This window comes from Oreochromis aureus, linkage group 20 (genome assembly GCF_013358895.1).
Source record: "Oreochromis aureus strain Israel breed Guangdong linkage group 20, ZZ_aureus, whole genome shotgun sequence".
Classification (NCBI taxonomy): Eukaryota; Metazoa; Chordata; class Actinopteri; order Cichliformes; family Cichlidae; genus Oreochromis; species Oreochromis aureus.
In genome coordinates, this window is record NC_052961.1 from 28,838,834 (window position 1) to 28,967,903 (window position 129,070).

Consider the following 129,070-nt stretch of genomic DNA (forward strand, 5'->3'; position numbering starts at 1 on the left):
AATTAGTTTTTATTATTATGTATTTTTTTCAGTTTTTGTTTTAATTCAATTTAGTTCCACTTAGTTACCAGGGTTAGTTTTTAATGTTTCAGAATGTTTAGTTTTACTTTTGTTTCTTATGAATTTTTAGTGGGTAGTTTTAGTCTCATTATATTTAGGGGATATGCCAGAGGCAAAATTTTGAAATATTAGTTGACTCGCAGTCTTGTAGAGATCCAAAGTCTCAATAAACACGTCCTATATATGCTTCATAAGGCAAGTTGGGATCATTTTGCTAAATTAACAAATACTAAAACACTGCAGGGTCTTCACTGACAGAGAAGGGCCATCTCTAACAGCATAGAGGCAGTGGAAAAAAAGGCATCATGTGGCTCTGGATAAAGAGAGCAGCTCTATGAGAGTGTCCGGTGGGGAACAAGCAAAGGCTTGATCAGCTGGGTCACCTGAGTGAAGGTGTATGATGTTCAAGAGACCCAAAACACCCAATGACCTCAGGACACACCACAGAGGATGTGCCATAGGTTGGCATCTGAAGGTGTGTCATTACAACAAACAAAGGCTACTTCCTCTATATGTATTATTTTATTTTAGTTCATTTTCCAAGCTTGTTTATAAGCTTTCGTTTTTTTTAAACTTTTGTTTTAGTTAACTAAGTTTTAGTTGTTAGTTACATTTTAGTTATGCTCCAGAAATACCTGTTAGTGCACTTTCATCTGATGACCCTCAGTCAAGGAATAATATGTGTGTTTATCGAGCAGTGAAGCTGTTCTACATTTTTAAAGTGTTGCTTAAATTTTGACCCCTCAGATTTGATCCACCTCTCCATCTACCGCGAAATCTGGTGAAGTTGCGCCAAAAACTTCTACTCCAGCGTTATTCTGTAATTGAGAGATGCACTCACCAGGGGAGAGAAGCAGCAAATGAACACATCCAGTCTCTCAGTGTGCCATGATGACAAGCAAGGAGCATCTGCCTTCTGTTGTTTTAATCCCCAAGGATGTTTTAAAAAATGCCTCACTTTTTAAACCTGATGTGAATTATATGGATCACCTGACGAAATGAGATGCTAGAAGATCCTTCACAACACGTGCAATCTAATTACTCCATCTGAATCAAGATGAAACTTCTGGGGCCAAAGCAAAGTGCCCAAAGTTCACATCCTTTAATAGCTACTTAAATGAGTCAGTCCCCATAGACTCCAATGTTAAAACTTAAAATCATAAAGCGTGTTTACAGAAATGGTTTTAGCCTCTATAGATAGTGTTGGGATTTAGAGATTCTTTTATTGCTGCCATATACTCTGCCTTATGATAAATGCATTAATAACATGTTCTACAGTATTATTTTATCAGTAATATTGTTTACAGGGTTCATATTGCATTGAATATGTTTGTCATCACATTCATTCTATTCACAGGTTGAGTTCATTCTATACACAATGCATAACTGTGCATGTTTAGAGTTGATGTTCTATCCAAGAGGGTTTTAAGCTTCACTGGTGAGAGTGTCCAGGTGATACATGTTGACGGAAGATGAGAACATAGCAGGTTAATTGCATGCATGCTTACAATACACATAAATCTAGTAGCAGGCCTGAGCGAAGGCCCAAGTGTCTTCTGCTTCTTATTTGAGACCTGCGCCAATTTAGTCTACTTAGTGATTGAGGACGAGGGTCCATTATTAGCCCTTAGAGACCCTGAAGCTTGAAGTTATTACCTTAAAAGGAAGGTGTTATCAAAAAGAGAAGTTATATGTCTGTTTATAGTTATTAGAGATGTACAAGATGTACCCTTGTCTGTAAACAATGACTGGACATAATGTATTTTTGACCTGTATTGACGTGTATGTGGGGGTGTGATCCTCTATGCTATAAAACCAGAACTCAGTGTATTTTTGTCAGAGCAAAACAGGCCATATGCTGATGGTTGTTCTCCGTTGTCAATAAACTCATCGTTTGATTGCACTTTTCTGGGCCTCCGTCGTTTGTTGTCTGGTCTACAGTTGATCGATCTCGCTTCAATAGCTTCCTCCTTCATTACAAGTGTGCAGTTGATTCCATGGGATCCTCATAGATTATTCCATGAGGCTAAAGTAAGAATAATCCACGATGTCCCATAATGCCACAGTCAAGTTTTTCTGTGGGTGTTGCTGGTATTGATTTCAACCTGCTGATGAATTTGTTTGATCTACTCATAAAATAATTCATTCTCATTCTTATTAAATGATGAGTTTTGCTCTATCACCAAGACATTAAACTTCATAACAGTATGAGTTTTATTACATTTGAACTAATTTATGTTTTAACCATTTTTACAGTTTCCACACTTTAAATTTAGCCAAGTGATTGTAAACTCGCTAAAAAATGTTTTTATCATTGGTTGCTCTTCATTTTTGTTTATTTGCTGAGTAAATATTATTTTGTTTGATCTGGATTTTTCCAAGCAGTTACAAGGCTCATGAATTGTGTATTATGGCTGCACTTAAATTCTGTTCTGGCATTTCACGCAGGTCCATGCTTGTATTTTTAATATCAAGTGAAACTACTTGTCATTCTTCCAAGTGTAGATAAAAATGCATGACAAAATTACGCTCCTCATTTTCTAACCGTGCCTCTCTCTATATCTTCCAAGTTTTATGTAATATTTCCTTTATCGGAGTTATTGTCCTTATTGTCCTTTATTGTCCTTTCTACTGGAATGACTAATGTAGATAATGGAGCTATTCAAAGCTGATTTTCATCATTATTCACTATCAAAGGTTAAAATGGATTTGGCAGGTGTAGGAATTTTAATATCAAGGGGCAAAAGGATTACACAGTAAATATAATTTTGGTTTGTTTTTTAAAACTATATTTAGTAGTGGTGCTGCTACGCCAATATTAAATGTTTTAATATTGGTGGGCTGGATTTAGGGTTCCAACTGAATTCAACAAGGTATAAGCAGATGTTTCATGCTTTTCATGGCTGATTTCAACTCCTAATGCTAGTATAAAATGTAGAATTAGATGAGTGAATCTAATAAAAAAGATGAAATAATCATTAAATATTATAACTGATAATATATAAATTCATAACAACTCTTAATGTACCCTAACACTGACCATGAAGAGGCTGCTTTGTAGCAGTCCAGCATACTGAATCCAGCCTGCTCCAAACAGCCGGATCCTCAGTTTCTTTTGAAAGACGTTTCATAGAGACATAATTCAGCAACACATTGTGTATACATTAGGGCTGGGTAGGGTATCGTCAATGATTTCTAGAATCTATTCAATTCCGATTCACAAGGTCCCGAATCGATTCGATCCACGATTCGATTTAATTCGATTTGATTCAATTCGATTTGAATCTGGGAAATTTTGACAGTCAGAAATATTATAATTCAGATCAGTACATTTACATATTTTTGTATCAATAAAAAGGAAGCTGACACACGCAAGACTTTATCAAAGGTGTGAGCGTCACAGCAGATGCCTTTGTGGCAAAGTAGCTGAAGATAAAACACAGAAGAACATGAAGGTGATTTTCCTGGCCTGGGATTTTATAAAAATATTCTGCAGTGCATCAAAAACGAAAGAAAACCATTAATCAACATATGAACGTTACCTCTGACGTTACAGCAGTTTTATTAGAGACAAGGCTAAGCGTTTTGCATTTTGCATAATTTTAAAAAGTTTAAATTGGTTCAGTATTGAACAGCAGAAATTAGGTTTTCTTTTCGGAAGAATGTAAAAGAAAGAAAAACAGCGGCCGACAGCGCTGTAAACAACGGTAGACTTGTGCGTAACAAGCAAGCGAATAATGAAGAAAACAGATTTTTAGACGGGAAACTGTTCTTGAAGTACAGAGAGAGAGAGAGAGAGAGAGAGAGCTGTGCATCGTGGTGGAAACAAAACAGTAAAAGTCAGAGTGAATTCATGACGATGTTTATGTGAAGCGTAGTTTGGATCTTCTTTTGCTGCTGGTTCGGTCAATATTGTTTGGAGAGAGATCAAACTAACAGCTTTAGAATCAGCACAAAAAGGGCGTGAACACAAAGCGCGGACCCGCCGACAGATCAGAATCAGCGAGCTGTCAGCTTTCAGCCCCGACCGTGAGAAAGGCGACATCTCACTGATTCTGATCCGCGGTCTGCGCTGTGTGTTTACGTCTTTGTGCAGAATCGGTGTTCCTGCTCTCATTTACTGTCTTAGCTGTTTGGTGGTTGTTGAAATTTTGTGAGATTTCACCAGAGATTCTGGCATTTCGGGCAAAATAAATTTATATTAAAAAATCGATTCGGGATTTTAATGAATCGATTTTACATTATCCAAGCCAGAATCGATTTTAATCGATAAATCGATTATAAAAACCCACCCCTAGTATACATCCAATATCTGGTTTAAAAGCTCTCAAAAGAAATGTGGACATTATATGCTTGACACTTCCTGTTTATCAAAATTCACATGCTGAGCTATGTTTGAAAATGTTTGTCTTTCAGTGGACAACACAGCAGCTGTATCTTTAGCTTACACAAATATTTTGTTACAAGCTGCGCAGAAACAGTTTGTGTGTTCGGAGATTTTTTTTGAGTTGATTGAAAAGTTGAGTTTGAAATTAGCTGACACGTAAAAAAGCTTCATTCATTTGTGCTCGATCCTCTTCTGTGCTAGATGCTAAAGTACCCCAGCTTTATTTACATCTACACCATGAACGCATCACAGGCACGAGAAGGAAAAAAGGGCACGAGCGTGCCGTGGGATGTCATTATTTTAATTGTTTTCTTATTACTGATCAAGTGTCATCACTGGGAGCAACACCAGCCTACAGCAGACCAAAAATTTGGCTCATTGGACAGTAATATGCATTAATCAGATTTAAATGCTCATTAATTTAAGGTGCCTGGACGCCGTTCTGGGCCACTTTAACCCCTGTTCATTTACTGGTCTATACATAACATTTCCTAATAATTCTGCTTCTCTCTTGCAGAGTAAAATCATTATGGGAAAATCGTTAATCCCCAGAACAACCAAAGGCTCCTGTTTGGAGCGTGGCCACAAGTACTTTTGAGCGCTTAGAGACCTTACACTCCACGACTCCCTTCATGTCAGATACATATACTGTGTAGCTGAAGAGAAGTTTTGGTTTCAGAAGATTCATAGCTCATTAACTGTATTTATTGCTTTCCCTGCAGGAAACAGAGATAGAGCGAATGCACTGCATTGTATTCAGCATCAACAACCCTCTTTATTACTGGCAAAAGACAGGATTTATGCGCTTTGTGTCATAGCCTGATTCTGTCAAAAACCTGTCACAGTAGTGGCTAGTCCACCCAGCATTACTTCCCCTAATCTTCATGTTTACAATAGTGCTGGGATTTTTAAATTATTTTATCTATATTATTCATGCAATGCATGCATAATTTTGGGCAATATTGTGTTATGTGATGGCTTCTGGCTAACTATTTTCATACATGCACTGCAGCTTTACTAGGCGTTAGGTAATGTGTGTGAGAAATCGGACACAGGTGGTCAGATTGGACATCCAACAATCTTTAACTAACAGCTCTGTGATACAAAGTCTATATGTGGTCCAATTCTTCGGATGTGAGAATAAAAAAGCACTTGTCTATAAATTCTCCGCTAGCGGGTGGTCATCCTGTGACTTGCCTCCTGCATGCTCTACTCAGTCAGCACGCTCGTCTAAACAACAGTGAGTATTTTGAAAAGTCAGAACTCCTGCTGTGTGCTGCATGTGATAAAAAGGCATTTTTGGAAAACTTCCAGCCCTGACTGATTCTGCTGTTGTCTGATATTCTGGGATATACTTCTCTTTTGAGCTTTATCCACTTTTAACTTTTGATCACAAATGGTTAGGTGGTGAAGGCCACAGCAAAACCTTTAAGCTTCTGCCTCAATGAAGTAGTCTGTTGTGGATTTTGACATGTGTTTACAGTCATCCTTTAGTAGAGGTCATCCTTTTTTCGTCTTCAGCTTTAGCGCGGAATGATGTCTGCCTCAAGAATCTGCCAATATTTAATTGAATCCATTCTTTCTCTGCAAGTGAAATGTAGCCACAAGCTACAACACAAGCCCAAGGCATGAGCCATCTAACACTTGCTTAACACTTAGAGAGCTCTTCTTTCTATATAAAGAACAGCTCTCCATTTATCTACTGTGGCTAAAAATGTATATTTTAAAGTCTAGAAAACTTCCAAAGTGCATCAAGCTAGTTTGCAGGTGCTCTGAACTGCATTTCTAGCGAACCAAAGAGCAATTCTCATAGATTTATTTGATATTTATATATCACCAAATCACAGTAATAATTATAGGAAAGCACTTTGCATTATAGGACAAATAATTCATAAAAACCCAGCAATCCATCAATCGTGTATAGGATTAAGAACCAGAACGGGCATAAAACTTTCTTTAACAGAGATAAACCTTCAGCAGCATGAAGCTCAGGGAGGGTGGTGCTGGTTGAGGGTGAAAGGAAAGTGGACCTCCATTTACAGCCATTTCTCACTTACATTACTGAATAAACATCTATGTGAAAAAAGACATCTTGTAGGCTTCTCTTGCTTTATGGTCATCAAGTATTTTAATTGTGTGCTAAGCAGCTTAGAAGAGCCCATGGCAGCTGATTGGTCTGTCAAGGTTTGAGAAGTATTGAAAAAGCCCCGAGCTTTCTATCACTTGGCTTTTATAATGACGACTATAAACAAGCCATGGTAACAGCAAGGTTGATAAATTCCGAAATGTTGGTAAAAGTGATCATTTATACCTTTGACCTCATATCTCTTGATATTTGTATAATTTTGCTTAAAAAGTCAGAAGAAAATGTTATTTTCACTTTTCATTTGTTGTGAATGACCAGAGGTGCCCAAACTTTTGCATGTCACTCAGTATGACTCAGTATGACTGGAGGGGGGCATTACTATAAGTGATGAGGTGCCCCTATTAAAGGGGATACTGAGTGCATTGCAAAATGTCAAGGGCAAGTATGCCTTAATGTGAAAATGAAATAGCCGTGTGCACACATGCTGAAGTTGACATTTCAGTGGAACGCGGTGACCGGTCAACCCCAAATACAACCTTTTACCACTGCCAGGGTCCGAACACATTAGGGTTATTTTTGGATCTTGCTCCTTTTACCAGAATTCATCAGATTTTTGTCATTTATACATTTTCCCTTCCTTAAACAAGAACCAAGAAACCTTTATCTTTTTTGAGGGAAGGGGACGGCAATCGTACACGCATCCTCCAGGTACAGTTTTCTTCTTGTTCTCCATCACCTTGGATGTAGATTTAGAAAATGAAAACTCGGATTGCTCTATCCGTTGCTGTCTTTCACGGTTTTCTTTCTTTCGGTTGTTGACAAGGATGATAACAGAGTGACAGCGGTGCCTGCAGAATAAACAATAAAATACATATATATTGTATACGGGCTTATGTAGGACAGCGTGAACTAGAATTATGTTACCCTGACTGTGACAGATGATCGTTATTCTGCAGTCTACCTGCTCAACAAAGAGAAATGTTTATGACTGCCAGTGTGTATGTGTGCGCACCCAATCAGGCATGTATTTTTGCCTCTGCATATGAGTGGGAGTCATTTTGAACCACAGTCTGCATTTTAAAAGAGAAATAATAAAGGCAAGGAGGACAGAAAGGAATGAACAGGAGGGGGGGGATGCAGTAATGGGAAATCTGTCTGATGTGGAGTGTGTGTGTAAGCAGATTGCTATATTTTATGTAAATCTTAACCTTTTTCCCAGTGCTGGCTATCAGGCTTGTTGACAGCATGGTGCGTATCTGTCCTGTTGACAAGACGAGCAGAGAGACACAGAGGGAGAAAGAAAGAGAGAAAAGACCTGTCACCGCTGACTAATTACACTGCACGCAAACAGTTGAGTCCTCTGTTTACATTTGGACAGCCAAAAGAGGCCGAGATGAGCATCATTAATCAGATTTTCTATTGCGGCCTACCGACACACACACACGCATGCGCGCACACACACACAAACAAACACATGCACTCATAAGATTACAAATAACCATCACTCATGTTTTTGATTTGACATGAAGGACGGTCTTTCTAATTACCAAAGAGTTTGCAGTGATGAATCCTGATAAAGAGCGTGACCAGATGTGGTTAATCAAAACTCTCCGGGCTTTCTGGAAGCCAGCACAGGGCTGAAAAGCTGCAGCCCAAGTCAATTGGGACGCGGGCCATTTCTCTCAAAATCATTTGCAAACTGTTCAATTAGAGAGATATCATAGGATTTGATATGAAGATAAAATAAACAGATTTCCCATGGACTCGCATGATGTGTGAAGCTATTGACTGCTTCTTCAAAACTTCACATCCGTGCTGAAAGATCGGTCATCAAGGCCTGAGGAAAGCTTTGTGATTTTCCAATCAGCATCTGTAAAAGGATAATAAGTGCCAAATATGAGCAGGAAAAGTTCATTTAGCTTGTTTAGGATATGAATGTAATACTTACTCCTAATGCATTTGTGCAAAAAAGGAAAGCAACCTCCATTTGAATTTAAATTCTGCTGTTTTTGTTCGACTCAGTGCTGAGCTAAACAAATCTGGATCTGCACATTTTATTGACTATGCTGATTTTCCTAAAAATTAAATTGCATCATATTTATCTGTTTGTGACTCATTAACGCTGGTGATAACTAATGACATTTTTGCTTTGCAATATCTAATAGGGAACAGCAACAGCAAGATAAGGCAGGTGATGGGGAAGGATGAGAAGGAAAGGGAAAGAAGAGAAAATGAAAAAAAAACCAAGGGGGTACAGCAAGCAAAGGAGTCCCCTGCCTTATCGTTTTAGGCATGGACCACTGGTCTTGGGTGGCTTCAGGTCATCTGGCACTAACACACAGAGCCTCAAGGAGAGATACACAAAATACACACTTAGACAAGGGCCAGTAGATAAAGGAGAGGAGGAGGACGAGGTAAAAATGAGACAAGTTGTGAGAGAGATGCATTGAGTGTAGTTAGTGCTGCAGGATGGAAGGCAGAGGTTTTGACCAGGGTCATCCAAAAGGACGGAGGAAAGATGGAGAAGAAAGAGCAGGATAAGATGTGACCTCAGTGACTCATATCTGGAGAAGTTGCTGCAGATAGATGCAATGAAGCCACAAACCCATGCAAAAAAAAAAAAAAAAGGTGGGGGCTCTGCATTACATGAAAATATGAAAATACCAATTACAATATGAAGATTTTAAGAAGGCTGCTTGGCACTATACTGTAAGTAGACAAAGTTCATAGAGAAATAGAACAGGAATGCTGCTTGTTAGTGATCATAACCATTAAATTGTGTGATTAGAGATTATTAGAGTGTAAACCCTAAAATTGCTTGCATTGTATTTTCATCGTCATTACACACATCTGCACTTTATATCATATTTCACTTCATGCCCGACAAAGGGCGGCGCTTTCATTAAATTAAAACAAGAGATTCACATGACATTAACTTCGTAATGCCTTCGTGAGCCACAGTATTAGAAAACAACAAGTGTGCTGGGAGCAAACATAAAACAGGAAGAATATTATCTATTTAAATATTTCACGTTTGCCCATCATGAACTTTTGGAACCAACATGGAGAACAACCAGGTGGAAACTAAATGAAGCGGGTTAAAAATGTAGGGTCTACCTTACGATATAAAGCGCCTTGAGGCGACTGTTGTTGTGATTTGGCGCTGTATAAATAAGATTGAAGTAAACTGAATTAAATTGAAAAATGAGCCAACTTCGATATCCAGGTTGTGTACCCTTTAAAACTATTGGCAAAAGCTTCATTGACACACAATTTTGCAAGCTCACAGCACTTAAATGTGTGTATATATGCTATCAATATTAGTGTGTGTTTGTGCGTGTGTGTTTGTTGACAGGTTACAGGTCTTCTGGGCCACTGAGTCGGACAGACAAGACGCATCACTGTCACCTCACGGCTGGTCTGACAGGCAGTCAGGACAGCCATGACAGGCGTAAGTAACACGTTTTAGCTTGGACGCTAACTCACTGTGACATATGCTCTCTAACACACAGGCTACCCACTCACCACTTACAGCTTCTGCACTAATTATAGGCATCGCACAATGTTTTCGCTGAAATGACAGTGATTTAGAAGAAACTTGTTGGAATGATGCCTCCTGCACATTTGTCAGAGATGTACAGCCAGTTTTGTGCTGCGGCATATTTCTGGGTTTCTTCTGTAGAAGTCTTGGGCACAATGCCTCGCATGTATTTGTAGGGGGAACTTGCAGAGATGACAAATGAAGTATTTGGAGAACAAAGATGTTATAAGTCATCGGTTTCTCTTAATCATGTTGCAATTTAGGAGAGGGGGAAAAAAACCTCTATATGCTTTGTTGTTGGTAAACTCAATCAACAAAGATAATGGGATCTAATGGGCTCTATCATCATGCAAATGCAGAGAAATCTATGGAAAATTCTTTTCCTCTTATACAGTTACATGTATCATTAATCCATGATGTTTAAAATGTGATGGGAGTAATTTGGTGTGATAAAGTTCTCGTTGGTTCAGATAAACCTTCCTGCATTTTCTGCTCATTTCCAAATTTTTAAGAAAAGCTGTTGATCATGTCCACCAAGTGCTACATTTTAACCGGCCTACCCGATGGAGGAATCAGTGAATGTTTGATTGATGTATTACGTTTTAACCCTGATGTTAAAACGGAAACATTGCTAGTAGCTATAAGTCTGGACCTCCTTGTCTCTTCCGGGCCAATGTGTAGAGCTGTCCAACGACATAGTTCAGACAGACACTGCTGCTCTGCCTTGAAATATCCATCAGTTACACACAAACATTTTTTAAAACAGGATCTGCCGTAGCTATTGCTTTTATAACCCAGCTTATGATTTTTTGTAACTATTCTGTAAACAACCATTCAAATCACTGATGTTTAAAGATGTAAGGCATGTGGATGCTTGACTCAAATGACTGTTTTACAAAAAAGTCATTCATAATATTCTATAGATGGCGTTTACTGGAATAAATAAGCTTTTAAGACTGACTGCATGTTGGAAATACTTGAGGTGACTGATACTTCAATTTCAATAAAAAGGACAATGTACCATTCTCTAGTGTTATGATGTTTTCCCTGTGAGAGACTTCAATCGCTTTCCACAAATGATATTTTGTTTTTTTTTTCCAATAGAATTTGTTCTTGTTGCTTGATTTACCAAATAATTGAGACGTCAATGTGTATTATTAAAAAGGTCTGGTAACTCGTGAAGGGAAATCACGCACTAACATACAAAGCATCAGCATACGCAATGTGCAATGCACCATGTACAATACATAAGCATATAGGAGCACATTAGGACACTGCAGGAGCTCATGGGGAGCAATTCATTGTTCAGCTTGAAAATTTAGATTTTACAAACGCACACGCGCGCTATTGCTGCTGTGTTTGTGTGTGTGTGAGTGTGTGTACAGCTGCGTGTAAAATCTCCTCATGTACTTAAGTTGAATGCAGACTTTTCAAAGTAATGAGCCATTTGTTTGTGGGGAGATTAAGTGAGCTTGCAGCTGTTACCATCTCACAACTACAATTTTGGTGTTCTTAATTGAAATTTTGCACAGTCTGTTATGTGCCAAGACACATGAAACAAATGAAAACCCATATTTGGGTTTTGACAGTCTGAAGCCCGTGAGCTTTTTTTTTTTTTTTTTTTTTTTTTTTTGACTTTTTGTATGTTGTAACTGCAAAAACAACAGTTGCTCTGCTGTGACTTTATAAATATTGATTGTTTAAAATGTGGAGTTCTCTGTGGCTGCAGCTTTTTCTATGAATGTATTGGCTTTGAGCATAAAAATCAAGTTTACGCTGATGTATCTCTATAAATCCAAGAGATACTAACTCTTTACAGTCATGTGAGAAAGGACTAGGTGAGGTCCTGTGAAAAACTAAGTATGCCCCATGATTAAATAGCTTGTAGAACCACTTTTAGTAGCATTAACTTTAGATACTCATTTTTTGTGTGGCTTTATCAGTCTGTTTTAGGGCCACTCTTCTTAACAATGTTGCTTTCAGTTCTTTGATGTTTGCAAGCATTAGTTTATGCACAGCTCTTCTAAGGTCCTGCCACAGCATTCACAGTCAGAATGAGGTCTGGACTTTGACTGGGCCATTGCAGGACTTGACTCTTTTCTATTTCTGTTACATTTGCTGCTGTGCTTGACATCATTGCCCTGTTGCATGGCCCAGTTTGGGTCAAGCTTTAGCTGTCAGACAGATGGCTTTACATTTGACTCTAGAATACTTGAATGCTCGATGGTTAGCATGAGGTGTTTGTGCTGGTATTGTGTATTAGAGCCATATAACTCCACTCTGGTCTCATCTGTCCAAAGGATAATGGTTCAGAAGTCTTGAAGGTTGTTCAGATGCAAATTTACAAACCTAAGCTTTGCTCTCATGCTCTTTCAAGAAAGAAAAGGCTTTCTCCTGGTAACTATTCCAAATATGCTAACTGATGCCTTTAGAGCTCAGATGTAGCTCTTTGGGTTTTGCAGTTTCTCTGAGCGTTGAACAGTCTGACATTTAGGTGAATTTGATACGATGTCCACTCCTGAATAGATTGTGGCTTCCTGATGATCAATTAATCAAGTTTGTTTTGATTACTAGCACCTGCTCCTACTTACTTGTGTAGTTGTTTAACTACATACAGTCCTGTGCTGTGCTACAGTAACATCCGTCAGTGAGCACACTATTACTAGTAGACTGTATTAAGACCACTAATGACTAATGGGCCATCAGTTTAACATAATTACTGTCTAATTGGTAATACAGCACAGTGCAAAAGTCTTGAGCCCCACATTTCTTTATATTTTGATTTCAGGGAGCCAGAATTTCCTGTCATTTTTGAACGTGGTCTCTGACAGTCTTTGAAAGGTTTTCATTCATGTGACATCACCATTGTTGTTATTGTCCTGTCTATCAGTGCTCTTCTCTTTCCCCTCACCCCCAACCAGTCACTCCCTGAGCCTGATTTGCCGTGGGTTTCTTACTTTTAAAAGGGAGTATTTCCTTCCCAGTGTCTCAGAGTGCTCATAGGCGACTGTTGTTGTGAATTGGTCCCATATAAATAAAGCTGAGTTGAACTGAATTGTTATAACTGGTGCAAATCTGAGAAAACAAGATCAAATTTAAAATGAAGCAATTAGATTATTGTTTTTCTAGTTTTACCAGCCACTCAAAGGCCTTTACATATTCAACACACACACACAGTGCTTTCATGCTTACTCTGGCTGAAACAGCAGCAGCAGTTCTGGGGTTCAGTATCTTCCCCAAAGACACATCAACGTGTGGGCTGTCGGAACAGGAGGAACGACAAATCTTCTAATTCATGGACCAGATCTCACTCGCCTTCATCATTTCACTCTGGAAACTTTTCAAACCAAACAGAACACACATCCAGATGACAGTTTATCCAAACTTCTGCAGCCTTTTTCTTGTGCTGAGAGAACAAGAAAACCCAACACTCCATTTTTACTTCACTTTAATGGCTACCAGGGCACTTTAGGAATAATTGTAAAATTTTATTGATCAGCACTAGCTGCACTTTTCTCCTTAGAGGCACCTAATAACATCACATGGTTCCACTATTGCAATAAAACAGTCATTTAAGCTGTGTTGAATATAGACATAGAGACATTTTGCAGACATGAACAACTGTCTTATTATATCTCCTCACTCACATGGCTTTGTAACCTCTGTCACTATTTGGATCATCATTCTTACAAATGAATACACCAGCCTGGCTAATGCTCATTATTATCTCCTTTTTCCCCCAGTTTCACACTCATAAATGAAAAGTCAATGTCCTGAATACTTTATAAGGCCTGTATCGGGTCATTATGCTAAGGGTTGCCAATGTAACAGCCTCCTATAGTCTGTTATTGCCAGAAATGTTGCAATTACATGTCATGTATACTATTAGAATTGGCTGACTTTCCTACAGAGGGACTGAGCAGACAAACAGTGGCAAAGCTGGAGTCTGTCATGTGCTGGCCAGCGACCATCATTAATGAGTGGGTGAGATGATGGCACAATGACTTGCATGCCTCTAAGGCTCTGTAAAGTGGCACCACAGGGACTTCCTGTACTGCACAAGGAGCTGTCATTGTCTGGGCAATGCACCAGGCTCAGCTGGTTAGATATTGATGGCACTGTTTATGTGAATGCACATGTTTTACCCATCTGTTACCAAATGTTAATATTTTGAAGAAGCATATCCAACATCTTAAAGGTTTGGAGAGTTATTTTAACTGTGTTGATCAAATCCTACGCCACACCAAAGGAGGAACAACTGAAACATCTGGGACTCTAAACATCATAGACAATGTGACTGATGATCCACACCGAAAGCTCTCTACAGGGCCAAACCAAAATGTAATTGCACCATTTTATCATGCTACAGTACCTAATGTCCATTTATAGTAAATAACCTACCTACCTACCCACCTACCCAGAGAAACAGACAGCCATTCACTCTCAATTTACAACCAGCAATTAACCTCACATTCATGGCTTTCGACTGTAGCCGGAAGCCAGAAGAAAACCCACGCAGGCATAGAGACAGCATGCAAACTCCACAAAATAAAGACCCCAGAACATCACTTTTTATATTAACAATGAATTAGATGACAATGACAATCCCCAGAGAATCAAGACATGACCTTGGAGTCTCTCTGACTTCTACTGACCTTCTGAGACTACTTTAGCTCATTGTTTTGCTCTCTATTTCTATCACAGGTGCTAAAGGCTGTTACAAACAAAACTTGCAAATGCACTCTGAGCTAGCTGCAAACAGATGAGATTTCTTAGTAGATAAACATTTAGCAGCTAAATGAATGAGCTAAATAGTCAAGACATTTCCCTCAAGTCTTTGCAGAAACTTAAAGCCGAGCTAAAGGTAGACTTATTGTTGGATGCAAATTTGCCAAATGGCCTGAAACTCCCAAAGAATGCTAATAATCGTAAATACACTGAACATAGTGGCTTTGTAAAGGGATAACAGAATCTGAGATGATGTGTGTTCACATTTTTTGCTGCCAAAAATAAATTATTGCAGCTTTAAGGATGACAAAGTGCCATCAGCCAAATTTGAGCTTGGACATGTATTTAAAAGCTTTAATACCAGCTGATTCAAGAGGAATATTAACTACATAAGAGCAGCAATCTGTTCTGAGTTTATATATTAGGTTGAGTTAATGTAGGCTTTTAGGTTGTATCTATTACATACATCTGATAGTGAGCCATGAACTGTATTTCTAATGTTATTAAAACATAATCTTTGTATCACAGTACAGTCCAAAAGGCATAAAGGGCTATAATATAAAAGCATAAAACATCCAGCAATCTTCTCCAAACACCTCCTTCAGTATAATAAACATAATAGGGTTTGTAGCTGCGAAAGTGCTGCAGCTGTAAAAGCTAGATACTTTCACCATTATACACATTTTTTTGTGCCTCGACACGATACATGTTCACACTTTCAAAAGACATGATAGGAAAACAAAGCTAATTCTTGTATGTAAAGCATAAAACCATATATGCATTACATTCTGCTGTGTATATAGTAACCACAGTAACCACATTTAGCCATCTTGGTTCTTTTGTTTACAAGTAAAATCCTTGTTTACTCGCACTTCTGCCTTCATATTTTCTAGTGTGAATAAAGCTGACACGGTTGTCCTTTTCTAGTAAGAATGGTACCAATATGAACATTTTAATGTCATGCTCAGGCCCTTGGGACAAAATATGGAAATTTCTTAAAAGTCTCTGGGCTCTCATTAATATCATTATCATCACCACTTCTGCTACTGTCCCACTTCCAACCCAGTGAATGGTGTGCTAAGGCTTTGTAAAAAAAAAAAAAAAAAAGTTTTTTTTAACTCATTTTTTTACAATGCAATGAATTAACCCTCAGTCATGTGTCAGAATTATCCAAAAGCAAGCGCATCACAACATGAGTGACATTAAGTTCTGCATCCGCACGCTCGTCCAGCGCTCAAAGTGAGGTTGCGTGAGAGTGTGTGCGTGTGTGTGTTCTGTTGCATTTGGATGCTGAGTGTATGGGTGTTCCAACCAGCCATCCCCCCTGGAGGTCACTTTGAAATGGAATAGATTTTTCTAGATCTCAGCCAAGGCTGTAGGGAAGGTCACTTCATTAATCACAGCTAAATGCCACTGTCTGCCCGTCTCCCTTCTTAACCAAGTAACACCCCCAGATAACATCATTGATTGATACTAATAATTAATTCTCCTCTGTTACAGAACGACACAGAGTATCATTCAGTGGGGAACCGTTAATTACTTTGTAAAGACTCATTAGGTTAATGCTATAGTGCGCTCCGGTGGCACGGGGGGCAAATGGATGTCTTCCTCCAGCAGTGGCCTTTTGTGAAACAAGACACCCCCCCTTCCCCACACACACGTTTCCCCTCCTCTCACTTCCTATGTTGTTCTACATATCAACGTGTTAGCCTACTTTGACTGCTGATTCAGTGTTGCAAAATGTCAAGTCAGATTTTGCTTGAGAAGATCTTGTCAGATGGGTTGAGGCACATGATGGTGGGGGGAAAGCGCAGACAAGCAGGCTCAGCATGTGTGCTTTTTTATTCCTAGGGCATACGTGTATATGTTTGTGGCGTATAAGTACATGTTTATGTTTGTGTCAGATTCTGTCTTGTTCACATGGAAAAGCCACCAGTCACGCAGCGCATCTGCATCGCAAGCAAGAATAAGAGGACACGCCAGGTTATTTTATTATCTACCAATCTATGCTGTATGAAAGGAGCTGATGCAATAGAGGCTTTTACTTTGAAAATAATACCCTGTGACATGTTTGCATAAATAAGTGTGTCATTTATTACCGTCTTGTTCAGTCTCACTGTTCATGTTATAATATTATTAAAGTGGAGACGTTTGGTTTTCAGTCACTGAAAGCTTTTACGTTTGCTGTTCTGAAAAGTAAATGTCTACAATATCTTTCCTGGGAATAATCTCCTTTGCATGGGAAGTGATACATTCCTGATTTGATTATGAACAGACGCAACAACTTAGCAGTGAAAAACACAACTGCTGAAAGGCAAGAACAGCATCCTCGGGACCTCCAACAGCATATGAAATGAAAGGGGAAAAAAATGGACCTCTGGGCTCGTACTGTATAAATCTATCTTTATAAAACGAATTGGCCACTTATCACTTTGATTTCATTCTTTTCTCTAAACCTGTGGCCAGTTTATGACTATGGACATATTCGGATCTAAACAAAGCTGCACTGGTCAATGATATGAATAAATGAATAAATAAAAGCAGCATTCATGTGCAGCACTCAGCTCATCCCGCTAGACATTAGCTCCATCTTGTGGGCTGTATTTAAAAACTTGACTTCTGAGCTGGAGGCTGGATGTGACATCTTCTCATGTCTCCACATTTATTGCTGTAGCTCCTAATCGGTAGCTGTCAGTATTGTTATGAAACTGCTTTAAAATTTTTATTGCCGTGTTTAAGATCCCCATAAATTAAGATTATTGCAGCTTTTATTTGCAGCTATAAATATTTCATATTTGAGTCTTTGGGTATAGATGATAGTAAATTATACTTTATACTACTATACCACATCACGGAGTAACATTTAGGTTCCGTACAGTGATGTCAGAAGCTGATGTAATTCACTCACTGGAACTTAATCAAAGTTCTATGTGTGGCATCTCAGAGACCCTGAAAACATCTCTGAAATTTGACATTTCACTGACATTTGCACAGACAGAATGATAGTGGCTTTCACTAAGCAGCTGATGGGAACTATTTTTGGAGATGACCCAGAAAGATTGACAAAATGCAAATAAACAGAGAAGAGCAAATGGATTTATGATCAATATTGGCAGCAGTAGGCAGACAACAGATGTCTGTCAAATTGGGTTTCTCGGCTAAAGTAATTACAAAGAATAAAGTATGCCAAGTTACTTATAATGTGCCTCTCTGGTAGGGGGAATTTAACTAATCAAATGCATATCTCCAAACTCCAGAGAAGGGCAGAGGGACAGTGTGTCTGCCAGAATGTATTTAAAGTTACAGTTAGATCATTAAACTAAGTCTGTGCCACATGCTAAATTGTCCTTTGAAGATCACTGGCTCAACCATTAGTAGATTACTCTTTGAAATTGTGTCCACAGGAGAAAGCCTGTTGTAAAGTACATACATGAATCTTATATTATGGCAGTAGGATCGGGTGTGTTTTATGAAATAGAATGAATGTGAAGTTTATTGATTTCAGGATTACTGTTGCTTTAGTAAAATTCACAGATTAAAAGATAAAAAGATCTTAGGTTTGAACCTCCTGCTTTCTTCTGCTCTCCACATTAAAAATATATTGCACGTTGCTCTGTGTGTACTACACCTTTGATAGATAGGTCACCAATTTTCTGGGAGTGTGTGTTGTGATTGGCTTCTGGTCCGTGATGCCTTTTTATGCCAGTTTTATTTAAATTCTGGTTCTAATAACAATAAAAATAATAGTATACAAATATATATTTTGGAGCGAGGGCATGAAAAGCTGTAAAGGGGACCAGTAAGTTTAAAATTTCTTCTAAAATTATGGGCAGCCATTACAGAGTCCTTAAGACTGGTATAATATGTTAATTTTCCTTAGTTCTTGTATTTTGCACAATTTGAAGTCTATTTCATGCTTTCTAATTGATACCTGTTAATCTACCAACAAGGAAATAAATGCGTTAATAATAGTCTGTGTGTCAGTGTTGATTGCATTCTAACAATATTCCCTAGGTGGTAGAAACAGATCTTCTAGATCTTGCATATATGTCTCCTGAAGGTCAGACTATAACCAAATAATACACCCAAGTTTCTGACAGCTGATTTCACGTAAATGCATAAAAGACCAAGCGAAGCCTTGGTGCTTGGAAGCAGCTCGTCTGAACCAATGAAAATTATTTCTGTCTTATCCCAGTTTAATTTCAAAAAATGTGCACAAACCCTATTCTTAATATCAGTTAAGGCAGTTTGCAGGGCTTGAGAGGATAGTTGAAATGGTGGAGATCGACCTGTGTCATTGGCATAGCAGTGGAATGAAATGTTGTTTCTCAGTAGAGAGCATAGATAAGGGGAAAAGGATAGGTCCTAGTATAGACCCCTGAGGAACTCCACTATTTAGGGCAGAGTAAAGAAAGCTGTGGCCATTAACGGAAACAAAACATTTTTGATTGGTCAGATATTGTCATGGTTGGCTGTGTGGCAGGCAGGCAGGAGAGGTGGATCCAAAATGCAGGACTCAGACACGGGGGTTCAACTTAAAGCACAGCTTTATTGCTGGGAAAAAACCTTGAATTAACTAAACTCACCAAAAAGACAACAAAAGACGGAATAGAGGAACTAAGGTCTGAAACACTGGAAAACAAAACTAAACCTGAACAGATGACTAAACACAAGGAACACTGGAAACAGAACACACAGCTAGTTGAGGGTACGATGCGACACTGAGCAAGGGCAAACACAGGGCTAATATACACAGGGTAGTAATGAGGGAATGGGCAACAGAAGGGAGACACAGCTGGGAGAGATCAGGGCTGACGAGACAGGGGAACCAAGCTGCACACACTAACATAAGACAAAGACTTTCACAATAAAACAGGAAACATGAACCCAACACAAAGACGCAGACTCGACACTGAGAGACAGACAGAAAATGACACCTGGCACTAAACCCACACAAATCCTAATCACAAATAAACAGAAACAAGAACCAAGTAATCATCATCACCACCACCACCATAATCAGCAATACAAGAGAATAAGACATCCATCATTCAAAAATAAACCAAAACATAATAAACTCAAAATACTGGGTCCGATGGACCCAGAACCGTGACAGATATGACCAATGAACCACTGCAGAGCATCCCAGATATACCAACCCAGAGGCCTCTAAATTAAAATTGTATGGTTTACTGTATCAAATGCTGTATAAGTCAAGTAGCAGAATATATATGCTGTACTTAACACATTTGAATGAGCTTAGGTAAGTGTTACTGCTTATTACACCGGTTTTACAATCGCTGCACTGGCTCCCCGTGTGTTTCAGGATCGATTTTAAAGTTCTTTTATTGGTTTTTAAATGTCTTAATGGTCTTGGGCCTTCTTATCTTTCAGATCTGCTTTTACCATATGAACCCTCGCGGACCTTGAGGTCCTCTGGTACTGGCCTTTTGATTGGCCCTAAAGTCAGGACACATACTCACGGAGAGGCAGCTTTTCAATGGTATGGTCCTCGACAGTGGAACAGCCTGCCGGAGGAGCTCGGGGCCGCAGAGAACGTACATGTTTTTAAGAACAGGCTCAAGACCCATCCATCCATCCATCCATCCTCATCCGCTTTATCCGAGATCGGGTCGCGGGGGCAGCAGCCTAAGCAGAGAAGCCCAGACCTCCCTCTCCCCAGCCACCTCCTCCAGCTCATCCGGGGAACACCAAATGCGTTCCCAGGCCAGCCGAGAGATATAATCTCCAGCGTCCTGGGTCTGCCCTGGGCCTCCCCCGGTGGGACATGCCCGAACACCTCACCCAGGAGGCGCCCAGGGGCATCCTTATCAGATGCCCGAACCACCTCAACTGGCTCCTTTCGATGTGGAGGAGCAGCGGCTCTACTCTGAGCCCCTCCCGGATGGCCGAACTTCTCACCCTATCTCTAAGGGAGAGGCCAGCCACCCTTCGGAGGAAGCTCATTTCTGCCGCTTGTATCCGCGATCTCGTTCTTTCGGTCACTACCCACAGCTCGTGGCTATAAGTGAGGGTCGGGACGTAGATCGACCAGTAAATTGAGAGCTTCGCTTTTACACTCAGCTCCTCTTCACCACGACGGACGGTGCAGCGTCCGCATCACTGCAGCCGCAGCACCAATCCGCCTGTCGATCTCCGGCTCCCTTCTCCCATCACTCGCGAACAAGACCCCGAGATACTTAAACTCCTCCACTTGGGGCAGGAACTCATCCCGACCGGAGTGGGCACTCCACCCTTTCCGGCTGAGAACCATGGCCTCAGATTTGGAGGTGCTGATCCTCATTCCCGCTGCTTCACACTCGGCTGCGAACCGTTCCAGTGCGAGCTGGAGGCCCTCACCGATGAAGCCAACAGAACCACATCATCATCCAAAAAAGCAGAGATGAGATTCTGAGGCCACCAAGTGAAAGCCCTCCGCCACTTGGCTGCGCCTAGAAATCCTGTCCATAAAAATTATGAACAGAATCGGTGATAAAGGGCAGCCTGGCGGAGCCCATCACCCACTGGAAACAAGTCCGACTTATTGCCGGCAATGCGAACCAAACTCTTACAACGGTTGTATAGGGATCGAATGGCCCGTAGCAATGGGCCAGACACCCCATACTCCCGCAACACCTCCCACAGGACACCCCGAGGGACACGGTCGAATGCCTTCTCCAAGTCCACAAAACACATGTAGACTGGTTGGGCAAACTCCCATGCACCCTCAAGTATCCTTGAGAGGATAAAGAGCTGGTCCAGTGTTCCGCGACCAGGACGAAAACCGCATTGTTCCTCCTGTATCCGAGGTTCGACTAACGGACGAACTCTCCTTTCCAGCACCCTGGCATAGACTTTCCCAGGGAGGCTGAGGAGTGTGATCCCCTGTAGTTGGAACACACCTCCGGTCTCCCTTCTAAAGATGGGGACCACCACCCCGGTCTGCCAGTCCAGGGTACTGCCCCTGATCTCCACGCAACATTGTAGAGGCGTGTCAACCAGGACAGCCCTACAACGTCCAGAGCCTTCAGGAACTCGGGCGGACCTCATCAACACCAGGGCTCTGCCATCGAGGAGTTGTTTAACTGCCTCAGTGACCTCGACCCCAGAAATTGGCGGGTCATTCCCTCATCCCCAGACTCTGCTTCCTCCTCGGAAGACGTGTCAGTGGGATTAAGGAGGTCCTCAGTATTCCTTCCACCGTCTGACAATTTTCTCAGTCGACGCCAGCAGCGCACCGCCAGCACTATACACAGTGCAGGTAGAGCACCGCTTTCCCCTCCCGAGACGCCTGACGGTTTGCCAGAATCTCTTCGAGGCAGTCCGAAAGTCTTTTTCCATGGCCTCCGAACTCCTCCCACACCCGAGTTTTTGCTTCAGCCACTGCCCGAGCCGCATTCCGCTTGGCCTGTCGATACCTGTCAGCTGCCTCTGGAGTCCCACAGGCTAACCAAGCCCGATAGGACTCCTTCTTCAGCCTGGTGGCTCCCTTCACCTCTGGTGTCCACCATTTGGTTGGGGATTACCACCACGGCAGGCACCAACCACCTTGCGGCCGCAGCTCAATGCAGCAGCCGGCAATGGAGACGCTGAACATGGTCCATTCGGACTCAATGTCCCCGGTCTCCCTCAGAATGTTGTTGAAGCTCTGCCGGAGGTGTGCGTTGAAGATCTCGCGGACTGGGGCCTCTGCTAGACATTCCCAGCACACCCTCACCACGCGCTTAGGTGCACCGGGTCTGTCCAGCGCCTTCCCCGCCACCTGATCCAACTCACCACCAGGTGGTGATCAGTTGACAGCTCAGCCCCTCTCTTTACCCGAAAGTGTCCAGAACATATGGTCGCAGGTCTGGTGACACGATTACAAAATCGATCATCGACCTGCGGCCTAGAGCATCCTGGTGCCACGTGCACTTATGGACACTCTTATGTTCGAACAAGGTGTTCGTTATGGCCAAACTGTGATTTGCACAGAAGTCCAATAACAAAACACCACTCGGGTTCAGATCAGGAGGCCGTTCCTCCCAATCACGCCCCTCCAGGTCTCGCTGTCGTTACCCACGTGAGCATTGAAGTCTCCCAGCAGGACAACAGAGTCTCCAGGTGGGGCACCTTCCAGCACCCCCAGGGACTCTAAGAAGGCTGGGTACTCTGAACTGCCACTCGGCGCATAAGCGCAGATGACAGTCAGGACCCGTTCCCCGACCCTGAGGCGCAGGGAACAAACCCTCTCATCCACCGGGAAAAACCCCAACGCATCGGCAGCAAGCCGGGGATATTAGAATACCCACCCCAGCCCACCGCCCTCACCAGGGGCAACTCCAGACTGAGACAGAGTCCAGCCCCTCTCCAGGAGACTAGTTCCAGAGCCCAAGCCATGCGTGAGGCGAGCCCGACTATATCTAGCCGGTACTTTTCAACCTCACGCACTAACTCAGGCTCCTTCCCCACCAGAGAGGTGACATTCCATGTCCGTATTGCCAGTCTTGGCAGCCGGGATCGGTCCGCCAGGGCCTCCGCTCCTGGCCGCCGCCCGACACACAATGCACCCGACCCCTATGGCGCTCCCTGCGGGTGGTGGGCCTGCGGGAGGATGGGCCCATGTCTCCTCTTCGGCTGTGCCCGCCGGGCCCCATGGACTAAGGCCTGGCCACCAGACGCCCTCGGGCACCCTCCTGGGCCTGGCTCCAGGGCAGGGCCCCTGTAACCCTATCCCGGCAGGGTAAACTGTTCCTCGATGTTCTTTTCATACGGGTCTTCTGAATCGCTCTTTGTCTGGTCCCTCACCCAGGACCAATTTGCCATGGGAGACCCTACCAGGGGGCAAAAGCCCCCAGACAACATAGCCCCTGGGATCCCTGTGACACACAATCCCCTCCACCACGATAAGGTAGCGATTCAACAAGACCCACCTTTTTAATTTAGCTTTTACTTAACATTTATTTATTTTATGCTTATTTATTCTATCCTGTTATTCTATTTATATTATTAATTTAGGTTTTACCTAATATTTATTGATTTTACTCTTATTCATTTTTTATCTTCTTACTCTATTTATATTTATATTTATATTTATATTGTATCCCGTTCTTATTTATTTTACCTCTTTATCCTGTATACAGTGGCTTGCAAAAGTATTCGGCCCCCTTGAACTTTTTCACATTTTGTCACATTACAGCCACAAACATGAATCAATTTTATTGGAATTCCACGTGAAAGACCAATACAAAGTGGTGTACACGTGAGAAGTGGAACGAAAATCATACATGATTCCAAACATTTTTACAAATAAATAACTGAAAAGTGGGGTGTGCGTAATTATTCAGCCCCTGAGTCAATACTTTGTAGAACCACCTTTTGCTGCAATTACAGCTGCCAGTCTTTTAGGGTATGTCTCTACCAGCTTTGCACATCTAGAGACTGAAATTCTTGCCCATTCTTCTTTGCAAAACAGCTCCAGCTCAGTCAGATTAGATGGACAGCGTTTGTGAACAGCAGTTTTCAGATCTTGCCACAGATTCTCGATTGGATTTAGATCTGGACTTTGACTGGGCCATTCTAACACATGGATATGTTTTGTTTTAAACCATTCCATTGTTGCCCTGGCTTTATGTTTAGGGTTGTTGCTGGAAGGTGAACCTCCGCCCCAGTCTCAAGTCTTTGCAGACTCCAAGAGGTTTTCTTCCAAGATTGCCCTGTATTTGGCTCCATCCATCTTCCCATCAACTCTGACCAGCTTCCTGTCCCTGCTGAAGAGAAGCACCCCAGAGCATGATGCTGCCACCACCATATTTGACAGTGGGGATGGTGTGTTCAGAGTGATGTGCAGTGTTAGTTTTCCGCCACACATAGCGTTTTGCATTTTGGCCAAAAGTTCCATTTTGGGCTCATCTGACCAGAGCACCTTCTTCCACATGTTTGCTGTGTCCCCCACATGGCTTGTGGCAAACTGCAAACGGGACTTCTTATGGTTTTCTGTTAACAATGGCTTTCTTCTTGCCACTCTTCCATAAAGTTGTGCAGTGCACAACTAATAGTTGTCCTACGGACAGATTCCCCCATCTGAGCTGTAGATCTCTGCAGCTCGTCCAGAGTCACCATGGGCCTCTTGGCTGCATTTCTGATCAGCGCTCTCCTTGTTCGGCCTGTGAGTTTAGGTGGACGGCCTTGTCTTGGTAGGTTTACAGTTGTGCCATACTCCTTCCATTTCTGAATGATCACTTGAACAGTGCTCCGTGGGATGTTCAAGGCTTGGGAAATCTTTTTGTAGCCTAAGCCTGCTTTAAATTTCTCAATAACTTTATCCCTGACCTGTCTGGTGTCTAAATCCAATCGAGAATCTGTGGCAAGATCTGAAAACTGCTGTTCACAAACGCTGTCCATCTAATCTGACTGAGTTGGAGCTGTTTTGCAAAGAAGAATGGGCAAGGAGTTCAGTCTCTAGATCTGCAAAGCTGGTAGAGACATACCCTAAAAGACTGGCAGCTGTAATTGCAGCAAAAGGTGCAAAAGGTGGTTCTACAAAGTATTGACTCAGGGGGCTGAATAATTACGCACACCCCACTTTTCAGTTATTTATTTGTAAAAAATGTTTGGAATCATGTATGATTTTCGTTCCACTTCTCACGTGTGCACCACTTTGTATTGGTCTTTCACGTGGAATTCCAATAAAATTGATTCATGTTTGTGGCTGTAATGTGACAAAATGTGGAAAAGTTCAAGGGGGCCAAATACTTTTGCAAGCCACTGTATATTCTTATTAGGTCATATCTCCAGTGTTTCCTCGGAGGGGGCTCTCTGCACCGGGGCTGTGATCGACCGGCTGCTGGGGCTCTGTGGGTCCTCTCAGCCTGGCTGGGGGGCTTCTTTGCCTCCCTCCTGCTGTGTGCCCAGCCTGGAGGCTGCGGTCTGTGACCGGCTCCCGGTGCAGACGGCTCCCTGTGATAGTGTTTCCTCACTTGGATAATGCGTACCCAGCCCAATTTTAAGTGTGTGCGTGTGTGTGTGTGTGGGGGGGGGGATGTGTGTATTCATGATCGTTTATGTTAATGAGAGTGTGGGGAGTGAGTGGGACGGTGGGGTGGGGTGGGCTGCTTTTAACCATGTAAAGCACTTTGTGCTACATTTTTTTTGTATGAAAAGTGCTTTATAAATAAAGATTGATTGATTGATTGATTGATTGATTGATTGATTGATTGATTGATTGATTGATTGATTGATTGATTGATTGATTGATTGATTGATTGGTGCATCAGTGATTTATTATCTCAGAGAGAGTTAGCTTCAGTATAAAGTGCTTTGTTTGAGGGTGTTTGGCCATAATTAATTTGTTGTAATGCTTTTGTTATGATTTTTCTGGCCTCTGTTAGCATTGGAGCATGTAAGAATATGTATTATTTACTATACTTTTAGTCATACAAATGCTATAGCTGTAACACCTACTCTGTTGGTAGGTTCAGTTACCTGTATTTTGGTCCAGACAAATATATTTAAGTCAAGGACACACTATCATTAACATGCATCCCATTTCATTGTTCCCCTAACTTTAGCCAAAGATTTAAACACAGGCTCTGATCGAGGGTCTTATTTTTCGTTTTTCTTTGAGAAAGAAACATTTCACCCTGCTTGTTGAGAGCTCAGGGGTTTCTCTTGAAAATTGAATCAACTACTTTGATTATATTTTAGTGGGTCCTGGGTCCCTCCTGGTGCATGGCAATCCCCAGCAGTTCCTGGAGGATGAAGGAATTGACACCACTGACTGAACCCCGTGCTCACCGGACCTGAATCCAATAGAGCACCTCTGCAACATTATATTTCATCCAATGCCAAGAGGTTATACCTCAGACTTTCCAGGGGCTTTAATTACGATTACTGTTACAATTTTGATGACTGTTGACTGTCATGCCTACACATTAAGTTTGTATGACCCTTAACTGACCTAACACTTCCTTAAACCTGATGGCGCCAACTCTTACTGACTCTTATTCAATTTCCTGTCCGCACTTAAGACAGAGAAATAACAGTGTCCTAAGGCAACAAATCAAAAAATGTTATTTTAAATAGCTGAAATCAAAATCTGACTTCAAACTACCAAATATAGTTCTTCAGATGTTCAAGTACATCCACATATTTTTAATGTAGTTATTTCTATTTATCTATAAAAATGATGTTATTCCTAGCAGCAGCTGATACACTGCATGAATTTTTTTCCTGAAAGGACTACCAGGTCAAAGGTCAAACCCTCTTCAACTTCTCATTTTAATAGACAGTGTTGTGTCTTGTGTCATTAAACAGAAAAAAATAATAAATACAAATTTTAGGGGACAGTGTAAACCAAAAAATGTGGTTTGTTGCCTTAAGGCAGCACCATGCCATAAAAGGCTAATGTGTTGTGATGTGCCGCCAGACTACAAAGTGTTACAGGATATGGTGGTCTGTTTTTATCTTTTTGGGGTCTTTTTTTCCAAAATGAAAAAAAAGAAATGTTTTGCTTTCTTTGCAAGCCCCTGGAAATTTGACTGGAAGCGAAGGACAAGGAGAATATATATATATATTTTAAATCACAACAACCACAAATTAAAATACAGAAATGTTCTTATAATGTCAGAGTGTCTTGTTGGATTTCATCACATAGGTTGCTTGACTAGACTCACTTAAAGAAAAGAGAAGGTAATGTTATTTCTTTAAGGACAAAATAGAAAGAACTCCTAGGGAGAGTATAAATGAAGATTGCATTCTGCACAAAATACCAAGGACACCAGTCACACAAAAGGAAGAAAGAAGCATAGAGATTGAGCCACCTGGAGAGCATGAAGCCTGGCAGCCAGTTAAGAGCGAGGTCCCAGGACAACTATTGATCAGATAAAGGAAAGCCTTAGGGAATGGAGAGGACAAGGGGAACAACAAGCTGAGAAGCTGCACAATGCTTTCTGATTGACAGAGAGACAAACTGATGCTCATGTACTCATGGCTAGGATAAAGGGGGGTTGTTTTAGGGCACAGTATACTCAGCAGAGTGGTAAACACTAATTTGAAGCACTGCCCTTAGAGGATTAATAAGAATTAAAGCTGCAAGCAGCGATATGAGGGCCCTCGCACCCCCGGCGCGTCGAGCCAAGCCCAACACCTAAAACCAGCGCTTCCGATCTGATGTCACATTGATGGAATTCATGCATTTAACCACCAGCTAAAATTTCATCTCATTCAACCATTATATAGTCGTCCCACTAGGTGGCGCTCTAACCATTACTGACAAATGGCATAACAAACATTTCCGAGCTCGAGTCTCATCACGCCTGCGACCTTTGGGAGAGATTGGATATTGTGTTTTTGAGCGACAGCAGGTTACTGCTTTTTGGCGAGTGATTGAAACTCCACGTGCCGCCATGACCACCCCGTTTCCCTGAACGTAAAAGCTTCGCAATTTAACATCACAAAGGTCTTTAGATTCCACACACAGGAGATCGCGTAAATCTAATGAAATCCCTTGGAGGAGTTCGTCAAAGTATGAGGCCTGAAAAGAGGGGAAAATGTCGCCAAATTTACACATTAATTTTAAAATGGCTGACTTCCTGTTGGATTTGGGATATTGCTCCAAGAGACTTTTTGTACATCTTGATATCTCCAATAAGCTTGCCAGGTTTCAAACTCATACATAAAACACAGAGCAGGGGCTGTTGTTTTGAAATTTTGTAGGGGCGCTGTGGAGCCATTTTGCGCTGTTCAAGGAAAATGAACATATAAAAAAAACCCTCATCACATTAGAGGTGTGCGCCAAATTTCAAGACTTTTAAACTTTTCAAGCCCCTCAAAAGCCACTTCATCTTTCATGGTGAACTGCGTTGCCACCAGGGTGCGCCGTTCAGTTTATAGTCACAATTTTCTCACTGAAGCATCAAGAGGGACTGATGGTGATATTCACCGCTTTTGAGGTGGCCACGATGAACCTGTGAAAATCAGTACAACAAAATGAAAGACATGACATTTCCTGTTGCCACTAGGTGGCGCTCTACGTATTCCTGACAATGGGCATATCAATCTGTTCAGGGCGGGTCTGACATCATCCCTGTAAAATCTGGTACTGATCACATTGGATTTCATTGAGTTACACTAATTTGTTTCTTCATGGCGAGACCTCAATGTTCGCCATGCTGCTGGGGTCACACCCTTCAGCAAAACTCACAGTTTTCTCTGTAACCCAAGACCAACTCCTTAAGGCTTTCCTGGAGAAATTTGAGGCTGCAGATGTCACCCATTACAATACTGTACCCCAAAGTGTAAAACATGACATTTCCTGTTCCCACTAGGTGGCGCTGTCCCTGATGTCAAATATGGCAGTTGAAATATGTTCAGGGTGGAGCCTTATCATATGTGTCCACTTTGGTCAAGGTCGGACAATGTATGACAGAACGAGAGGCAATAAGATTTTCATGGCGAGTCATCGAAATTCGCCGTGGCGCCACGGCCTCACCGTATCCCGAAAACTCAAAAGCTCCACAATTTAACATGGCCCAGGTGTGTAGTTGACACTGACCAAATATGAAGCTTGTACAATGAAATTCCAATGAGGAGTTCGAAAAAGTTCGAGGCATGGAAATGGCAAAATTAGAGCCAAAATGTCACCTTCACTTCCAAATGGCGGACTTCCTGTTGGGTTTAGGACATGGCCATAATAGACTTTTTGTGCGTCTCCGAACGTTAGATATGTGTTCGAGTTTTATACATGTAGGTCATACCCATCTCGGGGCTCGCGTTTCTCATTTTTCTAGGTGGCGCTACTGAGCCAATTTTCCCTGGACATGTCTCACGGACATTAAAATACGTAAATTTTCACCAGACCTGATGCGTGTGCAAAATTTCATGAGTTTTTGAGCATGTTTAGGCCCTCAAAAGGCCGATTCATTTGCCGAAATAATAATAATAATAATAATAATAATAATAATAATAATGATAATAAGAATAAGAATAATAATAATAATTAAAGCTGCAAGCAGCGATATGAGGGCCCTCGCACCCCGGGCGCGTCGAGCCAAGCCCAACACCTAAAACCAGCGCTCCGATCTGATGTCACATTGATGGAATTCATGCATTTAACCACCAGCTAAAATTTCATCTCATTCAACCATTATTATAGTCGTCCCACTAGGTGGCGCTCTAACCATTACTGACAAATGGCATAACAAACATTTCCGAGCTCGAGTCTCATCACGCCTGCGACCTTTGGGAGAGATTGGACATTGTGTTTTTGAGCGACAGCAGGTTACTGCTTTTGGCGAGTGATTGAAACTCCACGTGCCGCCATGACCACCCCGTTTCCCAGAACGTAAAAGCTTCGCAATTTAACATCACAAAGGTCTTTAGATTCCACACACAGGAGATCGCGTAAATCTAATGAAATCCCTTGGAGGAGTTCGTCAAAGTATGAGGCCTGAAAAGAGGGGAAAATGTCGCCAAATTTACACATTAATTTTAAAATGGCTGACTTCCTGTTGGATTTGGGATATTGCTCCAAGAGACTTTTTGTACATCTTGATATCTCCAATAAGCTTGCCAGGTTTCAAACTCATACATAAAACACAGAGCAGGGGCTGTTGTTTTGAAATTTTGTAGGGGGCGCTGTGGAGCCATTTTGCGCTCTTCAAGGAAAATGAACATATAAAAGAAATCCTCATCACATTAGAGGTGTGCGCCAAATTTCAAGACTTTTTAAACTTTTCAAGCCCCTCAAAAGCCACTTCATCTTTCATGGTGAACTGCGCTGCCACCAGGGTGCGCCGTTCAGTTTATAGTCACAATTTTCTCACTGAAGCATCAAGAGGGACTGATGGTGATATTCACCGCTTTTGAGGTGGCCATGATGAACCTGTGAAAATCAGTACAACAAAATGAAAGACATGACATTTCCTGGTGCCACTAGGTGGCGCTCTACGTATTCCTGACAATGGGCATATCAATCTGTTCAGGGCGGGTCTGACATCATCCCTGTAAAATCTGGTACTGATCAGATTGGATTTCATTGAGTTACACTAATTTGTTTCTTCATGGCGAGACCTCAATGTTCGCCATGCTGCTGGGGTCACACCCTTCAGCGAAAACTCACAGTTTTCTCTGTAACCCAAGACCAACTCCTTAAGGCTTTCCTGGAGAAATTTGAGGCTGCAGATGTCACCCATTACAATACTGTACCCCAAAGTGTAAAACATGACATTTCCTGTTCCCACTAGGTGGCGCTGTCCCTGGTGTCAAATATGGCAGTTGAAATATGTTCAGGGTGGAGCCTTATCATATGTGTCCACTTTGGTCAAGGTCGGACAATGTATGACAGAACGAGAGGCAATAAGATTTTCATGGCGAGTCATCGAAATTCGCCGTGGCGCCACGGCCTCACAGTAACCCGAAAACTCAAAAGCTCCGCAATTTAACATGGCCCAGGTGTGTAGTTGACACTGACCAAATATGAAGCTTGTACGATGAAATTCCAATGAGGAGTTCGCAAAAGTTCGAGGCATGGAAATGGCAAAATTAGAGCCAAAATGTCACCTTCACTTCCAAATGGCGGACTTCCTGTTGGGTTTAGGACATGGCCATAATAGACTTTTATGTGCGTCTCCGAACGTTAGATAAGTGTTCGAGTTTTATACATGTAGGTCATACCCATCTCGGGGCTCGCGTTTCTCATTTTTCTAGGTGGCGCTACTGAGCCAATTTTCCCTGGACATGTCTAGGGACATTAAAATACGTAAATTTTCACCAGACCTGACGCGTCTGCAAAATTTCATGAGTTTTCGAGCATGTTTAGGCCCTCAAAAGGCCGATTCATTTGTCAAATAATAATAATAATAATAATAATAATAATAATAATAATAATAATAATAATAAGAATAAGAATAAGAAACAGAGCAGATATAATAGGGCCTTCGCACTTTGTGCTCGGCCCCCTAATAATAATAATAATAATAATAATAATAAGAAACAGAGCAGATACAATAGGGCCTTCGCACTCTCGGTGCTCGGGCCCTAATAATCTATTATTAATGCAGTATAGTATAGTATAGTGTATAGTATAGTATAGTATAGTATAGTATAGTGTATAGTATAGTATAGTATAGTATAGTAGCCTCAAATGAGACATAGACAAAGTAACCATATTCTAATTGATGAATTAATGACTAAAACTACTAGTCACCATTCAAATGTGTTCGGAGGTTTCGAAGGTACCCGGTTTATTGACTTTCAGCTGCATCCATGAATACCAGTGAAACAGGACACACGGCTCCATGGACATGTGCGCCTCACTAAAAGCACAAAAGTACAACAGAGCGGCAAACACGAGCAAAACGTAGAAATCTTCAGCCTTAACTAGAAGGTGAGTGATCGTAGGATTGCACACAGGTGAGTGACAACTCGATTGTGTCCAGGAGAGCGCTTTATTAAAACATATAAGCAGAATTAGTCTCTCTCTCTCACACACACACACACACACACACACACACACACACACACACACACACACACACACACACACACACACACACACACAATGATATGGGAGAGAAAGATATAAGGTGTGTTGGCACACACCTTTGTCTTCATGCTCCTGCATTGTCATCATATTAGTGTTATGCTGGGTAATAATTGTGGGTTCAAATGTATTCACTCACCCATCCAAACAACTGAATTCAAGTGTTTCAATCACTTCCATGGTTACAGGTGTATAAAATTAATCACTTAGGCATGCAGACTGCTTCTATAAACATTTGTGAAAGAATGGGTTGTCCTCATTATTAAATATTCCAAAACTGGCACAAAGTGGTAGACTACATTACATCACAGAGCGGGGTCAACGGATGCTGTGGCACATAGTGCACAGAGGCTGCCAACTTTCTGCAGATTCAGTCAGTACAGACTTCCAAACTTAATGTGGCCTTTAGATTAGCTAAAGAACAGTGTGTAGAAACTTCGTGGAATGGGTTTCCATGGCTGAGCACAATATAGAGAAGTGGAGACATGTTCTCTGGAGTGATGAGTCACGCTTCTTCCTCTCACAATGTGATGGACAAGTCTGGGTTTGACGGTTACCATGAAAACAGTACTTGTCTTGCTGCATTTTGCCAAGTGTAAACTTTGATGGGGTTGTTTTTCAGAATTTGGGCTCGGCCCTTTACTTTCAGTGAAAGAAACTCAAAATATTTTGTGCAATTTCATGCTCCCAACTTTGTAGGAACAATTTGGGGATGGCTCCTTCCTGTTCCAACATGGCTGTGCACGAGTGCACACAAGGCAAGGTCCTTAAAGACATGGAGTTTGGTGTGGAAGAATTTGACTGGCCTGCACAGAGTCCTGAACTCAACCCGATAGAAACCCTTTGGGATGAATTAGAGCATAGACTTCAAGCCAGGCCTTCTCATCCAACATCACTGCCTGACCTCACAAATGTGCTTCTGGAGGAATTGTCAAAAATTCCCATAAGCACACTCCTAAACCTTATGGAAAGCCTTCCAATGAGAGTTGAAGCTGTTGTGGCTACAAAGGGTCGGCCGACACCATATTAAACCCTATGGAATAAGAATGGGATGTCAGTTATATGTGTGTGAAGGCAAAAGAGGAAATACTTCTGGTAATATAGTGTATAATAATTTTTCCCTTATACTGCCTGGGCAGCTGAAAATGGTCAAAACTAAAATGTGCTCCTTCTACTCAGAGATGAAAGAATCAGTAATGTAGTGCCTCCATGAGACTCACATATATGGTTTGTTTATATGCCTTATCAGCTAGTGCAGGGGTGTCAATATGCCAGATCTGATCCATCGTGGCAGTTTAGTGCACCCTGCTGCATGACTTTGCAATATGTATAACCTGCAGACGAGGTGAGCGCTGTTTGTTGTGTCAGGAGGATCATTAGAGGAGGCTTAGAATTAGAATTTGTGTCATGAAAATGGTTGTCTGAACTTTTAGTTTCATCTGAGACAGAGATCTGACTCATCATTAGTTTCACAGACTTCTTACTTGCTTGATTTACCACAGTACAGTTTAATGACTGAATGTGGAGAAGCACACACATTGTGGAAATTGTAGATATAATCTTCTTGAGAAAAAATCCTCTCAGGATGATTTGTCATCATCTCAATGGTCCTTATACTTTTCATATAGTACAACTATGAGGTCCAGTTTTTAACCTTGTTAATGTCAGTCTGCTTTGCAGGTCAGCTGACTAAACAGCGGCAGATAAGATTAGGTCTTAAAGCTCTAGGTGTTTGTATTTACTCAAAAAAAAAGGCTGCAGAGTAGCTTTTGAAAGCAAGAAAGTTTAACAGCTGGCCAAATGGCTGAGTCATCGACACTGATTCATGACCCTTTCAGCGCTCACAGGTACATTATGATCAATTTGTGCTCTGCAGCAGAAACACTTAAAAACAGTCACATCATCCCTTTTCGACTGCCTAAAACAGAAGGGCTTCACTGACTCATCCTGAACAGGTATCACAGGTCAATACCTCTGAATAAATCATGTATATATATATATATCTATATATTAACTGTGTAATCACTTCATCCAGCTGTATAAATCATGCATTTGGTTATTTCTGCGATTGTAAAACTGTACTTTTAATAACTCTTTATTAATACTACTTTATTATTAATACTTTATCTCTCAGTATATCTTGCCCTCCTAATCAATCCTTTTTTTAAAATAAAAGATTTATTTATTGAGATTTTCTTTAGTGATTTAGAGGTAATATGCTATCAAAATATTTAAGGAAACTCTAATTTTGTTGGATAAGTTCTGAAAACTAACACATGCCAGTGTCACTGTAACACATGATTCCCACTCAGACAGAAAGGGAAAACACACACAATAAATTAGTGGAATCGCTAGAGGGCAGATCCAGGTGATGTGGAGGTATGATTTGATGACACCCTACAGTTGCAGACTTTGAAAGCTCTAATACATAGGTGCTGAAAATCGTGCTGAAATTAAAATGTATGTAAACTGTATGAAAAATGTACATAATATAGCAGTAACAGGTTATGAATTTTTAAAGCTACAAAACCAATATATTGTATAGAAAGTCAAAATCTCCAGGCTTCGTGTTTTCGTCGATTCCTGTATGTGTGAATGGGGCCTGCTGTAGGCTGTCATGATTCACAAACTTCTGGCAACGTACAGTAATTATTCATGACAAATGACACCTACTGTGTGTGGGTGGGAGTACATCGAGTCATGTCGACATGTTTCAGCAAGCAAGCCCTCCGCTCGTCTGATTCTTTACACTGCTAATTTCGTGGTTTTAGCAGGTTTTTCAGTTATGTTTCCACACGTTGGATGGAGGTGTCATTTTTTCTGATCAAACAGTCTTCTACAAAGCAACGCCTACATCAGGTTATGCTTGTACAGTCTAACTAGTTGCTTGCAAACAGATGCCTCATACTGGTACTGAGGACGCTGTGTAAAGCGCACCAGAGGATTACACCGGAAGTTCGTTTTTGCTTTCAAAGTAAAGTTTCATTATAATAAACTATGATCAGATATGATATATATAGTAGATGGCTTGTATCTCAATTAGCGGCCCTGCTAGGTTTCTTTCTGGGGGGTTTTAATGAGCTCTATATAATATATTCAGTCTATATTTATCAATGATTGTTTACTATAGCCCTCTCGCATTATCCTCTAGCTTCCTGATTTTTTCTTGCATCACTCCCACGCAGCGACGGTTAGAAATTATTTTGAAAACTGTTAACGGAAGTGGGATGTAAGGCTTAATAGCTGGTACTTGAACAGTGAGTGTTTTGCTTTACCTTCTGAGCAAGTGACAGGCACACAGGAGGAGGGAGAAGTTTTTTGTAGCTTCGCCTGCTCCTCTTCATCATGGAGACTCGGGCACATTTCACCCGTGAGGAAATTAACAGCACGGTGTGGGAAGTCCCGGAGAAATACACGCACCTGAAACAGATAGGGACCGGGGCGTACGGCTCGGTGTGGTGAGTGATTTATCATTTACTGTGGACTGCAAGAAGTGTGTGTCGCATTTGGGGCTCATTAGCTAGACTGGCTGCACACAGTGTGTAGTGGGCCTGCGTTATATCCTGTACAGTCTAACATAGAGTGGTGCCAGAGCCAGTCAACTTATGTAGCAAGTAAGCACCTAGTGTCATATTATAGCACGACGACCACACAGCCCGTTATGTGGACCTTACAGTCTTATATATGTTTACCTACAGTAGGAGTAGGAGTTATGATTGAAAGTCACCATTAAAGATGGCCACTTTCCATTTCATGGCATCATACAGTTACATACAGGATACAGTAAAACACCAGAATGACTGTTTACGTAAAAACGTGCAGCAATTTGAATGTTTTGTTTTCTTTTTTTGTTGTTTTGGGTTCTTTTTTTGTTTGTTTGTTTGTTTAGCAATACAATTATTTTTTCAGGCTTACATAAAAATGGGGGATCGGGTGTCAAACCATTAAGGAAACTAGATACAGCCAACATCACTTATCATTGCTTTTTTACAACCTCCCTGGTTTTTATTTGGCTGGCTGGATACATATAATCACTGATTAGGGTTTCTAAAATCATTTCTGTTTGCACATTTATAATGCTTTAAGATTAGGCATATAGCTGCCTTCATAAAATGTTAATAACTGTAAAGACCCATTTGAGAAGAGCTATTCAGAAAGCTCTAAAGCCTATTATTATATTAATATGTCATGAGGGATAAAATGTGCAAATGCTGGAACAGTGGCAGCTGTCAAACACACAAGGCCGTTGCTACGTTTCATTTTGCTGTCACGTAAGTGCTCTTAAGAATAACCATAGGTCAATATTATTTGAGGAAAAAAAATGGCAGCCTTTTGCCTTTTATCCATTATTGTGTACATTAACCCTGATTTTCTTCACTGTCAAATGTGCCTTCCTAATGAACTTTATCACACAATTGTTCTAACTTATTTTGACTAAAAATATAAACTCATAAATTATGACAGCACTTAGTTTAAAGTAGACTAAATTTCATAACATAAACTCTGTTTCATATCAACAGAGATATTAGCAGAGCACAGATGCTGAATGACATCCGTTTTATTCATTTATGTCTAGTTTTGAGGCTCAGCCCCCACCCCCTCTCTTTTCAGACTATTGAGGCGGTTTAGGGAGGCTTTGTGTTTTTGCCCACTAATGTAATACTGTAGGGTTTTTACCTTACAATATAAAGGGCCTTGAAGCGATAGTTGTTGTGATTTGGCGCTATATACATGAAATTGAAATGAACTGAATTAACGGATAAATCTTAGTAGGTAAAATTTTGAGAACCTAGATGAACGGGGAAAAAATCCTTTACTGACCTCAAAGCTCCTGTTGTCACAGCTGCAGTGTTCAGGCATTCTGACTAGGCTTTAAGCATAATAGTGTGGGAGTTACGATCTGTTAAAAAGCTCAGACTGGTCGACCTTTAAAAGAAGGAGCATCTCATGAACACCGTGAACATTATCTGAACCTACCTGTAAATGGAGGAGGCAAAGGAAATAACAAACAGAAGCACAGCCTGCAGTTTCGTGTATTTTTATTGTAGCTATTTGCTTGGCATGGATTAGCTGCTTCATGTAAAGCCGGCTGTAATATCTGACATTACTGCATCAGTGTTGCTCACAGCACACAGTGAAGTGTGCAGTGTGTGTTGGTGGATGCGGCTCCAAATAGCCTAACAGGCCTGTCCTCCTACGATTTGGTGCCCTGCAAACATGCACGTCAAGAGCTGCCAAACATTTACATATTGATAACTCAGTAAACCACAGACCACCACACATTTAGCGAATGAGTCCCGCGTACAGTATCTCTATCTCACATCATCTATGATTTTGCCTTGTGTTTCATGCACAGCTTCTAAGTGTGAGTGAAACCCCCAAAAATAGACTATTCAGTCGTTTTCAAATGGTGAACATTATAGTGAGACTAAAAGGCCCAAGCAACAGCAGCCAGCTAATGACTTATTACATTATCGTTCCCCACAGCTCAGCACTAAATGAGAAGAATAAAGAAAAGGTGGCCATTAAAAAGCTCCACAGGCCCTTCCAGTCAGAGATCTTTGCTAAGAGGGCCTACCGAGAGCTCCGACTGCTCAAACACATGAAGCATGAAAATGTGAGTATACTATACACTATGCTCAGTCGCTTTTAGGAAGTTGTGTTTTTGGCATTGTAACAGCACTGTGATGCAGTAATATTCTGTAAATGAGCCATTGCTTGTATGTTTTAGTATTTGTGACCTGCTTGTTTCATTCCAACTAGGTGATAGGACTTATCGATGTGTTTACACCTGCCCTAAGCCTGGATGACTTCCAGGACTTGTGAGTATTTTTCACCTTATTACCAAACCGCTCGGGGAAAGGCAGACAACACTTTAAATGATCTGAAGGTTTAAATGGGCTGGTGCTTATACAGCACTTTTCTAGTCTAACTAAGAATTCAAAGCACTTTTTACTACTAAAGCCTCAGTCACCCAGCCTCACACACACACTCACACACACATACACACATTTATAAAAGCACTTTTTTCTATCCCTAAGCGCTTTTCTAACATTTACGCACACACTCAAATTGCAATGGCTCCATCGGGGGTAATTGGGGGTTCAGTATCTTGCCCAAGGATACATCAACATGCAGACTGGAGAAGGCGGGAATTAAAACACCAACCTTCTAATTGGTGCACGACCTCCTCTGCCTCCTGCCACAGTCGCCACATTAGCATGGTGCACATGCTGTCAGAGATCTGTTTTTTCTCTTTAAGCACTCGCCTCTAAAACTCTTGGAGGAATGCAGCACTTGCAGAAAAAATAGTTTAGAGCGATTAGCGAAAAATTTTATAGTCAGGATCATATAAGATTACTCTGTGAGACATGTTGCGACATCTACTTGTAACGTTAAAGAAAAATATGAAAACTTAATTTTTCTTTCACTTTCCAGGAAACATGTGAGCATGCCTGTGAAAGAGCCTTTCCCACACTGAAAGCACATTTTCTGTCTACCTTAAAGAGGACATATTGTCCTTTAATTGTCATGTATTATTCAGTGGGGGGAAATAATTATTTGATTCCCTGCTGAATTTGTAAGTTTGCTCATTTACCAAGAAGTGAACAATCTGTAATTGTTATGGTAGTTTAATTTTAATGGAGAGAGACAGACATTTGCTTTCTCACATGCACAGCTAAGATTTAAGCTGCTGCTGCATCACATAAGGAGAATCTAAAAAAGGTGGAAGAATAGTTTACTTAGAAGTTATGTAAATATACACAAGTCCACCAAGCTCCTTGGTCAAAGGGAGACAGGATAGATTGCAGCACAGACAGGGTGTGGAAGTTAAGAGTAGGACGACTTGCTGAGGCAGTGTCGTGTATCATGTTTGGATTGTTAGGCTGAGGTAATTACTTTACTCTCTGGCTTAGGGTTGTCTCACTGCACCTCTCTTCCTCTGTTTTGTCCCCCCCCAGCTACCTGGTAATGCCTTACATGTTTACTGACCTGTCAAAGGTGCGGGGTCAACTCTCAGAAGACAAAGTCCAGTTTCTTGTCTACCAGATGCTTTGTGGACTCAGGGTGAGCCAAAGATCTCTACCAAACTTCAGAAATGAAGTATATCCATGTCAGAATAATACTGTTGTATATATTGTTCCAAAATCTATTGGACAAAGACACATTTTTTTGTAGTTTGCCTCTGTACACCACCACTATGGCACCACCACCTTCATTGCAGCCATCTTCAGTTGCTGATTGGTTTTTGGGGTCTTCCTATTTATATTTAATAACTAAAAAAAGCCTGCTCTGTTGGGTTGATATTAGGTGACTGACTTGGATGTCTATATTCCTTGCCTTGAGAAACTCCCATTTGTCTGATCAGTTCAGCAGCGTTTGGCTGAATCAGAGCAAAGCCCTGTAAACTTCAGAATTCATCCTGCTGCTTCTATCAGCAGACACATCATCAATAAACACTAATGGTCCAGTTTCAGTGGCAGACAGACAGAAGGACAGACAGATTGATGCATACTCTGTCAATTTCACAAGGGAAATTACTATGATACAGCTGCAGGATGAAGACTAAAAGTAGTATATTCTACAATAAAAAAACAACATTGTTAAAAATGCCACAGGCCCAGAGTGAATACCCTATAATTTGAGGTAGTGCCAAAAAATGATATGTATAACAGTAATAAAAAAAGGGAAATAAAAAGTTAAGATAAAGCGAAGTTAAAGGAAAAAAGACTGTGATTGTGCAAAAGTGGAAATGGCATTAATAATTAATAGTGTATACAATAAAGAAATGCATGAGTGGAATCTGTCGGGACAGGTGTGTCATTCTGACCCAAAAAATGTTTGTCCTGAATTTTTACTGGCTCTTCTAGATGTTTTCTGGCAAAGTCTAACCTGACACACGTGTTCTTAAGTCTAGTGGCGCACAATTTGTTGTAAAATCTCTGTATTTCCATCCATGAAGGACTTTCTTGATTATCAACTTTTAAAACATGATACAGCTGCTTTCTCACAAGTTTTTTTGACTTGGCTCAATGTTGTGAAGCTGTTTTCAGCCTCATGATGGCCTCTGTCACGTGGGCTATCGTGTTTAAAATGAGAGTGAACAGCTGTGAAATACAAATTCAACCGAATCAATGTCAAATGTTATTTCAAGCCTCATCTGCGATGAAGTTGCTTATGATTCAACCGTCAATTTGTTTTGAGCCTCAGAATATGGAGGACTGTGTATAAACAATGTTTTAATTCCTAAACAGTTAATGCAACACTTCTGTCAAACCCTTTGGATTAAAGCTGAAAGACTGCAATCACATGTTTTATTATTTATTAATAATAAAAGATATATGATTTACATTACTGTATGTATCATGTAGCACATATACGTACAGAGAAATTACAAGAGAGTTAGCCTTTTTTGCTTTAAATGAGTCAATGAAACACACAATGCAATGGATATAATTATTAACAAGCCTAGTTATTAATTAAAAGGTATTTGCTGTGTGGCCAAACAGTTACTCCTCAAACTCCTCTTATAAAACTTTACTTTGAATTTAGCCTAACTAGGCCTGGTAAAAAATGACAACGTAAACTAAAGTGTTCCTCCTCTGTGTATTCCTTTGCAGTACATTCATAAGGCTGGGATTATCCACAGGGTAAGTACAACTCATTGTCCCATTACAGGAAGCTGAGATATTTTGGGAGCACTTTTTTTCCCCGTTTCATGATAAATTGACCTTTACAGTTATTGTTAATAATAATAATGAAAACTTTATCTATATAGCACTTTTTAAAATCTGTGTCACAATGTGCTTCACCAGTGTAACACAATAAACAAGGCACTGCACAAAATAAAAAATTGAAACATTTCCGATCAATAAACTGTAGCGAGAAATAGGCGACTTCCTCAGGTCGGAGGAAGTGACTCACTTCTCCGACCTGATTTCCTCAGACTGATTGTTAAAAGTAGGATTTTGTACCGCACAATGTTGTGACTCAGGTTGCAGATTTGGTATTCCTCATGTTCTTTGGAAATATATTTTGTAATTCATTTGTTAAGCAGTCAGATGAAACCGTGCCCAAACAGGTAGGATGACTTCACTCCTCTAATGTGTGTGCATGTCTGGAGCTGTTAGGCCACACCCTTTAACTCCAGTTCCAAGACGTCAAAGACCTGTGGGTAAAGTAAGAGCCACTTTTGGCTTCCTTATTCAGACTGGGTTGCTACAGCAGGTAGCTCCGCATGGAGGGCAGATTTTTATGCCCTTCATGACACAGCCTCAGAGGGATACGTGTCCACTCCTGAGTTCAAACCAGGGATCTTTGGCTTGTTAGACAAATGTGCAAATCACTACACTGTGAAGTGTTACCCTGCTGTTACTCCTATAACACTTAAAGCAGATAAATTTTTATCAACACCTACTGACAGTGATACACTTCTCACACCTTATGTTGCAGTACTGACTGCAGAGTTGAGGCAGTGTGTCTTATAGTCATCTTGTAGTTGAGTCACGATATTGAAGTCCTTGTTTGAAGTCCCCACAACATTCATGTGTTTGAGTTCAGCTGAACCATGTGACACCACAGGAAGCACGTGCACTAAAGCTCTTACTGGCTCTAGTAAGCGCCTGTGGTCCAATCACTGTAATTTCTTGTTAATTACTATTTGGACTAAGTAACCATCATTCGACTCATTTTCCCTAACAGGATCTTAAGCCTGGAAACCTGGCTGTTAATCAAGACTGTGAACTAAAGGTATGTACTTTCTGCATTACTGCATATGAGAAGCAGTGAGATGATAGGGCAGCACACGTAGCAGACACAATAGGACTCAGCAGTCGATGTATTTAACAATATACAGGAGGTAGAAGAAGAAGTTAATTTACATACAGTTGTGCAAACCTACTCGAAATAATCCTGTAACTGTAGAATCATTTGTTATTGTTTATATCAGATTGCCATATATATGTATGTTTCATTAAAAGTAAACAGCCTGTGAGACACTAAGTACATGTTTGAGATTGTGATCCGTTTCATTGCTGCTGATACAGATCCTGGACTTTGGGCTGGCTCGCAGTACTGATGCTGAAATGACAGGCTACGTGGTGACCCGTTGGTACCGGGCGCCTGAGGTCATTCTGAACTGGATGCACTACACTCAGACTGGCAAGACAATTGTAGCTGTTACATATTCTTTCTCACCGTTCTCTCTGTCGTCTAGAGTTGGCCTCTTGGTGCTGTGACCGTTTGTTGTTTGTTACGTGAAAACGTCTCGACACTCCAGCTTTCATTGTTGCATGTATGGTACTTCAAGGGTCAGCAATTTTTGTAATCCTGTTGCTAGTTCCTGACAAGTATTTGAAGTTACATGGATGTCATCTTGAGAAAAGAAATGTTTGGGGGGGTTTTCTCCTCTTAATCTTTTGACACAGATGGGTCTGACAGTGCTGAGACTCAATGACAGAACTGTCACTGCAAACCCAGGATTCATGTTCCTTTAGGAGATAGTGGTTTTTCATTTTGTACATAGCATCCACAGAGTGGAGTGTAGCTGCGAAAGCAGCTCTGACAGGTTTAGGATAGTATTACTCACTGAATATTCCCCCTTTCAAAGCGCACAACAAATTCAGCTCTCTGCTGTGAATAGGAACTGTGTTCTGGCATATAAATGCCACCTTCCTCATTCCTGCTGCACTCAGCTAAACGTATAACCCTCTTGGTGTTGTGTATTCTTCATGATTTCTCACTAATGTTACTTTCCTTTGTTATTTCTTGTAGTGGACATCTGGTCTGTGGGCTGCATAATGGCAGAAATGATCAATGGAAAGACCCTCTTCAAAGGGAAAGATTGTATCCTTTCTTCAGCTTGGTCCATTTACTAAACTTTACCAGCCTGTGTGATAAATAATAAGTTGAATAATGAATGTCAGTATGCAAAGAGAATGGTATCAAGCACACTGTGTGAAATCCCTTTAAAGCTTTAATATCACTTTATTAAACCACTGTAATAATAAAGGAGATGGAAAGGTGCTTGATGACAAGCTCTATAAATCAGACACAAAATTGAGCACAAGAGGCAGTTACAGTATATTAACACAGAGCAAAAGCGGCACATTTCCTGAGTCACTTTTTTTCCCCCTACCTTGTTATATATGGTCCTGTTATATTTCTCTTTTATGTTCTTATTTTGCTTCTGACCAAACTAATTTATAGCTCTGCTAGGAAATAAAGACATCACAGGTGGCTTTCATTTTCCTTTATTATTCTGTTTTGCATGCCTGCTTCATATCTCTATGTTCTGCTCACTGAACCACGAATGTAAGTGTAAAAATCCTTGATTCTAATCTGTTCGCTATAAGACATGGACCAGCTGACTCAGATCATGAAAGTCACTGGTGTGCCTGGGCCAGAGTTCATCCAAAAGCTGGACACTCCAGAGGTAGGAAGAACAGTATGTGTCTGTCATAAATATGCAGTTATGCCGTGGGAGTACTGTCTGCACAGAAGATTTTACAAATGTCCATTGCCTTTAATGTTAAACATTTTTTTATAAGTGATTTCTCTCAGAGTGATCATAAAAAACCATCATATCTCAGAAAGCATTTGAACTGTGGTGCACTAAATCCTTCACTGAAACCCATGAAATTAGCATACAAAGTGAAAGTTCCACCGACAGCCCTCTTAGGTAGAAATGTACAACATACTGCAACCTAAAGTGACATACTGGAAATTTTGCCGGACTCTCATGTCCTTTTTTTCTTTACTAGATGTGAGTATTTAAAATCTAGAAATTGTCCTGAGGGTGGCACTAGAGGAACAGTCAGGGCATTAATAAAAGCCTGTAGCAGGATGCATTGATAGGAAGGAAGTTAAGGCTTTTGGAAAGTCCTGTTTTGCAACTGTATAGGATTTTATAAATGGCCTTAGACAAGATGGCTCACATGCACAAGTGATGAGTTAAATATACAGTACTATCTTTGGAAGTCATATTTGCACAAGGACTGTGTATAACTGTATATGAGTATGAAATCAAATATGAATCTATCTTTGGATTTATTTCATTTTTGCAAGGTGAATGACAAACAGTTCACTTTTACAAAATAAGCCAACATGAAACAATCAGCCTGTCTTTGATAAATGAAGACCTTTTTATTATTTAATTTTGTAATCACAGGTAAACTTAATCATTGTTGCCAGTCATTGTTAATCATTGTTAAAGATTGAATAACAAGTATTCTGTGTCTGCGTATTCGTGTTTGATATCTTAAAACAGGCCAGAAATTATGTCAAGGGCCTTCCTCGATATCCCCGAAAAGACTTCTCAATGTTGTTTCCCAGAGCCAGTGCACATGGTGAGATGCACCTTTTTTTCACATTTTTATACTTTTTTAAAATCACACTTTTTCTTTCTTTCTTTCTTTGGTGTTTTTCTTCTTTGTATGGCTATAATTAGAAAAATCATTCACGATACCCTGTTAATGAAAGCTTTTCCATTTTCTGGCCTGCTAAGTGATAAATATTCACTTACTTTTTCAGTTTCATGGTTTTTGTATCATAGCAAACTGGTGCATTATTCCACACTGCTGACCTTTTGTAGGGGTCGATCTGCTGGAGAAGATGCTTGTTCTGGATGGAGATGAGAGGCCCACAGCGGAACTAGCTCTAGAGCACCCATATTTTGACAACTTGCGGGACCCCGATGATTTCCCCGAACCACTGCCGTATGATGACAGTCATGACAACGACACGTTGTCCCTAGATGAGTGGAAGCGTAAGTGAAAATCTTACTATGATAATCATGTCTGTATGTCTCTTCCCAAACTCCTCCGACACATGTTCATCAATCTGAATGAAACTTACTGTGTAGACTGCCTAGGGTACCAGGATTATCAACATCTATATAACTTTTGGGAATTATTTTCATAACACTCACATCCTTACAAATCCGTATGCTGATCTCAAAACAAATGGTGATATTACGTCTATGTTACGTATGTGTTTTTGTTTGTAAGTAATTTTTGCTAACCAGTTTTTTATGCAGTGGCTCTTGGGGGTCACAGGAATGTGCTATTATGCATTTCTATAAATAATTATTCATCAGACACTGACACAAATAGTGCCTGTTGTTGATTTTTGTCTTACACAATGAATACATAGCTTGCAAAGAATAATAAATATATGTATACATTATGGATACCTTTTGTTTACAAACTGCCATTTTTGCTTTCTAACTATACACGGTGATATAATAAAGATAAAAAGATTAATATTAATAAATGAACATAATGCCGTCATATTTTTTAAATGATGTACTTTGTTGACACCCCATTCCCTCTTTTTAATTTTTTTTCCACAGGATTGTGTTTCAGGGAGGTGAAAAGCTTTGTGCCATTCCCACGGCGGGACTCCAAGAGGAAAAACACTCTGACCATGTCTCCATGATCTGATGAATGTCATGTAATTACTGATGCCCCAAACAACAAGCATACAACCAATTGTGCCCTTGTATATTCTAAGCCTGGATTCACTATATTTCTTTTACTCAGTTAATATCCTGAATCAGTGTTCAAAAGAGTAATCATTTTAAAACTGTATCATCCCCTTTTGTACGTAACGTGCAACTGTTTCCTAAATGTAGCTTGTTCATAGTGTTACACATTCCCTGTCAGTGAATTGTGGTGTGGATTTATTGTAACTAAATGCTACAGGGTTTCTTGTAAGATTTACTGTAATGTTGTTTTCCAATTAAACAATAAGACATGATGTGGCCTTTCTCATTTGCACAAGGAGGCACCTGAGTTGAAGCAGTCTGTGACATTGCTTGAATATGCACTGGACTAGGTTGGTACATTAGGAGACTGTATGTGTATTTATGTATGAATTTTGTTTCACAATGCAAGATAAATATGTATTTTAATACACATTCTTGACAGTAATTAATGACGGTGCACCTCTGTGCAAATGCTTTGTATATTCAAAGTGACTGAACACATATAAGTTAGTAAATCGTCCAAAAATTTTTGATACCCTGGTTTAAATGAAAAAATACACTTTTCATTGACCCTGTGATCTCGCGCGCGAAAATCGTGGTCTAGTGACGTCAGGGGGGATGGCTAAACTTGTCTCGGTTGACTGTTGTCAAGGTAGCCCACAAGTTAGCCTAAAAAGGAAGTGAGACAGTTCTCTCTCAAAATAAATGGATGTAATCGCGTTGGAATGCGATATTCCAACTTTTATATCAGACTAGTTCTACAAATGCCGTGTGGTACATGGAAATCAGACAACACAGAAATAACGCAATAAGCTGTGTAAGTAAAAGCATGAGAAAGAGTATCCCAACCCCAGATACCCAGGACGACGTCTCCCCCAACCTATCGCATTTGTGTATCGACTACTGTTTTTCCTTAGAATACAACACAGTGAAATACTCTTAAAAGGACATGTTAGATGGGGGGGGGGAAAGGTCGATGACATAAGTAGGCGTTATTCAGAGTCGTGTTTGTGGCAGAAGAAAATCCACTCGTTCAATCTTGGACATTATTTTGAAATCTAACCGGAAGTCTTATTACGTTGGGTGATGTCAATTTAGCTTACTCTGGGCTCCAAATTGCTAGCCAACTAGCCGAAGGAGGCTAGTATCCCTCCTTCTCTTAAAATTGGGCCGACAGTAGGGTCTTTCTCATATTTTAATGCAGATATATTACTTTTGGTCTCAGTAAGCCGTTGGGATTGACTGCGTGCCTTCCAAGTGCCGTGCTGTGAAGAAACGGAAGCGCTAAAAAACAGCGAAATATACCGGCTGTACCAGCAAACTGTGGATGGCTAACGGTAGCTATTAGCTTGGAGAGTATAGCAAGTAAGCCGCCTGGCTAGGCAACCATTACAGCAACAGCGGCTTCAACCCACCGGGGCTGTCGAGTTACTCCTGTCAGTCAGTTGCCATAATTGGTAAGATGGCATAAATTTGCCATTTTACTACCCTTTTTTGATCATTGACAGGCTTAAAAGTTTTAGCTAGTAAGGATTTTTTGTGTCATGCACCTTGTCAATGTTTAAAAATATCAGACAAGCTAACGTTAGTACTACCCAGCTTATAAAGTTAGCAGGCTAGCCTGCTTATAGACTTCTCTCGGCACTTTCATGTTAGTGCCGTCACATTACTGTGTTGTTCTTATACCGGCATGATGAAATGAAACCCACTGCATCAATCGTACTAAATCAACAACTGTTAAAAATTAAACAGTAGAAAAGCTTTGGACAGTGTTTTTAAAACTGTAAATATGGCTGACATTTTACTCCTGAAATAAGGACACCGCTCTGTTGAGGCTCTAGGATTCTTGAATCTGATTGGCTCTGAGTCGGATCATTTAAGCTTTCCCGAAAGCTGATTGGATTTGACCACTGTGTTGGGTCAAGCCCTGATAGCAGATGCCAGCAGTTATTAACATATAGTCGAGAATAATCTACACAAGATTTTACTGGCCATGTGTTTTTTGTCAGTAAAGTCTGCTGCTCGGCAGCTAACGTAGTCATTACAATGGGTTGTTCTGTTAGCTTTTGTAGGTGAGTAAGAGTTTTCTGAGTTTAGATATGACGGAATGTTTTTACCACAGGTGCTACAGCCTAATATCGCCACAGTATTATGTAATGTACGTCAAAGGACTATTTCAATGAGTTAATATGGAAAGAACTTTAGCCACTTGGGCATTAGTGAAGTATTGAGACAGCAGAACATAAGTATAGGTAGAAAATAGGTAGTTACAGCTAGTACAACATAGACTTATAATAATAAGGAATGTTATAACTGTAATTGGGATTGGGAATTGAGTTTATGATATATATTACTTTTGAGTGAGAACGCTGGTGTCGTATTTGAATTTTTTATAGTCAGTCAGTGTTCTTATTTTATTTCCTTTTCTAACCAACAGAAGGAAAGGTGTGATTGGTGGCCTATGAGGAAGCCACGTCGAAAAGGCCAAGTGGCCGGAGGAGGTGGAGATGTGAAAAAGTCAAATGGGACATTTGGCGGGCGTGGGGGGGCCCGTCAACGATCACCATCCCCCTACAGCCTCAAAGCTTCTCCAAGCAGAGAAACGTTGACGTATGCCCAGGCCCAGAAGGTGGTTGAAGTGGAACTAGATGGTAGGCTTCACCGAATTTCTATTCTGGAGCCTTTGGAAGTCATTACTGAAGATGAGATGATGGCTCAGGACATTAGTGAGTGTAACAGCAACAAGGAGAACAGTGAGCAGTCATCGCCTCCCACCAGCAGTGCCCAAACAGCCCGCAAACCTGTCACACCACGAAGCCGCAGGAAAGACCCCAAATGTTCCTCTAATAAGTCGCCACCATCCTCCAAGAACAGTTGCCCCAGTTCTCATCCACCATCACCGGAAAAGCTAAACAAATCACAGTATCATCATATGACCCTTCCTGAACCTAAGTTTCGAGTGCTGGAAACCTTTACGCCAGTTGAGGCCCCTCCTCTGCCAGCAGCATATTATCGTTATATTGAAACCTCAGCTGAGGAGGAAACTGAGGCAGAATATGACATGGACGAAGAGGACACTGCCTGGCTGGAGATGGTCAACGCTGATCGGAAATCAGAGGGTTGCTCAATTGTCTCAGCAGAAACGTTTGAGCGGCTGGTGGACCGATTGGAGGAGGAGGCATATCTGGAAGCCCGAAGCCGAGCGCCTCCTCAAAGCACTATTGACGATGATGCCTTCTGCTGCGTGTGCCTGGATGACGAGTGCCTCAACAGCAACGTCATCCTCTTCTGTGACTCCTGCAACCTGGCTGTGCACCAGGAGTGTTACGGAGTGCCCTACATCCCTGAGGGTCAGTGGCTGTGCCGCTGCTGCCTTCAGTCCCCTCAGAAACCTGTTGACTGTGTTCTGTGTCCAAACCGTGGCGGCGCATTCAAACAAACTAGTGATGGCCGCTGGGCACATGTAGTCTGTGCTATATGGATTCCCGAGGTCTGCTTTGCTAACACAGTATTTCTGGAACCAGTGGAAGGGGTTAATAACATTCCCCCAGCACGATGGAAACTGACCTGCTACCTGTGCAAGCAGAAGGGTCGCGGTGCATCCATTCAGTGTCATAAAGCCAACTGTTACACTGCATTTCATGTTACATGTGCTCAGCGTGCTGGGCTCTTTATGAAGATAGAGCCTGTGCGAGAAACAAACATTAACGGGACCACGTTCTCAGTTAAGAAGACTGCTTTCTGTGAGGCCCATTCTCCACCAGGACAAGAGCCTGGGTCAGATGATGAGAGCGAGGGACGAGTGGTGGGCAGCAGAGGGAGGGCGAGCAGAGGACGGAGTGCCTACACTGAGGGTCCGACAACACCGAAAAAAGGCAGAAAGTCTGACGATGATGCCAAGACAGATAAAAAGAAAGGGAAAAAGAATTCAGACTCAACATCCCAACTCACAGCATCGCCACAAGTGACAGTGCCTCAGATACCCACAAGCAGGTTAGGTTGTTTTTTTTGTTTTGTTTTTTTCCTTTTTTCCCCGAAATAAGATTGTCTTCTGCAGTTACCTTGAACATCTGATAAAACAAAGTTTATCAAAAGCAGAAAATTGTTGGAGATTTTTTTGATCTAGTTGCTATTTCAAATAAGCATAATTCACACATTCTACAGTGAGAAGCCTGAATTGATGTTTGCCATGTTGATAGTAACATAATACTGCATTTCCCTCTGTTATATAGGCTGAATATCATCTGTAAAGGAATTATTCTCCAGAAGAAAAATCAGTTCATGCAGAGGCTTTATAAATACTGGTTATTAAAGCGACAGTCGAGGAACGGTGTGCCGCTGGTTCGGCGTTTGCACTCTAACATCCAGACCCAAAGGAATACTGAACAGGTAAGAGCACTACATAGAAATGAAGCCTTAACACTCTGTAGCTGTTTTTCTAAAATTTTTGCCTTTAAATATGTTTTGGAAATCTATTTTGTAGAAGTTTTAAAATGAATTGTACTTTATAGCCTGAAGTGGATGAGAAGATTTCTGCAGCAAGAGACGCACTGAGATATTGGCAGAAGCTTCGGCACGACCTTGAAAAAGCCAGACTTCTAGTGGAGCTCATCCGCAAGCGAGAGAAACTCAAACGAGAGCAGGTAACCTACAAAGATGAACCACCCTCACTGGTTTGGATGCTTCATATTTGGTGCTGTCAGTTCATCGTGTAAATTTTGAATAACAAAAAAAATGTTGGCAAAACGAAGATCTGAAGTACCTTCAAAATGCAGTTACCTAAATGGCTCTCCAGTGTAATCTTTAGTTCTGTTATGTTTGGGTATTCTGCTTATTCTTGGCCTGTCCTATAGCGTGTATATTATATGTTGGCATGTCTTTGCCACATGATAATAAACAGGTGGCTGCTATAAACAGATAAGGAGGCAGTCCTGAAAGGAAAGCTATCCATATGAGATACTGAAAAAATGTTTTTATATACAAAACCATTTTCTTGGTTGATTAATATTAAATCAGATCACTCTGTTTGTCTAGCCTAACTTTTTTTAGATTTGCAATTTCTGCGCAGATATCACATACACGTCCTCTGTCAACTGCAGGTCAAAGTTCACCAGGCAGCTCTGGAGATGCAGTTGACCCCAATGTTGGCTCTGCTACGCTCCACTCTGGACCAACTACAGGAGAAGGACACAGCCCAGATTTTTGCACAGCCTGTGGACATCAAGGAGGTCAGACATTTATTATAACAGATACGCATGCACACAGTTTACGTTGTGTCAGAAAGTGAGAGGAAGTGTGTTCCCCATTCTCCATATAGTTCAGTTTCTTGTATCATATTGTCTGAGAACTTAGTAGAATTATACATAACAGTACAGTTTACAAGAATTTACATGTTTTTGTTTGTTTGTTTTTTGCACAGTGCAGATGTTATTGTAGTTTAAAACATGCATCCATTCTGATGATAAACTTCATGCTGTCTTGTCCTCAGGTCCCTGATTACCTTGAGTTTATTAGCCACCCTATGGACTTTTCCACTATGCGCTCTAAACTAGAAAGTCATTCCTACCGCTCAGTGGCTGACCTGGAGGCCGACTTCAACCTGATGGTGTCAAACTGCCTTCTTTACAATGCCAAGGACACTGTCTTCCACCGAGCAGCACTACGTCTTCGAGACCTTGGAGGGGCCATACTACGACATGCACAGCGACAAGCCACCAACACTGGGCTGGACCTAGACACTGGCATGCACTTTCCAGAGTCACCCCAGAAAAGAGACTTTTACAGTTGCACCTGGGGGGATGGTGAGTCAGAGGATCATACTGTGTCTGTCTTTAGTGGTTTAGAAGCTGTTGTGTATGTAGTTCAGTCTGTTATTTCTTCTGTGCCAAAGGATTAGGTGGTTTTTTGTCAGTATATTCAGACTTTCTAGTTTTGTAACGTGTTAATGCTTAAATACCAGTAACACCTTACTAAAAGAATACTGTGTAGAGAGTACACACTATTCTGTCTATACAGTGTACACGCTGTGGCTGGTAACCATTATGTAACAGTAAATGCCACTGCTACAACAGCAATATTAATACGTACTGCATCTAAGTAATGAAGTTGTAGTCAACAACAGAAATGAGGAGTTATCAGGGTTTTAACCAAAGATTTTGTAATGCCTGAGAGCTGAAAACAGTCTGGGATACAAATATATCTTTAGAGTTTGTTAGTTGTTGTTTTTTCTCCTGCATTTCATAATAGGAAAATAAGGTAGTCAGAAAAGAATCCAATCAAGGTCGGCTTTGATCACATTAAAGATATGAATGGTTCAATCTACTTTAATACATGAAAAGTGGACAAACAACTGAAAGCAAAAAGGTTCAGTAATTGTTTTTTGTTTGTTTGTTTTTTTTGTAAACATCTTTATAGCATTATTAAATCTTGAACTGTTTTTATATGTGCTAACTGGAATAGTAGGCTAATAAGATTCATTTGCTAACTTATTGACTGAACTTTATTTCTGCCTAGGCTTAGTAAGCTGTTGGGCTTAAAATACATTTGCTGAAACCCTGGAAATATATTCCCAAAGCTTCATAGTACTTATAGTTGCTGAGTAGTTGATGAAGTTCCAGGAAAATAGAGAGCTCTTGGGCTGAGTTTCTTAGAGAGAAAATGGCAGAAAGATGAAGTGTAGTGCTGGCAGTGAAAACTGAAACAACTCTTCATAGTAGGATATTTTGTATTTTGCATATTCTGGTTAGTTGGTCTAATTTTTAAGCTTTTGGACGTTTAATAATCCAGTCAATACTAAAATATATGACATGCAAGTGAGCAAAACACAAACTAAATGGTGTGTTTATTAATTTACATCATCAAATAATGGGTTGAGTAACATGCAGGAAAATATTTTCCTTTAAAAGCTGCCGGTACAGTCAGTTTATTCTTTTTTTTTTTTTTTTTTCAACAGTCCATAAATCGACTGAAAGAGATGGATATGAGTTTGGAGGCTGATTTAATTAGTATTTCTCACATTTTATACTCAGTTATAGTTGACTCATGTTTAAGCAAGTCATAGACCAGGGACTACAGATGAAAATGAGTATTGTATTCATTCTATCATGTACAATATATGCGGTGCATGCTAAATAATTATTCCGAATAAAATACAAATAGCACTGCAAACAGGAGAAATTTTATAACCTTTGAGCTCTCTGAGAAGACGAGCCTGGCTGGTCATCTTTGTGAAATGTCAGCATTAAAGTATTATTATCTTGTTGTACCTAAGTGTCTGTTTGGGTGCTAACCAAACTCCCTGCTGTGTGCAGTTGACAGCATGTTGGATCCAGAGAACCGGCTGCATATGACAGTGGAAGAACAACTGAAGGAGCTGCTGGAAAAGCTGGACTTTGTCACATCCATGCGATGCAGCGGTGCCCGAACTCGACGAATCCGCCTCCTTCGTCGCGAGATCAACATCATCAGAGCGGGCAGGCAGGGCCAGTCTCACCGACACATCCTACACAATGGACATCTCAAAGAAGAGGATGATGATGAGCAAGATGAGGAGGACAACGACAAAGACGCCAAGGCAGATAATGGCCTTACATCTTCAGATAAAGGTGGGCACTGAGAGAGACTAACAGCAATATTAAATTGCCAATTCATGAACCTTTAAAAAGCCACTTTTTTTCAATGAGACCAGTTGTGAACATGAGCTAACGGAACATTGTCCTCAGGTAATTGAGCCAGGGTCCCCCCCACGCACCAACCCCAACCACCCCACTGTCTCCAGTCTAGTAAGTAGGGGCCCACAGAGTCTCGTTAGCCATGGTTGCCTCACAACTCCTCTCTCCCAGTGAACTCTATGTCTGCACCTCTTCTATACATCACTCTCATGGACTCACCACTCTCCATGGCCACATGCAGTCATGCCATATCATCCCACTTTTGACTAAAGGCTAGTCTAGTCAAACAGTCTTGTGTCACCATAGAAGATGGCAGGAGAACTCCTGCTATTTGAGTAAAAAACGAAAGATACTACCATGTTACCATGTTGATGGTGTACAGTTGTGAGAGCAAAGTACTTTTTCACTTGTCTTGATAAGGTCCTCCATATCTACAGAATCTGTCAATTCCCTCTGGACTGTGGTTAGTGTTGGAATGAAGTGTAAATCATTACAGAGTGACACCATTTTCCTGTGTGAATACTGCACCACCGCATCACACTACATACTAAATGGAGATTCATTTAAAACCAATGCTGAGTGAATTGGAATATCATTCGTTTCCTCTCCTTTCAGAGGACCTCAAACCCGCTTCGCCCCCGACACTGGAACCTACAGGGCCGGCTCCTCCTCCACGTCAGGGGGACACACCTCTTGAGCCTCCCACTCTGCGGCCAATCACAGGGGAGCCCCAGTCCCCCAGCTACTCCTGCAAACGCCTTAAGATGGACGGTGACCTCTCAAACGGCACCACAGAGAGCATTCATTGCATTCGTGCACATGAGCGGTCAACTTCCCCACCTCCCAGTTTGCACAGTGAAGGACAGACAGTGACCAACGGTCTGGCAGAGCTAGGCATCCCCTCACGGCCCCCGACCGGGGGAGTCGGGCGACGGACCTCCGTGCTGTTTAAGAAGGCAAAAAATGGAGCTAAGTTGTTCAAAGCGCGAGACAATCCTGTGCTGAATGGGAAGGGACCACAGGACGAGAATACAAGTAACAACTCTTCAGCACTCAGTTCCACAGCCAGCACCCCATCTTCCACACCTTTGACCACTCCAAGCAAAACCCCACAGAAGAGCCCAGGACCCCTCGACCTTAATGAACTATGGACCTCCAGTCGAGACATGTGTTCAGATAGCGAGCCAGAGAAGACACCAAATCACACGCTGGAAAGTGGTGAGAAACTTGGCTTGATTACTGACGTTAAGTTTAAAGTGTTCTATGTTTTTTTTCCTAAGTCTACCTGATTGGTCAGACAGTTAGCCCTGTATTGTTTAATGGATTTCAATATAACTGAGACAAGAGCAGACATAAGTGCTCTTTAAAAGTCATCTTTTCTGACTTCTCCTCCTGCTCCTTTGCTCTTGTCTGCTGCTGTTTTGATTTCTCTCCCTCTTGCTTTCAGGATTGACCAACGGCTTTAACACGCACAAAGATAGCAGATCCGACGTGGAGTTTAGCTCTTGCCCAGTTCTCCACAAAGAAATGTAAGACATTGTGTGTCTGGTGTTCTTTGTGGTCTGTTTTGCTAACAACTGATAATAAAATGACAATATGATGTATTGTATTACAGCAACTCGCCACCCAAACGTAGCCTTGGGAAACCGGCTCTTTCTAAAGTTCCCTTTCTGGAGATCATCAACGGCGATTTGGATTACACCGGTACTTTTTTCCCGGTGTATCCCACGTTCTCTTGAAGCTAAGTTGCATTTGTGTCCTGATTATATATTTAGTCGCTGAACTAATTTGAGTGTCACTGTTGTTTGACAGGCAATAGTAGTCAAACATCAGAGGATGAGATGGAGCTGGAACCACTAGACCTTGTTTGGGCCAAGTGTCGGGGATATCCCTCATATCCTGCTCTGGTAATTGCTGATCTGACCTAATATCACTATCACTAATATGAGCGTTCAGCTCAGGGTGTAGCTTAAATTCCCTGTTGGATTGTTTGTTTCAGATCATTGACCCCGAGATGCCTGAGGAGGGCCTGCTGCACAATGGGGTGCCGATCCCCGTCCCACCCAAAGATGTCCTCTGTCTGGGGGAGCAGCGGCAGGAGGAGATGAATGAGAAACTTTACCTGGTGCTTTTTTTTGACAACAAGCGGACATGGTGAGTTTAACATAAACATTGCTGTTATGCAATGCTCCATTTATCACATGGAGGTATTTAGTGAAACCTGATACATTTTCCACAGGTGTATCATGTGATGAAAAGACAAATGGTGGAAAGTTTGTTTGTTTTTACAGATAATTTGAAAATGTTTGTAGATAATTCTTTATATTTGAATTTTATTTTTGAGATTAAGATTTAAGAATTTATCACTCTTGATAAAAGGCTGTAATAATAATCCTAACCTCTGTCATCGGTGTTGTAGGCAGTGGCTTCCGCGTGACAAGGTGACACCCTTGGGCGTAGATGACACAGCTGACAAGCTGCGTATTATGGAAGGTCGCAAGTCCAGCATCCGCAAATCTGTCCAAGTGGCATACGACCGCGCCATGATTCACCAGAGCCGGGTGAGCCACAGCCACGGCTTTGTGGCCTCCGGGTACCTGTAGGGGGGCCTCTGTGAGCACTGTACACCCACAGTTGGCCACTATGCATTTCTCTTTGGTCTTAAAGCAGCAGGTGGAGCGACTCCTGTTGCCGGTCGAATTCATATTCACACTGTGGTCCGAAAAAGAGGTTGCCGTGGCACCGAGTCCTGGACTGTAGTTTATTACCAAACCACTAGTGTCTGACACACAGAGGACTGGTGCTTGCCTTTGTGTCATTGTTGAGGAGGTGGAACTCCTGACGTGAATGAAGTTACCTTTAGGTCCCGTGTTGCTGCAGTAAATTCCCCATTCAGGGATGTATTGAGGTGTTGCTTACTCCTCCTGGATGTGCTGATGTAAAAGAATTCCCGTCTATTTTGTATAATGCTACTGCTGCCAAGGAATCAAGTAGTCAGAAGAGATTTGATATATTTATATGAGCTGCAGAAGACTAATGAATGGATCACTGCCATCTTTTATACAATAGCTTTTTACATTTGAATCTTTTACAGAGACACTTGTATATTATAAAGGCACACTTTGTGTACATATGTAAGTGTATTATCAAACTGAATTTAATTTAATGTTGCCGTTTTAAAATGCGTATTTCAATCAACCCACAAGGGACAAAGCCAGGCTGTGTATATTTGTGGAGATTTAATAATTCCTGACTTGCTGCAGTTTATTTAGCTTGTCTTCGATGTAATTTCAACTGTGTTGTGTGCGTGTATGTGTGCGTACGTTCTGGGCATACAACACAATGAGCCGTTGTTCTTTATACTTGTATTCTCTTTTTGATACAGAGAGAAATAATTTATTTATGGAAGACAGAACTATAGAAATAAAGCTATATTGGTTAAAGTTGACAAAAATCTTATTTAATGGAGTGAGGATTTAAAACCATGCAGCCAACATTTTTAAATGGATGACATCACATGTTTAGTTTATCATGATTTTACTTTAGACCAACATTTGCTGTCCCCACCTCCCAGAGGATTCTATTTATTACAGAGTGCCCAATTTTATCAAATGGACAAATACACCTTCATAAGCTTGTACTACCTGCATATTTTACCTGCTCACCAAATATTTTGTCTGTAACCAGTATTTCCTTATTTGGGGAAATAAATTCTATATTACAAAAAGAGAAAAGTTTTTGGGATACTTACCTAGAGTTTTGTGTTTTTCTTATTTAATACTGATCGATAAAGCACCCATTGTTATGTACACCTGTTCAACTGCTCGTTATTGGCACTATCTCATTGGCCAATCACATGGCAGCCTGCTGAAGTTCAACCATCTCTAGGGTTTACAGAGAATGGACCTCCAAAAAAAGAAATCCTCTAGTTTTCTGTAAAAATTGACGTTGTTGCAACAGAGAAGAAGTGTCAGATTGCTTTGTGCTGATTAGAAGGCAACACTTACTCAGATAACCACTTCTGGGACCTGATAAGGAAAAGAGCATCTCTGAACACACAACACGCCAAGCTTTGAAGCAAATGGGCTACAGCAGTAGAAGACCATACTGGGTCCCACTCGTGTCAGTTAAGTACAGAAAACAGAGGCTACAGTTTACACAGGCTCACCAAAATTAAGACAAGACCTGAAAAGCACCTCTTCTGATTTGGTGTAAACCCCACGAAAGCATGGATCCATCTTTTCTCCTCAACATGACAGTGAGGTCACTACTCAATCTCCAGAGTCACCAGATCTCAGTCCAATAAAGCACCTTTGGGATGTGGTGGAACACAAGATTCACATCATGGATGTATAGATAAGAAATCTACATGTATGCTGCTTATTGTGTTAATACAGACAAGAAATCTCTGAGGAATGTTTCCAGCACCTTCCTAAATCTTTGATACAAGAAATTAAGGCTGTTCTGAAGGTTGCAGCCTAGTACTAGTAATGTGTACCTAATAAAGTGACCAGTGAGTGTACGTTCATTACAACTGCATTATCATTACAGCTTTCCTTTTATGCTTTATTTTAACATTGTTCAGCAAAGTGAAAAATACTGAAAGTGTGAATGTTAAATGTATACGAATATAAAAAAACACCTATAAAAGTTTCTTTGATGAAACAAACTGCAGCAGCCCACAAGTGCATCTCAGTCCTGTTATAGAGGCTAAAATTCCTAAATGACTCAGGACTGAGTGGAGAAAACAAAGACAGCTGAGTAACTGTCTCCTACACTGTCCCATTTATACCCAATCAGAACCATTGTAATACAGTGTTTGTACAAATAAGTCTTTGAATTGAAGTGACGATAAAAAAGACTGAAGATTTTCATCATTTCCTGCACATCTTCACTGTCAGTGTCCAGACTGCTGTCTTGTCAGGAGGAGGTAGTTGTGGCGGAGGGTTCGCAGCTCCGTCAGTCTGCCCAGCAGGCGGCCAAACCTCTGCGCTCCTCCTCGTGCCGCTCCAGCTTGGGCCCCGCACAACCTGGACAGCAGGTCCAGGATCAGTTCCTGCATTTTCTCAACACAGCTGGCTGCCTGCAGGGATGCATGGTCTGCAGACAGGGACAGAAAGACAGAGACAGCTTTACAACAGCATCCCGGGAATACAGCTAAACTGAGCAGTCAAGTCTTAACTTGACTGCTGATTTTATTCCTGGTCTGACCTGAGCAGAGCAGCGCTGTGGCTGTAAGCAAGGTGTACTCAGCCTCCGTCACCCGCAGCGCAACCATGCTGTGGAAGAAGTTGAGCACTGGTGCAAAGAGATCCTCACTGCTCTCTGTTCACACCAGTAAATGTGGAAAAAAACATCTCATTCATTCATTGCCTGAGCAATTTTTCCACAACCTGTCAGACTAAGGGGTGCGTCTGTGTGTGTGTGTGTGTGTGTGTGTGTGTGTGTGTGTGTGTGTGTGTGTGTGTGTGTGTGTGTGTGTGTGTGTGTGTGTGTGTGTGTGTGTGTGTGTGTGTGTGTGTGTGTGTGTGTGTGTGTGTGTTTACCCACCTGAACTGATGAGTGCCCTGCTGTGGATGTTTTCCTTTGATTCTACGTCTCTGAGAAAGCTGTGTGTTGACATACTGAAAAGCTGCAGTGCTGATTAATGGAGAAAAAAAAAAAAGAATGGTTATTTTATAGTTATCTACTTGTGTCTCATCATCTTTCCCTCTCTCCTGGTGGTTTTTTCACCTGGACTGGGGCTTGTTGGGTTGTGGGAAAACTGCTGGGCAGAGAGCAGGAACATGACGTCCAGTGAAGAGACGGATAGCAGAGAAATCTGGTCTGAGAAATCCAGGAGGTCAAAACCTGTGAGAAGATGATTCTTTGTTGTTATTGTTGTTTTAATTCTTTAAATACAGAACAAGGAATCGTTTTTTATAACTTTGAACTGATATCAAAGTCCCTCCCTGGAGACACTGGCTATAATAATAATAAGTGGACATTTATTAAATATCATAAAATAAATATCAAACTCCTACAAATGGCACAAAGGGTTTAAAAAGATTATGGTAAATACACCGTTCAAATGTGCTGTGTGTTTCAAATATCTGAGACCCCAGCAGATTTGGCTCAAGAGGAGGTTAAAACTATTCACGGAAAACCCCAGAATCAGGGACGCAGGGGGGCGGAGGGGGCACCTGCCCCTTTCCTTGCCCTGCCTTCCAGCAGCAGGAGCAGCAGCAACAGCAGCAACCCCACAACAGGAACATTATACCCCATCGGGTAAAACATGAGCTACGTCCCCACCTGACGACACTGATATAGTACGCTGCGATTCCATATTAGATTCTTGATGAATGTTGGTTATTGTTATTCAGCCTGGTTCTATGTGCCCCTATTAAACTTTGCGCACCCGCCGCTCTAAACATCTCTGGACGGCCCTGCCCAGAATTACACACAAGCATGCAGATGCAAACAATAATCCCCATTCTTCTTTCAACTGAGCTGTGAGATTAACGCGCTATGGGTTTCGTTTGGTTGGCGGATGTAGATAGTAGAAAGAAAATAGATCCAACACGAAACCACTAACATTAAGCTCTATGGATTTGTATTTATTTATTTTTCTAAGAAACTGGGTCATGATTTCTGGAAAGCCATATTGCTGCAAAGCACCAGCAGGAAAGTTTCATTTACTTCCATTATATTCAAGAGAAAGCAGAGATTTCTACAACCAGTATCTCTTGAGCCAGCAGAAACATATACTGATTCAATTTTGAGGACTGAGAAGAGACTGTAAGTAATAAGATTCTAGAAACTTTCTTGAAGCTTGTAAACAGATTGTAACTTTGCTGTATTTTTATCTCCTTTAAATGGGAGAACATTTCCCCTCTGATCCTCTTATCCTGCTTCTTTTTCAAGCAAATACATTATAAAGCTGACACCTTCCCTCTTTCATCTCACCTGGCACTGTCCTGGCAAACTGCAGCAGCCTTTGTAGGCGGGGTGATACAACATCAGACAGGCCTTCCACTTCTTCTGGACACGGCCACTCAAATGCCTGAACGCACACACAACAGAAGCAAGATGAGAACAAGAAAACTACTTTTGCACTGTATGTTTCTGGACTGGAACCTACCCTAAAATTGCTACTGTCCTGAGCTCTGTAGAGCCGATGGGCCTCCACCATCCTGTCCACGATGTATTTCTGTTCTCGGGTTAAACTGGCAGACAAAGCCTGGTGCAGATGGAAACGAGCACAGCACACAGATTTACAAAGAAGCACTTATGATTACAGAGTGAGACACTAGACACAGATTAATAATGAGGGGAGCCTAAGACTTTTAAAGCTGATACTGAGAGCTGTGTGAATAACTGGTACACATTTTATTTCAGTCTGTCTAATGACTGTTTGAACCTCCTGGTGGCAGCAGAGGAAGAGTCTGTGATATTTCAGCCTCTCTGGGTTCGAAGCAAATATTGAAAATGCAATGCAACCAGAAATCATTGACTAAATAACTGAGTAAATACAAGTAACTGAGATTATATTTATTATGTCCTATATATACTATTTCAGTATGAACCAAAGTGGTGCGACTGACCATCAGGCTGACGCTTATTTACGTCATGAACATCAGCAGTTGCCATGGCAACAGTTTGGTATGATTCGTTCATTAGAAGGCCTTCAGCAGCTGCTGGGCTGGTGGTGGCTGACTTTGAGGCTCAAAGTAATTTATGTTTTGAGTCACGTAAATATAAAGGCAGCACTTTATAATGTGGCCTGTGACTAAGGGTGTAATTACCAAAGAATTCAGGGGACTTTCAATGTATTTTACCTTAAATTACAATGTAACAATGTGTACCTACAAATGCTTCCCAGTAGATACATCAGAATGAGGAGGTAACAATTCAAGTTTTCACAAGAAAGAAGAACATTTTAACTCTCAGGGAACTGCACCCTTAGTCCCTGGCTGTATTATAAAGTGTTACCAATACCAAAAAATCCAGTGCTAGTCCCCCCAAAATTATGCTTAGTTCTTGAAAACTAGATCTGTTTTGAGCACCATGTTAATGCTTCTCTGAAAAGGTCCAGCAAATCATATTTTTCCACTAAGCATAGTGAAATCTGAGCAGGTTTTTTTTTTCACTGAGACAGCGCCTCTTTTTTAGTTTCACATGACCATTTTGCATTGCTGTTTGGTTCAGAAGCTTTAAAAACATCCAGTGAGAATGGACTTGGAAGTCTTGTCAGAACAGCCAGTAAGATGTTCAGCAGGAATCAGAGCAACCTTTTTGCTCTGCAAGCCTTTGTGTAAATAACAACCGGCTTATTCCTGGTGGCTGCTTGGTGGGGCCTGGTCCCCCTGGGGCCCCTTCTGGGGGGTTGGGGGCCCTCAGGCCTCTGGGCCGGTGGCTCGGTTAACTCTGGCGCAGCTGGCTGCCGGCAGAGCCCGCAGGCACGTCACTGCAGCCCCCTCCGGCTTCTGCTCTGTGGCTGCTGGGTGACCCCCCCATCTGGGGCTCTCCTCAGCTCTTCCCAGGAGAGTGGCACGGTTGCCAATCCAATGGTCCTCCTTGGGCTCTCACACTCTGGGGCCTCTGGATGTCTGGGGTCTGGATCTCGTCCATGCTTGCTTCATGCCCTGGGGACGGGGCTATGGCTCTCCACACCCTCTAGCAGATTGTTACATGGAGAAACCTTTTGAATACAAGCGCGCTGATCCACACAGTTGTGAACACGGATGTTCACGGTTCATAGACACAAACAACACCTTTCTTGGCTGCTACCTCAAAGCCCATTGTGCGCTGTCGGTCTTGCGTGCTGCACAACAACATTCGATATTTAGTATTTACTGTTACACTTATGCGGTGGCAAGGCTGTGATGATCCACTTGGTAAAGTAAATCTGCTGGGTATCCTTCTTGGCCTTCAGACAACAATTCTGATGGCTAAAGAACCAAACAGGACAGGCAGAAAAAAAAAGGTTGGCAGGTCCTCAGGAGGGCTAATGGCATAGAAAGTTGAGTTAGCATAGTTTAAGGACACTGGAGGATTGCACCACTATACAGGATTCGAGGCTTAGCAACGTTAACTTCAGATTTAATCCTGGGTTTTCAGGTCTTGTACTACATGCAGGAGGTTAGAATAGCTGGGGAGAATAGTGTCACCCTTCCTGGGTGACCCCTCAGATCTCAGGGTGCAGATAGCAAGACAATCTATAGATTTAAAGGCTGTGCCCGGTGAGCCAAAGTAAGAATTATAGATTCTTAGGAGCAATTTCAGGTTGTTCTTTGTTTTGTTTTGTTTTGTTTTGTTTTGTTTACCACTGGCTGCATGCAATTTTAAGGCAATTTGATGCTTCTATAAGCCTTAATCGAGCAATATACTTCTAAAACAAGGCACATAAAGCTGCAAAGTCTCCTTACAGATCTAAATTATGTTTTTAATTTGGTCCTTTTTTGTTCTTGGGCACTTAAACAGCACTGGGGTAGCAGGAGAAAGAATAAGGCATTGTCCGACGCACATAAGAGCACCTACTCTGCAATACATGGGTTTAACAAAATGCGGTAATTGGAGTCTGAGCTAGTGCCTTAATCAGGTCGCAGTTATACTGATAAGTCTATTAAGATTTTGCCAGCTTTCCTTCCAAGCTTTAAATAAACTTTATTATCACTGTGCACTACTCTGGCACTTTCATTTCCTTATGAATTAGCATACCATGTAATTGTTTGTATAATTCACCCATATTGGTGCTGTTAATGTTGTTCCTGTATATTGTGTTTTATGTGAACTCTTGCTGCTATGCTGAATATTTTTAGCCCATATGGGACAATAATCTTGAATCAATCTTAAAACTTGAACTCTGAAGTTAGGAAAGCATCCAATTGAGCACGGGTGTGCCGCACCTGTCCGGGTAGCCTGCTGGTAGAGCTGACTCTCCTGCTGTCCGTGTTCTCCTCTTCCTCTTGCCCTCTGCCTTTACCTCCTTTCCTCAGGCGTTTGGATTGGCACTGCACCTCAGTCAACAGACCTGAAGAGGGGGGGGGTATTACTTTCTGCACAAGCACAAAGTGACATATTGCTTTTTGGAATCTCACTCATTGTTTCTCTGATTACATTACAACCTCAGTCAATCAGTTTCTTGTATTTGAGCCTTACATTCAGCCAGCATTCCCACAGCTCGGCACTTCCTCAGACGGCAGTCTTGACACTTCCTCCTCATGTACATATCCATCTCACAGCTACCACCACTCTTACAGTGATACACAGCTTTCTTGGTGACACTGCGTCTGAAGAATCCTGCAGCAAAAGGTAAAACATGACCCGCTGATGCTAAGAAGTAGAAAAATATGAAGATCAGAAAGCAATCAAATAAATACCTTTGCATCCCTCGCAGGTAAGAGCGTTGTAGTGGTATCCCGACGCTTTATCGCCACACACCACACACAGCTCATCCTGACCTCTACTCTTTCCACCGGAGCCCATGCGGGACCTCCGCCCCAGTGGCAGTCCTACAGATCCGAGGCCCTGAGTAAAGAGGCCCCCACAGTGGGGCTCGGGGCTCGGATCGCAAGGGGCCTCCAGGCAGTGAGGGCTGTAAGGGTATGGCGGGTTGCAGAACTGCGAGGAAGAGGAGGAGGAGGAGGGAGAGGGGGCAGAGGAGGGTGGAGAACCATAGTGGGAGAAGGGCAGGTTGGCGGGACTATACTGTTGTTGGCTGTAAGGGAGCAGCTGGAGGTCAGGGTCCTGCAGGGGATAGCCCAGGGGGTCAGCCAGCATATCTGAAATCAAAGTCCGGGGACAAAAGTGTTAACTGGCTCTGTATGATGTTGATGAGAGATGACACTGATGTAGGATCACATAAGTCACAGGTCCACCTGTGAGCAGAGCAGCTCTGCTTTGTGTTTGTCAAGGTTGGCCAGTTAGAAGAAAGCTGACTGAAGGAAGGGTGGCTTGTTTCAGACAGATGATAAACTAAGTATAAGTGTGATTGAAAGCTTCTCTAGCAGAGTCCAATAACGGAAATATGGAGCTTGAAAAGAACACAATGAGGTTTTCTTTAAATACATAACTCGGACAGCTGACTTTTTGATGTGGCCTTGCAGTTTAAACCCACCCTGTCTCCATACGTACAAAATTTGCATTCAGATTTTCACTCCCTTGGTTGTGCTAAACTGTGAGAAATGATTCAAGTATAAAACATGACATTTAAAGGAAATGGTCACTGGAGGAACCCTCTATTAATCCACAGTTAAAGAATTATCCACCAGGAGATGAACCATTTACTCCAGTTGGAGCTGCAGTGCTCAGCAGCTGTGACAAATCACTGAACCTTTTGTAACAATCCCAAATCCAATAAAATTTGGAAACTGTGTTAAATGTAACTAAAAACAGAATGGATTGATCTGCAAATCTCATACACTACTGTTGTATTCACAGCAGAACATAGAAAACATCAAAAGTAAAGAAAAAAATAAAATCATTTTGAATGGCACCAACACGTCCTAAAACAAGCTGGGACAGAGCCTCATTTACACCTATGTTGTTGTGTTTTGTTTTCATTATGCGCATTTCCAGAAAAGGAGTTTTGCTCTTTGCCTCAGTTCATTTTAAACGAGCTTCAACCCAGAGAAGACGGCAGAGTTTCTGAATCCCGTTCACACGTTGCTTCTGCTTCACATCACAGAGCTTTAACCTCCATTTGTGGATGGCACGGTAAATTTTGTTCACAGGCATTGCGCCTGTTAAGGCCCGATATCCATAACCACCCAACACTGACTGTCCCTTGTGCACAGAGATTTCTCCAAATTCTGTGAATCCTTTGATGATAACATGTACTGAAGATGATAAGATATTCAGAGTTTTTACCAGTTTTATGTTGCTCTAAAGTTTATAGATGCAGTTTTTTGTACAACTCTCCCTCTCTGAGATTCACTTTTTATACCCAGTCATGTTACTGACGTGTTGCCAGTTAACCAAATTTGCCTCCAGCCGTTTCATTTTAGTACCACATACTTTTGTTGACCCAATCCCACTGACACATGTTGCTGCCATCATTTTCAAAATTAGATCATATTTTCCCTAAAATGGTAATTTTTCTTCGTTTAAACTTTGGAAATGTTTTCTATGTTCTACTGTGAATAAAATATCACTTTATGATATTTGCAAAGGATTGCATTCCATTTTTATTGAGTCCTAACTTTTTTGGAATTGGGGTTATACAAACTGAGCTAACACAGATCATCCATTTTAAAGATCGCTATCTTAATTGGAGCAAATGAACTTTTATCTGGAGTCACGATGATGAAATGATGAGAGACAAACAGCTGTTTTTAAGTGAAATACAGGTTCATGCTTAAGGTAATCTTATAGTATCACACACCTGTGCTGCAACCGGTCCTCATAATTCACAACACTTTATAATTTTTTTCCTTCTTCTTCTTCTTTCCTTCCTGCGTCACCACATTGGACCATCCCTAGCATCTCCTTCTGTCACTACAGCCATTAATCTTCTCTGTGGTCTTCCTCTTTTCCTCCTGACTGTATGTAGGATATTGTTATGATTACATCAGGCTGTGAGCAACTTAAATGACGTTCGAATGCCATGGTGTAAGACTTATGACTTTAGGTATAGCAAATATTCTTCCCAAATTGAAAATCTTGTCAGTATTGTAAATCTTTCACACACATACAGCATCTAACCTACAGGGAATAAGTGATTACACTAGCGTGACTGAAACATGAATGAACGTTTAAGGAAACTCGGTGACGCTGGTCGAAGTCAAAAAGCGTTCAGAGGAATGTGATTTTACGTGACTTGTGATTGCTTTAATGACTCTTATGGGATACAATAAAAAGCTGAGAGTGAGACCCTGTGAACTTGTTCAGACTGCTGAAACAGGATGCAGCTGAGAACTCCCAGTGCCATTTAGGATTTTTTTTTTAATTATTTTTATTCTATTTTTTTATCCCCTTTTTCTGGATTCTTCATTTAGTCCGTCATTCATTCAGTTCATTGTTGGGATGACCTAAAACATCTCAGAGTGTAGGTCAGCCGCTTGTGTTTTGCAAGCACTGACTCTGCTGAGAAAACATGTGTGACCACTGGCAGCCTCTTAAAGTACAGCTGGACCATTCGACTGGGACTGCTGTGGGATCTGTTATGCACTGATTAAACAGAGAGCCCACCCAACCTTCAGGAGTTTCAGGAAATGGGAACTTACGGGGTAAAACATGTTGGATGAAGATTAGGAAGGACTAGTGCATTGATTTTAGTATGTACACATGGTAGAAAAATTAGTATATATATATATATATATATATATATATATATATATATATATATATATATATATATATATATATATATATATATATATATATATATATATATATATATATATATATAGGAATATTACTACTATATATACATATGTCTGTGAAGGTTCTCAGTCATGCAGTTCATCATAGTCTAAGGAGCTTGGAAGAAAAGCGTCTGGACTTCTTTAAGTTGCTTGAAGACGTTTCACCTCTCATCTGAGAAGTTTCTTCAGTTCTAGGGTCAAATGGCCGAGAGTCCCAGATTCAAACCCAGTGGGACTCTCCACCATTTGACCCTAGAACTGAAGAAACTTCTCAGATGAGAGGTGAAACGTCTTCAAGCAACTTAAAGAAGTCCAGACGCTTTTCTTTCCAAGCTCCTTAGACTATGATGACCTTGATGACTGAGAACCTTCACAGACATATGTATATATAGTAGTAAAATGGGTATCTCTATATACAGTACTGTGTAGAAGTCTTGAGCCACGCCTCATTTCTCTACATTTTGCTTGTAATTGTATTAAAGTGGCCTTAGCCAATAGCTCTAAAGGCTTTCTAAGTCTTTCAAAGTGCTTTGGATATTGGCTGCTTTTTCTCTCATTTTCAGTCAAGTAACTGCATTGTTTTTTCTTCAATTGCAAAGCCAAATACACTGACTTATAAATCATTCAAGCATAAAAAAGCACCTTACTCAAGGAATGAACCAGACTTGTTTCACACATAACAGACAATTTAGGAAATAACCGATTTTTAAGAGCAGCCTGTCACAAAAATCTACAAAATCTACAATAAATGTCCAACAAGGTGATTCCCAAAGAGCTGTTAGCTGAAAATGTGACATATTATGGCATGGTGCATGCAGGGTGTCCTTAGAAAGATGGAACTGGCCAAGTGGAGCAGAAAAAAAGAGTATACCTCAGAGGTCAGAAGAGAGGTACAACAGTGAGTATGTACAGCCATGGTGGAGGCTGGGTCATGGTTTGGGAGTGGCATTTCAGCCAGTAGTGTTGGGTATCTTCTCAAAATGAATGGAATTATGAAAGCACAAAGTGATCATCAGACTTTCATCCAAATCAAGTAAATGCATATTCTGGATTTTTTTTTTTTTAAACATAAAATGGGACATTATCAGCCACGGTTTGGTCTCCCCAAAGTCCGGACGTCTCTATTATTGAAGCAGTGTGGGAATCACCTTAACAGAGAACAGAACAAAAGGCAGAACTTTGAACGTCCTTGAAGAAGCCTGAAGAACTATTACTGACGTCTACTTAAAGAAAGCTGCCTAAGAGAGTTCAGGCTGTATCAAAGAACAAAGATGATCATACTAAATATTAACTTTAGAGGTTAGCAAAATTGTACAAACTCTATTTGTGCCTTATATACTGTATTATATACTGTATTTAAATGTGTCTGCAAATGTTTTTTCTCCTTTTCCCACCAAAATATAAACAAATGAAGAATGGCTTGAGACTTTTGCACAGTATTGTGCAGAGAGCTCTGACAGAAAATCAGGCATCCTGCAGTGATGCTGTAGCACATCCACATAAAGAGGAATTTCCAGGAGACAATATTCAAAAATAAACAAATAAATCAAAGCAGCAAAGGTCGCCATATCCTGCCTTTTAACACTCAGTGTGGTTTGCCAAGTGTTAAACCCTTTCACAATGCATGGAGTGAGCAGCAGATTAAGTTAGCTTAGAACAAAGACAGGATAAAAGGAAACAGAGAGTGACTTGTAGAGCCTGCACGAATGAGAGGCTTTTCTGTACGTGTCAGATAACAACCGAGCAGTCCCGACCATGCTGATGACTCCACTTGAGTTACATTTTTAGAGTTGACTTCCCATTTTGAGTAAATTGATCATCACACATAAAATTGTTAGAGCTACCTTTGTTTCAGGAAGTAATTCAACTTATATCTTTGGCAAATAGACAAATCTGAATAGTTATATCATAGTTATGTAAAATCCATTCCTATTCTCAACTCTCTCTTTTAGTGACCTCAAAAATAAGCAACATAAAAACTTCACCCTGCGTGTGGTCAGTTTCTCCTCAGAGACCACATGCGTGTCATCAATCATCAGTCGTAACTGAGGCTTCCTCAAAAGCATCCCGAGGAGTTCTGAGCCTACATTACAAGCATGTTTGATGATAAATGACAGAACATGTTGAGAGCTGCTGCAGCTCACATTTAGTGGACTAATGTCCCGGCTCTGATCAGCTGAAAGCCTACTAATGAACTCTTCTCTGTGCTTAATTTCCCCTCCTCGCTTTCATTCTCCCTGCAGATGTTTCCTATCTTTACCCGACTAGGCGATGGGTTGGCTTGGTGGGGGGTGGAGGGGGAACTGGGGGGTGGGTGGGGGGGTGGTCCTTGCTTTCTCACTGTGTGACTGAGCTGCGGTTCGCAGTGTTTGTAAACCATTTGAACGCTGTCTAAACACTCCTCAGCCTCCCTTCCATCCCACGCACGCTAGGGAGCCAAACAACACCAGCAAAGCACCCCCCGCAGCTCCCCCTCCTCCTCCCTTCCTCCTTCTTCTTCTTCTCCAAAGGGCAGGAGGGGAGACAACAGGGAGACTTTGTTGATGATACATGTCAGTATAAATAGATCCTCCGATGCACGCTCAGCCTCTCTGCATGTCGCGAAGGCAGTGAGCCGGCTGATCCCCCTCAAGAACTGTTTTTTCCATGTCACTGAGTTCTCAAACGCCGTAAATAAAGGCTTAGCGTTCATTCATCAGCTGTCAGAGTGAATGAGGCTGCACTGCACACAGAAGGCAGTCGTATATCAGCGTGTAACAATATAAGATATTTATGGCCCACTTACTTAATGTCAGTCTGCGTGACCAGTACACAGTGTCAAATCTGTAGACATAATAAAGCAGTAGAAGAGTCATCAAGTCTCGAGTGTCTTATGCAGCATGGATGCTCATTTTGCTGCCTAGAAATTGTGAAATTCTGCTCTCTCTTTGATTTAAATGTTCATTTCAAGCCAGCAAGGTTTAGATCAGCAGATTGAAAAATGCTGAACTGTCCAAAACCTTCAAGGAAGTTCAGAACCTCTCAAAGTACAAATTAAAATTTATACAAAGGGCGATTTGGTTAGAGCAGACAGCAGAAACCACATTTTCCTTCTTAATACTTGTCGTACTAAATTTCGTACTTTGTTTGGATTTCATCTGCTCAGGTGAGCCAGAAGAAAATCCTGTGAATGGTGTCCATAGTAACTGCTTTCTCCTGAAGAAATAATCCCTATACAAACACTGACAGTGTATTCTGTGGATTACAGGTTTATATGGAGACTGGCTCTGAAAAACGATGTTCCCTTTGAGCTCCTTACAGTAGCACTGACTCATCATTTAGAGAGTTCTTTGTAAAGCAAATGTCTGCACACATTCAAGTTGCATAAGGTATTGAACGCGCAATGACAGTTTTTCCTTTCTCCAGTGTCAATTTAGATGTATTAATGCCCCATGAATGAGATTTAGCTTAGAATGAGAATCAAAAATCCCATCAGGCAGTGTTTCATATTTCAATTTCGTGCTTCTTTTAAGAGAAGTTGGAGAGAAAACAGAAGTAAAAGTAGATGAAGACACCAAAGAGAAAGAAGCAGGAGCACGAGCGTGACTGTGGACTCACCGTAGTACTGGAGCTGCTCAGCGGAGCAGTAACCATCTGAGGTGCTGAGAAACCCCCCTGCCGTGAAGCTCATCTCCAGCTCGGTCCACTCTCGCATCTGGACAGAAAATCCTCTCTCTTTGACTAGTAATACAGGATCTTCATACACACACACACATACATCCATAAACACACAGAGACAATTACTCAGAGAATTCTAGCAGATATCAAGGATCTGGGAAGTGTGGAGACATTCCTCAATCCCCAGGATGCGTCCAGGTCTCTTAGCTGATATCCCAGCCTATTTTTAAAAAGCAGAGAGCAGCAGTGCAGCTGAGCCTCTTGGTCTGTGGTGGATGATGTGGTGGAGGAGGGATTACACATCCCAGGGGGATAGACAAAAGGGAAAGTGGGGGGACACCGAGGAGGGACAGGGATGGGACTGTGTGTCCAAACAGCTGGACCTGACTGGGACGTCATAGATCAGAAAACGCTGGGGAAAGATGATGGCTTTGCTCCTTGCGTGTTGAGGTTTGTGTAACAAGAGTGCAACAGCTGGACTGGGCGAAAGAAACATTTTCTATTAATCTCACGTTTCAAATAAAAGAAATCCTCCTTAAAGTTCCCCTTCAGATTAAACAAACCTCGCTTCTTTAATTTAAGTTGTACCTAAACTGCGCGCTGTGAACATAACTGTCCATGTTTGTCCTAAAGGCCTTGGGGAGTGTGTTTACTCTTCCTTTTGTTTACCACTGTTCTGTTTGTGCTGTGGTTAATATTGGACATCAGATAGATTTAAGGCTCTCGGGGTCCTCCGCCTCCCCCACAAATAGTTAACCAGACCAGGGCAGAGCAAAAGAAGTCGAGGCCTGCACCACCCGGAAAAGACGGAAGAGTGACCCCCATTACAGGCCTGTAAATCTCCAAGCAGGGCTGGTTGACATGCAACATGCTTACTGAGGATTAATAGTGTCCTCCCACCCGCCTATCATCTCTTTCGCTGGCTCATTATGGGAATCAGGACTGACTTATGCACAGCAGAGGGCTAGGGGAGAGCCAATCATTCTCAATGAAACTGTAGCCTTCACTGGTGCAATCACGATCAGTCTCACTGACAAATGAAACAGGAATGTAGCTGCTGGCTACACAGTGTTTTTTTAAGTGGATGTCCAAAGGGTAAATTGATACATATGTGGTCACAGCACTGTGGAAAAGTACAAACTAAAGCCTAAAGAAAAAGTACATAAAACAAGAGATGTGTCCCACTTTTGAAAACTTTGACTGACTCGGACTAACAAATAAGGACAAACTGATTAACCCGCTGTGAAATTTGTCAAAAAATTTCCAGGGGGTCAAAGTGCTTTTCAACAGTGCAAGGGATTGTCATTGTAGCATTTCTAAGATTTCTTTTAAAGCAGTCTGGAGATTTTTGTTTAGAAACAAAAATGACCAGGATCAATATTATTAGCCCCCTGAAAAACTGACCTTTATACCGAGCCATAGCACAAACCACTGCTGTGCAATGATGTGTTATAACTTTGCGATGCTCAAAGTTTGTAAAATCAAATTAAAACTGAGGGTTATCTTCTACTTTACACACACTATAAAAACTTCAGCGAGTGTTTGAGCTGGCACTTGAGAAATCAACGTGCCAAAAACTAACGAAATCACTTTAGACTTGAGAAAAAGAATCGCTGTTGCTCACAGAGCAGGAGATGGATATACAAAGTTATCCAACCATTTCCAAAGTGTCAAGAACTGGAGAGAGAAGTATTGTCAAGACATTCAAAGAGAGCCACACAACACTGGGAAGGTAGGAAGGGAAAGACTCTAGAAATAAAACTAGGGGGAGATGTTTCTAAAAACTAACAATTAAAGAACAGCTGCAGAGACCGGCGTGAATGACATCGCCAAGTCAGGAATTGTACTCTCAAAGAAGACGATCACTAGAACCCTGCAGAGAAACGGGCTGTGAGGTTCCAGACCAAGAAAAAGTCCAATTCTGCAGAAGAGACACATTCAGGCCAGACCGAAGCATGCTAAAGAGAACTATTATCCAGCAAAAGGATACAACTAAATATTATCAACAGGCTAATCATTTTGACCATTGTAATTTTGGGGTTTTGTGAAATAATTGTGTTTCTGTGTGCAAAATAGGATGTTTAGAAAAGATAATTACATTTAAATTGACTTTTTCCGATAGATTTAAACAAGCAAATAGCTATTCATCATCGGAGAAGTGTTTACTCACATAAATACACGTGTCAGTGATTCGATCTTACTTACAGGAAGTTTTTTTTTTTTTTTAACTCTCTGATATCCAAGGTCTGGTGTCATTCAGCCAGGATCTAAAAAGCTCTGCAAGGGCTTCAGAGTAAAGTTAGTGAATGGTGAGGGGTCTGACAAAATGCTTTTGCCATTATGTAATCTGTAATTTCCACATAGTATGCTGATCAGTGTAATTTTCAATGATTAAACTGTAGTAGAGACGAGCAAACAGATTGACAGATCTGAGAAGAGAGAACCTTTGTTATGAAAATGATTTTAATCTTTTATACATGATTGCATTTGAGCTTATTAAAGAGCTGTGGCTCCTGGTCAACTGAGGGTCAGAAACTCTTGGCAGGCGTTAATGATCAGCCAATAGACGGTGAGGAGGACAGGAGCTCTGAAAGGAATTGCAACACACCTGCTTACATGACATACGCCTGGAGTTATTTTTATCTTTTATTACTTATATCCTTTAGAGCTAAGATTTAAGTTTGTATCATTTATCACTTATATCCTTTGAAGTAAGTTTTAAGGTTCATTTATGTTCAGTTTAAGTAAGTTTCCTTCATGGTTTGAGTAGCATCATTTGAGTGTGACATTTAGTCTAGAAGTCACACATAGTTCAGCTGTGTATGAGCGCAGGCCTTATGTCTGGCTAGGACGAGAGGTGTGAGGTGAGCCGGGGTGCAGGAGAGGTCATGACACATACATAGCATACACAGCAGACACCCACACACTCACACACACGTACACACCATAGTAGATTCATTTTAGTAGGTAAGAAGTTAAGATGTGTTTTTGCTGCAAGTGCAAATTGTGCCGGCATACTGTCAGATGGTTACAGGAAGCGCACCTGATGTTCTGGGAGATAAGAATGCGCTCATGGTGCGACACCGGGATGGAGATGAGACGTAATGTTCTTAAAACTATGGTAAAAGTTAACGGAACATTTTGTGGTTTAGGTTGACGTAAGCTGTATTGTGTCTGTTTTTGCAAAAGAGGGGGCTTTGTTGTCTTACCCATATAAAACCTTTGTCTAATTATTGTAAGTTCAGTTCGATCGCTGACTTTGCCCAGCGTCGGACTCCGCGCGTGTAATCAATAAATCTTTGCTTTGATCACATCTTCTGGACCAGAGTTGTTATTTGCTTGTGAGCCCTCCGTACTCCTTTTCTCCAATTTTTGAACCTTAACAATGGATTTTAAAAACTGTCCAAAATATCCTAGAATTCATTCTAGTACTTGGAGAAAAAAAAAATCCACAATTTATGTAAAAGATTTGCACGTGTACTTTGTGAAAAGAAAAATCTATAAGGCAGCAAATTTCATAACAGGATCTCCGGGTAACTCAATCCCCTGCTGCTATCAAAGTGCAAGCAACAGAGGCTACACAAATCTGACCATCCTTGGCCAAAGACTTTTCCTATGAAAAGGCTGATCTGATGGATGATCAGAGCAAACCAGCTTTTCAGGAGAAGAACCTAATACCAGCTGTGAAACTTGGTGTTTGAAATGTTACACTCTGGTCTTGTTTCACCTCTCCTTAAGGACTAGGTAGCCTCATCTATGGATTCCATATCACAGTAGAGAGTGTAAAAAAAGAAAAAGTGAGGCCAGTTAACACTGAAGAGGCATACCTGAACCTACGCACATTAGCAAATCCTCAGTGGAATGACTCAGTCAAAGTCTGAGTGAGATTTGAAATGGACATCATGAAAAGCCACAAACATCTTGCAGCAGAAGAGTGCGCGGTGATGTCTAGTGAGTCTGTGGACACTTTCTTCACACTTTCTATTTTTCTTCTTTACATTTTCTTGTGTTGTTGTTAATGGTATATGACTTTTATCTGAATTGTTCCAAAGACGATCAAGTGTTATTTAATCAATATTGTTATTTCGGTTCATTTAAAAATCAGACTTACACAGAGCGCAAACCGTAGTTCTGTGGCCATGCTAGCTGTTCTCTGAAACTGTACTGTCTCAGCAGTTGGATTGTTTACAATAATCCACCACCATCTAGGTTCACAGTGTGAATATCGTGTCAACATTTGCTGTTTAGAATCAAAGTTTACATGATGCTGATGAGGATTGTTTTGCAGGGTTTCGGCTGTATACAGAAGAAATGTGTAAACTAAAAGGTGGAGATGATGAATCATGGAGAGAACATGAATGTCTGCACCCGATGTAACTTGCACATGTATTGAATGGTGTTAAAACTATCCATTAAAAAGCCAGTAAAGAAGAGGTTAAAGGAAAGGTAGAAGGGGGACAAGAGGGGAAAAGAAGGGATAGATAGAAAGAAGGAAAGAGGCAGAGCAGAGAAAACCCCGTCAATCCCCTCTGAGCAAGCACTTGGCGACAGTGGGGAGGAAAAACTGCCTTTCAACGGGTAGAAACCTCCAGCAGAACCAGGCTCAGGAGGGGGCAGTCAACTGCTGGGACTGGTTGGGGGGTTAGGGTGAAAAAAGAAAAGGGGTGAAGAAGGGAGAGAGGGGAGAAAGAGGGCAGAGGAGAGGTGAAAATTAAGATGGAACAGAGGTGGAGGAAGACGAAGCTACATCAGGTGAGGAAGCAGCAGTGTCCCTCCCCTGGAACAAGCAGAAGCACCTTCTCTTCTTTCTCAGGGGCCTTTTTTTCCAGGATGAGGGCTCTCAACTCATCGATTGTTTCTGCATTTTGCTTCTCGAGTTTCTGGCATCGTTGCTTCACTTCTTCTAATGTTGCTTGTGTATCTCCAAGCTTTTCTTTCAGTTCACTGGATGCCTCCTGTATTAGATGTGCCTTGAGCATGTCAGTATTTCTCTCTTGTGCTTTGTTGTGCATGTCTTCTAAGTGCTCATTTCTTCTCTGGATACCTGAAGCGTACGCTACAGGTCTTCATGTATTTTCTCTTGTTGTTGCTTTTCCGCCTGCATTTCAGTGTTTTCGCGCCTCAAGTTGTTGAAGTTCAACATAATCCCATTAATGAGCTCTGAGTTATTTTTCGCCATTCCATTGATCCTACGCTGCATCTCCGAGCATCACTTTTCCACTTTTTCCTTTTCTCTCTCCAGTTCGGTTGTTTTGTCCTTCATTTCATTACAAAATTCTTGCAGTTGTGCATTTTTCCTCTCAAAGTCCTGGAGAATAAGTTTTTCTTGTTTCTGTCGTTCCTTCTGTTGCTCTCTCTCTTGAAGCAGCTGTATATTTTTGCACTCTGTTTCATCAAACCTTACTTTCAGCATTTGGTATTTTTCCCCCATGCCTTTGAGTTTGCGCTGCATTTCTCTCTTCTTTTTGTCCTCTTCTACCTTTTCTTTAAGGATTATTTAAAAAAATTTCCAGGGCTTCAACGAGCTTTCCTCGGAGCTTCTGATTTTTCTGGCCGATGTCTTGGAGATCCCACTGCATCACCTCAATAGTAGCTTTCTTGTCTTGAAGCTGGGCAGACATTTCTTTTAGTTCAGCAATCTTTTTCTTGTTCTCTTTCATCAGGTACACAATCTGCTCTCGTGCTTGACCAAACTTTATTCCCCAGCCCTCATTAATAATTTTTATGTCAGGCTGGCGTTGCTGTTTTTCTTCAAGGTGTTTATTTTGTGCTTCCATTTGTCTGCACTTCACCTCAAGTTGAAGCTTCTCTTTTTCAATTTGTTTAATTTTGTTCTGTAGGTCATAGTTTTCCCTCCTACTTTCCCGTAATGCCCTTTGAATGGATCAGGCGTCATCTGGGGAAATTGGCCGGCCAAGCCAGGAAGGAGAGGCGGCGTAATCTTTTATTCTTTGTTGTTGTTTCCTTGGGTACATCGTTGGAATCTGTACACGGTGACTTTGAAAGGGTTTCCAAATATTTCCAAATGTTTCTCTGGTCGAACGTTTGAAGGATCGTTTATTCGATTAAGAAATTAATTTCCACAAACATCCCTGGTGTTATTTTTTTTAAATGATCCTACTTTTATAAAAGGGAACATTATTTAAAGAATATGTATTTAATTTAAAAAATCTCTTTTCATATAAAGGGTATAACAAAAAGGTAAAAAAAACAAAACAACAACAACCTTTCTTGCTTGATTTAGTGAATAAAAATCACTGCAAGCAAACTAGTGACAAAGATGATGATGAATGGAGGGAACATGAATGTCTGCAAAAATAAAGAACACACTGTTCTGTAAGAACCAAAAAGACAGCATAAACCGAATACTGTCAGTGTAGAGGACGGACATAAAGGACAACTCATGACCATCTGCTGACAGCTTGTTGAGTTCAGTTGTGTACATCCACACAGAGCAGCAGGTCAGCTGATCACAGCCTGTACATTAATAAAATCTACTGAGTTCTCAATAGAAATTATTGTGAACTGTGATTCTTTTCCCCACGCTGAGCCATTGCAACCCATTTTAGGATTCCCCCACCTGCTCAATAACACTTTAGCCCCTGACTGTGCACATTTTCCTGTTTGGAGGCAAACTCACTCTATACAATGTAGGCAACAGAAAATAAAGAGATTGTTTTGAATTTTCCTTTTTCTTTAGATTCAAGCTAAATATAATCAGAATAATAAAACTTTATACTAAAGTTTATCATTAGGTAATATAGCACAAGGTTCAGTTAGCTCTGGACAAAATTAGAAACCTCCTTCAAAAAGCTATTTTCACTTTCTTACTTTAAGTATATTTCACGGTACCTTTTTTTTTTATTTGAGTAGAGAAGTTGAATCAAGACTTTTACTGGAGTATTTTTTAACAGTAGTATCTGTACTTGTACCTAAGTACCGAATGTTTGCCACCTCCCTGAACAGAATCAAATTTGGGATTTCTTTACCTGGATGACTGAGCATGCATCGGGACAGTGTTCCACAGTGTTTTTCTATCCACAGTGGAACACTACTGTGGAGGATGCTTTTACTGCATTGGCAGTGTCTTTGCAATCACCCTCATACTGAAAAATTAAGCTGTTGCCAATCAGCTTCTTTCCAGTTGATAATGTATGGTGCATCAATTTTTAAATGCTTTTCCACATAAAACATGTTGCTGCTGGCTTTTGGTCCAGTTCCTGTGTAACTTGGCATATTTCATCCTTTGCTCCTTGTTTTCTGTTCTTAAGAATGGCTTCTTGACAGCTGCGCTTCCACTGAGACCATTTCCGTAGAGGCTTCAGTGAACAGTAGATGGATCAGCTGAAGGCCAGATGCATATCTCAGGTCCTGTGTCGGATCTTTCCTGTTTCTTAAGGACACATCTTTAAGATAGTGCTCATTTGCTGCAAATATTTTTTGTAGCCCTGTCACTTTTTCCTTTGTCTTCCACTTATCCAGTTTCCAAACACTTTTGGTACTTTTCATAGATTCAGCTAAAGAAATGAGAGGAATGTTTTTTTCTGCCTTTTTAAAATACTTTTTAGCCAGTTTGCAATTTACACTAAAACAACTAAAAAGCATCTCGGTGGTGGGTTGCTGATGGATTCTGGTGTGAGAAGAGGTGAGTTACAGCTATTTCATTGTCAAAGGCAGTGTGTCGCATCTCAACATGCGAGTGTATGTCGCAATAAAAACCACGATAACAAGCCATCCCTCTGACTCCCTCTGACCCCTGAAGAATGGAAGGGGAACAGGGAGCAGGCAGCGGCACTGAGAGTGACTCTAAATGATGGGGACAATATCTGAGAGCGTGTAAATGTCACCATGGATCTTCTGGAGGTGTCAGACTGTTGAACACAGGCCCCCATGGGAGTATCGTAAAAAAATTAAATTAAAATAGGAAAATGGCAGGGTCAGGAGGGAAAGAGTTTTAGGTCACATTCACATCAAGTGTGGTTAGTTCAGTCGGATTCTGGAGTGAACTTCTTTGGGGGGATTTTGTGCAGCAACATGGCTCCAACCACATGAGAAGGGAGTAAACTGTAGTCTGGCATGTCTAAATAAGCACGAGCACAGAAAACTACAATTAACACAGCGTTCCCTCCAGACCAACAACTCATTAGTCCTGAATCACTCACACAGTATAAGCCCAGAGATAAATTCAGCACATAATAAATCGTGTTCGGCACGTACTCTCCGTGCGATCGGCTCCCGTCTCTATCAGACAGCTGCTGGCTGGTAGCTGCGGCTCGATAACAGCCCGAACTGTTTACTGATCCTCGCAGGAAGCTGACACTCATACAAGAGTGGCCTCTGGATTTTGTGAGTAAAGTCCATAGCTTACGCCTCAGCATATGTAAGTGAGAGTGGCTGGGGGGGATTTAGCTATCACAAGGAGGAATGTAAATTGTCAAACGTTAGTCATGTCTGCTCAGAGCATTTGTCTGAAACCGTATTCTCTACTCTGTGAAAGCTACTGGTCATCTAGTCTGTTCTACTTACATTATTTTTCAATTCAGTTCACTTTTATTTATTTGGTGCAAATTCCCAACAGCAGTCGCCTCAAGGTTCTTTATATTGTTAAGTCAAACGACCCCATTTGAGCAAGCATTTGGCGACAGTGGGAAGGAAAAACACAAGGGTCAGGGAGGGGCAGCCATCTGCCTCAACCAGTTAGGGGTCCCCATTATAACCCATTATACTTTTTCCTTATGTTCCGCCTCTGAAATATAAACCATTAAAACAGGCAAAGTTTTCTATCCATCCTCTTCTTCTCTTCGGGGGGTGGTGGAGCTGATCCTAGCCACAAACAAAATTTTATTTAAAAAAACAAAAAATAGGCCAGTATCCATAAAAGCCAAAAGATCGGAGTACAGACTGCCCTAAACGGTCCGCTTTACATTGTTGTTGTTTTTTCCTCTTGACTCTCTCTGACTTCATTTAGAGTAGAAATGAGGCCCCCTCGCCCGCTGCTCAAACCTAGAGCCAAAACTGGCTTAAAGGGAGAGCGCAGTGAGCTAAAACGTCTTGTTTTAGACAGTGGATGAACTGAGAGGGTACACCCAGACACTAACTAAGGTAAATAGCTTAATAGTGAAGCATGCAAAACCACTTTAGCAGAGCCCAAGAATAAAAATGCAGAGCTAGAAGTGCACATGATAGCTCACCTTTTCATGCAGCACTTTGAAACATAGCTATCATAACAGCACAATGATCCTTATTAGAGTGAAATGTGTTGCCGGATACAGGCAGTGAGCAATAATCTGTTGCAGCAACTCATAGCCCTACAGTTGGAAAAGCGGCCAGGAAAAATGTACATGTTTTTCCTTTTGTTTCCAGAGTTTTACAAGATTCAAAAGACAATTTAGTGCACGACAGCATCGACATTTGATCGCTTATTTCATTGTTCAGGTTTCCTCTTTTACACGAACCCACAAAAACCATATTGGCTCTAATGAAACAATGAGGTATGAAATCTAGATTTGCTACATGAAAGCACCGCTGTAGTTGGGAAGCTCTGTGTTAGGGTTTAGTTTGGTTACTTTTGGGGATAATTAGAGGTTGCGGACTCACCACTGAGTTTTCCTGCTGTGCCAACTGTTTCACCGTCCTGTCACTTTGTCCAGCTTTTCCCATTTGTAGTGTTGACAGCAGCCCAGCCTCTACTCTCTGTCCCTCACACACAGAGTAAACAGGACCTTTCACGTGAGATGTTTTTGCTGCACATGCTGATCAAAGATCTTTAGTGTCAAGCAGGATTCATAAGCTTTTTTTTTTTTTCCTTCGAGGAACACCAGGATAAAGATATGCATTTTTAAAAATGGGCAACGTTTCAATTTAAACCTAACGTTTTAGTTATTGTAGCGTGACAGATCAAAAACAAACTTTGCTTAATATTTCCCATAAGTGGCCTTTTTTTGGTTGCACTCGGGACTTGAACTGGCAACAAAAAGCCACAAAGCTCCCTCCCCCCTCGTCTCCCCTGCTCATACGAACTGGAATCGTCTCATTAAGAAATTCCCAGTATGTCGTGTTTATAAACAGCCTCTTGTTCATGTCTGGTGATGGATGGATGCGCCCTATCACTGACTCTTCCTGCTAACTCCCCAACATGTTTAACAGTCTCTCTGCCACTGTTTCACAATCACACACTATTCCACCCCCCCAAACACACACACACACACTTACTGAACCCTTGATATGTTTTGTTGTGACCTTACTTCCTCTGTGGGTGGGCCCTTAGTGTTTTCAGCGGATTATATATGTTTAATAGTGAGAGAAAATGTGTGGGTGCGCGTGGGTGTGCAACTCAGAGGCCAGTGTGAATCTGCTAATGAAGAAAAACAACAAAGCTGTCGAGGCCTCCCAGAAGCAGGTCAAACGTGGTCGCACTGGGGATTCAGGTCAGCAAAGGCAAAGGCCGAAAGGTCAAAATTAAAGCCAAGTGCAGACCTTGACCTCTACTGGGTGGAAAAAAAAAAGAAGAAAAAAAATGTGCGTTGTCAAGAAAGTAAACTGCCAGAACCCCCAGAGAGTTTTTTTCTCCTTTCTCATCCTAAATGACTCAATAAAAAAGAGACTTTACTCAAAGTGAAAGCAGCAGAGAAAATATGGTCTTGATGAGTTTAATCTTTACAGTACTTTATCCCACGGTGAACATTTACCAAACCTGCAGGTACATACTTTTGTGCAAAACACTGAAGCTGAAAATGTAAAACATGAACAAGGTACTGAAGATCTGTGCCAAGTGATGTGACTTCATCACCAGTGCAATAAAAACTGGTCCAGACAAACAAATATGCATGGCACTTGGTGCGACCGTCAATTAAAACTGACCGAATACAAATGACTTTTTTGTTCAGTTAGACACATCACTACAGCCATGTGTGCCCTCCCCGGAGAACACCGGATTCAAGTTACAGGAGGTATCATTTACAGAGATCAGGGCTTCATGCAGTGGTTAGCTAGCTGACAAATGGTTTGGCAACTTAAAGCACCAAACTAAAAGAGAAACCTCTCAGTGGTATCATCACTCCAGGCAGCAAGTTTATGATATCACATGAGCGTTGGCATCATATTGACAGCTCAGGGGCCATATTCACGTAACTTCTTAGTAAACGAGTGGCTCCTGCTGACAAAAGACACCTGGGCTTGTTATAATCCTTAGACTTATCACATGTTTTAAAAATTAGAAGTGACTGAAGTGCTTCCACGGTATCATTGTGTGCCGCGGTGCTTTCATAGAGGCTCACAAAAGGCCATTAATGAGTAAAACAGGCGTCCCTGCTGCTGTTGGGAAGCTAATTACAGGAAGTTGACTAATGGTTTTCTCCCTGTTATAATAAAATTGATTAAACAGTAAAATTATCATAATGGTAATCAATATAAGCAAATACAGGCTGATCACCTTTTCTGAAAGGATGTGTTATACTTTGCTACGAGTCCACCAAGCCTACTCGACAGGAGATAGGTTTCAGTCCCTTGGTTGCTCACATGCAGCTGAGATGTTTTTACTAGAAATTTCAAGTCTGAGCTTGGAGATCTCAATCTCAGCATGACAGGGGGATATTTTCATCCACGTCTGACACCTGAAACCTTTAACCGTCCCTTTAACGCTAAAAGTAAAGCTCACTAAAAGTGAAGAACTTCAGCTGCTGCTGTACTAATCACATACAAAACTTGATTGTAAACATTAAAGAGGCTGACAGCATAATAAATACATCTATAACACCAAGTCTACAGTTCAGATCCTGATGGCGTCAGACAGATGATTGTAAGGATCCCACTGACAGCGAGCATTTGGTCGATCGCCACCAATGAGCTCTGGTTTAGCTCCTGATAAGAGGTGCCGTCTCATCGTGGTTGACCTCCACCCGTGGCCGAGCGTTACGGTATATCAGGAACTGGACAGAGATCTGAACCACAGCGTTAAAGAACATAAAAATGTTTCGGTTTTGTTTGTTTGTTTTTAAATGCAAAAGCAGACAGTACCAGAGGATTTCACTCAGAAGAGTACAGACTCCAGCTGCTTCCTTAATTACTCATTTCAGTAAATATTTGACCGCAAAGTAATTAAAGACAAACACCATAATTCATAGTACAAAAAATACAGTCTACTATTGAGCAAACACCGACTCCTAACTGGGCTGAAACGATCAACCGGCGTTCACAAAAACACGTCCACTATATCCTCCCATGTGCTAGTGGTGATGACGGGTTAGCTTTAAATAAACTGCATAAGACAGTGACAGCAGAGATGTACCCAAAGATAAATATTTACACACACTACCCACAATTAGGGAACCACACTGATCATGGTGTAGGTTTGCTAAATGTCAGTCATCATCAGGCTGCTCGCTTTTGCACTGTCACTGTTAACTAAAAACAAAACAGCCTGTGGCTTCAGTCTAGCATTTCAGTGCAGTGCAAAGAAAGAAGTAGCCTACAGGCTTCACTGAGGCAGCTTTAACTGACTTGTTTCTTTCCTAACCATGAAACTGTTTCCCTGCAACTAATAATACGCCATATTGTGTTTCAATACACAATCACCTAATCCCCACTAAAGAGCTCTGCTGCCCTTCCAGTCAGAATTTCATAAAAATGTGCCACACACATGCAGCAGAGGCCTGAGGCCCAGCCTCCCCGTCCATGTTTTCGCTTCTCTTAAAAGGATACAATGAGGTCTAAACTGAGGGTGCCGAGGCTGCCGATGAGCCAGGGCACGTGGTGGATCATGTAGCTGCTCTCACCCTGGCCCAGGTCAGGGTTCTTCAAAAGGACGCTCAGGCCATATGTAGTGTTTCCCAGGATGACCAGCGCGAACAGGAAGTAAGAAACTCCCTGTGTCGACTTCCTCTTGAACTGTGGGGGAAAACGATACAACAGAAAAGGGAAGTGAGGAAAATGTTGTGTTTATTTATTTATTTCTATTTAAAAAGGAATGGATGACGTTTCAACAGCCAATAAGTACACGGTTAGATCGATAAAGTCTTGGACACCGAAACATTTTTTACATTTTCTTTTTAGTTTTTGAGCCATCTACCAAAACATGCTCAAGTTACAGTCTCAGTTTAAGTGGGTGAGCAAAACGATGTGGGTTTGCCAACTAAAATGCAACTGAATCAGGCTGACATCAGGTAAGAGACTAAGCAGTAGTAGTATAGCGCTTTTTAGTTTCTTTTTAGCAAAGGAAACAGGCCTTTTCACTTGCATTTTCTCCTGTTCAGGTACAGCGAATTTCTTCTTTCACTTTAGTAAACATTTGCGAGCATGCTTTAGCTTACATATTGAACTTATCTGGATAATGTTGTTTATTTAAAGAACATTTAAAACTTGGAGCAGTAAGTAGTCATGGAAATACTACTCTTACTTGGCACTAGGATTTAAATAACCTTGAGACAAATTAAGGTAATTTTTCCCTCTTTATAACATTACTTCATTCCAATTTTTATTTTAATTCTTGTTCAATTATGTTTTTTTTCTTTACTCCTGAACTCTGAATTGTATCCACAAACTGACAACAATTAATTATATTTGTTGTAACAGACATTGATTTACCGAAATCATTTTAACAAGAAGTTGAGAACAATTAGGGAAAAAAACTTTATTACACTTCTTTATCAAAATTTGCAGCACACTATCACGTAAACTATAGTTTTCAATGTTATTTGTTATTGGCATTAACTTATGGATTACTGACTACTGCCTACACTTTGCAGGATATCGGGCTGAATCATTTACACATTTATACCAGACCATACTTTGTCATACTCACATTAGTGTATATCTGTGGACCTCTGGAACAGAGGTAGAGGACTGAAGACACTGACCCAATGCAGAAACCAATAATCTCTTTAGTGGTAAAAGGCTGAAGAAACAAAGGGGGAGATGCTACTTTACACACACATACAAAAAAAGAAAGCTTTCTTCAAATCAGTTTAGCAATTAAAAAGGACTCACTGTGACAGAGCTAGTGCTAGAGGTTGAGAGCAAGGAGCGACTTCTAAACCCAGAAGGAATGATTTCCTTGTGGGGGCCTACATCTGGGAGCTGGGTGAGGCTTGTGGCAAAGCATAAGAAGCAGGATACACCAACCATGAGTAAATGCGTCCTGCCTGGTGAAAGGACAACATGCAACTTACTCAATCAATAGAACAGACGACACCTCACCACAGCTCATCAGATAAATACAGGGTACACAGATCAACCTCTCGTCATGTCGATAGCACACAGGTCTAAAGAGGCTACAACATTCAAGGAGAGGCATTGGTTCTTCTATTGAAAACTGCAGGCCAAAAAAACCCAAAACAAAACAAAACAAAAAAAACTCACCTTGAGAAGCTTTGTTCTTCAGCTTGTAGTACGTGTACATACTCAGCATGATCAAGTCAGCTGCAACGTAATAAATAGCTGTGTATTGCTGGATGAAAAGAAGCGAGACAAACAAAACAAGTCAGACATCAATGGAAAAAAACGACTTTCTTAACACAGATTTAGCTGTTGTCATGGAATTTGCTTAAAAAAAACAAACAAACACAATTTCATAATGACACATAATTTCTGATGTTTTACAAACACCACTGAGCATCCTCCACTGCTTTTGATATTTTCTACATTAAAATCCACTTAAGGATCACATCCCTACAACTTACCTGAAGCGGAAGCTGATCTGCCAAAAAGGACCCAATCAGATTACAAGAGTCACCTCCCAACCACAACAGCAAAAACCAAATGGAGAGCGCTTGATCCATATTCCCACTTTTCCACGAGTTGTAATACTGCCTGTAATCAGAGGCAGTATTATAATCAGTGTTACTAATCTCTGATTAATCAGAGAGAGATGAGATGGAACTATACAGGTCACTTAGTTCAGTTAGGGTTTGCTCTGAGAGCCACAGAGACCAACATAAACACTTACGGAAATGAAGACACCAGAAAGCAGAGGATGGACAGGAGGCCCAGGTAGACGCTGGCCATATCTCTGGCATCTTGGGCACATTCCCCAAGGCCCTCCCAAACCCATTCGGACCCATTAGGACACAGAGAAGTGAAGTTTTGTGAAGAGGTCCATCCAAAGGTGGTGCGTGTGAGGACTCCGTCTGTGGACATTGTTCTTCAAGCTGACCGACGCCTCTGTAAAAACAACACCTTCAGCTTATGAAAGCGGCACTCCAAATACGTGAAACCAGATCTTCACTACACAGTCACTATAACAGCACAAGCGCGGAGGACACCACCGACAACATGACATACGGACCTCAAACTGAATTAAAGGCCATTAGAAACAAAAATGAAAACAGCCGCTTCACTTCCACATTCAGCTAGCATCGCCCTAAAACTATTTTCAGACGTAATACAAAAACACATAACAAGAAACAGTCTGTTAGCTTAAGCTGCTAAGCAGCAGCTACCTGATAACCGTTTACTGGATCTCGTGGCTTTTAGGTGGATAACATCACCAAACGACCCCACTCATAGTAAACAAAGTGCTAAATTTATCTTGCCTGTGAGGTGTCAGCGGAGTCCTCAGAAGAACAACTTCTCAGAAATGGCAGGTAAAAAGGAGGCAAGCAAGAAACAAACAGGTTCAGTGGGCTGAGCTGATTGGTCGAGCCTCAAAGAGCCGTGAGTCACGAGTCACGTGATTACATACTTGTCATATGACTTGCGGTGCAAATTAAATGAGCTGGTCCTTTAAAAAACAAGTTCAATTTGACCCAGACACGTTAACGCATTGACTTTAAACCAACATAATTTATCTGTATTTCGGTTATTTATAATGTCGACAAATTATTATCTAAATAAATAAATAATTTTCTGATTCACACAATTTAGATGTGAAAAGTGTATTTAGACGGAGGGACATTCTTACAGTATGTTTTCCCGTTATTGTCACATACCTGCAGAAGTGAGGCTCACACATTTCACATACTCTCATCACATATTACCAAGTCCTGTTAAAGTGGTTCATTTGCCTCCATTAGTTATTCTAGCCTTTGTAGTAGACCACGTGACCAATAAATTTACTGCATTTCAGTAAGCAGCATACACACGATGATCACATCAATACAAGTTAATCCTGCTGTATGTAAAAAAAAATAAAAATAAAAGGACAAATGTACTCGTGAACTTTAAACTTCGACAGGACAACTAAGGCAATTTTATTAGAGGTGGCAAAATAACCAAATATTATAATAAAAATGTTTCTGTTTATTTGTATATTCCGCAAATAAATCCTACCTGAAAAGCACGATGAACTCCAACGTCAGATGTTGAACGGGAAAGCAGAGAGAGGACTCATTTCCTAATTTTTTTTAAAACACTCCACGATAGCGTCAGCTGACACTGTCAGATTGCCGACTCAGCATCTAAAGTCTCTGTTGTCAGCTCGCGTGGCTTTTATTAACAGGCTTCCTAGGTTTCCGATGTCACGTGGTCCTCGGAGCGCAGTTTAAGCCGTGAGGAGACGCTCAAGTTTTATGTGTCAGAGTCATTACAACACGAAGGAGACGCTGAGGTCGGTGTCGGACTTCCTCTAAAGGAACAGCGCATCAGCTCAAAGGAATCTAAGAGGAAATGATTCTTTTTTACTGACTGAAATCTGTTTAATGCCTTTCAGATACTTTAATGTAGACCTGGAATGACGAAGGTTGTAGGTTAATAGAATAGTTACTTACTCCTTAATTAATGAGCCTGCAGCTTTAGTAAGCCTGATGATGTGCCAGAGTAAATTATTATTGACAGCTGATGTTATCTGTATAGTCGCTATTGATGCTGGTAAATGTCAGGCTTTTTCTGCTTTCCTTGTGACAGGTGTATAACTGGACTGGAGGCTTTCTATAAAGAAATGTAGCCGTGACTGCTGTGAGCGGCACCATTCTGGACAAAGGAATATCCTGAAATCCAACACGTGACGGGTCTAAACTAGAATTATCCGTCATCATAATGACAATATGGCAAACTCTGATAACCTCAAACCTACTCCACACAACACATTCTCTTTGTTATATTTCAAGAACAGGTTTTATTGATGACGCACCCAAACATTAATACGGCAGGAACACCTTCAGTGGGCTAGATTCTCTTATTTACACAACGTTTCCACAAAGTCATACAAATACTTGGTAGGCTTCTTGTCAAAGTATATATTTAATACATTAAACAGAACAGGGGATTTCTTTGTTTTTATAAAGCAATTGTCACAACAAATCTACATATGAAAACGGATGATAGAAAAGAAACAACCTTTTCCTAACTACTGCAAAACAAGTTCTATTTCAAAATCTTTCCAAGCGAATCTGAATGTCATGAAATAATAAGGGAACGCAGCTCTTCAATCTTTCAGTCCTTAAAGAGTTCTCAGAAAAGCAGATGTCTAGTGTAGTTAAGAGAAATTCTTTCAAAAGCCAAGGATGAAATAAACCAAGCTTCTTGCACAGAATCTCTCATCTGTTTTTTGTGTTTCCTTTCTCCAAAGAGAAGTGTGGGATATGAGACAGTTTTTCACTTCTCTCATTTCCTTCGTGATGAGGGTCTCACTTGATGTGGACCACTTTCTCATCAGTTTTCAACCGTTTGCGTCGGGGCTGTATGAAGTCGTCCTCGGAGTCGTCTGTATTGTCGTCCTCCTTTTCTTTTTCTTGTGGAGATTCGGGTTCAGCTGTTTCAGGAAAGCTTTGGCCTGGGAAGATCTCCTGCAACTTCTCCTCAAAGTACAGGCTCACTGCCTTGCCGGATATCGCCATCTCTGATCCCACCTGCCAGAAGAGGAGGAGGAGGTGGAAAAAGGAGTGACATGAAGGAAGATGGTGTGAGAGCGCCATTGGGCAGGAAGAATGAATAGGTTGAAGTGGGAAGAGGAAGAGGAGAATGAGGAGACAAATTAGATCTGGTTAAGACTCCTGATGGTGGGGTAACCCCGGCTCAACCTTGCTGTACAGAGCAGGGATCTCCGGCCTCCCTGTCCCACTGCGGCTCCCTGAAGTATTTCCACAATAAATGGAAGTTGCAAAATTTTAGTGATCTAATCAGCCAGTAGGGTCAAATACAGTATCTGAATATTTAAAGGTTAAAAACCTCAGATGCTCACTATATGCACACAAACAAAGCACACACGTGCATGTCAAATAGAAACAAAAAAGCCTAAATGTAACAGCCTCCACCCTTTCCAAAGAAACAAACAAACAAAAGAAAGTAGTAGATAGGCACTGGATGCTCTATGGCTTACACGATAAGACTAAACAGACTTGAAGCCATCAACACAATCAAACAGAAACACTTTTAAACAGATTTATTTTGAACCTCCAAACACCCTCTCATCTAACATACTGTTCTTAAGAGTGCGCAGTCAAAATGAAACTTTAATCTTCATACATCATCTAAGGAAATTCTCTACTCTTTAATAAAGGGGTACAACATTTCTTGGAGCCTCAGTGGGAGGGGGCAGGAGATCTGCACTCCATTTGAAACGGCTTACCTGTGTATTAATCTGTTTCTCCTCATCATAAACCTGGATTATTCGAGACATCTAAAAAGGGGCAATAACATTACAACAAAGACAGTGAAGCAGCAGGGGGGAAGAAAAGAGTTCACAGCATAGGCAGGTAAAATAATAACAGATCAGAAATCTGTTCGGGCCTTCTGTGCTCGAATACAAAGGTGCGCATCCCCATCTCGTTACTGCAGAAATTAACAGCAGGTAAAGATCGCACAGGATACAGGAAAGTTTAGCTCTCTGGTATATTTTTTCCTGTATCAACAACAGTCACATATCTTGTTATAAAGCCCCAATTTCAATGCAAGTTTACATTAAAATGTAAAGCGTACAGAATGCAATGAGAGTTATTTGTAAATCTCATAAACACACAGTGAAACACAGAAAACATCAAATGTTCAAACTGAGGCATTTTACTGTTCCATAAAACAATATTAGCTCAATTTGAATTTGATGATAGCAACACATCTAAAAAAAAGGAAAAGAAAAGTGGGGACAGGACCACGTTTATCACTGTTTAGCATCCCCTCGTGTTTCAACAATAATCTGCAAACATATGGGAACTCAGGAGAGCTGCTGCTGGATGTTTGGGAAAGGAATAAGCAGTCCCATTCTTATCTCATGGAGGACTCCAGCCTGCTCAAATGTTCTCGAATTTCATTGTCATTTTCATTTCCACTTTGTCTCAGTCCATTTTAAATGAGCTTTGGCCCTGAGGAGACAGCAGAGTTTCTGGATCAAGTTCATATGATTTTTTCCATATGTGTCAATTTCAATGTCATCATCCATAATCATCCAGTACTGAGTTCCAGCCTTGTCCCTTGCGCACAGAGATTTCTCTGAATTCTCAGAATCTTTTGAAGACATGTATCGTAGATTGTGTGATATTCAGAGTTTTCACAATTTTATGTTAAAGAACATTTTTCTGAGATTGTTCAACTACCACAACCTCTGCTCATCTTTAGGTCTGAGAAACTCTGCCTCTTTAAGATGCATTTTATACCCAATCATGTTACTGATTGGATATTAACCTAATTAGCTGCGAAATGTTCTTCCAGCCGATGTTTTTAGTACCACTTTCTTTTCCAGACCTTTATTGGCCCCATCACAGCCGTTTTGAGACCTGTTGCTGACATCAAATTGAAAATGAGAAAATAAGTCACAGTTAAAACATTTTATGTTTTCTATGTTCCATTGTGAATGAAATATGGGTTTATGAGATTTACAAATGAATGCATTTGGTTTTTTGGCTTTTTTACACAGCATCCCATACATTTTTTAAACTGGTGTTCTTCCTCTAATAGAAGCGCATCTCTGATGTCTCAACCACTGGTATGTAATAAATGTATTTTTGGAAGCGACCACAGCATTTAACATGGGCACATATGCCATCAAGCAGCAGTGAATTCCCAGCTGGTCACACCTTTACCATTTTCCTCTTTCCTGACTCTCCCTGTTTCCCCTCTATACTCACTTCTATCCAAATAAAGACGAAAAAAAAATGCCAAAAACTATAAATGAATTACCTAACTTTATATTTTGCGACTAACAGAATCACTGGAATGACTCACTGATATTTGGCAACTCTCACTGAAAACCATAAAGTATTTCCAAAAACCTAATAGCATTATCCAAGGCTTCAAATAAAGGCTCGAGGATCTTGCTTCAGCGATCCAGGTGGTACCTAAGATGCTGCTAGTTTACACTTTAGTACTGCCACTCCCTAAAGTTCTCCATCATAACCTCGTAGGGCCTTTGAAAACCTCTATTCCAGACTTGTAGGAAGATTATTCTCACCAGGCTCGGTAAGCATTTTCTGCATTGGCTTTTCTGTATTCTGTGATAACCTCATCTCTTGATTCTTATTAAAGGAATCCAATTTATTTGAGTAAGAATGATTTCTCAGGTTTTAATTAATAAAAGGGATTAAATCTATCCAGAAAATCTAGGATTCGACATGTGTTCCCCTTATTACTGCCAAGACTGTCACATCAGTCATTACTCACTAATTAACAGCTCACTAATTACTTTCACTTGAGTCCTCTTATTACATTACAGTGATGAGGTCCAGCTGAAATGTATTTCCTGTCATAATATTACATTCCAGCTAATCACATGATGTTTTGACCAACATCCTTCACAGATAAGAACCGTACTTGCTGTTAATTTCAGTCACATTATATTACACTGCATCTATATAGTGAAGTCATGCTACAAGCCTCAGTGTTCACAGTCACTATTAGCCAGAACCGTAGGCCAAGACCAGACTTCCTGATAAACCACCAGCATTTCAGTGCCACGAAACAACAAAAATAAATACATCCATGTGTAAAAATGCATTATTTCTCCTAAGGAGAATGCAGATGAACATTATGTGAACTGTATTAAAAATAAACAGGTAATCACAGCCATCCATTAAAAAACAAAAATGTGGGGTTTCATTATAATGCAGACGGTGTTAACAGAGTCACACGGTGTTCTTGCAGCCAGTGTAAAAAGAGCACAGTAACACTCACTCCATCCTTCAACAGCCAGTGTTAGTGTACGAAACTGAACACACACTACTTAAAACACCCAATTTCCCCTCGAAACACCAGGCAGTGTTCATAATCAGGTTAGACAAATATGATGGTTTGCCTTTTATTGTTTGACCATGAAAATGGTCAAATAATTCAATTTTTTGAATCAGCAGGCAATTCAAATATCAAACCATATCAGTCTAACCCACGTCTGCATGCACACACACAAGCAGATGCCATTCCCCAAAGCGGTCTCAAGACTCATGCTGCTCACCTCGTTGTATTTTGCACAGTTTTTGAAGACCAGGCGAATATCGGACACAAACTCCTGGACAGACTGGTAGTACTGGGAATTCCGCAGCTGCAGCTTCTTCTTCACCTTCTTTAGGTCCATGGGCTGCTTGATTATCTTGTAATAGTTGGGTACCTAAAAAAGCAGGTCAGATAACATCTCAAATGATTTCACATGACTCCAAATATTTTTCTTTTGGTGAGACGCAAACAACAATGTTTTTAGATTGTAAAGATTTTAGAATTTAGAGATTTCCCCCAATCCCCAACAGCAGATCAGACGTTTAGAAACAAAGACGCATTTAAACATTGTCATAACCCACAACTGTGGTAGCAGTGATTTGCAGCCATGCTATAGTGCAGTCAAATATAAATGGGCATACAACAAAATGAAACCCATTATTAGCACAGCATGTTTGAGTAACTTATACAGAATACATACCAAAGAACATGTGAAATAATACGGTACAAAAATGTTACTTTACACAAACTTGTGTGGATTTTCATGTCTGTCACAGGAGATCCTACCCTTTGGACCTAGTGTCGCAACTTCTAAATTTCTAAAATTCTAAGGACAAGAAAGAGCAATGAGAGGACGATCTCAGTTTTTAGATGGCCTCTGGCCTCAGCAGTAGATGAAAATCAAAATACCATTTCACTTTTAAAATGTTAAACCTTTTCTTTCAGCTTTTCTCCCTGCATTTACAGCTTGACAGTAAAGACAGGTAAGGAGTGTGAGGTGAAAGCAAAGAGGAAGACGTGCAAAAAGCAGATGGCTGGGACATGTAAATGCTGTGGTCACACTGGCATGTGCTGCAAACCACAAGAACACAGGAAGATCCCTCCCAAAGAAGCAGTTAAAAATATAAAAGGTGGTGCTGTACGTGGTAATAGAGCCTAACAAGAACAGAAATTTTTCAGTACATCAGAAAAAAATTTTTAGATTGCAAAAAAGTGGGTAAGTGTATCATGTGAGCACACAAGCTACTGTCAGTTCTACAGTAATCGGACATTCATTCATTAAGGAAGAAAAACAGAAAATACAGGAGTGAATGTCAAACAATACATGAAATGAGGAACAATTAAATTTTGCTAACAACACAAGGAAGTAGAATCTTCACAGCAGCAATGGTGGTGCAGCATAGCTGACACAGTGCTACTTACAGAGCTAGGAACAGGTTCCCTAAAGCCCACGCTGAGCTCGTGACAGAAGATGTACAGCAGGAGGCGTTCACATTTCTGAGGACATGAGAAGAGAGAATTAGTTGCCTTGTATCAGTCACGTCAATGTGGATTACTGTGGTTGTTTTACTGACCCTTTGGTCCTCAGCACTCAGGTCCTGCTCCCCTTTGCCCTTCCTGCTCTCATCACAGTACTCTATTTCAGGGTTGGTTATACTCCGACAAAACGTGCAGAGAAAGTCGCCCCTGTGACACACAAATAACACACAGTACATTCAGAATCACATGGAAGTGCGTTTTGGGGTTTAAAGAGATCGATGTGTCTGCTGGTATCACAGCCTGTGACTATTATTCAGGTATTATGTTACTCAATGTCTTTACTTTTTCCTGTTGTATCTGTGACTTCCTGAAATCCACCCAACTACTTTTTACTTTTAAACCTGTTATTGTGCTTTTGAGGATTTACTGCATCTATGTTTCACAGCCACTAAACTTTACTGTAACCTTGTAAAAATAAGATTTTAATCTAAAGCATTTGGGAGACCTATTTGTTTTCAGGGGGATGTCCAATCAATAAAATAAAATAAAACCCTAATAGTAATCACTTACTTTGGAACTATCTTTATGGTGGGTACATGGCATTTCATGTGAAACACTTTGGGGCACCGGTCACAGCACAGCAGATCACCGCCATTGTTGCAAACAGCACACCAGTCTTCATTTGGGTCATACTCTTTCCCTTCAAGATTCCCGGTTCCAGTAGAAGCCTCACTCCTTTTGGTCTCTCCCCCCTTATTTGAATTTCCATTAGTGAGTGGAGCGACAGTCGTGGTGCTGCTGCTCTCTGTGGATGACGAGGTAGTGGAGGTCATTGTGGTTGTGGAAGAAGATGACGCGGCTGTACTAGAGTCACTGAGTCCAGAACAAGGTGTCTCAGACTGAGGTTCCGTTTTGATGCGCTCGCCTAGAGCTTCGAGAGCGTCTTGGCCTGCAGATACAGCTCCCAGGACAGGATGGGGGCTGTTCTCTGGACTGATCATCTTCAGGGGAAAAGCACACACAAAGCAGTGTTTTAACTCAATACAGTTTTGTCAACAGTGTTATCATATCACTTTTTCTGTTGAATTTGCAGTGCTGTACTGCAATGTGATATTATCACATTACAACTGTATATATCATACCATGCAGGCACTCCTTTCAGCATCTTTGCCCCGCTCTGTCTTCAGAGAAGAAGCTGGACAGCTATAGCTGTCATCTGTACCAGGCTCCTGCTTCACCATCACCTGCTCCACCGCTGCTCCACCTCCTGGCCCTCCCCTTCCTGCAGAACTACAGCTGAAACAGAGATAAAAACAAACCAAATCTTATAATGCTTACTCATTTATGACATATAATCAACTTAATATGAATAAACCTGCATAACTGGAACAGAACATGAATTTTGTTCTGACTCAGTTTTTGTGAAGCACTAGCTATTGTTAAGAGATAGGCTTGAGAGGGTTATTTCATTTGAAATAACTTTTATTTGTTCTGCACTCTTATTTTCGCTGTCCAAACAAACCTTTCTATTAATAAATGCAGAACAAAAACGCAATTTATCACTCCCATCAATCAGAACATTTTCTCCTGAGTGAACGATGTTGCCATAAAACAAAAACAATAGTCAATACATCCACATCAGATTTTTACTTAAGCTCTTCACATCATCAGGATTCAATCTTAATCTAAACGACACCTTGTTGTGCCTGAGCTGGACCAGTTTAGCGTCGATTATTCCAATTATTTTTGAGCCGATTATTGCACATATAAAAAGCGTTTTCCCACAAAGTTCTTTCAATATTAAAACAATATCACTGAAATTAAAACTGAGGCTTTACAGATTCATATTTATATTGCAGATCTTATATCATTATATTATAGCTACAGATGTAAATTATATAAATGTAAAATTTTACATTATTATGGACCCAACGCTATGCTAAAGGTCATGGAAACACTTGTAAATCCTTTGTTCCTGCTAATAAAATTTTGGTTTATGTCGCCTTACCTGCCCCTGCTGCCTGTGCTGGAGTTGCTGGAAGGCCGTGCTGATGTATGGGAATTAGACACACCTGCAGACATAAATGAAACGAGGAACAAAACATCCACGATCACCTCTTTCTCTGGGTACACATTAAAGCTCTTCAACATGTACACAGCACTTAAGCAGGGAAAGAAAAGAAAGAAGAAGAAAAAAAAAGAATCGGTGTCATTTAGCTCAAAGGCTAAAAATCCAAAGCTATTAATGCCGCCCGAATTTCCCCATAGACTGTATGTGATTTAAAACTGCAACACTATTACAAACTAGAAAGTGCATTTTCTGAAGAAACTGCAGTGTGAATGCTTGAATCTGAATGTATGCACGTACTGTGCTTCAACGTAATATTACCGTATTGTGTGTGTATAAGGACCATAAATGGCACCTGTTCAGAGACATGGTTACGAAGCGGATTTCAAACTCCAGGCTGTCAGTCACGCAGTAGAAGTCGGGAACAGAGCAGCTGTGAAATCTGTCTATGTTATTATGCTCAGCGTCTTTTAGTTTACATTTTGACTGCACAATTGTGAGCTCTTTGTTATGCACAAAACAACATAGTTTTCTTTTATTTATAGAGCATCATTATTTAATAAATGCTCATAATTTATTTTTGAGTAGTTTTTTTCATGTACATCTATGCTGTATGTTAATAAAAGTGCCTGTGTGACATTTGGGACACAGCTTTGACTAAGAACTCTCTTTTTGTTCTTACTTTATGGCTTTAAAAAAAATATCGAGATATATATCTTATAGCGCCATCCAGCTAAAAAATATCAAGATATGAATTTTGGGTCATATCGCCCAGCTCTAAATAAAACATTAAGTGATATTTAAAAAAGACATGTTTTTCAGTAATCCCACTCTTGATATACCCGTGTGGGTACCTGAAGATCCAGGAGACTGTGTGAAGGACTCCACTGAACTCAGCTGATGCTTGCTGGCTGTGATGCTGCGATACATAATGTCTTCAACGTAGTTGGTACCTGCATGCTCCACCTACAAAAAAAAGTAGAGCGATAGAGAAAAGTTAGTGAAATAGCCAAAAATAAAAATAAACAAATAATGAAATAGGGATACCCAACCAAGGTAAACACCACCAGCCACAGACAAATGTAATCCCAACTCACTTTACCACTCCTGGTCACATGACACATTTTATGTAACCATAGTGCTCATCATGTTTTCAAATATCTAATTTATTATTTTTTTTAAATCTAAGCATCGCAGATATTAACATCTTTCAGTGGTAGTGATTATACAACCAGAAAACAACATATACAGACTTTATACATTTTAATATTTATTGTGCAACTATGTGCCTGTTTTTAGTGCTGTGATACACAATTTCCTAACAAAGAGTTAACACATTTTATATAATTTATACTGATTACATTTCATTACATTGTTGTTGTTTTTTTAAATGTAAAAATGTTGATTGTTAATCAACTTTATTTTAAAAACTGAACAACAATAAAATGTGCTTACCTGAATGGGAGGGATCTCAGGTACGCAGGGCAGGTTCTCGGGATTGGTGACGGATGGGATGAGCTCAATAGAACCCATGGCAGGGTTTACAGGGCTACGGTGTGCGTGGGCGCCGGCCATACTAGCACTGGTGGGACTCGTGGGATTGGCATTATGCAGGGATGCAACCGGAAAAGGTCCTGCATGCCCTGGATTAGAATGCTACATGGAAAAAGAGAAAGGAAAGTATAGAGGAAAAGGAGGGAGGAGGGAAGCAGGTCACTCACTGAGGTTTAAATAAGAAAAAAAAAAAATCTTTGTTGTGCAAACAACATGGCTGCATCATCATGCATTTGAATGACCACACATGCTGCACAAGACAAATTAATGACAAAGTAAGAAAAAAGTGCCAAACCCCTGATTGTAGTAAGAAACGAAACCTTTGGTGGCTCATCTCAGATTCTATAGACATCTGGACACAAAGAAAAAGGGGCTGGATATAGTGGAGCTTCTCTTACCTAGTCGTGCATGCAGGCAGCAAATGTACATTTTCTTATTGTACAGTAAATGATATTCAAGCAAATTCATGTGTACAGATACACTGGAGAGGCAGTGTTAAGCAGAGCTGAAGGAAGTCCTTTGCAGCCTTCTCTGAAACAACAGTTTCAGATTTACTTTTCAATGAATCATTAATGATGCGTTTGAATGTTATACTTTATCAAATTTGATTTTCATTTGTGTGCAGAAAATTGAATGAAGTAAAAATTCATTTTTTCATAATCGCACAGCTAAATTTGAAATTGAAACCTGAATGACAAATAGTTTTAAATGGACTTTATATAATAACCCTGCCTTAATTATTCTGAAAATCAAAGTCAAAATTAACTGCATTCACTTGAGGACAGAAAAAATGTTTCACTGCTTTTCTGAATGAATAAGATTGCTAAATTTATGAAAAAAGGTTTTACATGTGCATCTGTTAAAAATCTAATGTGTCCCTTTCCTTTACAGTGGCTTTGACCCCTTCTCTAAAAACCCAGTTGTACCCTGCAGTGTTCGTCATATAGAATTCAATTTCCTTGCTTTTTTGAGTTTTATTATTATTTATATTCGATTTTATTTTCAAAGTTCAAGGAAATCAACTGTAAAAGAGCAGTCCATGGGTTGCAGGGAGGCTGGAGGTAGAGAGGCAAGATACACTCTGGACAGGTCTGTGACAAGCTAATACAGAGGGACAGGGGATCTTTCACACTCACATCACACCTACTGGCAATTTAGAATCGCCATTTAACCTAATATGTGTGTCTTTGGGCTGTGGGAGGACGCACGAGTGCACAGAGAAAACCCAAGTTGACACAAGGAGAACATTAAAACTCAAAGTGCTACCACAATGCTACACTAGTAACACCTCTAAAAGAAAGTCAAAGAAGCAATTCAATAATTGCCTTACTTATTCATGCTCTTAACATCGACCACAATAACCATGATTCTGGTCACAATCCCGCAGCTCTACTCACAACTAAATGAGTGTTTATGTCGGGGTTTTGCATCTTAAATCCAACATCATCCAACAGCAAATTTCTTATTTTGAGGAGACAATCTTTTATTTATGACGGAAATGAATGTGAATTTTCTCCTGAAGGTGAATTCCTTGTGCTTCTATAAAATACGTTATGCATTTTAGCAAACAAGGCAAATAAATATTAAATTTAATAGTGCACACATACATACACAACACTTGCTTTGGAATTTTGCTAAACCACAGAGTTTAAATTTCTTAAATTAACGCCACTATTCACTCAGACAAACGTTATTAAAGTCATACATGAAAGCAGATGGCAGAAAATACACATCTAACAGCCCGTTTCCCTCACAGGAACCTTTGTTGAGATTTCAATCTTGTTTCCAGGCTTAACTGCAGAGACTGGTATCATGACTGATCTAAAAGGTGTCATCACATCACAAATTGGCCAAGTACACAATATATCAAGTCTGGTGTCTGAAACCAGTGAAGGAACAATGCAGGAAAAGGATGAAGTGAATTTGGATTCAAAAAAAAGAAAAGGAAATAGTTGTCCACTCTCTTTGGGCTCATCTGGTTAAATGATGATTATACAAAATAAAAAAACTGAAGAAAAAAAAATATCTGGTACTCACAGATATTGCCCTTATCTTCTATATGGCTTGCTTATAGTTGAATAGATTACAGAGCTTTTGTTTTCCCCACAATAAAAAAAAGTAGCATCTGTGAAATTATGTCCATTTTTATATTTATGAGTGACATAAAAATGAAGAGATTTCTATGCAATTTGATCAGTCGAGTTTTCAGTGTAATTAGATTATTAATATTTCATATTCTTACATGAAAACTGTAGTTACATTTTTCTAATTCAGTTTCTTCTTGCACATACTGCAAATTGAACTTCAGCTTTGATTAAATGATGTAATTTAGCCATGCCACTATTAGAAGAGTGAAGACAGACGGCAGCACCATCGGCTGTTAATTTAAAATGAATATGCATTTATGAATCTATGACTTTTACAAAAATACTCGTGGTTGCCAGTGGTACCCCTCAGACTTCTATGAACTTCAAAATCTTACGTCACCTTGTTCTCAAGTTATTGCATTCACGAGATTTGGTGACTCCCTGATCTAGAGGCCCAGGTCACTGATATTCAAAGTAGTCAGAGATTTTTTGTAGATACACCTTTGGCATCAATTTGAAAGTCCTATGTCGTTTCGTTCTGGAGTTGTCACAGTTCATGAGGCAGACCCGGCAGGGTGACAACAACAATAACCCATTAGCCTTTAACGGGTGAGAGGTACAAACACACCCATCAAGATCAGTCTAAACTCAGACTGTGACTGATAAAGGTGGGGCTGATGTTTTCTTCGGTAAAGGTTCAAGTCCATAATTGTATTGTGCAGGATGTCCTGCTAGTGTCTTATAGAAAACACGGTGAGGTTAATGAGGTTAATAATGTTTGAGTAACTTAAACATTATTTTACCTCAAAAATGTCTTTATTTCTTTTATACTAGATTTTCTTACTTATTGGCTGGCATACACTCCAATTTATTAGGTACATCTGTTCCACCACTTGTTAGCACAACATTTTATCAGTGAAAGACATGGCAGCAACTCAGTGCTCAGGCAAGCAGACTTAGTGTAGACAACCTGGTTAGGTTCAAAGATAGGCTGCAGCAGCAGACCACACTGGATGCCACTCCTGTCATGTCCTTGCAGGGGCTCACCAAAATCGGACAATAAAAAAATTGGAAAAACGTTGCCTGATTTGATGCGTTTTTATTTCTGCTGTGACATTTGGGTGGTAGGGTCAGAATTTGACATAAAACAACATGAAAGCATGGATCTTTCCAGCATTGGGTGCACAGTCACCAGATCTCAATCCAACAGAGCACCTCTGGGATGTGGTGCAACATGAGATTCACATCAAGGATGTTCAGCAACTGTATGACGCTATCTTGTCAATATGGATCTAAATGTCTGACAGAGGTTTGCAGCACCCTGCTGAATCTGTGCCATGAAGAATTAATACAGTTCTGAAGGTAAAAGGTGTAACTAATAAAGTGGCTGGTAGGTGTATATGCAGATACTGCCATACTTTCCGATATATATTATACTGAATATATCAGTGAGACTCTGTAGTCTGTATAATCTATTTCATTCATGTCAGATTCAAGCTAAACTCGTCTGACTTTCCACAGCCACAAATACAAACAAATAAGACCCTGTTCCCATATATTATACTGCAGGTACTGCATGATTTAGATAGAAAAGATTGCACAAATAATATACTGGATATTGTTCAAACTACTTTCTTAAGTCAACTATCAGGCTGCTTAATATCAGCCTCACTCTGTGTATCTATACACAAATGGTACTAAGAATGGCATTTTTGGTCAAACAGCTGCTTACCAGTCACATGTAGTAAATCAATCTAAAAGTGCCTTACATAATAAAATTACACCTGTTCAGCTATTTCCATGTAGTGAAACTAGAGTGTGTTTTGTACTGACCTGTCTCTGTAGCTGCGGCTGCATCATAGGAGGATACTGCTGTCCATTATGTCTCGGCTGACTGGTGGGCATTCGACCCGGCGATGGGCCAGGTAGACGCATATGGTGTGAGGAAGGGTACAATGGGGGGCCCGGGCCCCCATTCATACCCCCAGGCCCTCTTGGTATCTGCTGCATACTGATGAGTCTTGGGGGCTGGTGGAAAACAAAAACAAAAACCTTACAGACATATTCTGACTACTGTTCTAGCAAACATGGCCGCCAGAGTCATGTCAATGATGTCAATGATGATTAATGCAATCACTTCAATCATTTATTCTATGGAGACACTTCAACTACTACAGCTTCTCAAACTTCGAGAATTCTACTTGTTCCCAGCAGGAAGCATGTTTTTGAATTAAGTCTCACTGAACTTTTTTGTCTACGTGAATGTTTTTTGCCAGATTTGAAGCCAATAAAAGTATTTAAGAGGTATTGCAGCATCCATCCACATTGCTGACTCAGAGGTTTAGTAACACATTATTTTTTGCTACACTAGATTTACAGTTTAATCCAAAATGGCACCTTAGCTGGGAATGATTTCATACCTGCTGCTGAACCATGGGTGGGCCTGCCTGCCTGGATGCGATGCGCATCTGTTGCTGTATTTGCTGCTGGTGTTGCTGCTGTTGTTGTTGCTGCTGCTGCTTCTGGTGTGCATAAGCCGCCTGCTGCATGTGTTGCAGTCTGAGCTGTGCCAGGTTGATCTGTCCTGGGTGTTTGCTGGGGTGACCTTGGACTGGGGATATAGGCGGTCCGCCTACCATCACGGTGCCAGGCGGCTGTGCAGGTGAAGGTGGTTTCTCAATAACCAAATTACCTAAAACAAGAGCATGGAAGCCAGTGAGCTGAATTTAAAGAAGCCCAAAGAATAAATGATCCCTTTATTTACTTTACTATACAGCAGTGTTTGTCACGTAGAAATAAACAGCTTCTAAAAACATTAGACATAAACTGTCTTAATAGTCACTAGAACAAATAAATACTTAATGCATTGACATGGTGGCTGATGAGGTATAATTTCTCTCACCTAGATTAACCACATTTTTGGCCCAGAATGTGGGGTCACAGAAGAAGCGCACAACTCCGTTGGCCTGGGGTGCTGGCTCCAGTCTAACTTTGAAGAGCTGGCGTAGCTGATACAGGATCTGCATGCATGCATGCACACACAGAGAATATTGTTCTTCAGTTACAGAGCCTGGCTAAGCAAGCAACAAATATTATGTTTATCAGCAGGCCCTTTGGGAGCATTACTCAACAATCCCACAACAAATTTATCTCAATTATCTCATTTGCTGACTATCTTGTGGTAGGCGGTTAAATTCACATGGCAGAGGCATCCATCCACATACATGGGGATTCATTTTGCAACTATACCAATACAGCTTGGCCAGCAGGGTACAACAGGGACAAAATACTCTTCTTAAATTGCTCCATTACATAGAACCGCAGGCAATAAAAACACTAACATACAAGCTACCTACCTACATACGTTAATTGCAAGTCACACGTGATAACTATCATTAGATCACGTGACTAAAATATTCATTAAAAGAAGATCAAACACTTTATATACCGTAGTTTTCGGGTCATAAGCCGCTACTTTTTTCCCCACACTGTGAACACTGCGGCTTATACTGACGTGCGGCTAATGCATATTTTTTTTCATGCGGCCAAAAACATTTTGCCTGGTAACAGTAGACCAATCAAAATGATAAGTAGTATATATACGGTATATATTTCTATCGGTTGTTAAGAGACGTTGTAATGTTGTTTGTGCACCGTTCCGTAAAAAACACCATAAGCAACGTAATTTGTGTGTTACCGATACGTACGTATACTTAAAGGTAGCCGTGTTACAGGCGCTGTTCGAGGAAAAAAATCTGCAGTATGTATTTTTGTATGTTACCATAACGTTTATGTTACCATGTTTATGTTACCTTACGGATTAAATTAAACGTTAAAAATCCTCACGTGTGATATTCCTGTGTAAATATCTCATATTACAAGTGAAACGCATACGGCTTAAAATCCGGTGCGGTACAAAATTACAAAATGTATTTTCTTTCTACAATTAGAGCATGTGGCTTTTAATCAGGTGCGCTCTGTAGTCCGGGATTTACGGTAGTATGATTCTTTGGATGTACAGGGCTTTGGCATCCGCTTAAAGCCAAATGCAATGCTTTTTCAAGTCCGCTTTGTTCAGGCCATACAGTTAGCTCCACCATCTCCACTGCTGAACATCTGGAGCTCTTGAGAAACATACCAGCCTCTTGCTGTAGAGCAGTGCTGTGCTGCTGCCAGTAGTGATGGCCCAGTGGCAGAAGTTGAGCACATGATGAATCTGTTGTGCCAGTTGGGTAGTGTCTTTATGCTGAGCCACAAGCCTCATACTGCGCTCTTTGGTCACACTCTAAGACAAAAAGAGAGATTATAGTGGTTAAGAAATTGCTACTCAAAGAGTCTAAACACTCCAGCTGAAAGAATAAGTCATGATCAAGCCAAATCCCCCTCTAGGCAAAAATAAAGCACATGCATGGAAAAGGATTAGATCCTTAGATTTGATTAGATTAAAATCTAACAATCCCCGCAGGGAGCCTGGGTTACTGCGGTAGAGTTTAACAGAAAATAGCAAAGAAAAAATAAGAAAATAGGCACAAGACATGAAGTGCAGAAACACAATGTGAAAAAGGTTCTATGGGCCAGGGTCCAGATATAAAAACTCTCGAAAAGCCTTTTGCCAACCACATGTCTTTAACTGTGCAATTTCAGTGAAATTACTATGTTACAGTGAGTCGACAGGCACAGCCTGAGCTCTCATAAATACGTTCGAGTACTGCTGCTGTAATTTCAATCCATTCCACCAAACCAATTATGAATTTGCAGCACATTATTAAGTTCTGATCCAGACTGGCTTCCACTGATATTCTCTTACCTCCAACTGCTGCAGCAGAGACTTGCCCTTTTTGTTGATTTCATTTATAAGAGTAAATACTGCAATTTTGATCTCATGCTCCACCTTCCTGTGTGTCTCATTCAGTTCTTTTAACCTGGGTTAAGGTAAGCAAAAAGAGAGCACAAATGATTTACATAGAAATACCAGCCAGAAGTATATACATCCCCCAACTGTGTCAACAGGTAGCACTGGTTATGAAAAAGTCGCACCTGTTTTGCACCTGAGAGACAGAATAATGGACAAAGTTCTTCTTCTCCTGTAGTTTGGCCATAGTGGTCTCAATGATGCTTTTATGGTTCTGGAAAGCCTCTTCCAGAAACTGGTACCTGGGAGTTGAAACATAACATCAAAAAAAAAAAAAAAAAAACATAAGAGAAAATGACACAAAATGACACACCAAACTGACTAAATAACCCCAGGAAACAAATGAGCCAGTCTTCCCTTTGCAATCGTGGATGCACACAATAAGGGTTCATGGCAGGTTGAACCACCATGAACCCTGTGTACTTTTCATTTTTCTTGGCTTACTGCATCTTTAAAGTGAATTAGCATGACGTGTTCAGAGCTCATCAGAAGAAGCCAGAGACGCTGACTATTTTGGATCTCTGGATTGGTGTATTAATAAAGTCATAATGTTGTGTAGTTCCAAGCATGCTACACATGCTTGGATTTTCCCTTGTGGGGAAAATAAATTTATTAATAAAGTTATTCTATTCATGTTTTCATGTCCTGTTTTATGACCACTGACATTAAAAGTATCGCTCCCCATTCATTGTCACAGTTGCTTCAAAATAAGTGTGTAGATGGCTAAGATGGCTGCTGAGTGGGAACGGTTGTTCTAGATAGACTTTGATACCATCAAGTTGCAAACAACTTTCAATTAATTAGAGGGCAGAGGATTTATTAGCTTTGTAATGAAAATGAAATGAATGAAAAAAAAAAAGAAGGTTGATGTGCCTAAAGATGAGTCTCTCTTTGGAATAATTAAACCTGATAATAATAATTTGAGACAAAAACAATATTCTTATTATATTACTACTGAATCCTAACCTGCTAACCTATAAACAAAACATTTTAAAGCCTGATGGCAGTATGGACATTAAATTTGGTGTGTCAACATGAAAGAGGTGCGAAATGCCCAGACACCAGTGGCTGCCAGCAGATAGACAATCATTCTTAAACCTTAACGTGTACTGGGTTACTGCGGTAGCCCAATGTTAGGATTATTGGGGTAAAAACAAAAACACACTGTGCAATTAGTCACACAAGATAGAGGCACTTTACCACGTACGAAAGCTGAAAGACAAGCAGCTGACAGGTGAAAAAAAGCATGTGCATGCTAAGCTACCTGTGCTCCTTGTGCTCCAGCAGCTGGCAGTCCCTACAGGTTAAAGTGTCACATGTCTCACAGAAAAGCTTCAGTGGCTCCTGCTTGTGGATGGGGCAGAAAACAGGCCTCTGTCCTGAGGTACTGACAGACTCTGTAAATACACACCAGAAGAAGACATCATGAACACTCAGGAAAAGAGTGATACGGGCAAGGAGTGAAAATTACCACAAGGGGAAAAAAAACAAAACAAAACAAAACAACTTAATGGAAGATCAAACAAGACTGCAAAGAAAGAGAAAATAAGACAGAAGCTATAAGAAACTAGAGATTGGATCCTCTCTCCAGCCTGAGGGGTTCCATCTAATCAATGAGATCTGCACTATTACCATGGCAACAACCAATCAGCTTTACCACATTCACTGCATGTCAGCTACAGTTTGCCTTGTTCAGTCTTTTGTAATTTTAGCCTCACTAAGCAGCAGCCAAAACTTCACTGTAAGGGTCTGATTCTTACCAGACGCAGCATCAGCATCCTCCTTTGTACGAATTTTGTGGTCCTTTGTGATTTTCACCCTCTGGTGGGCCTCCACACAGGTCTTACACAGCCACTCTCCACACTCCACACAAAACCCTATGGTTCCTGCATTGTCCTCACAACTTGTGCACACCTTGGAAAGACAACACCAATTAACACCTAAAACAAATGTAACATTTTGTGCTACCAAAAAAATAAATAAATAATCCACCATTATAAAACATATTTTGACAAAACATGAACTATCAAATTCTCGCTCTATGGCGCAAATACACCAAAGATTAATACAGAATTATTCTCACAGTCACTGTTTAGTAGGTAACTGGTTAAAACTGACAATAGTTTACAATTTATTTTTCTAACATTAACATTAAAAATAAGTGAAGGTTTAATCTGGGAAAAGTGTGAATTATACACAAGTAAACTCTAAAATATGTTGGGGTATCTAATTCTGAAATGTTGTGGGTCATTTTAGTGGGTCACAAGGTGCAGGAGTGTGGTTTTACTTGCAGCAGTAAAAGAAAACTAATGAATTCAAACAATATTCAGCTTCTTCACTGCAACATAAATCGGCATTTTTAAGTTTTAAGGATGATCTGGTAGTCAAATTTTAAGCTGATACAGATGTTTTAAAATAATTTAGCCAATAGCTGATTTTTTTTCTGCTTGTGTACTTTTTTTCTCTTTTGTGTCATCACTGAAAGATTAAAAATTAAAATAATATGATTACAACTAACCAAGTCTTCCACAATTACATACTGGCAAAATTCCTGCTTGACGAATCTAAATGACTCTTTGAGACTTGTTTTGGGAGACTGAACTAATGCTGTCATGGTGTAATTTTGAAACAAATCAAGACCATTTTCATATGTTTTTAACAGCACGAGGATGGAGAGCCAGAGTGAAACTGGAACTTTAGGGCATGGTTGTTCAAAAGGTATAATCCAGATAAAAATTACCTAGTTTTGGTAAGCCACGGATCATGTAATGTAGCTCAGTTTTGTCACTTTTGCCTGTTTAAAACAAGAACTAAATAGGATCACTGATTCACGCACAGACTTTTAAATATTACCAAACCCAGATTACAAGTACTTTAACTGGAACGCATCTATTCTGTCATGATACAAATACAAAAATTCAAGTTGAAAATATTGAGGAGAACAACAGCTAGCATAGCGTAATATTGCTAAAAGAAATTTTATTTCAAAATGGGGGAAAAAAGACGACCTGTGAAGGTACATTTCTTTTTAACATCCGGTGTAGTGAGCTAACAACCACTGAACAAAAATAAAATGTCTGTTATTTACATGTCCTTTAAATTTAGCATTTAAAGAACATGTATCATTTTGACATTCTTCTAACACCGTTTAAGAGTTCTAGTTTTCTTTCTTGACAACCTTTTGATTTTCTTTTTTTCCCCCCATTGTAATCCAGTGTGAATCAGGGATCATGGTAATCCTTGATATTCTGGATCACAATAATCATTATCCTGTTCAAACTAGAGATTTGATCTGGATATTTTTTTTTTTTTTTTTGTTAAATTGGCTGGGTCACCTGATCCTATCTGATTACATGATCCTGTTGTTCCTTTGAACTAGATTTCAGGATTTGATCCTGTCTGATTGGATTAATACTACCAGATTACTTTTGAACAACTGGACCCTGGTAGGGAAAATTTAAAATCCATCTGATATTTACAACTTCCCTAACATCTGAAGATAAAGCTTCTGAAAGGAGCCTTGGTGTTTTTACTTGGCTTTCATCATGTCACAGGTCACAGTGTGGAGCATGTTCTCCCTGTGCCTGCTTGGCTTTCCTCCAATTTCCTCCCTGTTGGATTTGTATTGATGATTGTCATTTATGCTTAGAAATATCTACTCATATATGCTTAGAGTTTTATAATTAGTTGTAGACTGGTAGAGGTTTGATCCTTAATAGTCTGCAAACTTTGTGTGCATTCCAGAGCACTCTGGCTTTCACACCCACATTCTGGGAGCATGGGAGAGGTCGTACCTTCTCTTATTGTTTTATGGTAGGATAAACGAGTCTATGTTAGTTTTAGTCTAAGTGCCTTTTGTTTAGATGAACTGTTGTACTTCCAGACCAGCAGGTTTAGGGAAGTCTTTATGGGGTCACACTCTGACCCCCCCCACACACACACACACACACACACACACACACACAGGCAAGGTACTCTTTGTGTGTATGTATACGTCGTATGTTAATGAACCTATGCATATTCATGTAACCTCAATAAAAGAGCAGTGTTATGAGGGAGCGGACGAGAGCAACTGGGGTCAAGCTAAGGAACGGCGTTTGTCCAGTTGGTCTCCCTCGTATACGAGTATCATGAAGAGCTCTGCTTGGTGTTCAATGCTTTTGCTGTGTAATTACATTGTCTTCAACGTTCCAGCGAATGGGTTTAAGCTACAAACCTATCACTCCCACCATCCAAAAACACGTGTGTTAAGTTAACTGGACATTCTGAAATGGTTGCAAGTGTGAATGTGAGCATGGATCTCTCTTTATCAGTGATGTGATAGACTGATACCTCTCTAGGGTAAATCCCACCTCACACCCAGTGCCAGCTGGGATAAGCTCAAGCTCCCACACTTACAACCCCAAATTGGATAAGTGGTTTGAAAAAACAAAAACAAAGAAGAAAAAACAAAATCACCAAAGTGGGTAACAGACGGTTGAACATTAACTAGAACCAGAAGAACAGGTGTCAGTTAGGGCTGTGCGATATGACCAAAATCTCATATCCCCATATAAACAGGTCTTATCCCGATAATGATATATATCATAAAAATTTTACATTTTCTGTAAATTCAGTAAATCTTGGGCAACTTGACTTGTGTTTTCAGCGCCGTCTTCCTGGAGTTGAGTGTTTTGACCGATGCATGAAACTATATATTTTTAGACATAAGTTGTAACGGCCGCCATTTTCTTTGTGAGTATTTATTACAGGGCGTGCTGGGGGAAAAGCCTGTTCTAACATTTGAGTCTAAGGTTTATTTTTTAGCACCTGACAGCTCTTTTTTGCTTCTCATCCGTAAACTATCTCTATGCTCTTTCACATGATTCTTGCATAAGTGACTGAAGGGTTTGCCGTGTTTGAGTCTGTGGTGGGGACCAGTTTGTGCCATAATTTGCATAGTACAGTTTTCTGGTCCGTGTCAGACTTGTCATTACCAAACCATGTCCATGCTACAGAGGTAGCCCCCCATTTGGAAATAAGGTTCTCTGTTTGGAGCTACCTGGTTCTTCCTCATCTTCACTGGCCATGCTGGTATTCTCGATGCCTGCATCCACATGGTGACTGTAGGCGCCATTTATAGTTACTTAATGTTTTTATTTGAGGTAATCTGTTTGATACATATTCTGAAATTCAATGATTGAGAATAATGTATTTTGTCATCATTTCAGTTTATTTTGAAAAATCTCAACAGGATCTTGAGCTTCATTGTGAAAGGTTTATGTGGAAAATAAACAAGTAGACGGCACACGATGGTTTTACCGTCTTTGTTGCTAACAAACCGACACGTAAAAACAGTCACTTATCCGTCCGTAGTGTGGTTATTTTAAATATAAGAGAAAGAGAGAACTTTAATAAATTAATATAGCCACTACAGTGACCATCAAAACGATGAAAAAATATTGCCGTAAACAGTGTATTTTGCGACACTACAAAATAAACAATAGCGTATAATACGAAATGATAGATGTTTAATATCGTCATCAGATATATATATCGTCATATCGAGCAGCCCTAGTGTCACTGTATACAAAGCTTTAATGAACCTTAACTATCCTTCTAGTCAAAAGATTTTTAAAAAGCAATGCTATTGATTGCACAGACAGCAATCAGATGACAGCAACCTTAAGTGGATATGTTAGCGTGGAGATTTAGAGTCTGCAAGCCTTAAACGGAGCACGTCTTGATCTGTGTAACTGTTGCTTGGCAGCCACCTCAGGACTGTTTACAGCTACTTATGTGACATTTCCAACTATTTATTGATAAACATCAATGAGCAACTGTGTTTAGGAACTGCAGCTTAGAAAAAGATCATACATTTTCATACACGACAAACTGAATATGTCCATCCAGTACAGTGCATGAAGAAGGACTGCACTTGGGACAGTGAGGGGCATGAAGTGCAACTGTGATAACATGGGTACTAGGTCGGATAGGAGAGACCTGCAAAAGGAAGAAATCTGCAACTAGTTGGCCCAAATTATTGCTGCAGTGGCAAACGGCTGCCTATGGATAACTTTTGAATCAAGATCCATAGGCAATGGGACAGTGGAAGGTGTGGTGGATGTGAAATTGTTTAAACGGACAGGTATGTGGATAGTGGAAGTTATGGTTGTACGATACTGAAATATTTCTGTTATTTTGTTTAACCAAATGCAGACAACAGGAATGAGTTGGTGTAATGAAGGCAACACTGCATAATCAGTCGAACTTTTTTACCACTTGTTGAATATGTATTCTTACTCAGATGAACTTGTGGCACAGGATGAGCAAAATATAACATGTTGAATATGGGTCTGAGATACAATCCATTAAAGCCAGCAAATGTGTAATGAGAAATGAGTAATGAATCTATATTATCCATGTTTACCAACTCACTTGAGTTAGTGTTACTGTATGTGCATGATGTAATTTTCAGTTTTTATATGTTCACAACAAAAAGGACCAGATGCTTTTTGAGATTATTTTAAAGAAATTAAATAATGTCAACCTCAGCTGAGATCTTGCCAAACAGCAGAAAAAAAGTCTTCAAGCAGTGGTTCAAATACAAACAAACCAACCATGTCTACATACCTGTGCAGCTTTTTCATCTGATGTGCTGGTGGCCTCTGTAGTATCTTTGACAAAGTAGTTGTCAATAATATCACTTTGCTTGTAGTCCTGGTGGCAAACTGAACACCGCATGACATTAACTAAAGACAGAAGAGAGAAAACAAGGACAGACATGGGTCAAAGAAAGTCAAACGTTCAAACACTGGACTGCAGATCAAGTGTTAAGCAATACAAGTGATACTGGCTGATATTTAGGGAAAAAAAATGGAAACAAGCCAAAGCAGCAGTCACCATCAAGGACAGGCCCATATCCAATTTATTACCTGGCTTATTAAGCTCTTTAACTATTAACTAAGAAAAGTCCTGTTTCAAATAAAAGGGAATAATAACTGTCCTTCAGCAGACTATAATTTCTTTTAGGTGAATTCCTGTTGTTATTATGAATTCTTGGCACACTGGAATATCCATGCCTATTCATGGAAGCTAATTGATTTAGTGCCTGTCTGCAGAAGATTCAATCTCATCATTCTTGGCATTTTATTAGCATATTAAATCACATGGCCAGAAAACAACGACTGTTCCACTTAATCATTTTATCTGGCTTTGTTAATGGAATTACTGCCATAATCAGACGCCAGCAAATAATTAGTTCAGCACTTTTCCACTTAATCTCTAAAATCTAATATTAGTCCCAAAATTAAACTTAAAATTAAGTAGTGTAACATAATGCCCCTCCTCTACCTCATAAACATAAATCCCCCCACCGCCTCCCTCAAGCCAGCTGAGGTAAAACCAGTGTAAACCGGTTTGAGCTGGTCTACACTGGCTTGAACAGCATACGGCCGGTTCGTGTGAGCTCCAGCTGCATGAGTTGTTGTGTGATTGGTTGTGAGAACAGATGGACTAGAACTGTGTTGAGGAACCCACACAGCCATACACAAAAGTACACACACACACAAACAAATGCACCACACAGATGTCATTTTGAACTGGAGCTCAGCTCCACAACTCTATATATGCATAAACAAGTAGAAGCTTATTTTAAACTGGACAGGGCTCTCTGCTAAAGAAAATACGAGGGGAAAATAAAGCTACAGCATGCTTTAACACACACAGGTTGATTTACTAATTAAATTAATTATCCAAATCAACAACAGGTTAACCACAAGTGATCCTGGCAAAACAGATCCATACCAAGAAGATTAAGTCTGGGTATGAAGCAACGCTGAGCTTAATAGTCCACATCTAACTTTGTACATCAGATAAAGCATTACTGAGTAACACTGTCAGCTACTTCTGGATATTTCAGTAATTACATCTGCAAGAAGCACTACAGCACAGTTCACACATGTACTGCAGCCCTGACCCTCTGTCAGACTGCAGGTGCCAGCATGGTTTGGCAATGGTGTCATGTAGAGAGCATCGTCTACACGTGCACTGTCAGCAGGGGGCAGTGTTAAAAATATATACACATATATATATATATATATATATATATATATATATATATATATATATATATATATATATATATATATATATATATTTTGGAACAACTCTTAATGTTGGCTCGTCTTGTGTTTTTGCTCAGAAGAGCAACAGAGAACAGAGAAGTCATAATGCACCAAGAACTTCTTCGCAGTGAAGTGAAACCGAGCAAGAAAAAACACAGTCCATTGTAACCACTTTCTGATGTGACTTTTGGCATTTTGGACTTTTTCATACTAAACCTCTTCAATATGAGCTTTGCCGTCATCATTTTTCCCGGTTGTTTGTTTTGTGTTATTTATTTTGAAAACCGCACTCAAGCACATTTGCATTGGCTGCATCAGTCACTCTGAAGAGTGAAACACCTACAGACACAAACATAGTTCAGGTCAATTTACCCAACAAAGGTCTGAAATGCAAATGTCTGAAATTATCGGGTCTTATTACTGGGTCTGCCAGCTAACTAGTACATAGTCTGTATCGATATGAGACTAGAGCAACACTCCAGCACAGCCACCATCTTGTGTCCTGCCTCCTTAAAGCTGTATCCAGGCAGCTCACTCGCCTAAATCGAGTATTTCCAGTAATGTGTGACCACATCTGAAACAAACCAGACTTTCTTGCTATGTGCTGGATATGACAGAGGAAAACTGTGGATACTATCCCAAACTGATTCTCCAAAGATGTCTCACGTTCATGTCTGAAAAAAATTCATAATAAATTACAACAGCTATTACAGCCAGCATTATAAATAAGAAGTATAGAGGTTCAGACACAAGAATGAATGAATGAATTCATCAGCATACTTAACTATTAACTTTCCCCACATTAGCGAATTTGACTTTGGAAATAAAACAAGAGGAATAGGAACAGCTGTCATCCCATGTGTCACAATTCAATTCAGTCCCAAAAATTTGGGAGTGCGGGCACTGTGTTTTATTCAAGACATGCCAAACCAATTACTCTTTTCCTTTACCCACTGCTTTGAATGAAACCCACCTCACCATTAAGCAAACTGGTGTTGACAATTATTACTATTGTTATTATAATAACAAATTCATAATACATTTTTAAACTATAGTTTATGTTTAGGTTAACTGTATCAGATTGGAAGCATCTGTTTTCTTCCTGTATGTGTAATTTACTACAGCTATAGTTAAACTTGTAAAAACAAGGTGATCTGTTTTAAGCAAGTTTTGTCATTTAACGATATCTTGTATCACTGATTTTGAACTTTTAAAATCTCTACCCCCTGCATATACTGTAACCTCTACATACAAGAGCATTTGGACAGCATAACTAGCCCCAAAGGGCAATGCCTAAATTAAAACTTTGATGTTTTATGATGTTTTATTACGTTTTTATGACAGCGCGCTGTCAGCCTGTTTTTATTACAATATACTGATGTCAGCCTGCTAAATGTAAACAAAGTCATTTTCATGAATCAGGCCCTATGGGTAACCCTGTGCACAAAAAGAACAGATCTTAACAAATCACTGTGATAACAATAGACAACAACTGATTCATACAGATTCTGCATGACCTTTCATATGAGGTAGTTTGCTGATTACTTAATATGGTTTCTTGAAATTTTCTTTCAAGTTCAACTTTGACCTTCTGTGCAGACAATTAAGGTCAAATCCTTAGCCAACCTTGATACTCATGTCCCCCAAGGCTTAGTATATTGTTGTGAAGTTTGAAGGCGATCCATGAAGAACACTGGGTAAGAAATGTAACCAATTTTCACATTTGGTGTGACCTTGACCCAATTTTTACCTAAATTAAATCACCTCACGCTGTTATTGAAAAAATTTGAAAATGAGTGGAGAAATTAGAAAAACTGGATTCTTGACGGACTGACAGATGAACAAATACAACCAATTACATACTTCTTTCCTTTGGAGGATAATAAACAAAAATAAAAAACAAATACTAGCTTATAGTAGACAATTTTAAACATTAATAGCAAAACTGAAATCATCTGGAAAATAACTGAAACAAATGGATTTTTTTTTTTTTAAACTAAAACTATCAATTAAAAATAAATAAATACAACAACAAAAAAAGAAAAACCCTCTGTAGCTTTGATCTCTTTAAAAAAACTGTTTTGATGCAATGTAATAACCTCAAAGTTTATAAAATATTTGGTAGTTAGTAAGAATTTTCCCAGCAACCACTAACAGCAGAGTGTTCATTATCCATCAGTCAGTAGCCTGGCTCAGTGTTGTAACTGGGGCTGAGGGGACATTTGTAATGTTTCATATATTAATATCATATTAATCAATGATTAAAATCTGGTTACTAAGAAAATTTTACAGGATGTAACTCTTAAAGAGGTGCCTATACTGCATCACTGAACATGCACTTAAATCTCTCAATAGTTCCTCCTGTTCAGGACAGCAGAAGGACAGAAGAAGGAGCTGAAATAGGACCTCCCCCTGACAAAAAGGGTTCTAAGAACTGTAACCATTCCTAGTTCCTCCAATACACAGACACAGAAATGGGGGCTTCCTCCACATGCTATAAAACCTTTTCTTAACAAAAGATCCAAAAGGCACCATATGTTAACAAGGGGAAGCAACCCTGCTTTGTTTTCCAAAACACCAGCCCAGGTATGACCGAGTGTGGCAGCTAGAGTCACAAAAGGAACATTCAGAACTGAAAATATAAAAGTCCCACTGAACAACAGTATATTCCCTGATGAGTCAGAGGCCATGTGATACAGAAGGCAATATTAGGGTCACTCCTAATGACTAATGACTCAAAAAAAAAAAAAAAAGATTTTGGTGACAGGTATTGTAAGTGATCAAACTGTGCTCACATAGCTAAAGATAAATGAAGAATTATATGAGTATAACTTGTAAGGTCTTTTGGATGAAGCAAGAAATACAACACTTGTCTAGCATAGACTGACAGGAAAGTAATTGGTTTAGTTATACACTCTATGGACAACAGTACTGGCCAACACTGTTGCCTTAGGTTTGAATTCAGGTGTTTCAATCCCATTACCATGTGTGTGTAAACTCAAGCACCTAGCCATGCAGTCTGCCTTTACAAGCATTTGTAAAAGAATGGGTCATTAAAAAGATCACAGTGAGTTAAAGTGTGGTACTGTATGTGGATACGACCACTGCAACGGGTCAGTTTGTGAAATTTCTTCCCTCCTAGACATTCCACGATCAGCTGTAAATGATATTATTGCAGAGTAGCAGGTTTTAGGAACCACAATAACTTATCCACAAAGGGGAAGGGGAAGACTGTAAAGTTACAGAGCAGGGTCACACAGTGCTGCGGTGCATAGTACAAAGAAATCACTACTCCTAAAGATTTGAGACGGCAGACTTTTAAACTTTGTCAGGCATTAACAGCAATACAAAAACTCTGCACTGGAGCATCATAGCAAGGGATTCCACGGCCGAGCAGCACTGTGGGTGGCTCAGTAGTTTTTTTTCCCCCCACACAGTGTATTTTGTTGCACAGTAAACTCCAGTAATTAGATTATCTCATGGGTGACCTTCAAATTAATATAAAAATCAGTCCAATCCAATAGGTTACCAGTTAATCCATCCCACAAAATGTCAAACAATGACAGAAAAGACACACAGTTGTTAAATTCTTGACAGCCTGTATATAGTTTGCTGTAGTAGCATGTTTACAGCTGTATACCAGCATACAGTGAGCTGTTACAGTGTTAGTCTGGAAAGACCAGCCAACCCAGAGCCCTTGACAAGCTATGACATTTTTGCACCAAGGAAACTGTGTCTGAACATTATTTGACTGCCAACCTCACATGCTGATTCGTGACTGTGGATAAAAACCAGCGGGTGAAAAGCGAGTCTTGTCCATCAAGGTATCATTAGCCAAAGTCTACCAACACAAAGCCTGGTCTGCTTGCCTGTTTTCACTATGCAGACGTGACACAGCTGCAGTTTTGATCTAAAGTCTAACTCTGCTCTCAGGATAAAGCTTTTGGTACACCAGCTGAAGCGATCAGCCCTGGGGTGCTCTTGCCAAGCATCTGACAATCAGGCTTACCAAAAATTTATCAGAACCCAGGAGCCTACATTAGTCAGACCTTAGGATGTGTCCACTCTTACAGCTACAAAGGTAGCAAATATGGTGACAAGAAACACCTTTCCTGCATCACTATGTTGCACCGCATTTACAAGACCTTATCTTGGAATTATGATTTTTACATCACGTACTAAGTGAGCTAATCAGGGAAGATAAGGGAAAATATCATTATCAAGAGAGCTCCTAAATACATAAAAAGATAAATTCCACACTCTATAGCAGTCCCTGCAGCTGCATTTCAATGACAACTTAGCACGCACATGTCTATGAAGTGGTGTACACACGATAAACATTTGGGTTTCTAGAAATCAGAATACATGTGTACAAACATTTTCAACTCCAACTCTCTGCAGATGAATGCTTCTTTGTTACAAGTTGTAACTGAAGCCTCGATTATACTCGGATGCGGACACAGACACGGACATATGGAAACACCACGGTAGAGTAGTCATTCCTGTTATGCTTCTTATGCACAGAGTACGCAGTGGTGCATGAGAAGCAGCAGCCCACAGTATTGTGATCAGCATCCATCCTATGTTTTAGCTGCTGTCTAATGATAAGTATGGAAAGGAGCCTGCTGAAAGGAAGTGAGACCCCTGCATCGCCGTCTTCTTCTTGTAATTCAAGCGCTTTTAATTCGTGTTGCTTACTGCCGTTTGCTATATTTGTTAAGGTGGACGTTATTAATTCGTGGCACTTAGGATTCTCACCACGGCCAGACTGGCTATCTACCCAACAACAAGCTCACAGTTTTGAAAGGTCAAGAGTCAAAATAAGCATACAATCAATCGCGATCGTTTACCCTTCCAGGTGCTGAATCCCAAACTTCCGATGGACAGCGGTTGATCTTAACTGAGAACAGATGACCGACCCAAAAAGCGGCGAGGCCTGCTTACTTGAGGATAAACTCACCTATGTGCGTGTCCGTTTGCCCGTGCGGTCCAGGAACCTGTACGCTTATCTGTCTGTCTGGTTGCGGGATGCATTTCAGGCAAAAGGAATGCAGACAAGGCAGAAGTTTTGGTTCACAGTCTCGGCTCTGAAGACTTTGTTTACACACTGTGCACGTATCCAGTAAATTAATAGGAGTGGATACCGGCGTGGCCGCAGAAGCCGCGGGAGGGGGGGACATTTCAGCGGCGAGTCCACCGACAGGAGTATCACCGACAGGAGTATCCCCGACAGCTTCAGCCGCAGTCGGCTCTGCATTAGTGCTACTGGTCCCAGCCGGGCTAGCGCTACCGTTGGTTTCTCCTCCCGCACCAGCAGCCCCGCTGCCGCTGCTACTGCTGCTGCTAACGTCTCCACCTTCACTGCTGGGTGTAGGAGCCTCGTTTGCGTTCTCACGTGACTCGCTTTCTTCGTCCCCCTTTGTATTTGTTTCTATGACTATTACTGCATTATCGTTTTTCGTCTCTGGCGGCTCGGTATCTTGCAGTGAAGGCACGGAGTCCGACTTAGCAGACGTTTCCATATCCTCTTCGCCTTTGTTATCCGCCATCTTCCTTCCTCTTAGAACCGCTGCACATCCTGCGTAACTTCTCGAATTAGGAGTACGTGCGGACGTCATGACGTCGACGCCCCTGCACACGTGATGCAATCTGGGATCTGTGCATGAGCTGAAACACTTTAAGTAAAAAGGCGTTATTAGAGAAATATTATAAAGCAAATTATCAAACAAGTTTGTAAGTTTGTTGACAGCCGATTAAACTTTGAGCCACAAACTTTGCTAGCAGTTTCTGCGTAAACATCACAATATATTACTTTTGTCCCATAGACAGAAAGAGAAGGAGAATGGGCAAGAGGTTGTGTTTGTAATTTGCACATCTGGTTTACATCTGGGTTTAACTGTTGTCAGGAGTTTTTATGTGGTAATAAATTAAAGCCTTTGACATATTTAAATTTCACTTAAAATTAAACATATGTAGTTAAGATGTGTAAAATATATTAATGAACCCAATATATATATGTACATCGGCACAGTTTGAGGACACCTCTTACTCCTACAGCTGCCGATAATCATCAGCACAACGTGGGTCAGCACAGGGAATGCTGACTGGTTGAGAAGGCGAAAGAAGAGTGTGGTTGGATGCGTCCTAAACGATGCCTTGCAGCTCTTCGCAGAGCCTGCGTTTGCAGTAGTGACGTCAACAGTGGCGTGGTGCACGAGTCCACAAGAATGTATGGATTTGAGCCTTGTGGGTAACTCCACCTCCTTTACCAACACTTTGCATCTTCTTGTTTCTCTCACGTCAGTTCAGCCCAGTTAGATTGAATTCAAATACATTTTATTAGCATCAAATTTTAAATGATATTATTATCTATAATAATTATTTGAATAGTACTAATGTTGAAATTAACAGTGTAATGATGTATAGTATTTAAAGTGTCTGTGTGCATGCTTATGTGTGTGAATTTAGACACTAAATGCATCTGATCCTCGGGCTGTGGCATGATTGTATATAGTGGACAGCAAAAAATACCCGGTCTGCTTGTGTAGACCGGGTATTTTTATTTTATTTATTTATTTTACAAAATCAAAACCAACTGAATCCAGTGTCCAGAGTGAAATGTTTCCTGTGTTACTGAATGTTTTATATTATAGGAGGGAGCAAATCTCTATCTCAGCATTTCATTCCAACATTTTATCTGTTGGTTGCCAGGATCTTCTTTTTCTAGTTCAATCTGTACTTGGCTAGAATATGTCTTTTTCATTTTTATCCCTGGTAGTAAAACAATATTCTGCCAAATCATATTCTTTCTTTCTTTTTCAGGGCCAAACTATTTTTTTTTTATTATGTCCAGCTTTTATAGCAGCCCTTGCTCTGTAGAATTTACTAAAGACTACCTGTAAGAGAAAACATTAAGACATGAATGAGTTTTAACATCCAGTGTGAATAGTTCCCTAAAAGTTTATTCTTTTCATCTGGATGTAGCGTTTTAGTGATAGAAAGAGAAAGACTAAAACTGGCAACCAATGGGCTGTGAGGTCAGTTTCTTGATCATTTATATGCTAATTGTCATGACCATTGACCAACAACCACTGATCAAAGACCATTGATCAATGGCCATAAGTCCCATTCACAGGGTTGGGGAATGGCTGCACTCCGAACATTGTAAGATGGCAACAGATGTACCCTTAGGCCCCCTCCTCGATTAAGACCAGCATTCCTCCCTGTCCAGGATTTGTACATCCTCATCAGTGAAAGAGTGTCCACTCACCTGTAGGTGTGAATAGAGTCCTTGCCTGAAGCTACACTGATTTTATTTGTCTGTTGAAATACATCTGAATGATTCAGCAGTCTCTGACACTGATGCTAAGGCTGTAGGGGTCTGATTTGTCTCCTCTCCTATGAATGTGTGAAATGAGACCTTTACACCAGATGTTAGGACAACATCCTGATTGGAGGATCTTACTGATCAGCTTCAGCATCAACTAGATGAGTATCTGCACACGAGACAGGAACATCCCGCCATGTTCTGGGTTTCTGTGTTCTGTGTTTCTGGATGTTTGCCTTTTCCATGTGCTTCCCTGCCTGTGCCTTCCTGTTTGTCAGTGTGTGTGAGTTCTGTCTCTCTTTTCAGTTACGTCCTGTCTTATTGTGGAAGTCACTGCCTTTGTGTCTCATCTTGTGTTTTCTCTTCCTGTCTTTGTTCTTATCCCACCTTTGTTATTATTTGTCAGGCCCTAATTGTGTCTACCTATTCCTTGTTACCTTCCTTGTATGTCTGTGTATTTATTCTGTCTTTTTTTTTAATTTGTTTAATTTGTTGTTAATTTTGAACTTCCTCTTAACACTTAACACCATGACGTAACATTTAACTTAAAACTGCTTTGTAGTATTCTTCTTATTAAAATTCGATTAACATATCTTTGTTTTGAAAACCAAGTAAGTTGGTTCATTGGCTGTCTTATTGTCTTATCTTTCTGTGACCTGACTTTAATATTGACCACAAAGTTCATGCAATCTCCAAAATCATAAATAATCTGCCTTTATCTTGCAGAGTCATTAATGTCAGTAAAAACACATTTGATGTGGAGCTGGAGTATCTACATTAGCAGGCTACCATATGAATAGCACACCACAAATTTACACCTATCTTCATTAAATGACCTTCTGTCTCCACCATCTTCTCCACCACTCATCCAGTTCCCTCACTGGTTCCAGTTTATAAGTCTGTAGCTTGAAGAATAATACACATTTAAACAATCCACGTGTACCACTGAGAAATTCTGCAGTACTATTATTTATGATGTGAATCCCAAATGAAAATAATACCCACATGAACACCATCTGCACTGGGGAACTAATGGGGCTCGCTTAGATTCCATCTCGAGATTTAATAAAAAATCATGATTTCATAAATCCTCAGTCAGATGAGATGGCCTAAAAGAACAGAGTTATTTAGCGCCTTACTTTTGTCACCTAAGCTTCAAAGTAAATTATTTACTTCAAAGGCTTTGTATTACCCATAACAAGGTGGGGTCTGCTCATGTGAGAAGGAGAATGAGGAAACAGGCATTTAAAAAAAAGTATGGTTTTATGAAGGGTTTTAAAGGGCTTAGGGGCAATAAATGTGTCAATTTTTATGATAATGGAAACATTTATAGTTAAACTCTGGCCAATAATGTGATACAGTAAGAATGATAACCAAACATTAATGATTAAGCCGTGTTAGTTAGGTATCAAAGACTGGATGGAAGGCTTTTTTTAAGCAGAAGACTTAAGCAAGTCTGAATAAGCAAAAAGTATTGAAGAAATTGGTTTTTGAAAATAAACATCGCAAGGAATCTCTATTATTTGTCTCAATAATTTAAAAGGGAATGGGATGCAGTTTCTGCTTTGGTGGATGATAGGGCCCTTTGGAACAAACAAATACATTTTAAATTCAGTGTCAAGTAACTGCACCCGGCTAGAAGAACAGTCAGAATGATGTCTTTTAGTTTACCAAATTTAAGGGAAAGTGAGTGATATAAGGAAATCTATGATTACAACTACAGAAGAAAGAATCGACTAATTTACAGATTTGGACATACACTGGTCCCTCGCTATAACACGGTTCACCTATCGCGGCCTCGCTGTTTCGCTGATATTTTTTTGTGCAATATGGCATGCTTTTTTTTTTAACAGCGCATTTTGTTCTGTGTCCTGATCGGCTGTAGAGACCATTGTTAATCAGTCTTGTGCCGTGTCTCCTGTACAGTACAGAATGCGTTCAGCTTGTCAAATTTACATAAATCTTCGATGTGTGTGACTCTGAAGTGCTGCACTGTATGTTTGTAAGTTTTCTCCCCATCAAACACAACAATGTCAACGAAACGTTTTGCACCGTCAAAGGCACCTGCGGTAGCACCCAAAAGGCAGAGGAAGATGCTAACCATCACACAAAAAGTTGCACTTCTGGACATGCTAAACAAAACAGTCAGCTAAGTCAAACTTTACTCAACTCATTCTTCTTGCTTCCTCCACTTCTGTACCATTGATTCATTAATGTTGAATTCTCTCGCAGCTGCTCTATTCCCATGTTCTGGACCTGAAAACAGGGAGTGTTCGCCCAGGGCGCCAAACAGGCTAGGACCGCCACTGGCTGTAGACCATTGTCGATCTCCTCCCTGCCGTCTCTCCTGTACAGTACAGAATCGCTACATCAATCGCTAGCAGTGTGACTCTGAAGTGCTGTACTGTATGTTTGTAAGTTTTCTCCCCAACAAAAACAATGTAGACGAAACGTTTTGCACTGTCATTATTCTGGTTTTCAAATTGGACAACACCTTCTTTATAGTCTGTAATTTATACAGTCATAACAACCCAAATCAGGCCAAATCCATGTGCATACAATTATCTGAGAAACTTGATTTTTTTTAAAATCAAAATACAAGGGAGCCCACATGATTCTTGGAGGGGATTATAATGATCCTCCAGACGATCTTCTGGATAGAGTACCAATAAGAACAGACTAAAGGAAGAAATAGATAATGCAAACATTAACAGGGCTAAAGGGGCTTTTATAAGGTCCAAAGCAAAATGGCTGGAACTAGGTGAAAGAAATTCTAGTTCTTTTGTTGCTCTTGAGAAACAAAACGAAAGAAGAAACAATGTATCTGCTCTTAAGATTGATAATAACATAACCACTAATCATGTAGATATCTCAAAACATGTAGGTTCATTCTACAATGATATATACAAATCAAATTGTAATATCAATGATTGTGATAGATTCATCGAGTCAGTTAAAAGTTTTGCACCAACTATCTCAGAAAACTTTAAAACTAATTGTGAACGTCTCATAACAATCAGAAATTTCAGAGGCAATTCGATCAATGAAAAAGGGCAAATCTCCAGGCAATGATGGTTTATCAGGAGAATTTTATTTGCATTTCTGGGATATCATTGTTGATCCTTTATTAGAATTATTTAAGGAATGCCTTAATAGACAAGAAATGTCCACAAGCATGAAACGGGGTATTATAACTTTAATTCCTAAAACTGATAAAGATTTTCTTGTTATAGAAAATTTGAGACCTATCACGCTTTTGAACATAGATTTTAAGATTATCTCATTGCTCTATGCCAAAAGATTAAAAAAAAATCTTGATGAGATCATAGCTGAAACGCAAACCGGATTCATGACCAAGCGCCACATCAGTTCAAACATAAGGCTGTTTTTGACCTATTAGACCACTCTGACAATATAGATGATGATTCTCTTATTTTGTCTCTTGATTTTAATAAAGCTTTCGATACGGTACAACATTATTATTTATTTAAAGCACTCAAAACGTTTGGTTTTGGTCCAAACTTTGTGTCAACTATCGAAAGGTTTTATAAAAATATTGACAGTTGTGTTATACTATAACCAAATACTACTAAAAGATTTCCAGTCATGAGATCTGTTCGCCAGGGTTGCCCAATTTTGCCTTTTTTATTTTTGATTGTGGCTGAAGTACTTTCATTACACATTTTGAATAGCCCAGTAACTAAAGGTTTGTCTATTTTTGCTAAAGAAATCCGACTGACTCAACTAACAGACGACACCGCTTTATTCTTAAAAAACAAAGATCAGATTGAAAATGCTATTTCGTTTATAGACGAATTCTCAACCGAAATGCATCTTGGGACTTCCTGTTTACTTTTATGTGTGGATGTGAAACGGGATTGTTGTGAAGAAGTTAAATTGTTGGTAAGGAATTGTTAAATATGCACATAACTCGTTGAAACATACTGGTAGTAGTGCAGTGGTAAAACGTCAGTATTTTAACAAGATGATGTATTTCTGACATGGATGATGCAAAGGACCTGTATGTGGGTGAGCGGCCATTTTCTGCAGTAAGGGATAAGTTGCGAGATCGTCTGTGTGCTGCAGTATTCCAAGTGAGCTGAGATTGCCGTGGAATGTAAGTGTTTATAGAAAATGTATGTAACACTTCCACATTTTTTAAAGGAGCCTTGTGTGATTTAGCTCTTTGTATTTTGTTCTGCACAGACAGAGGCCACTGCCATATTTTTGTGTTTTGTACTTTATTTCATTTCCTTTATTCCTCGTGTTGTACTGGCGCATCTGTTTTTTTAATCGTTTATTCTGTTACTTTGCCACGATGCCTCTCATGTTGTCAGTGTTCAGTACAAGTCCACATGGCTGCTGTTTGACAAAAGTAAAGGTCAAAGGACATTTTTGTTTATTCAGTCGTCATTGACAATAAAAACTGCACATTAAGAACCCCAGTAATTGTGTCCTGTGTGGCTAACCATTTTCCAGGCTACACTCATCTTAATGTGGAGATTCATTTGAATATGCACTTTCTGATGTGCATTAACTCATTTCACTGTGTGTCAAACCATTTCAACATATCAGTCATTAAATTAAAGGGGAAAGAAGGTGGAAAATGAGAGGCTTTAATTGTCAAATCTGTAGCATGCATGTATTAAATAATTGTTGTTTACATGTGAAGAGATCCTTTTTCAAAGGCTATTTCACTGGATCATCTTTTCTAAAGACTGTAACAGGTTAAGTTAAGATCAAATTTATAAAATGATTGTCAGCAGTAATTGAGTCTGCCATCCCACCTACCAGACAGGATTTTCTATGAATGTCCATGTAATCAGCCTCACTGTGTTTAGTTAGACTAAGTTGATGCTACTACTTTAAGCAGCATTACAAATGGATCTTTTTGGCCTGAGTGGATGTAAATGAGCATCACCTATTTCATATGGATTAATATTGCATTACAACAACCAAACCCTGTTCTGCAACAATTCTAAACAATAGTAATAACCCATACTAAACGATAACTGGTTTATTACAGGCACTCGTATTAAGTATAAAACACAAACAACAATCCTAAACATTTTCTGATCAGGTGCTTTTCTGTGTCGGGGCATTTGAACATTTCCTCTAAACTTTAAACTTGTGAAAATGACTGTGATTGTATTTATGAGGTTTCTACACAACACTAAAACGTTTAAATCATGTGTATTATGTTTTTGTTGTTCTTCTTATTTTGTTAAAATATTTGACTTTAATCTCTGACTTTAATCCTTTTGACAAAACATGATAGTTGCAAATTCAGCAAACATGTTGATTAATCACAGAGATGAATGTTTTAGAAACGAAGTCATTTCTTTGTATTTAGCTGCCAAATCTAGTGCTACTTTCACTCATCCATTATCATTTGTTTAGCTTGTTCAAATGTTTCACGTGGCATAATTCTTTGCTTCTTTAGTTTCAGCTCAGATTTGGAATCACACCTTTATCTCAGCTTTTTGAATCCAGTGTTTTGTAGTCAGACAGAATACATGAGTGAGAAGGATGGAGGTGGTGAAGGTGGATGAGTTTGCTGTAAATAACTGAAAGCAACCATCCAAAGAAACAAAAAGTGAATGAATGAGGTGATGAAGAGAGTGCAGGCATGGTGTAGTGGAAGGATACAACGAGTTTTAGTGGTGATCTGTGACAGAAGGACAAGAAGAGTTAAGGGGAAGGTTTACAAGATGGTGTCCTGCTGCCATTTCTTATGGGCTCATCATGACTCACTCAGGTCTATAGCTGGATGTGGTACAGCTATGACAACTTTGACATGAAGCCAGAAGTGAATTTGTGGTGTTCAATAAATTCATTGCCTCCCACCTGACACCTGAAAATCAACTTATTTCTTTTATAACTTCAGCTGTGTCTGTATCTTTAAACTGTATCTTTATATATATGTAAAATTTCCCTCTCCCCCCTGCGGGCAGTCTTTATCCTTCAAGCTCGGGTCCTCTACCAGAGGCCTGGGAGCTTGAGGGTCCTGCTCAGTATCTTTGCTGCTCCTAGGACTGTGCTCTTCTAGACAGAGATCTCTGATGTTGTTCCTGGGATCTGCTGGAGCCACTTATGAAGCTTGGGGGTCACCGCACCGAGCACTCCGATTACCATTGGGACCACTCTTACCTTCACCCTCCAGATCCTCTCCAGCTTTTCTCTGAGCCCTTGGTACTTCTCCAGCTTCTCCTGTTCCTTCTTCCTGCTGTTGCTGTCATTGGGACCTTGGGACTTCCAGGCCATTCCTCAGCACAGATGTTTCTATATACTATACTGTATTGCCTGTTGTAGGGTGTGCTTGAAATTAAAACTGGAAAATCTCACATCAGAATATTTTTTTGGGCTATATCACAATACGTTTAAATTACTTAAAAAAACAGGAGTTATTTTCAACCATATAGTGCCTAAAATCATTACGTATATTCAACCAGAGTTGTGGTATGACCCAGTTTGCAGGTCTCCATATAGGCTTGCTCCGCTTCCACTTCCGGAAATCCCTTTATTGTGGCGGGAATGAACTCTGTATAAGTTCCGGGTCAATCTGCTCCATGTCCCCTGCTCTCATCGCTACTGCTGTCTGTGTGGTTAGCGTGCTTGTCAGATATGGACTATGTACGGACTCCATATCGATTGACAGCGTGCAATAACCCGGCCGATTTATTCAACTTTTGTTGAATAAATTTGTTGGGCCATTTTGTTTTGTTGTGATATATGCATATATTTATTTTTTGTATATCTGTCTATAAATTCCACAGCAACTTAACATAAATGATATATTTATTTTTGGGCTCTATTTCTGTTTCCTGTGTTTTATTCACACACTCAGGTTCCGTAGGCGAAGCACTTCTGATTAGCTTATTATTTATCAAGCTGCAGTGATATGGGCTCAAAATGTGGTCATAAATACTTTGTACTTGTAAATCAGTTTTGTATGTGTAAAAAGAATTTGTGCGTGTGTAAAAAAGATTTGTATGTGTAAAAAAGATTTGTGTGTGGACTTAGCCAAAAACTACGGTGGCCCTGAGAGGCCAAACGGACTGCAACTTCAGAAAACACTTGCAAAAAGAAAAACACTTGCAAAAGAGAAAATGCTTGCAAAAAGAAAAACACTTGCAAAAAGAAAAATGCTGCAAAAAGAAAATGCTGCAAAAAGAAAACACTTGCAAAAGAGAAAATGCTGCAAAAAGAAAATGCTGCAAAAAGAAAAATGCTGCAAAAAGAAAATGCTGCAAAAGAAAACACTTGCAAAAAGAAAATGCTCCAAAAAGAAAAACACTGCAAAAAGAAAATGCTGCAAAAAGAAAACACTTGTAAAAAGAAAAAAATGCTGCAAAAAGAAAAATGCTGCAAAAAGAAAAATGCTGGAGAAAACACTTGCAAAAGAAAAGAAAATGCTGCAAAAGAAAACACTTGCTGCAAAGAAAAAAAGAAAATGCTGCAAAAAGAAAATGCTGCAAAAGAAAAACACTTGCAAAAAAAGAAAATGCAAAAAAGAAAATGCTCCAAAAAGAAAAACAATGCTGCAAAAGAAAACACTTGCAAAAAGAAAATGCTGCAAAAAAAAAAGAAAACACTTGCAAAAAGAAAATGCTGCAAAAGAAAAATGCTGCAAAAGAAAATGCTTGCAAAAGAAAAACTTGCAGAGACAAAAGTTGGCTGCTGCAAAAAGAAATGCTGTTGAAGGGAAACTTGCAAAAAGCAAAATGCTTGCAAAAGAAAATGCTTGCAAAAAAAAAAACGCTGCAAAGAAAACACTTGCAAAAAGAAAATGCTGCAAAAAGAAATATGCTGCAAAAGAAAACACTTGCAAAAAGAAAATGCTGCAAAAGAGAAAATGCTGCAAAAAGAAAAACACTTGCAAAAGAAAAACGCTGCAAAAGAAAATGCTGCAAAAGAAAAATGCTGCAAAAAGAAAACGCTGCAAAAGAAAAACGCTGCAAAAGCACACAAAGCACAACGGAAATAGGAAAAAGACAACGGAAATGTTTCTGGGGAGACAATAACCGGACGGACCAGTTGCACGAACCAAAACATGTATGTATGGCTGTTTCCCAATTCAGGGTCTGCAGCCTTAAAGTACGCAGCCTTAACGGTCCTTAAGGGCCGCACTGAAAGACCGCTGAGGCCGGCTTGTAGGCTTGTGAGATGGGACGGTCTAGCCTGTCGCGCTGCCCAGGTTGCCTAGCAACCATGATACTAACAGCTGGAAACGTTTCATACAGCTTTGTTTGACAGAAATGAAGGAGAACATATCTTGTTCATTTGTTTGTTTCTACATGAGCTCTGTGTGATTTAATAAGTATCTGAGGCTGAGACCACAGGACTGTAAAACATGATTGTGGTCATACATGTCTTACATAATTAAAGCATCTTGTCAAAATACATGTTCGTAGGGCTTCATTTCTGTACTGAACAGTCATTTTAAGATTAGCTAGTAAATAACAATTAGCTCATGTTGTTCGTGAGACTAAAGTCATCTCACTTTGGTAATGTAAATATAATATGGCCAATATTTTATTAATCATTATTAGTTATTACAGCAGTGAACATGAACTCTGTGCCAAACACTGAGCTTCAGTAAAGATTCAAGTTGCATTTATTTATATTTCCTATCACCTTAAATCTTCACTCAAAGACAAGCATCTTTGACAGTGTATATATAGATGTATTATATATAAGAGACAAATATTGTTTTTTTTAATATGTTGGCATTACTAAATTTGGCTCAATGCTTATATATGTGTGGAAGAAGCAAATGTATGAGCTGTGATAACTGTTTCTGATAGAATGAAGAGTAGACTGAAATATTAAATATTCCTTTATTGGGTGAGAAAATCAGACCATGTCATAACTGCTTTAAGTCATACAGAATAGATATCAGAGCCTTAAACAGGCTGACTTCTGCTAAATGGGTCAAACTGGGCAGAAAGTACACAAACACATAACATCCTTATAGAATATGATGTAACACTATAGATCAACTTACCTCAGAATATATAAAGCATATAAACAATTACAGCAATATGATGCAACAAACACAGCAGTGCTACTAATCCAAAATACTCAAAGCTTCATAGAACTGAAACAAACATTTATTTTTAGCTCCATTCTGCTGCTGATACATACTTTAGGTTTCTGAATATTAAACTTGTTGCGTCCTTTCATAGTGTGTAACTTGAAGGCCCTGAGTACTTTCTCCCACACTGAAAACACTGGGATGATAACATTATTTGAACATTACCTAATAAGACTGATTCAGGACAGACAATTAGTTATTTTAAACTTTCCTAGCAGTCCTTCACAAACAGGGAACAGTCTGTCTATACTCTCCATCTGTCAGCTGCTGCTGACTCTTCCTCCTCCTCTTCCTCACACACTGCTGAGTTTGTCCTGGTGGATCATCGGGGTGCAAAGCCTCACAGATGATGTGCAGCAGTGGGTCCCTCAGTCTGTCCTCACTCTGGACACTTGCAGTTGTCACACATGGAAATCAAATGTGTGATAAGCTGCAGGATTCAAACACAAGTGTAACTTATAAATACATGTTCATACTTTTATTCCACAATCAGAGAGAAAGAAACAGAGAGAGTGCAGGACAGACAGGTGACAGTCTCAGGTGTATACACTGCTACAAAACAGCACAAGAGAAGGAGGATTTAGTGTTTGTGTTATTACGAGTGCTAAACAAGAAGAGTTCCAGATGGTCCAGTGGACACATGTGTGACTCCTGTGATTAAAGCATCTTTCTTTCAGCTTAACGATTGAACCGTCAGCTCGTTCAAACACACGTTAAAGTTCGTTTGGCTCGACACCACCGAACAGAGGCAGCAATATAACATAGCTAACATTAACAGTGCAGTGAATCCTGCTTGTGCCGTGATATTCAGGACTGCAAACCGAGCAGCATCACTGACTTTCAGCTTGTTGTGTTTGTGGATATATGACTGACTTTAATTATCCACAAAA

The 129,070-nt window shown here is 40.4% G+C and overlaps 5 protein-coding genes across 13 annotated transcripts; 2 read left to right on the forward strand and 3 right to left on the reverse strand.

Annotated features, from left to right (window-relative positions):
• Window positions 1–35,562: 35,562 nt before the first annotated feature.
• On the forward strand, window positions 35,563–46,081 carry mapk13 (mitogen-activated protein kinase 13). The gene is made up of 12 exons (XM_031736128.2): window positions 35,563–35,781; window positions 37,811–37,940; window positions 38,087–38,145; window positions 39,286–39,391; window positions 40,945–40,974; window positions 42,026–42,073; window positions 42,370–42,484; window positions 43,097–43,168; window positions 43,678–43,757; window positions 44,592–44,670; window positions 44,916–45,089; window positions 45,675–46,081. Exons 1-12 carry the CDS (start codon window positions 35,669–35,671, stop codon window positions 45,758–45,760), a joined length of 1,092 nt encoding a protein of 363 aa, XP_031591988.1. The 5' UTR covers window positions 35,563–35,668; the 3' UTR covers window positions 45,761–46,081.
• Window positions 46,082–46,909: 828 nt separating this feature from the next.
• On the forward strand, window positions 46,910–56,338 carry brpf3b (bromodomain and PHD finger containing, 3b). 3 transcript variants are annotated; one of them, XM_031736116.2, is made up of 13 exons: window positions 46,910–47,266; window positions 48,247–49,802; window positions 50,042–50,198; window positions 50,321–50,452; window positions 50,909–51,037; window positions 51,298–51,610; window positions 53,120–53,413; window positions 54,095–54,697; window positions 54,927–55,008; window positions 55,095–55,183; window positions 55,292–55,386; window positions 55,479–55,633; window positions 55,899–56,338. In XM_031736116.2, the coding sequence occupies exons 2-13, from the start codon at window positions 48,271–48,273 to the stop codon at window positions 56,080–56,082; spliced, it is 3,765 nt and encodes a 1,254-aa protein (XP_031591976.1). In that variant the 5' UTR covers window positions 46,910–47,266; window positions 48,247–48,270; the 3' UTR covers window positions 56,083–56,338. The 3 variants fall into 3 exon arrangements, with proteins under 3 accessions (XP_031591976.1, XP_039460102.1, XP_039460103.1); XM_039604168.1 differs by having other exon boundaries at window positions 46,910–47,245; XM_039604169.1 differs by having other exon boundaries at window positions 46,910–47,146.
• Window positions 56,339–56,917: 579 nt separating this feature from the next.
• Window positions 56,918–80,155, reverse strand: nr1h5 (nuclear receptor subfamily 1, group H, member 5). 2 transcript variants are annotated; one of them, XM_031736118.2, is made up of 11 exons: window positions 80,080–80,155; window positions 70,423–70,519; window positions 63,841–64,242; window positions 63,620–63,760; window positions 63,367–63,491; window positions 60,600–60,698; window positions 60,425–60,521; window positions 59,213–59,329; window positions 59,030–59,119; window positions 58,691–58,804; window positions 56,918–58,579 (listed from the first exon to the last, which is right to left on the reverse strand). In XM_031736118.2, exons 1-11 carry the CDS (start codon window positions 80,140–80,142, stop codon window positions 58,377–58,379), a joined length of 1,548 nt encoding a protein of 515 aa, XP_031591978.1. In that variant the 5' UTR covers window positions 80,143–80,155; the 3' UTR covers window positions 56,918–58,376. The 2 variants fall into 2 exon arrangements, with proteins under 2 accessions (XP_031591978.1, XP_031591977.1); XM_031736117.2 differs by lacking the exon at window positions 80,080–80,155 and having other exon boundaries at window positions 70,423–71,915.
• Window positions 80,156–81,097: 942 nt separating this feature from the next.
• slc66a1 (solute carrier family 66 member 1) lies at window positions 81,098–86,893 on the reverse strand. Of its 3 annotated transcripts, none has more exons than XM_031736143.2 (8): window positions 86,746–86,893; window positions 85,424–85,638; window positions 85,158–85,287; window positions 84,838–84,925; window positions 84,466–84,620; window positions 84,281–84,373; window positions 83,182–83,367; window positions 81,098–82,421 (listed from the first exon to the last, which is right to left on the reverse strand). In XM_031736143.2, exons 2-8 carry the CDS (start codon window positions 85,612–85,614, stop codon window positions 82,335–82,337), a joined length of 930 nt encoding a protein of 309 aa, XP_031592003.1. In that variant the 5' UTR covers window positions 85,615–85,638; window positions 86,746–86,893; the 3' UTR covers window positions 81,098–82,334. The 3 variants fall into 3 exon arrangements, with proteins under 3 accessions (XP_031592003.1, XP_031592001.1, XP_039460856.1); XM_031736141.2 differs by lacking the exon at window positions 86,746–86,893 and adding an exon at window positions 86,010–86,152; XM_039604922.1 differs by lacking the exon at window positions 86,746–86,893 and adding an exon at window positions 85,763–85,954.
• A 616-nt stretch (window positions 86,894–87,509) lies between these two features.
• On the reverse strand, window positions 87,510–117,388 carry trim33 (tripartite motif containing 33). Of its 4 annotated transcripts, XM_031736104.2 has the most exons (21): window positions 116,717–117,387; window positions 110,264–110,382; window positions 105,412–105,565; window positions 104,916–105,048; window positions 103,777–103,893; window positions 103,547–103,661; window positions 102,878–103,024; window positions 101,642–101,759; window positions 101,160–101,431; window positions 100,573–100,767; window positions 96,948–97,004; window positions 96,554–96,754; window positions 95,953–96,064; window positions 95,039–95,102; window positions 94,173–94,326; window positions 93,601–94,031; window positions 93,126–93,237; window positions 92,974–93,048; window positions 91,793–91,945; window positions 88,982–89,032; window positions 87,510–88,262 (listed from the first exon to the last, which is right to left on the reverse strand). In XM_031736104.2, the coding sequence occupies exons 1-21, from the start codon at window positions 117,372–117,374 to the stop codon at window positions 88,041–88,043; spliced, it is 3,660 nt and encodes a 1,219-aa protein (XP_031591964.2). In that variant the 5' UTR covers window positions 117,375–117,387; the 3' UTR covers window positions 87,510–88,040. The 4 variants fall into 4 exon arrangements, with proteins under 4 accessions (XP_031591964.2, XP_031591965.2, XP_031591966.2 ...); XM_031736105.2 differs by lacking the exon at window positions 88,982–89,032 and having other exon boundaries at window positions 116,717–117,388; XM_031736106.2 differs by lacking the exon at window positions 96,948–97,004 and having other exon boundaries at window positions 116,717–117,386.
• Between the last annotated feature and the right edge of the window lie 11,682 nt (window positions 117,389–129,070).

Coding starts and splice junctions, on each gene's coding strand:
- trim33 (XM_031736104.2), bottom strand. CDS start 117,374: ATGACGTCCGCACGTACTCCTAATTCGAGAAGTTACGCAGGATGTGCA. Junction 103,025..103,546: donor CTCTGCTGCAGCAGTTGGAG/GTAAGAGAATAT, acceptor TTTTTGTCTTAG/AGTGTGACCAAAGAGCGCAG. Junction 94,032..94,172: donor CTGAAAGGAGTGCCTGCATG/GTATGATATATA, acceptor TTTCCCCTGAAG/ATGATCAGTCCAGAGAACAG.
- nr1h5 (XM_031736117.2), bottom strand. CDS start 70,588: ATGGATGTATGTGTGTGTGTGTATGAAGATCCTGTATTACTAGTCAAA. Junction 64,243..70,422: donor TGAGCAGCTCCAGTACTACG/GTGAGTCCACAG, acceptor CTTTGATTTCAG/ATATGCTGGCTGACCCCCTG. Junction 58,580..58,690: donor CACAGCGCTGCTCTGCTCAG/GTCAGACCAGGA, acceptor CCCTGTCTGCAG/ACCATGCATCCCTGCAGGCA.
- mapk13 (XM_031736128.2), top strand. CDS start 35,669: ATGGAGACTCGGGCACATTTCACCCGTGAGGAAATTAACAGCACGGTG. Junction 37,941..38,086: donor AACACATGAAGCATGAAAAT/GTGAGTATACTA, acceptor CATTCCAACTAG/GTGATAGGACTTATCGATGT. Junction 42,074..42,369: donor ATCAAGACTGTGAACTAAAG/GTATGTACTTTC, acceptor CTGCTGATACAG/ATCCTGGACTTTGGGCTGGC.
- brpf3b (XM_031736116.2), top strand. CDS start 48,271: ATGAGGAAGCCACGTCGAAAAGGCCAAGTGGCCGGAGGAGGTGGAGAT. Junction 50,453..50,908: donor AGAAACTCAAACGAGAGCAG/GTAACCTACAAA, acceptor TGTCAACTGCAG/GTCAAAGTTCACCAGGCAGC. Junction 55,184..55,291: donor CGGCGATTTGGATTACACCG/GTACTTTTTTCC, acceptor GTTGTTTGACAG/GCAATAGTAGTCAAACATCA.
- slc66a1 (XM_031736143.2), bottom strand. CDS start 85,614: ATGTCCACAGACGGAGTCCTCACACGCACCACCTTTGGATGGACCTCT. Junction 85,288..85,423: donor TTTCTGGTGTCTTCATTTCC/GTAAGTGTTTAT, acceptor CTCTGATTACAG/GCAGTATTACAACTCGTGGA. Junction 83,368..84,280: donor GTCCACAGATATACACTAAT/GTGAGTATGACA, acceptor TTTCCCCCACAG/TTCAAGAGGAAGTCGACACA.